Here is a 143,548-nt window from a genome sequence, read left to right as displayed (position 1 = left end):
CCAGCATTTTTGTCCAAAGACAGTTTCCATGGTCATGTGGCCAGCGCGACTAGACACGGAACGCTGTTACCTTCCCACCTTGGTGGTACCTATTTATCTACTCGCATTTTTACATGCTTTCGAACCACTAGGTCAGTAGGAGCTGGAACAAGTGACAGGTGCTCACTCCGCTGCGTGGATTCGATCTTATGACGGCTGGTCTTCCGACCCTGGAGCACAGAGGCTTCTGCGGTTTTAACCCGCAGTGCCACCACGTCTAGCACCTCGCAGGATTTGGAAACTGTACTTCTGTTAATGCAGCCTAAAATATCATTGGCCTTTTTTGTAGCCACATCACACTGTTGGCTCATATTTACCTTGTGATCTATGACAATTCCAAAATCCTTCTCGCTTGTAGTTTTGCTGAGCCTGCTACCCCCCATCTTGTAACTATGCACTTGGTTTCTTTTTCCGAGGTGCAGGACTTTGCACTTCTCCCTGTTGAATTTCATTCTGTTGTTTTCAGCGCCGTACTCCAACCTATCCAGGTCATCATTTAATTTTGTGTCTATCTTCCAGGTTATTAGCCCAATTTTGGTGCTTCTGGGGCCAATCTTAAGAATCAAGGGTGGCTCCTTGTGATATTCTTGAGGCAGGTTGGGCAAGGTGTTGGGGAAAGGGGTTTTATTCCAGGCTTTGTGCTGCTGCCACAAACAGGGCTTGGTGGAAAGAGGAGGTCAGGGAGGAGAGAAAGGAACCACAAAGCAAAAAGACCACAAACCACCCATGAATCCAGCCGATTCGTGATTCATTGGGGGACACTTTTGGGAGACACGCCTGCCCAGAATGAAACAAGACACTGAACTATCATCAGCATTTGTGATTCGTACGTGGGCTATAACCCAGACACTCCAAATCCAATATTTGCCAAGTATGGACAAATTCTTGGGCTGACTCTCCTTCCCACCCCCTCCAAGTTTGGTGAAGATTGGATTTGAGACGTCTGAGTCATAGTCCCCCCCCCCACAAAGCAGGTTCCCCCCATAGGAAAGTGTTCCCTAGTTTTACATGTTCCCCTCCTCCAGTCATTTTCCATGGCTGAGCAGGGATTTGACCCCCATCCTCCAGAGTCCTTGTCTGTCACTCTGTCCACTGCGCCACACTGGGAATCCAATCAGCCTAGAGATCTGGAAAAGCACAAATATTCTGGGAGGCATCAGCCAGTGTTGCGAGACCTGCCGACCCAAGAGACAACTTCCAGTTGACCAGGGACTAGCAAGGAAAGTCAACGGACACGGCCTCCAGCACCAGCTGGAGGAACCGGGATCACCCTGTCCAGTTCTTCTCTCCAAGCAAGAGAACAGAAGCTCAGCCCAGCCCAAGTGGGGTATAAACAACACTCCCTCATGGCTGATTGGCTCCAAGAATTCTCCCACATCTTCTGGATAGCTCAGTGGTTTACGTCTGCAAAGCCAGAGGTTGGGAGTTCAATTCCCCGCAGGGCCTCCTTGAAAGGGGCTGGACTAGATGATCCAAAGGGTCCCTTCCAGCTCTACCATTCTGAAATTATTGTCATTATTATTTTCCCTCCTTTCCAGTGCTGTCCCTCTGTTTTCTTCCTTCTGTTTGTTTCCCACTACCACCTACCCCCCTTGTATCCACCTGAACTGATATTCTGTTGTGGTTTCTTTTAATTAAATGTTTTCTTTGATTAAGAGTACTCCTTTTACCCTTTGTTATTCTGAGGATCTCACTGAGCACAGAGTCTCATTAACGCTTGGGACACGGTGGGGTTTTTAAGGGGGGAAAAGCAGGAGGTTGTGTGTGTGTGTGTAAAGCAATGGCCGTAAAGCTCTGGCATTAATAATGACAAGGCGGCCTATATTTTATACCTGTTCTATTAACCCCCCCCACACACACACACACAGAGTAATCCAAAAGGCCTTCATCTAGCCTTTAATTTTTCAGAAATGGCAAAGTGATGGCATCACGGAAGGAAGGAAGGAAGGAAGGAATAGACAAACAAACAAATCACTCTTCTATTGATCTAAAACTGCAACCAACATACCAAGCAAGATTTGTAGGTAATTTTAAAAAAAAACAGCACACACACACACAACACTGATCTACTTGATGGATTGTTGCAAGGTCAGCTTCAATTCTTTCATGTTAAACAAAATGAAATGCCAGGCAACATCACTTCAGTCTTGGGAATGGACAACAGCTTTGGATTCAGTATTTTGTTCTAGCCCCAAAGACATCTCCATTTGGCCTTGCCTGAGCCTGAGACTTCATCGCCTCATTGCTTCCCCAGACCAAGGGATTGGGAAGAAATCAAGTGGCCTGCCTGAAATAAATAGCTTTTAAATTAAATATAGCAATGTAATTGGATGCAACTTGTTTTCCAGCGCAATTCAAAGACCTGGGCTTTATAACCTACAAAGCCCCAAATGGCTTTGAATCCAAGCTGTCTCACAGACCGCGTCTCCTTTTATGAACCTACTTGGGTGTTGAGATCATCAGGGGAGGCCTTTCTCTCAGTCCCACCACCTTCACACGTGTCTTTGGTGGGGACACAGGAGAGAGGGCCTTCTCTGTGGCTGCTCCTTTAGACTCTGGAACTCCCTCCCACTGGAGGCCAACTTAGCCCCATCTTTGCTCTCCTTCCACAAGCAAAGACCTTTCTCTTCAGGCAGGCTTTCTCCTAATGATGGCCTTGGATGTCCCATGTAGGGTGCAAAAGATCATTGTTGGCAAAGGATGACATAAAGGATGTAAAGAGGCCCTTGGTGTCGCGTGTGAGAGTGCTGGGCCCGTAAATGTGTTACCAGAGTCGATATGAGGACAGACTTAGCACCGAGGTGTCTTAAAAATAAGGAAATGAGAAACTCTTGTGTTTCATTGCACTTAACTTACCCAACCCATCCTCAGCCTGCTATGCTCTGTCCAGGGTGCTGAAACTCCCGCTTCTCACTTGGAGGGCTGCAGGACAGAACTGGGGTGTACATGAGAGTAATAATACCGGGTGCAGGGCTTGTGTTCAGATTTGTCCTGATGGAGTGGGTTAAAAGCACAAAGCTGGTCCAAGTTTTGTTTTTTTCCTAGGGATGGGTATTCAAGTCATGGGACTCCCTGTCAAGTTGGACTCAAGTTGCACCGGCCTCTCGACTCAGACTCAGCTTGGGGTTTTCCCCCAGTGGTTTGGTCTTGGCTCATGAACTCGGAACCTACCTACTCCTTTCCTTTCTTTTCTGGAGGGGGGGGAATTTGTTTTTAACAGGGACTCAGACTTGGGGCTTGAGACCCGGGACCAAAGACTTGTGAACATCCCTCCTCGTTTTTAAGCACCATGCATAGTGAATTTGCTTTCCGTTGTTGCTCTGTGCAACTTCCCTTTTATGGCAGTCCTATGAATTAATGACTTCCAAACTGTCCTTTCATTATCAGCACCATTCAGATCTCATGGATTAAGGGTTGTGGCTTCTTTTACTGGGTCAATCTATCCCATATTAGGTTCTCTTCTTCTCCCGCAGCCTTCTGCTTTTCCTAGTGCTGTTGTGTTTTCCAGTGAGCCTTTTCTTCTCATAATATACCCAAAGGACGATACCCTTAGTTTTTTCTTTTTAACTTCTCACTTCATTTGGCTTCATTGGATCTAGAACTCATTGATTCATCTTTCTGCAGCCCATACACTTCATAAAGCCCTCCTCTAACACTGCATTTTAGACTGGCCTTCTCTCCCCCCTCCCCCGATCAGCTTTCTTCAGCGTTCAACTGTTGCATGTGCACATTGCGATTTGCAGGGCCATAGCACGGATTATTTTGACTCTGGTCTTCAGCAACACTGTCCTTCCTCTTAAGGGTTATTTCAGAGGAGGGGAAACGGAAGGTGAATTCTACGGCTCTTTGTGGGTCTGTGGACACTGAAAGGGAACGTGTGTCCCTCTTGTCTCCTGTTTCCAATATCTCTTGGGAGATGGGGCTCTGTGCTTCACGGCTGTCATGTTGGCTTCCCACTGGTTCAATATTGGCAGCTCATCTCTAAGGGCCAAACCCTGCCCTTAAAAGCTCAAGCGCAAAAGTTGCTGCTCAGCCAAGGTTGGACACCTTTGACATGCCATAGGACTTGTCTTTAAAAACAAACAAATTGTCACCAGGAGAACACAAGATGTTGTAATTCTCAACAAGTGATTTGGACTAACCCAACAGTTTGTCCCATGTATGTGAAATGTTGAAGGACTGCTTTACCACCATCACCAGCCTCCCAATGAGTCCCCATGGCTGATGGAGGACTTGGACCCAGGTATCCTGTGTCCGAGCCTGACCATCAGCCCGCAACACTGCACTGTGTCTCTAGGGACTGCATGTATGCAAGCCATCAATCTCTTAGATGCCAGCTCTTCTGACCTTCTGGGACTCAAACCTTTCCTGTTCAGGCCATGTTGGGCTCCGAACGGTGGCTCCATTCCCTCAAATCTGGCTTAGCGGTATTAGAAGTGCTGCATTACGACACCCATCATCCCCGCCAGAAGGGCCCATTCACAGAACTCCGAGGGTTACAGAGACCAAAATGTTTGAAGCTTATCTTCCCCTCCCTAAGCACAGACAGGCCTTCCTCAATCAAGTGGCCTCCAGGTTTGTTCGACAACAGCTCCCATCATCCTCATGTCCACAGGGTTTCAGGGACTTTTCCCCAGGAGCGAACCCGTGATCCACAGCATACAAAGCTGGGGTTCTGTCACTCCCCTAGCTATCATTTACTCTGACCCACCTGGCCTGGCAACCAGAAGGGCGAGATTGATCAGAGCCCATGGGATTAACCATCTTTAACAGATTCACCTGAAAAAAAATGTGATGATAATTTTAAAAGACCACAGTTTTGCCTAAAGCATGGTGGAGAGCTCACCATGGGGGGGGGGAGCTGCGGCTGCAAACCCATGAGCTTGATTGCATCGGGAAGGGTCTGCTTGAACAGGCGTGATCTCCCTTAAAGCCCCCCCTTCCCTCTGGAGAGAAATCCAGCCCAACCACTGAAAGTAGAAACCCTACAGCTGGCCCGAAAAGGTCCAACTTGAGCATGGATTGGGGTCAGGCTGGAACACCATTCCCTGCAGGTCATGTGATCCCATTATGGTCTGTTTCCCTGCCTGATCACTCCCTCCATTTGACCAGTGGGCCCTTATCTGTTGTATTAGTATACACGGATTCACTTATCTGCAGCCTGAAAATATTGAGCCAGAGAATGTACAGCATGCACAATGACAAGTGTTTGCTATTATCCACGTTTTTCAGTATCCGCGGGGGAGGCGCTTGGAACCCATCTCCTGTGGATATGGTTGGTGTGTGTGTGTGTGTGTGTGTGTGTGTGTGTGTGTGTGTGTGTGTGTTCCTAATGAATCCCATCTTCCTAACATCCCATGCCCTTCCAATTGGGAAAGCATGCAGTACAGTGGGGAGGGTTTTGGATCTCCCCACACTTGGGGGAAGAGTTTCCCAGACCTTCCACGAGCCATATGGGAAGCCTCAGAGGGCCAGTTTCGGCATGTTTCCCTCCCCTGTTTAAAAAGGCTCTTAAAAAAAAAAAAAGATTCTCAATCCCCAGGAAGCGATCTGTCTCTCGCTCTTTCTCACCTGTCTCTTTTCCTCTCTTATCTAAGAGACAGAACCCAATTAGCACTCCCTCCAATGGACTATGTGATATACATATTCTCCATTTAAATTAATCTCAGTCCTTTCCTTTAAAAAAAATAAAATCAATTCATAAAACGATTCACCGGCACAATGTAATGTGAGGCTCTGCCTTAACTCAATCAGCCCCCGGGAGGTTTTTCGCTGCCTGGTCTGCGGCTATTTATTTATTGCCTCCATTGTTGCATGAACTTTAGCCGTTTTATGAAATTAGGAGATGCTCAGATATGGGGTATTATTTAGCTTTTAATGAAACTCTGCAACAGAAGGTTCTAGCAGGGGACGAGCCCTGGCAGGAAAAAAAGCCTTTCCCAATCATTGGGTGAGGAGAGAGGTTTTGAGTTCAAGACAGGATAGGGGTTCTTTCATCAGAAGTTTTTAAAAAGGCAATGTTCAGCTGGCAGTGCTTCCTTAAAAATTAGTTCCATGCCTCTTTAACATTATATTGCCTGTCTGAATATTTAAGCTTTGGACATTATTTAAGCCTAAATTACTTGGGTTTTTAAGCTTTGGTGGAGCGAAGACCACAGACCCATCTGATCAAGTGGGCCACAGCTGGGGAAAAAATTGCCAGCTTTCTAAGTAGCACAAGACTCTGAGTTGTTTTCACTGCTTGGTAAAGCACCATGCCCCCAACCTTGCACCCCCTACAGGCTTTTGACTACAAATCCCATCATCTCCAGGTATGTGATGGAGGCAGGCTTTCATAAGGTTTCTAAAATAGAAGGCTTTCCTCACTCTGTCATCAAAAAATCCTTTCGGCTGGAGCAAAGAGGTGACCCACGTCAAGAAATACATTTGAAACGCAAACTGGCTTTGTTGATATGATCGGAAGAAACCCCAAAAGCCAAAGGACGATGGTGAAGTAGGGCTTTGGGGACCAGAGGGGGCAGATGGGGTTCCATCTCCTGCAGACAATGAGGAACAAAATAAGCGAAAAATCCATGAAGTGGCTCCATTTGTGCTGTGGATACAACAGAAGATAGTATTGCACCTTGACGATTAATAAACTTATTATGGCAGCAGGCTACAATCCACAATGAACTGATGAGCTTTTAATAACCTTTGTCGGACTCTCTCCCTTCTGACCTTCAAGAAACAGGTGAAAGCTGAGCTTTTTCAAAGACACTCTTGACAACATCTCCCCTCTTCATTATTTCCACCGACCCACGTGTTTTTAAGTGAGTCTTATCTGCCGTCGCCTCTGGAGTCTTTTTCTTGGTGTTTTAATTGGGGGTATGTGCTGGTGCGTGGGTTATTATTTCTCTTTATGCTGTTAACTACCTGGAATAGTGCTCTGTCACTAGATAGGTGGGATAGAAATGCAAATAAGTAAATCAGTATATGCCATCAAGTCCGTTTTAACTTATAGTGCCCCTTTTCAGGGTTTCCCAGGTGCAGAACACTCAGAATTGATTTCCCCTTCCCTTCTTCTGGGGGGCCCCTGGGATTTTGCACCTTGCCCAAGGCCACCCAGGCTGGCTCTATGTGCAGGAGGCCCAGTGGGGGGAATCGAACACTCAAGCGCTGGTTCTGCAGCCAGAGACCTCAACCTCTGAGCTATCCAGCCAACTGTAAATCACATGCCATCAAATCAATTCTGACTCATAGTGTCCTTTTCCAGGGTTTTCCAAGTAGAGAGTCCTCAGAAGTGGTTTCCCCATTCCTTTCCTCTAGGGGGCGCCCTAGGACCGTGCAGCTTGCCCAAGGCCACCCAGGCTGGCTGTTTTCCCAGGAAGCCCACTACCAACCTCTGTTTCCATAGCCAGAGACTTAAACCACAGCGCTATTCAGCCAGGGACCTTAGTTTTTATGGAACCATGGTTTCTCTCTCTTGGTTTCACTCTCATTTCATTCTCTTTCTGCCCTCTCCAGGGCATACTGACATGACCGATGCTCTCCAAATTGCCTATCTATCTTGGGACAATTTTGCTTTTTTTCCCCCTGGCACAGAAGAGGCGTTCCCCTTTGGTGCCGGATGCAAAGGGCCCCTTCTCATTCCTCCAGCCAAAGGTGAGAGAGCATTCGGGAGTTATCTGTAAATTGAGGACTGGAGAGAGTCCCTTATTAGCCAGGGAAGCAGCAAGCTCTTGGCGGGAGAGAGAAAGCCAGCTGGCAATCAGAGGAACCGCCAGCCGAGTGACGGCGGAGTTCATTCAATTTGTCGAAACTTGTTCGGATGAGATTGCCTCGCGCTGAGCCCCTGGCTCTAATTGGGACCGGGCATCCTTTTAACGACACCTTCTTGCTCCATGGATGTGCGCACATCCCTAGATGCTGAAGGCAGAGGAGCAAAAAGGCTACGACAGGTCTGTTTGTTCAAGGAGACCTTAGAAAGACATGACATTTCACCTGGCCTGAGATGAGCTCCAAACTTCAGCAGGATCCAGGCTGAGTTTTAAATACAGCAGGACCCCCATTCCAAGTATCCCCATGTTGAAAAACACGAATTATAGTAAATGCTACTTTAATTGCATAAATAGCCTGGTCTCTGACTCTCTCTAGTGGCCAGTTCTGGTAACTTCATCATTAGAACTACATCTCTCTAGGATTTTTCTCTTAATATTTTAAATATTTTTCAGACTGTGGGTAAGTGAATCAGCAGATACTGGTCTGTGGAGAAGGGGGCCCTACTGTACTTCTCATTAACTGGGAAGCCTTAAAGGGCCACCTACAGTCGGACACCGCCTCTTCTTTCCAGGTGCTAAAAAGCAAGTCTTGTGGAAACTTGGGGATGAACAGATTTATTCCAAGGGGAGATTTTTGTGGACTGCAATCCATTTCCTTAGACATGTGGAGTGAAATATTCAGGCCCCTGGGTAATACAGTGGTGCCTTGACTTACAAACTTAATCCGTATTGGAACGGTGTTTGTAAGTCAAAATGTTCGTAAGTCGAAGCATCATTTCCCATAGGAATGCACTGAAAATCGATTAATCCGGTCCGGCCAAAGAAAAAACCCCCCCCCCCCCCCAAAAAAAAATGATGTGGGAATGGAGACCCAAGTGAGAGGAGAAACAGAAGGTGGCAACAGGAAATAAACTTGCAAAGTGATGTCATTGTTAACACAGGTAGCGAACCTTCAGGAGCTCACCCTGGGTATGATACTGTTAGGATTACACGGGGTCCAGAGAGTTGGTGGGCCTCCTTGAGGGCCTTGGTGCTGGGGTGAGACTCAGCCATGACTGAGGCTGGCCTGGGCTCCTGGGCCTCAGGCAGCAGGATCAGACCTTGACACCTGGATGACGCCAGGCTCCTCCGTGGGTCTCAGAGCCGGTATCAGCTTTGTGAGGGCTGTTGCAAAGAAAGCCAAACGATGGGACAAGGGGACCACATAAGCGGGTGGATTCAGCCCTTAAGACACTCAGAAGATTGACCCGAGCAAGCTTCCCCCCTTTAAAAAAAAGATGCAAATGTATTGCTTTATCTACATGCAAGGTCTGTGGATTCGATCAGATCTAGGCAGTTTAATTAAATGATCAATTAACCCAATGGGATGTATTTAATTGGGTGAGTGTTGTTTAATAATACAGAATTGCACAGAGGGAATGCATGCTGGAAGAGCTTTTGAACTAGAAGCCTTTGCTGGAATCTTTTTTTTCATCTAAGAAGGTTGGATTGAAATTCCTGAGCAGGAAGTAAATAAGTCTGATCCAGGATGTCTGATCCAGCATGCTCAAATCACACAAACACACAAGATCCCATTCTGCGGCTGCTGCTCCTTTCATTCCCTACTGAGCTTATAAAGAACGGATTCGGATTCAGGGCCCAGATCAAATCAGAGGGGGCTCATTTTGCTGCCTGAGGCCACGGCCAAGCTGGCAGCCTCCTGTTCCACGCATAGAAGCCAACGTTTTCCTTTTCCTTCAAGGCCCTCGGGAGCAGAGCCTCCTCTCTCTCTCATGCCAAAGGGCTGCAGGCTAGCTCAGGAGGGCCAGGCGGTGGCCAGTGGGGTCTCCAGAAGAGCACCCTCGGTGACGTCGCTGCCTACCGGCACCCCACTCCCCCAGATTTAACGGCCAAAACCTGGGGCCAACGGCTGGGACCTCACGAGGTTGCAGAAACCAACTGCAAAATTATGGGTGTAGGAGACAGAGTGCTAGGCAGAGAAGTGGATCAATGTGTCGCGCAACCCACATGTTTCTCCTCCCACAGGGAGCACTGATGCCACCTGTTAAGGATGGGATTTTCAAAATTAATGAACTCCCAGTCACATAACAGGTCTGGCCGTACACTAATTCTGGAATTCCCATCGCAAATGTCTGCCGAGGGTGGGAGAAGAGGCACTTGGGCTCAGATACCCCCCACACACACACCTCCAAGATGTTCACCTTCCAGGCCGTTCACACTGAAGTGGGTCCCCCTGCCTGGAGATCTGGAGGAGAAGAGGACATTCTTGACACTCAAGAGGCGCCCGAGACTCAACAGCCAGGGTCGCCCCCTTCTTCTGCCTAACAGTAGAGCCGGCCTCAGTCTTCTGCTGCTAAGTGAGAGACACTTCTCTTGAATCGCCAGTTGTGTAAGTTTAGGTTCCTTTATTGATACAAAGCTGTCTGGACGACAAGGCCACGGCTGGGCTTAATGCTTGGAAAGGCAGCCAAGAGGGTGAAAGAGCCCAGAAACGTCCAGGGGTGGCCCCACCGGGAGCCAAATTAAGGTGGGGGCCAAGGCAGGTCGGCGGAGGCAGCCCACCTCCAGCTTCCACCTCAAGGTTCCTGACAAACTTCATTGACGTCAGCAGGAGCTGGAGAAGATTAGCCTAACCTCGGCTTCTTATCTCCGGCCCCGCTGGGATCTTGGGGGTTGCTTAACTTGGAATCCGAGCAATCCCTGAGCAAAGGATTTGACTTAAATCTCTGTGTGTAAATTCCTGGATAAGTGGACGGTGCCGGATAAATAAGAATTAACGGCATTAATAGCGTGGCCTTCAAGGTTTGGCCTGCCCAGCAAAATGTGTCGCCAGTGCTTTAGAAGAGCATAACGTGCAGAATTCCCCCCTGCCAGTATGGCTACTACTCACACTGGGGCGGGGGGGATTTTGGGAATTGTTGTCCAGAACAAGGAACTTTATCAAGCTTGGTCAACTCTGGCGCTCAGGTGGAGGCAGCCAGGGGTCACCTACCCTCACCCTGGATGGGTGAAACCAGAAGACCCTCGTCCATCTAATTGGCAATAACAGAAGGTTAAGGCTTCTAAGCCAGTACGGTGTAGGTATGGACAGAGTGATGGACTGGAATTGATGAGGCCTGGATTCAAGTCCCTGCTTGGCCAAAGGAAACTTACTCAATGGAAGGAGCAATGGTAAAATCTCGCCTTAAATATCTCACCTACCTTGAAAATCCTATTAGGATCACTCCGCGTCGGATGCAACTCAACCGCACATGATGGATACGAAGGTTCCCATGTTTGCATAAAGCTGCCCAACCACCCTGTGTGTCCATGGGGAGGAGAAGCCTCCATCCATTGGGAGGCCCCTATCCAGAGTTATCCTTCCATCTGCTGGACTTATTGCCCCTTTCTTTGTAGCCTTTCAAGAGGTTTTGGCCGGGAAGATGCTTTTCTCGGCTGCAGGGACGGTCAATTAATCCAGCAGCCACCCACTTTTCCCTCTCTGCCTCGGATTTTGAAGCGAGCCACAGCTCTCTACCTAAATGTCTTTCCTGCTCTTTTTAATCACAACAGTCTTTCTTTTACTGGTGTGTCAGAGTGAATTATTGAGACTGTAAGTGCCAGGGGAGGAGAACTAAAAACAAAGAGCAGTCTACCGAGGGGAGACTTGAAGCTAATTCCACTCTGTAGGCCCCTGGAAGTGGTCTGCAATGAAGCCATAAAGTTTTGTAAACCATACATTTCCACACTCTGCCAATAGCATATGCATCTCAGATCAGGAGGAGAAAAGACGAGGGCTTCAGCATCATTGAAGGAGAGAGAGAGAGACCAGCAACTCCCCAGGTCCGGCCAGGATTGCTGCTCCCCCCCAGGACAAAATGAGCAGTCACAGCTATTTGCAGAAGAAATAGGGCAGTTTTTGGGATTTGCAATCCAGCAGAACCCTCATTTCCAAGCTCTGCTAGGAATGCCAAAGGGACCGCATCCTGCACAGATTTCTGCTGAGTCATTCCTGAGTCAAGACAGCCTGGAGAGGAGAAACAGACAAACCACCACCACCACCCCCAAGATGTTTCAGTGCAGGCATGAAGAAATCCCAAAAGCATCATCAGCCAGGGGTGGGTGGATGAGAAGTGGTACATTGGCTCACACAGAGCAGCTGCCCTCTTGCAAACTGAAGCCCGTGGCGTCCTTTAAGGGAGTCCGTCCATCTCATCCTGAAGATAACCTTTAGGAGAGGTATTTGAATGGGTTAAAATAAAACACAAAAGCTGGGGGACCCCAAAACAGAGGAGATGTGGATTGAGAGACAGAGAGAGGTGGCGATCTGTGGGATTTTAGGTGGCTGGACTGGGAACTCGAAAGGTTTCACGTCTGCCTTCTTCTCCTGTAAGATGCCCGCCTGTCTCCTGTTTAGCAACAGCCAAAAAGGCTCTTCTTATTGCTTCAAACAGCTGTGAGATTTCCCCATCCATCGTGTTGCTAAGCCTGTTAATTCCTGTTTCCTCCCAGTCCCATCAGGGGATGCGTGGAGACTTTCCCCTCTAAATCAAACCCAAGTCTCCTTCCCCCCCAACGAATGCTAACTTAGAGCAGGAGCATCTTTCCAGTGGGCCAACGCCTGCCTGTCAAGAGCAGTGGCTTTTCGTTGCCTTTTAGAGAGAGGTTGGTTTCTGGCGGTTTGAAAATAACACCCTGTTTGGGAGCCGTTATAGCTGTCTGATGGCCCCCAGCAAGTCTTGGCTGGCTTCAGAGCATCTTTCCTTGCCCGCTATTCTCCTTTGGTGCGTCCGCGTTGCGTTCCCTAACAGCTGCTGGACATTAGTCATTTGTCACAGCAGATGTTTTATCCAGATGTGAAAGTTTCCATCCAGGGCGGGCAGAAGCACTGTTCCAGGGTCTTCAGCCTCCTGTCGTTTCTCTGCCTTTCTTCTCCGCGCTGCTCGCTTGCCTTAGTCGTAATGATTTGCCCTCCAGTAGCTCCCAACCCACGGTGATCCTTATAGGATGGTTCTGGGTGTAAAATGTAGGGACGTGGTGACGCTGTGGATTAAACCGCAGAAGCCTCTGTGCTGCAAGGTCAGAAGACCAGCCGTCGTAAAATTGAATCCATGCAATGCAGGGAGCCCCCGTCGCCTGTCCCAGCTCCTGCCAATCTAGCCATTCGAAAGCATGTAAAAATGCAAGTATCGTAGATAAAAAGGTACCACCTCGGTGGGAAGGTCACGGTGTTCTGTGTCTAGTCGTGCTGGCCACATGACCACGGAAATGGTCTATGGACAAACGCTGGCTCTATGACTTGGAAACGGAAATGAGCACCGCATCCTAGAGTCAGACACAACTGGACAAATTGTCAAGGGGAACCTTTACCTTGGTGTAAAATACTCAGACATAGTTTCCCAGTCCTTTGGACAGTGCTCTGGAACAACGGTGCAGCCGGCCCATGAAGCACTACAGAGATTCGAACTCCGAGCCCCCAGCTCCACAGAAGAAGCAAAGAGCTAACTGAAAGCAATTGTGCTGTATTGACAGGCGCATGTAGGCAGAAACCAGAACTATGTTGAGTTAGTGGTGCTGAATCATTCCCTAAAGCCGGGGCTTCTAGTCCTTCTGCGTGATCCTCTGGAGAACAAGCTTTCATCCTCTGCAGGAAATTTGAATGTCATTGTACGCAGCCTCAAGTCCGCCGTGGCGGAGGTCTTCTGTGTTCTTGCTGTGCAGAACGATTTCTCACCCTCGCCTACATAAAAATCCCTCTCCATAAATTGGCTGTGGGCAAGCAGAAAACCACATTGGAATGATTTGGTATGTAGACTGTCAGAGGGCAACAGAAGCCACACGGCAAACTCACAATGGAGGGACAGATCTCATGTTAAAGTACGGGCCCTTTTCCTCCCCTGGGTGAATTTCCCTCTAGGCTGGCAGACTTTCCAGTACTCCACGCCTCGGACATCAAAGAAAGCCCCAAGAGGTCTCAACAGACCCCTTTCAAAACCGAAGGAAGCAAATACGACGGATGCAGGTGGAGAGGAGCTCTTGTTAGAATAAAGCAGCACTGCTTCCGGATACGGAATCGGGGCCTTTGACTAGTGAAATTCTGTTGACGGGTAGTATGCAGGGGTACAGATCGAATAAACTTCCTTAGGGATCTCTAGAGCTAGTTTCGAACTCGGGCATCTGAGCAAGAACTGCTGTGAAATAAGATTATTTCCTGGATTCTTAATGTGTGATCACCTCCCTCACTCGTACGTCTTTGTATCATCTCTTTTAACAGATTTGCAACATCATGTAATTCTGCTTATTTTTGCCACGTTGAAGAACGGCGTATTAATTCAAAGCTGAAAAACATGCCCCATTCCCATTTTAGACTACAACTCCCAGAATCCCCCAGCAGCAACTCCGGGAGTCAAGAGTTCCAGGGGAGGTCCTGTCCTCAACTAACCTGCTCATCTCTTGCAAACTCAAGCCCGTGGTTTCCTTTAGGGAATCAGTCCATCTTGCGTTGGGTCTTCCTCTTTCCCTCCTGCCTTCCACCTTTCCGAAGCTGGCCGTGGCTTTTCTATGTTCTAGCCTCGGACAGCCACTGGGCTGCTTGAAAGGACCCATCAAAGGCCACTGGTCATTTTCAGATGCTAAGTCAATGAGAATTGCATTAACCTCCATGCAGATCTGCCCCGAGCTCAGCCACGTCCCCATTTTGCTCACCAAAGTGGGACAGACGCATCATGCCATTTTGCGATGGGAGACCTGGAAGAGCCGCTACCGTTCCTTAAGAACTTAATTCCCCATGAGGAGATCCCGGCTTTGCTGCGCATCGTCCATCACACCAACACAAAGTGCAGAAAACTGCATTATTTATAACGAGGAAGCTCCCTTCCTCCCCCGCTTGATGCTGAAATTGGGTCAGCATTTCTTGTTTTAATCTTTTATTTTCTTTATCTTTTTTTTCTTTCCAAGCCTGGTCTCAGCCGAGAACAAGCTGCTCCTCCTTTTCCTCCCCTGTCATTTCCCTGTCACTGAAAAAGAAGTAAATTCCCGTGTCGCCTTTGTTCATCTGAAACTCTTGTCTGCTTTGCGGGGAGGGAGAGAGAGAAAGGAAGGAAGGAAGGAAGGAAGGAAGCTAGATCAACTCATCTACTTTGTCTGAACCAATTACTGAATTCAGAGGTGAGCAAGTGAGCATAAAATATGGCAAACAGAAGCATCATGCTTATCCAAAGCTAAATTTAATCTCCAGGGGATTGTATTTTGCCTCTCTCTCTCTCTTTCGGCTGATTGCGATAGAGCAAACACGGGGTAGGTAAACAACACTGCCGGCGCATTCATTAAGGGAAACAAGCAAATTGAGCGCTCTGAGCACGGGGCTGCCCCGAACAGTGCAAACACATCAGAAACGAGGCTGAGCAGGCACACCGGAGCCTGTGTTTGCCTACCGGAGGGACTCACGCCTTCCTTAATGGCTTACAGCGGACCTGCGGATCAAATACAAATACCAAAAGCGTCATTTGCTGTTCTGGCAGGCTCAGTGGGTCGCCGCTTCTGTCTTCTCCCTGACAGATCCGGGAAGGAGGTGGCCACGATTTAGAAAATCGGCCTCTTTCGGTCGGGCGCAGGCTGGCAGGGATGGGAAAGGGAGACCGAACGGGTGCCAGCCTCTGTGGCATCACAAGGGAGCCCTCCGGCCTCCGGTTTCGGCCCTGAAATCTTAGGCCGTGGGTCAGTGTGGATTTAGCGATCCTTTTATGTCTCCAGAAGAGGAGAAGGATGTGTAGGGGAGAGAGAGAGAGAGCAGGCACTGAAGCAGAGTGGTTGGGGTCTCCGGCTGTAGAGCCAGAGGTTTGGGGGTTCAATTCCCCCACTGGGCCTCCTTGGCAGGGGCCGGACTTGATGACTTTGAGGGTCCCTTCTAGCTCTGCAGTTCTAAGATGAGGATGATCACAAAGGGGGATACAAGAGAAAGGCAAACAGAAAAATATGGGGTTGGGAGCATGGGGGAAAAAACACAGCCTTAGTAACCACCTCTCAGCAAGTACCGACACCAGATTCCCCATCCCTGGAAAACATCTCCCAGATTTTGGTTAGTATACCAAATATTTGAGAAAAAATGAGGATTTTATTATCCCCGCACAAAAAGCAGGAGTAGACATGCCCGCTGTAAGAAAATTTTGTAATTCCATACTGGAGTCATTCCCAGAGCTTGGAAATTTTCCTTAGATTACTGTCGGCTGGCGGGGGAGCTGTCATATCTAGGGATGGAATGGGGTTTTTTAAAAAATTATTTTCTGGAGTACGAAGACCGGAATTCTCCATTGGCAAGAGGCTTATGATGGTTGGTGCTCCTGGCAGGCTCTCTGCCCTCGCCCCATAGTTTCCCCCCCCACACACACAGCATGGGCTCATGGAAAGGGGGGGAAGACCAGCTGTTGCTGGGGGGGGGGCAGAGGAGAAAGGAAGGAAGGAAGGAAGGAAGGAAGGAAGGAAGAGAAAACCAGCCAGAAGGGAGGAGGGCATGCCAGTGGGATGGAAGGAGCGCTTTAGGATCTGCAATACCCAGCCAGGGGTTGGCATGGAGGAGACCTGAGAGGAGGGTGTCTATAGCAGAAGAGCTGGAGCCCCTCCTCTGCCCGTTCTGGGAGCTATCCTGGCAGCAGGACCAGAGGGAGCTGCTTCCCGGCAGGTAGGGGGGCCAGGGTTGGAGAAGTAGGGTGCCCATTACCCCATCCCCATGCCATCAGCCCCACCCACTTGGTGACACCCAAGATGGCCAAAGGGCCCAGCGGTGCCCAACCTCACTCAACGAAGGCCCAAGCACCAGGGCGAGCGAAAGAGGAGGCTTCCCCAAAGAGCGGGAGGGCGGCCGACACTCACCTGCTGCCTTTACCGGCCCTGCTCGAAAGGCTCCAAGCCCAGCCCAGAACCAGCCTCTGAGCAGACCCCGGATCAGGGGCAGGAAGCTAGGGTGGGGGCTTCTAATTTGGCTCCAAATAAACCCACATACACACCCAGGTAGTCCTAAGAAGTAACAAAGCTCTGGCTGTCAGCTACACCCACTCGCCCAAAAAAAACAGACCAGCAGAGCACAAAAATCCGTGCATGCTTCTGAGACCGACAGAAGAGGTTGGAAAACAGCAAGCAGGAAAGGCTAGAACAGAGGATTTGATCTTGAACACAGATACATAAAGACTCTCTAGAAATTCCCACTTTCTATTGTCAAAGGAGGCTCTGAGCTTTCTATGGGGCAGAACCAGTGGTGAGTTAACGAGAATGCAACTTTCTCCAAGCCCTTTTTTTCAGTTGCTGCAGAACGTTTGAAAGCAGCCTTAAGGTCGAAACTGGACACAAGAAGTTCCCCTCCAATTTCTAGCAGCCTTGGCTTCTTTCACATCCAGGCTCAAGATCCAGTAACACCAAGGGCAAAACTTTACATTACAGATAACCCATCATTAGGACAGAGAATACCTTTAAGTGCTGAGCACACCTGTTGGACAAAACAGGAGATTTTTTCCCCACTTTCCATTGGGAAGAAAACACAGGCTTCATCAAGCATGCCGTGTGTCAGAATCAAATCTCCAGCACATGAACAGATTCCAGCTTCTAATGAGGTTCTATTGTTAACAATTTTGCCAGAAAGTATGCTCTATTGGGGGAATACAGCTTCTTCCCGACGAACAGACCAAAGAGGAAGAGTCAACCCTCTGAGACATACAGGATCTGTGCTCTGGGTGTCTCATCCACCCACACACTCAATAAGCCGGCTCAGTCCTCTTTTTCTCCTAACACACAGCAGAGCTTTTGACTGACACCGCGTTGGCATCCCTTAGGAGCCCGAGACACTTCGTAGAGCTAGACAAGGAATATCCTGGGATCATATTATCTGCCAGAGAGCCACAGCTGCCTTCCCCGTACAAAGGGGGCAGGCGACTGACAAGAAAAACAAGATTATGTAAGCATTCGGGGGCAAGGAACGCACCGCACCGGCAGGCAAGCCAGGGTTTAGAGACAAGAGAGATAATGAACCAAGAGCACAGTTTGATGCCAGAGGAGAGACTGCCGGACGATGGGGACACAGAAACAGGGAGACGCGTTCCAATTTCCTGGCACCGTAAAAAATGCAGAAGACGGTGGGCCCTAGACTTCGAAGGGAAGCAAGACGGATGGACAGATGTTGGGGGTCTCTGGCTGACGTCTCCGGCAGCTGCACGTCTCCAGAAAAAGAGAAACATCTCCGGCTCTGGTACTCTGATTTGTGAGCAAGAGGTGGCCTTAAAGCTTGTGTGGCTTTCCTTTCCTCTTCCCAGTTGGTGCCACGACTCTGCGGCTTAACACGGAAGTGCTGTAGTCTGCTTCCAGATGGTTCCCATCATGTGCACCCACCAGCTCAGTCTCTTCTCCTCGCGCCTGGGTGTTTGACACACAGACACCGGTCCATTGGTCTATCTGGAATATCGTGGGGGGAGTGGAACACCAGCACCGTGGCTCCTGCGCCTTCTTGTTGCACCAACCCTGAGCTAAAGCTTTGGGGGGAAGGGCAGTAAAGCAACTAAAGAAAAGAAACAATAATATGTCAGAGCCCAACGCAGACAGAGTGATGGACTGGAACTAAGGAGACCTGGGTTCAAAGGCCCGCAGAATCTTGGAAACTCTCTGGGCAGTGGGACAGATTAAAACCACTCCTTAAATCTCTCCCCCAACTCAAAGGTCCCATCCGGGTCAGCCTACGTTGGAGGCAACGGGACAGCACGGACAGAAACATGGTGCGCTAATCATGGTTAGGGATGGACTGGGATTTGGGATGTTCCGTTGTTGATCCCCGCTAAGCTTACTGGGAGAGATCCTGTTGGCCGCTGTCTCCCAGTCTGTCCTACCTCGCGGGGCTTTGGAAGAGGGAAAGCCAGGTGGGACAGAAAGGTATGGATGTACATAATAAACTAGTAGTAAATACTAAATGGGACCCAGTCGGCTGAACACACACTCACTCTCACACAGACACACACACATGGGAGAGGCAAGGAAGGAAACCCAGAGACGAAAAGGACACGGCATTAGATGCCCAAGGACAGTGGAATCGGCAAGATAGCTCACGAGCACAGTTCCAGGTTCAAGGGCCGAGGAGGGCTCAGCTTCGCAGTCAGGATCATCTTGAGAGGCTATTGTGTAAAGAGCAAGCGAATAAAAAAGTACCCCGGTCTTCCTTTGGAAGAATAAGCAAGACAACAAAAGCAACCGCCCGGCACGCCTGCCTTGAAGTACCTTCAGGTTTTGTTTTTTTTATTATTAAAACTAGAATGAGAAACAGCCCATTGTGCAGAGCATATAACAATCTACAGAAGTAGAAAAGGGGGGGGGTCCTGCTCCGACCAAGACCCTGCAAAAGGAAGCCACAAAAGAGGGAAGAGAAAAATTTAGACATCTGAATTTCAGACATACTTTTTAAAAACGATCCGTATAGACAAGTTTGTTTCTTTTCCTTTTTTAAAAAGTAGGAAAACGGCATCTGCTAAAAACAATTAGGAGAGATTCAGTGCACTGCATTCTGCCTTTGAACCTCTGCACTCGGGGCTCAGAGGGGCCTGGAGGAAAGACCCGGCCCCCCAACCCAGACCGGAAGCTCCGTGGATCCCTCCACAAGGGCCACGGCCACTTCTGACTGCAGGCAGGGAGCCTGGCCATCCTGGCTGGGCTCGGGGGCCACCCCAAGGGCCTCCCCGCAGCCAACGCCACGGCTCCGATCACTTAGAGGGGAAAAGCCAAAGCAGGGCTTCTGGGTCAGGGGCCGACTCTGTTGTTTTTCACGTCCAAGGTCTCCTTTCTCAACCATTCCAGGCGGGATGAGGAAAAGCTCCTCCTTCAAACCCCTGGCTGGTGGCTGCCCGCCAGGGCTACCAATACTAGGGGCTGGACAGACCAAGGTCAGGACTCGCCAGGAGGGGGGGGGAAGATTGTGCTTGTCTCGTAGGGTGGACAAAAATGGCCAGCCCTCGGTTTTGGCCTATCAGCTGTTTGGCCTATCAGCCCTCGTGGGGCAGCCCAGGCTCTCCTGCTACCTGAGGCTGAAAGGGAAGCACTGCCCCCCCATGTGCTTCCTCCTTGCCTTCACTCCCGCATCGCTGTTGAGTGATCTCGCCTCGCTTTGCTTTCCGGACAGGCAAGCAGGGCTCTGCGGGGAGCAGAGCGGAACCGACTGTTCTCTGCGGGGTCCAGGGTTTTCCAAACACTAGCTCCAGAATCTGCTCCCGGATAGGCATCCCTGTGCCTTGGCTATTTCGTGCCAAAGGGGCAGGAGGGGGGGCAAAATTTCAACGCCCAGCAACATGGCATCGGAGGCCGCCACTTCACTCTGCCTGACTGGAGGAGCGCCTCTGAGCACCGCCGTCTTCACAAGGAAGCCGAAGTGTCAGCAGAAGTGCAAAGCGCCAGCAAGCACAGATTTCCAAAGATCCAGGTCTACGTGGACTGACATCAGCACCCCTTCAAAGACCTGGCCGTGAAATGTGAGGCTTTGGCTCAATGGGAAGGAAAAAGCTTTCTGGGTGTGCTCAGAAGCACAATCCTGCAACCAGCCTGCAGAGAAATACAAGCCCAATATATATTTCCCAGGGAATGAGGCTGAGGAAGCTTCTCTTAAAATGAAATACTCCCTTACCAGAAAGATTGTCCCTGAAATCCCTTGGCCCCAATTAAATTGTAGTGTCAAGAAATCCTAAAAGCATCACGTTAAAATATTCTGGGTAAGATATCCAAAAGTCTAAAAAGCCAGGAGTCCGTTTTGGTGGCTGAAGCCAGGACAGCTGGAGAGAGAGAGAGAGAGAGAGCGGACGGCGGTGGGAAGCAGACTTGGAGAGCTCGGCCCCAGTCCCTCGTCCCCCGCAGGTTCCCACTGTCGTAAACCTCCAAGATAACAGCTTCGGGCAACAAAATTCCCAAACAAATCCAGACGGGCACAGCATTGCGATTTCAGCTCCTGTGGGTTCCCTGAAAACGCTCTGGCCATCGAATCCCGTCGTCCTCAGCTGCCGGCTGCTGCCCAGATGGGCTGGACTGAAATGCGGATGCCCACGCAGGGGTGGGGAAGGATGGGAGCGGGTCCATGCATCCAGAGGGTACCCAGTGAGGGAAGCCTGTGCTCAAGAAACAAAAAAAGGAAAGTTTCTGGGAATTTTTATGCCCTGAAAACTCCCGAAAGAACAAGGCCTCTCTTTTAAGCTGCCCAAAAGATTTAAAGCTTTTTATATTGAAATGTGTGGATTTTTAAAATTGCAGGTGGTAGAAGGGAGAAGCCAAGGTAGGGTGTGAACCTGGTGGGCGTCTGATGAAAAGCCTTTGTTAAGCCGCTCGCTGGTGCAACTTCCATCAAAGATGTCTTAAATAGGGTTACTAGATTCAGCCGGATTGGCTTTCGTCGCTGCACACTTCCCGCTTCCCTCTGGCCCCTCTACCTGGTTTGTTCTGTCTTCTTGATGTGCTTCTTCAATGGAGACATTCGATAAGATGGGAGCAGGCAAAGAAAGACAGTCACAAGCACTGACGAGGCCAGAGAACCACCGCGGCTGAGATTTCTGGGCACCCTGCCACTTTGGAAAGGGACAGATCACTGACCCAGGGCTAGTAAAATGCAGCTGGAAAGGGCCGGCTGCTAAAGTTACTAGAACTCTGCTTAATTGCCCAGAGACTCTGAAAAGGGGTCCCCAGATAGTATGAAAATTATTTCATTTTTTTAAAAAGAGAGGTATTTCTCATCCATCTATTATAATGGATAAATAGATATTTAAAACAATCAAGATATTAGAGGTTGAGAAGGAAGGAAGGAAGGGTGGGGGAGAAATGCATTTACTTTAAATACAGGCATTGTTCTGTAGTCATTAAGAGGGGGTGGCTGGTAAAACTCTGCATTTTTCAATGCAGCACAAGCCTGCAAAGCATCTCAGCTCCACCTTCGTTTTTAAAGGCAAGTTTATTGCCCTCATGAATGCATGGAAAAAAATGTATTAAGGTTAGGTCAGCTGAATGGTGGAAGTCAGGGGTGGGTAGAACGGAGTTCCATCAAACCTAGATCGCAGAGCTAATTGTGAAGAATGCCTGGATCAAGCATTTCAACAACTGTAGGGCCACGCTTTTCCCACGCCTGGCGTTGGGCGAGGTTTCCTCCTGTGTGCATATAAAGAATCTTCTATAAACTTTGGTTGCAGCTTCTATGCCCTGAATTTTCCCATACTTCGGTCTCCTCCTTTTGCACGCTATCACAGAGCTCTGCTCCATGTTTGTTTGCTTTTAAAGTAAATTTTGCAACAATCCCAGTCTTGAAATCAGAACGGATTGTGTCTTCAGTGAAGCAGTTTTTTTTTAAAATGATTACATTTTTTAAAAAGGGTTCTTCTTTATATCCTCAGCACCAACCTGGAGCAGAGTCTGAGCTTCTCTCTATATAAGGCAGGACAAGGTGGGAGCTGGTTTCCATTGCTATCCAAGCCATTCTCCGGAGACTGGCTCAGGAGGAGGGCGAGGGTGCAAGCGACGCTGAATAGGCTAGCAAGGGTCAGTGGAGAACCTGGCAGAGATTTCACGGCAACTGACAACACACTATCAGAAAGAGCGACGCGGAGGTCAAAATCCACATGGGAGCTTCCTCTGATTTTTGCCTGCAGAAGGAAGCGTCATTCACAGGGCCCCCCTCGGGAGGGGACGGTCAGAAAATAATAACATTGATGTCTCCTGTTGCAGGAGCATAATACAAGTCACAATCAATACAAACACTTTGTTTTTAAAAAAGGAAATAAAAGCTAAATAGCTGGCCACAGCCGAGTGTTATACAAAGGGTGTTAAATATACAGAGTAAGAAGCAAGAGGGGATCACACAAAACCTCTTCCGGCAGCCAATGCTCAGGTTTCGCCGCTCATATGCGCAACACCGAGGGCCAAGGTGCAAGGCGGCAGCCGGCAAGAAGAGATCCGTGACCAGTTATGGCTGAGTCTTCAAAAAGGGGTTCCACGGGCGGGAGCTGGCTCAGGAACGACGGGGCTGGGCTCACTCACTAGAGCTCTTCAAAGAAGGCCACACGGGATTTGGTGCTCTGCAAGGTGAGCTGAGGAAAGTGGGAAGGAGTGTGGGGAGAAAAACAGATGACAAGAAAAGAGAGAGAGAGAGAAAAACAACACTGAAATTAGCACAAACTGTTGCGTTTCCAGCTCTGTCGGGCGAAGCCACCCCAAGGAATCAGGGTGAAAACAAGGCCTGTGAAAGAGTGACGGCAACGAAGAGCGAGCTTTCCATCTGCAGGGAAGGGAAGAGGTCCGTTCGGCCAGATCACAGGGTCCAACTTCTCCCCGTGTCCCATTTTCACAACACGGTGGCTCAGATCCCCCTAGCAAACCCATAAGCAGCGGAGGAAGGGGACACCTGCCCCCCATGGTACTGACTCTGCCCAGGAACTAGTATTCAGATGGACTGCTATTAGACATGGAGGTTCCACCAAACCACACTGACTATCAATCCTTAATCGATTTATCCTCGTCCCTCTTTCCAATCCGCAGCCTCTCGGCACCCGTCTTTGCCCACCAGGGAACCACTGGATGCAGGAAGCCCTTGGTTGCCAAGAACGCCAGGAGGCACAGAGTAACCTTATCCCCCCCCCCCACACACACACACTGCTGGACTTCAACTCCCGTCATCCCTTGCTGACCCAAACTGGGGATGCTGGGCCTTGCAGTCCAACGGCACCTGGAGGAAGGCTCCGGTCGAGTTCTGCTTTATGAATTTCAGAGCCTTGTACAGAAAGTATCTACGCAGTTCTAAGAATAACACGGTTTTATTATTATCCCTTTGTTATCGGTGGTGAGGGGGGGAATTTGAACTGCCTTGCCCGAGACTTCCAAGGCCTGCTTGAACCGCTCGGTTTCACTAGCAACTAGACCATAAAATACAGGGGGGGGGGGGCTTCTACGCCTGACAGAGCCCCTCTGCCTCCCATTCTTTGGGTCGTACAAACAACAGACCTGAACACAGGAGGGATCCTCCCTCCTATAGAGGGGTGTGTGTGTATGTGTGTGTGGTTTTTTTCTCTCTCCATCAAGGGACAACCACCGGAGGCATCCACCCACGCCCTGCACCTCCGTCCTCACAAGCCACAAAACCTCAAGATGATACCAAGTGGCAAGTGACCTCCGAGGGGCCTTCAGCTTTTTCCAAAAGGCATTTGACCCCCTCACACGGTTCTCTCTCTTTTCCTGCCAGGTTTGTCGGGCTTGTCTTGAAGGAAAATGAGTCACCCGCGGCCAAGGAAGAAAGCACTGAAATATGTATGATAACGGAGAAGGGGGATGACGAGACACATTTCAACTGGGGGTGGAGGGATTTAGTAGGAATGCCAGACACTTCAAGCTGGGACACCCACACCCGCCCACCCACCACCGAGCAATGCCCAAGCTAGTCTGTTTCGTCCATCTATTTATTCTGCTTTAACAGGCAGACTTTCAGCACGAACCCAAGACCTTCTCAACAGGGAGCTGGTGCTCGGCCGCTCTGGTGTGGCTCTTCCTGTTTCTCACCCTGGAAGCCCAGGAACGGTCCTGTATTCCTGACCCCCAAGGGCCTCTTGGGGGACGAGATGCTGGTCCCATCCTTAGGGCCTCTTTTGGAAGAGAAGACCGTTTATTCCAACGCAAACTTGCCTCAATTCCCATTTGTCAAACCAGTCTGTTTTTTTGTTTTGTTTCGGGACTGGTCAAGTCTGGGAGAGAGCACCACCATTTTGCTGGCATGCTTGGTGGCTCCGGTGTATAGCACTGGAAGACTGGCATGCCTAGAGGGATCACATTGTCCAAGGACGAACCGTGTGCTTGCCTTAACGCATGCAGATCTTACAAGCAGAAAAGGCTGCCAAGGGCTTTTCCCTGCTCCTGCGTCAAAAAGGCAGCCCAACCCTCACCCCCAACACACAAAACATGCCCCTTGGGGCCAGCCCACCTCAAAGGCAGGTGGGAGATGCATCCACAAAATTGGCCACCCATATTCTCTTTGGGGAGTGGCTGAAGAGCCATCCTCTCCCGTCATGTTCTCTCTCTTTCTCTGATCTTCTCTGCCCCATTTCCGCCCTATACCCCCTCCCACCCGCACACACTTCAGCCAGAACCTATCCTTCATGTCCAAGCAGGCAAAAGCCTTCCCATTGCAATCCTAACATTCTGGCACAGATACAAGGGGTGGACGGCCACGGGGGCCGAGCCCCTAGCCCGCCACTTCCGCCACTCAAGTCGGTCACACCAGACACATGGAGGAGATGTTTTGTGCCAATCCCACACACCGTCCAGTGTGAACACAGCGTTCTTGTTTCTGTGCTCCCAAAAGGACTCCAGATGTTTTGCAAAAGGGGGGGAAGGAATCCGTGTCATCACAGAAGCCCAAAGACTCCGACTCTTTCCAAAGCAAAGAGGGCTACACGCCTTGCTCAGAGACAAGACTGCCTTCCCCTCTCTGAGCACCAAAAAAAATTAACAACAACAACAACAACAACAACAACAACAACAACAACAACAACAATAATAATAATAATAATAATAATACACCATACCCAGGCTTCCCTAGGAGACACACCTAAAACATTTTCTCCTTTGACTCATAAAAAAAAAAACCCACCAAAAAACGTTCTGCCTGGGTTGTCCAAGCCTGAGTCTTGGGAGCAGCTTCACAAAAGCCCCTCGAACAGCTGGACAAAACACCAGAAAGGATGCTGGAAGGAGTTCTGGCTCCATGGACGACGGCCAAACCATCTCTGGAGAGCCTGTCGTGTAAACGTACTTCTGCGCCCCTTCTGTCTGAGAGGTCCGGGTTTCAAAAGCGGCCGTCGCCCACCGGAAAGACTGGCGGGGAGTCTGTTTCCTCGGAGTGGGTTGGGCCGCGGCTCCCTGAAGCGGCGTGTTTACTTTGCTGCCCGGTTATTAATTAAGAAGCCATCCTAACTCATTTCCAAGCCTCCCCCCCCCCAAAGCAGGCAGCGAGACTTAACACTCGTTAAAGCCTTCAGAATAAAGTCCGGACTCGGAGCCAGCATCTGGAAACATGGCCGTGCTTGGTGATCCCCAGACTCTGGGAGGTCTCCCGGCACGCACGCTCACCGAGGAGGCCTCCGAGCTCGATCGCAACCATGCCTGAAGGAGGGGATTCCACCCTGGGAGGGTGGGCAGGGAAGGATGCCCCCCAGAGCTGTTCCAGGGCCTCCTTCCAGACATCTCAGGCTGCGCCGGAGAAGGACTGCCAGCCAGGTGTAAAAACCGTGACCGACATTCGAGGGCCTCGGGGACAGGGGCTCGCTCCGCAGCTGAAGCAGGATGCCTTACAACCGGGGTCACGAGCATTTGCCCCCTTTACACCACGGATGGATGGGGCACTAAGGTGGTCCCACTACAACACGGGACCCAGGTCCTTGGGTGGGGGCTGCCCTTGTGCCTCTCCTCTGACAGCCCCCATGCCTCTCCCCCATCTGGCCCTTTTGACAGCATCTTGGGACCTTTTGAAGGCGAACGCCGGGGTAAAAATATTTCAAATAAAGAAACAAATCTTTGCAGAGAGAGACAGAGAAAAGGGGGAACAGCAAGCAGGGAAAGGGTTGGTGTGTGTTTGTGACTCCCCAGGAATGTCTCATTTTCACTGACCCAAACAAAGGGGGTCATAGCAGAATCCGCCCCTCCCCGGCTAAAGTTCTCTGTTGGGGAGGCAGGCAGGCAGAGACGGGGATCCTGCTGTTATTTCCAGTCATTTCTGGCAGGGCGTCCCTTAACAAAGGGAAAGGGGAGTAGTAGTAGCTGGGATATCTCCTCAAATCCTGCTTGGACATCCCTTGATCTCCCCTGTGGCAGGATGAGGCTGAGAGGCCAAAGATTCCCTTCCCTTGGCCCACTCCCAGGCTTTTCCGCCTTGGGCTCTCCTGGCAAGGGAGGATGGGAGTTCAAATCCAGCAGCAAATGGGGGGGGGGCACCATTTGCCCCATCGTGACATCAATGCAAACTTTGAGAACTTTACGGCAAGGGGGGCATTTCCAAGGGACAGGAAAGCAAGCCCTTTATTTGTGGCCTCGGGGACACGAATAAAAAGCCAGCCCCTGGAGGTGACCACGTTCTTGAAGCCATGCGGGAAGGTGAGGACAAAAACACAGTGACTGCAAACCTTAATTATTGTATTTGATTACGATCTGCCTAATAGGCTCCCAGGGACACAAGATGCCTTTCTGAATTAAGGAGCGCGGAGCCGTGCATCTCGACGGGGCTTCGTTAATTGGGGACACTTTGGCACGTAGGCAGCAGACTTAAGCGAGGAGCACCTGCGTTCATGGGGAGGACCTTTCGCTCATCCTCCCTGACGGGAAATGCCGGGACCGTGGCTGCCGCCAGAGGCCTCCGTGTCCTTCCACCTGTCTGGCGAATCTTTTGCATGCTAATCCCCTGCCTAGGACAAGCATTACATCAGATCCCATGTTCTTGCATGCAGAACATCCAGATTTCGTCCCAAGCATCTCCAGTTCGAAAGCAGGAGATAAAAAGGGACTTCAAATTCCCTTCTTTGGCTGAGACACGGACAGCCACCACCACAAAGCATAAAAAGTGCGGCCCTTCGTGGACCTGTGGCCTGGCCAGGAAGGAGGAGGCTTCTTCCGGGGGGGGGGGGCGTCGGTGCCAGCGAGAAAGGATCACATCTGATCCTGCTGGAAAGGGACACTCTGGACTCTGATCCTCCTTCCGACGACCATCTGAGGCATACATTGTGGTTCCAAAAGAGGTCCAACTTTGAGCACAGAACAGAGTTTGGCTGGCTCGCAATCTTCTGTACATCGCAAGATCTCCGGGAAACAGCTTGCACCAGACCATAACACAAGGCGTTGAAAATGTGAGCTCTCTGTGCGACGGCACCCTTACATAACCACGTTTGCTAAGACAATTCTGAATGAGAGAGAGAGGAAAGGATGGCAGAGGTTTTAATGCCCCCTGCTGGAATCTGTCCAAGGGATGCTGCCTTCCTTACGAGAGATGCCAGGAGCGGCGGCTCGGCTCGGCTGTCGCCCTTCCCTGGGTTACAGAATTCCATAAGTAACAAAAACACCCACAATCCTGGTCAACTCTGCCGTAATCTTAACACTAAGGAGGAGGAGGAGAAGAACAGGACCTACCTCGTTTGAGTAGCAAAGCGTCCAGCCACCCACGCAAATAACAGTCCCATGCTGTCAAGTCAATTCTGCACTCAGAAGTGGTTTCTCCTTTCCCTTCCTCTAGGGGGCACCCTGGGACTCTGCAGCTGGCCCAAGGCCACCCAGGCTGGCTTTTCTCCCAGGAGGCACAAGTGGAGAATCAAACTCCCAACCTCTGGCTCTGCAGCCAAAGACCTGAACCGCCGAGCGATCCAAGCCCATAAATGGCTTGGAAGGGACCCGATTCCAGGATCACGTACAATATCAACCTGCCTGGCAAAGCAGCAGAGCACTTCAGCTCTCCCAAGGCTACGCAGGAACTGAAGAGTCCGGCAGATCCCCAAACCTGTTGCTGCTTTCCCACTAAAACCACCTCCCACCAATTCTGCCCAGCGCTGGGGGAGAAGAGGAATCGGGAGGAAGGCAAACCCCACTTCCGTAGCAAGAGAAGCTGAATTCATTTCTCTCCATAAATTATGCAAATCAAGCCCATTTGCATGATTTATCTTCTTTTGCATAATTTATTAATCTGCTGTCTTTATGGCACAAATTTATTAAGAACACATAAACTTGCCTAATTGCATTCGGCACGAAGTTGTTTGGTTCTGCTAAATAGGAGCAAAGGATGACAGGAGAGGCAATGAATCGCCACCTCTCGGCACCCAAAAACTAGCTTTCGTCTTGCTCTGGATACATCCGCAGGAACTGTCGAGCACAAAAGAGCTTGAAACTTTGCCTTTTAAAATAAAATAAAATAAAATAAATGTTTTAAAAGAGAAGCTGAATTGTATTTGCGAAGGCTTTCACGGCCGGGATCTAATGGTTGTTGTGGGTTTTTCAGGCTCTTTGGCCGTGTTCTGAAGGTTGTTCTTCCTAACATTTCGCCAGTCTCTGTGGCCGGCATCTTCAGAGACATCACCAGAGCACAGAGTGCTGTCCTCTGAAGATGCCCATGGCCACAGAGACTGGCGAAACGTTAGGAAGAACAACCTTCAGAACACGGCCAAAGAGCCCGAAAAACCAACAACAACCAGAAGCTGGATTCCACAGCCAGTTGGCAGCCATACCGTAAGAATAGCAGTGTTATTATCCCATTGCTGATGCAAACCGTACTGAGGCACCTCCTTGATTTTAATCATTTTATTCAGCCCGCTTTTATTGTTTTTGCAAAGGTTGCAAGCCACTTTGAGCATGATTAAGGAGGAGCGAAAAGGTAGTGTATAGAGGTAAGAAATAAGAAATCAAAGGAAGGAAGAAGAAAGCTATGAACGGGATGACTTGCAGGGAGAATGACCGTATGAGACTAGGAAAAATAACTGCTTAGTTACCATAAAGGCATCTTAAACATTTTTCTGTGAAAATTGCACTAAAGCATTATAGTATTTACATTTTGACCCAACTCCGGGAGGCAGTGGAGGACAGGCGGGCCTGGCGTGCTCTGGTCCGTGGAGTTACGGAGAGTCGGACACGAGTTAATGACTAAACAACAACAACATGATTTACATAGCACCGGCAACAAGCATCAAAGTCTTACTACGGAGTAAGAGGAGGTAGGTATCTGCTCCAAAGTACATGCAATCACACAGAGAGAGGCAGCGAAGTGGGGAGAGAGAATTATTACTGGGGGGGGGGGTCTAAGGATTGGGCTCAAAAAAATCAAAGGGGGTGTCCAAAGCTCCGGGTCAAAAGGAGGATTTCGAAGAGATACGCGGTGTTAGGAAGGTGGCTCCTTGGGCTTAAAACCAGGGACCTTGAAAAGGGGAGCTCAAAAGCAAAGAGGGGGGAAATGACTGTGGAGACGTCTTGACAATGAGAATGGAAAAGAGACCCACATTCTCCTCGGTGGGTGTGGAAATCAGAAGGCCTGCCAACTGCCCTTGTGACTCCTGGCTCTGGGTTTGTGGCTGGTTCTGCCCCCAGAGGAGAAGATCCGTCTTCAAGGGACAAGAGGAAGACTCGAATGACAAGACGTGGCGGTGTCTTGTTTCTACGGAGGCTCCAATATGGTCCGAGGCCAGGCAGAGCCAGGAAACCGCAGGGCTGTCCCAATCTCTGTTTGTGTTGGGCTTGCTCCCCCCCCCCCCGACTGGGGAGTTTCCACGAGGTGCCAGGACCGGCTCACCTCTTTCCCCCCCCCCCTTCTCGCTCGCTGCCTCCTCACATCCAATTAAACTCAGCCGCCCGCCTGCCCACAACCACCTAAGGAATTAAATTTGCCCTTCCCTGCACAGGGCTGCTGCTTTCCGTCTCTGGCATGGCAGGCCAAGCGGCTCCTGGATCAGCTGCTTGTAAGTCACAAAAGACTCCCAGGCAGAAGCTTTCCCCCCTCCCTTCTTTCCTGACTCTGGTGAATCCTCTCCTGCCTGGCGTTTCGCCCACGACGCCTCGGGTCCTTTCTTGACAGCCACTAGATTACAGGGGGGGAACTTAGATTAGCTCTGAAACGGCCACGGCCAGACCGTTGCTGATGGATCTGGTCTGGGAGGAAGAAGATCAGGGAGTCCCCCTGAGGCTCTTCTCCTGCCCTCCGCAGAGAGAGAGGAAGGCCGGCCACGCTGAGACCGGAAGGGGATTCCGGAAGATGGGTTCAGAAGGAGAATCCTAGCCCGCCAGCTGGGTTTCGCTTCTCTCTTCTGCTCCCGAAGGCCGGGGGGGGGGGGGGAAGGAAGGCTCCTTGAAACCTACCCAAGCTGGCCTGACCTCAGAAGCTAAGCCAGGTCAGGTCCCTCACAGGGCTCACGTAGAGACGGGAGAGCCCGTGGAGACACCAGGCCTTGTTCTCGGAGAGTAAGGACTGCAGCTCGGGCCAAGGGGGACCTTTGCTATGCAACAGGCCCCCTGTTTAAACCTCCCCTTCTCCATCCAAGCTTGCAAGGGCACACTCAGGAGGGCCACTCCGGCCGGTCATTCTCATTGCTACTGAGCTGGAGTAGGTCTCCGAACCTGCCCCAAGGAAGGAATCTTGCTCGTCTTTCTGAATACTGCCGGTTTCGCTCTTCTCCGCTTCCGGCTGAGCACGGGCAGAGGCCAGCCCATCTCTGCGGTTCGGTCCCTTCTCCACTGAAGCCTGCAGGGAGGGGCTGGCTCTGTCAACTGGGCTGCCGGCTGCCTGCCTCCCCATCCCTATCGCTGGGCGGCTGGGATACTTGTCCCACTCCCCCTCTCTGTGCTTGTGGTCTCTTTCGGAGCACCCCGAAATCCCGGGTTCCCCTGTGCCAACACCGGCTTCTTCTCAACCCCTGCAGCTCACGCTGAGAGCGAGGGGAAGAGGCAACACGGCCGGGTGCGTGCACGTGGCTGCGGACACACGTGCCACGAGAGTGGGCAAGCAAATCGGAGTGATTAAGAGCAAATTACATTTTTGTCACAGAGAGAAAATTGATTTTACAAGGCTGTATTGTGTGATCCCTCTCCTTTCTGCCAGGAAGGAGGAAGGGCAGAGAATGGTCTTGCACAATGCGTTACCAAGAAAAATCAAAGAGAAAGAGACACCGAGAATAGTGCAAGGAAGAGGGAGTCAATTAAGTAGCCTGAATTCAGAGAGGATGATGGTGGGGGAGGACAGGAAGAGGAACGCTGCTCGTTTCTTGTCGGCTCTGGCTTCTACATTCTTCTCCACAAGCTGTTTATTGGACTTTAAGTAACCAATAACTCAATTGGAGTCAAACAGCCGCTAACCCAATAATGACAAGCACAACACTTTTTCCTGCACTTGCAAAATTGCACGCAATTGAAATAAGGCCACAAAATCCATTTAGGGTCCTTCCCCAGTAAAACCGGGAGATGGTGGGCGAGTGAGAGGAGAAAAAGCACCCGGGAAAGGGAATGGAGACCCTCTGGTCCTCTACAGCAGTGGTCCTCAACCTTGGGCCTCCAGATATTCTTGGACTTCAACTCCCAGAAATCATGGCCAGCAGAGGTGGTAGTGAAGGCTTCTGGGAGTTGTAGTCCAAGAACATCTGGAGGCCCAAGGTTGGGGACCACTGCTCTACAGGCAGGAGCCCGGGTTGTCCTGAGCTGAGAATCTCAAATGGAGCATCTCTGGACTCCAGATTAAGAAATCAGCGTGAGGATGTAAGGAAACCCATAGCAAACTCTGGAGGGCTTTAAGAAAAACCACCCATTCATCTATTCTTTTTTTAACCCCATGCAAGTCATGCCGCCTGATTCTTCAGCACATAAGAAGTTAACAGCATCACATCTACCTGTCACTGACAAAATCTAACACAGAGACTGGTTTCTCTCTCTCTCTCCCTCTGTGTGTGTGTGCGTGTGTGTTTTGGGAGACAAGGTTACACTGAGATCACTTCCTTCTAATGCTCTTTTAAACTTCCCAGGCAAATGAGCTTTCGTAGGTATGATTGGGCACCGTCACGAGGAAGAACATCAAAATCCTCCTCCACACAGATCTGATATTGTAAAATCAGAAAACCCTGGTTTTGTAGTGTGCATGCATGCATGCACACATACACACACACACACAATTTTCACAACTGCAGCATCTCACCGCGTCGTCTCACAAATAAAGCCAGGAACCAGGAAGAAGGGTTTCAGAGCACGTTATAAAAACAACAACAACAACAACAGAAAGAAAGAAAAAAGAAAGGAAGGAAGGAAGGAAGGAAGGAAGGAAGGAAGGAAAGAGAAAGAAAGAAAGAAAGAAAGAAAGAAAGAAAGAAAAGAAAAGAAAAGAAAAGAAAAGAAAAGAAAAGAAAAGAAAAGAAAATTGGTCTGCTGCAACCACATCTACTGCACCGTGCACTCATGGATCGGTATATAAATGACAGAGAGACAGACAGATGTATTGGCTTATTCCACATATTGGTGATTTACGTAACTAGGAGAATCTCATCTGTGACTCTGAAGCCGTCGCAGTGGAGTTTGGCTCTCGCCCAGCCAGAGCAGATCCTGAGCTCTCCTAGGTGCTGAACTCTCTCCTCAAAACAAGCCCAGCGCTTTACAACTTTCTTTAAAGCTTCACTGCAACCCAGCGCAGATCCACGCTCCCCCCCTCTCCAAAAACACCCCTATCCGCCATCAGCTTCAGATGGACCTCAGATATAAAGGTCTTCCCTTCAGTTTGCATTTAAAAACCGAGCGGTCCACTATGGCGTCCTGCTCTCTCGCCCACACTTTGCCCCGTGCGCCTCTCACGTGGCCGTATCCATATTCCCATTTCACCTCTAACCTGGTGCCTTATGTACCGACAGGAGCTATGGCTCCAGGCCGTGGAGGAACAGAGAGGAAGCTGCCTGCCAGCGACCGCCGGCGGAGTTTCGACGTTCGAGAAACGAGTCTTCTCCGGCCCACATCGCAAGTGCCGAGGAACAACCAGAACAACACACTGTTAAATAATAAGCATTCCTATAGTGGTGCTCAAAGCACTTTCCACACATCATCTGAGTAATCTTTAAAAGAGCCATAAAGGCTGTCAGTGCCATTAACCCCGTATCACAGACAGGAAGCCTGAGGCTGAGAGCAAACCGTTTCCCTAAAACAATCAGTCAAGTATACGGCTCTTCAGTTCTTAACCGCGCTTAAGAGGCAGGCAATATTGATTTTCTCTGACATTTTTATCCTCCTCCCTTTTAAGGTGTACTAGAGGAGGCTGAGAAAAGCGCAACGTATTAAGGAAAGCTAAAACAATCAAAAGCACCGCACTGAACCTGCAGAGAGAGAGAGAGAGAGAATCGGTGTAGAGGAGGGCAACAAAGATGAGATTTCTCAACTGGATGCCTGCCGGGCCCAAGGAGGTCTCAGGGGTTCACCAGAAGGGAAGCTACGGTTGAGCCACACAATCTTTTCTGCTTGGATGTCCCTCCCTCGGGGGCCACTACAGAAAAGGCCCTGCTCCTAGCGTCGATCTACTCTGATTCGGAAAAGGAGGAGCTGTGACGGAACCAACCTCCAGCGCTGCTTTAAAAAATGTGTTATAATAAATTGTGTTTTGTCCAATCAAGCATAGCTGGAAGTGCAGACGTGTTGGTTTGTCAAAAAAGGGCACAGAAAACGTGCTGCTTATATACTGCCCCCCGTAGCGCTTAAAGCACTTTCTGGGTGATTTCAATTTTGATGATGACATTCCTCACCCGCCCAATGAGCCAGGTACTTAATTGATCAGCCTCGGAAAAATGGAAAGCTGAATCAATCTTGAGCTGGCTACTTGAGCTATTTGGGATCGAACCCCATCCCAAATAGCAGAGTCTTGACTGCAATACTGCAGTTTAACCGCTGTGCCATGAGTCTGCAAGAATGGGCTGTGCAGTTTCACTTGGGAGACGGGGATTCTTAAGACATGCCACCCTCAACTTGTCTATGTGTACCACCTCCCAGAAATGAAGTCAGCTGCTTGCACACTGCATCAAAAACCATCTTAAGAAAACTGGTAAAAAACTAAACACAGCCAGTAATTGCTAGTTCTCCTTTTTTTGGTTACTGCTATGGATTACAGAATTTTTAACAGCCATGACACAAAGTGCTTTCTCCAGTTTTTGTAAAGGCTTGAGGATTGGGAGCAGAGAGATGGAAATATACAATAGCTACGTCCTTTCCAACTTGAGTACTCCTGCACCATGAAATATCCCCCCCCTCCCTGAATATTTATAAAATCTATCACAGGAGTACGGTATATTGATGAAATTGAAAACTATAAAGGCCTTCGTTTTATTTAAACAAATAACTACTAACAGATTCCATTTCAACATGGAGCTGCAACCTCAGTATATCTTTAGATTTTACTAGATGGGGCCATCAGGAGAAAAACGAGTTTAAAGGAGGGGATCAAAGCAAAAGACATTGGTTTTGGTGGAAAAGAAAGATCGGTTTTATGATGTGAGCTAAGAAACGTTATACAGATCTTAGCATTATAATGCAAAGGCTGTAGAGACCTGTAAAGCTCAGAAAATAAACGTTCCTATGATGTAATAAAAGGTTGGTAATTAATTTTGCGAGGGAACATAATCATTAAACACAAGAGAGACCACAATCCTATGGGCATTTAATTCCAAGTGAGCCCCGCTGAAGTGGGTGGGTCTTACCTCTGAGTAAACAGAATGAAGCACAGGCTGCAACTATAACTGCGATTATACAGAAGATTAGTTTTTGGGAAACCAGATGATTTATAACCTGCTGCATCGCAGTCTAATATATATCCTTGAAAGTACTAGCGTAACTCACATTTATTTCTCTAATCTGTATCTGAAACACCAAAAGCTTCCAGATCTAAGGTTCTGCTTCGAGGCTTTCAGAGACTTGAGAAAATGGAAGCTTGTTGTGAATTGAAAAGAAGCGCCTCAATGCTGCCTGTGTGTGTTCGGTTGTGCACCGAATTTGTGTATTTTCTAAATGTGTACCAGTACAGTATTTTTATGGGGCTAGTTATAAATAATCAGCTCACTATAACTGGAATAGAATTTAATTTATAAAGGTGGTGCTGGAGGAGAGCTTTATAGACACTCTGGACTTTCAGGAAGAGGAACGAGTGGGTCTGAGATCAACTCAAGCCGGAGTTTTCTCTCAAAATGTTGAAACGGAGGCTTTCCTATTTCGGGCACATCCTGAGAAGACAGGAGGCAACTGTGAAAGGCAGTCCCTTCCGTATCACAGGCCAGCAGCAATTTAGCAGTCAGGTCTTGCTTGAGAAGTAACTAGAGAGTAACTCTTTAAGATATTCTGGAGAAACCGGACAGTAATATTACACGTTAGGGCTGTGACTATAATAGTAACAAACCTCTTTGGGAGGAAAGACATGGAGTCAAAATGATTTGGGGAAAAACAACTACTTTTTTTTAAAAAACTTGCAGTTGAAGATGGAGGACTCTAAACCAAAGAGGAAAACGCCCAGGGAGCTCCATTATCAAGAATTGTGCCGCCACACCATCCACCCCCCCCCCAACAGAATACACTGCCATGTGCATGTCATCACCAAAAGGGAAGACAAAAGAGAAGAACATTCTGTGTAAAATTGTCCTTGCTAATTTACATGAACAGATGCAGAACTGGAAAGGCTTTGAGAAGAATTGCAAAGCCTCTCACTTGAGCGGGCAAGATGTGTGTCGTGGCTGAGCCTGAACAGGATGACGACCTTCAAGGATTCCGGGTTTCTGAATCCGATTTGGTCTGGGCAGCTTTCAAAAGGGAGACTGGCAGCATCCCTTTCCAAAGAGGACCGTTCTCCCTCAAGGAGAACACGATGAAGGACTCCTGCAGGACCAATATATGCTCAGCAAACCCCTGGCTTGGAGCAAACACCTGAGAATATCCTCTGTCCGGTGATGTTGAAAATACTTTAGCAAATACATGTTAAACGCCAAGTTGTCTGATCAACAATCCAGCAAAATGGAGAAAAATTAGGGATGAATCATTTGGATTTTTTTCTTTCTTTCTGTTTTTTGATCCTAAAATTCTCCATTCTGGGAGTTCTACCTGGCAAACTCACACCAACAGACATCTAAATTTTGCTCAGCTGGAGAAAGACCAGGCTGGAAGGCTTCATGGCTTTAAAAAAACTGAGTTCTTTAGCTTCCTCTTAGGAAGGAGAGGTTTCTTTTATTTTCTTTTTTTAACAAGAAGCTAGATCAGAACCGAGTCCGTTCTAGGCCATGAAGCTTTCCTGCCTTGCCTTTCTCTAGGTGAGCAAAATTTAAGTGCCTGTCGCTGTGAGTCTGGCCGCTAGAACTCCCCAAATAGAGACTACTGGAATTTGGAGTCCAGGAGAATCCAAAGGGCACATCTCACAATAATCAAACTTATTACTGATCAATCTTATTAGTTAAATCGCCTACCTGTTCTCCACTGAGCCTCCTGAGTGGCTTTTTGCTTCCTACATCGATCATTCTCGGAAGGAAATCAAGGTGAGAGAGTATAAAACGTGCTTAAGGCCACCCAACAATCTTTTATGACATTTCAGGTGGGGATTGACCAGAATCCTATTACATACTTATGCCAACGTAACTCAATCCGTGTGAATCTCAGTGGCAAAGGGCCACAGGTTAAGGAGCCGAGGAGGTCCCTGCTATCGTGCGCCGTGTCTCCTAAGTGATGTGTGATAGCAAATGTCTAGGACAATGCAATCCGATGGAGGGACCTCCATAGACACAGCTAATATTCCAGCCCCGGTCTCAAGTGTCAGCAAAGCCTGTCACGAGCCACTTGCTGGTGGTCCACCTAAACTCCAGAGCAATGGTGGCATAAGAAGAGAACTTACGTTGAGTGCCGGCTATAGAGTTAAGAATAATCAGGGATTTAGGAGGGCTAGAAATTGCACTGAGCATGGGTGGTGATGGGGAGCATGGCATGTCTGTTGCTGCCCCCCCCCCGGCTCTACTCCTTTCTTTCTTCACAAAATGTACAAATGCTCTGTTTGGAAAAGCAGCATTCGAAACAACGCCAAGTTCTTCTTGCTTCTGCTCAGCCTTCATCACCTGGCTAAGGTGAACAGCTTGAAATCAAAGCGGAAGTGTGAGCAGGCACCCCCTCCGCGAAAAGCCTGGCCTCCTGGATTCTACTAAAATTGGGGGGGGGGGAGAGAGAAACAAACACCCAAGAAGCTCTGCCAGCTGGAATGGGCAGATCCAGCCCTGCGACGCGAAAAGAAATTTCATGGCCAGAAAAAGTGTGCCTGCTCTGTGCCCACAGAGCTCATAAAAAGGGATTAGCATGTTGAAACACGTAATTAAACATGAAAAAGGAGCCGACATCTTCCAAGTTGGGTAAGAAACTTGGAGGTTACAGAAACAGCCGCTAGCGTGCTCTCGTTCCTCTGGGATTCACTATGGAAAGGGGGACGTCCAGACCAAGGACTCCTTAAAATTGTTGGTCAAGGAGAAGCCCTCCCCCTCGAGTTCTCACTGGACCACGTTTGCAGACGGGTTTTGTTCCAACTGCACATCATCCAGAGATGCTCAGAATAAACCCAAGTTTGCACATTAAGGGATGTCACTTTGCCACATCTCAGCTCTGCAATAGTTGGAGAACCATCCTCTGAAGCCTCTTTGCCACCGTGGCAGCAATAAAAGAATACAGTAGGACCTTCCTATCCGCAGGATCTGTATCTGCAGATTTCACTTATCTGATCCCTGAAAATATTAAATTTTAAAAAACCAACAACTAGAAATACACACACACACACACACACATTTTTACCAGAACTGGCCACCAGAAGAAACCAGAGACCATGCTATGTATAAAAGTAAAGGTTCCCCTTGACACTGAGTCCAGTCGTGTCTGACTCTAGGGCACGGTGCTCATCCCCGTCTCCAAGCTGTAGAGCCAGCGTTTTGTCTGTAGACAAGTTTCCGTGGTCACGTGGCCAGCGCAACTAGACAAAGAACGCCGTGACCTTCCCACCGAGGTGGTCCCTATTTATCTACTCACATTTTTACATGCTTTCAAACGGCTAGGTTGGCAGGAGCTGGGACAACGATGGGAGCTCACTCCATCACGTGGATTCAATCTCATGACGGCTGGTCTTCTGACCTTGCAGCACAGAGGCTTCTGTGGTTTAACCCTCAGCGCCACTATGTCCCATCATGCTATGTATAGGGTTCGCTATTTCTGCATTTTCCAGCATATGTGGGAGACCTGTGGATACTGCAGTCCTACATTACAGTCGTGCCCCGCTTTACGATTACCCCATTTAACGACGTATCAGCTTGACTGTGAGTTTTTTGCAATCGCTTTTGCGATCTCAAAACAATGGTCTGAATGGGGTTTTTCCGCATTGCGATGATCGGTTCCCTGCTTCGGGAACTGATTTTCGCTTTACGACGATCAAAAACAGCTGATCGCCGTGTTTCAAAATGGCTGCCAGCTGAAGAAAATGGCCCCCCGCTGTGCTTAGGGACGGATTCCTCGTTGCACAAGCACCGAAAATGGCTGCCCCTATGGAGGATCTTCCCTGGACAGTGAGTTTTCAGCCCATTGGAATGCACTGAAAGGTTTGCAATGCATTCAATGAGCTTTTTTATTTTGCTTTATGATGTTTCGCTCTACATCGATTTCGCTGGAATGAATTAACATCGTAAAGCGAGGCACCACTGTACATGCCTATGCAGACACTCTCCATAAACCCATAAAAGGCAACTTCCAATCATTTCCTCCATTCCTCTTCCAGCAATCTTTTGATCTATTTCCCCCACCTCCAGCACAAATGAAATCCAAGTAGGTAGAAAATAATTTCTTATTGCCTTACTCCTCCCTTGGCCATCAATCTTTCCTCCCAAGCGTCCCACTGAATCTAGGTCCTGAGTCCCATTGGGTGGGGGCTTATCCATTTGCCCACAGCTCTATAAACAGCTTTGTACAGTGACAGCACTGGGTAACAACAGACTGCCCAGATTTCTACCGGACTTCTGTCAAGTTCCAAAATGCAAGATCAACTGTCACTTGCTTGTTTTCTGGATTTGCTTCCCCTAGCATGATTAGCGGGACAAGAGGTTTCTTTGCTGTCCTCGTGAACAGAGAAGGCTTCAGACAACATGCAATTTGTACGATTTAATTGTTGCCGAGAGGGTAAGCCCAGGAGGTTAGAACAGTTCACATAAAGTAGTCAAAACTCATTACCACCGCTGATTGTGTCGAGCAGGAAAATTATTTGGCTAACACAGAAGACATAGCTCTTTCTCCGAGGGTGAGATTTAGCTTTGTGGATGCTTTCTTTTAACACATACATATATGGAACTTTAGAACACCAGGGCCCTTTGTTCGTTGTGGCTTGTTCAAACCACAGCACAGAGGATGCAAGGAAGACACAAAGTAGAGGAAGAAATTAAATACCATCAGAAGAAGATGTAGAAAGATCTGGTGCAACTTTTAGCAAGGTGGAGGGTAGAGGAACAATTCTAGGCTTCCTTAGGGATTGGGGCCAAGCAGCAAGGAAATATTTCACAACTGTTCCTGCACAGAGACGGGGATGTGGCAGAACCAGAAGACACGTCATTCCCAGTGCATTGACAGAGAAGTGGAAACATGATCCTACTGGGTTCAACATCAAAATCAGGACTCTGTTTCCAAAAAAAGAGGCTGCAGTTCTACACAAAATATGGGAAGGTGCAGAAATCCGCTTCCTCAGCATTTTAGTTGTTAAATGGAAGTTTCTAGCTCAGAAAATACGCTTAAAGGCACGCAAGGTCTTGCTTGCCGAAACCTTGAAAGTCCAAAGGGTTGAGAAATGAAATTAAAGGTTCAGTATTATCCTGGGTAGAAAAACGTGCCTAAGCTGGAGCAAAATGTTTCATGCAAAACAGCAGAAAGAACAGAATAAATTATGCACCAATAGAGAGCATTGACACAGGATACAGCTTGCCTCCGTGCAGAATTTTCAGGCTTTGATGACGAAGTATGGATAAACACGCTTCAAATCACAGCCTGGCTCAAAAAGAATGATGTATGTCTTGAAGGGCCTTGGGTAATTTCAGCCAACGATTTTCCCCCCCTAAAACAGCAGAAGCTGCCTAAAAGGAAGAGCAGCCTTCCACGGGGACCCTGACTCTCTGTATAAGCAAGCAGAGCCTCCAGTGGCCAGCCAGACCCTCGGTGTTGAACCATTCCATGTCAAGATTCAGAGTTGGAGGCACCCGAGCAGAAAGAGCTGCTAGTTCGAACCGGGAAGAAGAGAGACGCCGTTTCCCCCGAGGAGGGCAAGTTCCAAAAGGGCAACGGACCCAGCTTGACCACAACTGGAGAAATGGTCCAAAGACATTCCCGTGATCTGAATCTGTAAGAGAGAAAGCCCTTCTCCTGCTTTTACGAGCAGGCACTTGACCTGAGGCTGCCACGTCGCACTACCTTGTGGCAAGGGGGACAGGCAACAGCACGGCCGTGGGAAAGACAGCCATGGCACACGGCAGCCGCTCTTCTCCAAGGAGAAGCTCCAACCCACTGATTACAAGAAGCAAGTCCCTCGGTTCCAGCTGCTCTCCCTTGGACTCGAGTGAAGAAAGCAAAGCCCACAGCCTTGAACCATGAGAGGAGAGCAAGGGGTGGCCGAGCAAAGGGGAAGGTGGGAGAGAAACGGAGAGCCCAGGTTAGTTTAAGAGCGACATTTTTGCAGGGTGGGGGCGAGAGAGAATGACAACAGCACAAAACCAAACATATGTCCTTTGCTGCTTAGCCGAAGCCACCAGCAATTCTCAGAGGTTTCATATTTTCTACAGGGGGAGGCTGGGGCTCAACGTTTCCTGAGTTTTGCCCACCTGACGGTTTCCAAGGCAGACTTTCGGGGTGGCCAACCACTTCTGGCATCAAACCCTGGAAATTTTAATTAAGCTCACTCTCTCTCTTTTTTTAAACAAGGCGAAAAATGTTAATGGGATCCAAAAAACCCACAACGCCCACTGGAACAGATTTTGCTGGACAGAACGCTTTCAAGGGTTGCCGGGCGTAGGCCAGCCGAAGTGGGACAGCAGTGAAGGCACAGAATCAAGGTGGCTTCTTTTTTTTGTTTTGTTTTGTTTTGTTTTGTTTCACTGGCGGCCAATAACTCACCCCCGCTTGGTGCCAGTGTTCGTCTGCAGAGGGATCCACTAACTAGCTTGGGAGCCCCTCTGAACTGGAAACCACTAGCAGTGAAATTCTAGGGATGGTAAAGAAGCAGAGAAACCATTCACCAGAGAGTCCTTTCACTTTTTTGGGCCGAGGGCTAGGGGAGAGGGAAGGCAAGCCTGACGAGGCCCTGGCAACGGTTCCCAAAGAGCAGGGTCCACTTTGAAGTGCTCGACTAGCGAGTAAAGCGGCGGCTTCAAAGGTTTTAGTTTCTCCTATATTTTCTGTAACTGCAAAACAGGGGTGGGGGGGGAGGAGACAAAAGTGCGCAGCAAGGCAGAGCGGAAAGAAGGAAGCACCAGCCTCTTTTCACTCGTAGGGCGTGAGAAGAGTAGAGGCATCTTCAACTGCCCGCTCCCTCGTGAGAAAGGCTGCCTCGAGGCGGATGGTGCAAATTTCGCTTGGGGTAGACCAGCGGGCCCCGTCTGTCCGTGAGACTTCTCATCCATGTGTGAAGGGAAGGCACTGAGAAAAATCAAATCAGAGCTTGGGAAAGCTTGGGGGACTACAGCTCCCATTATCCCCTGAGCCACTTGGACCAGAAGCCCTCAAGTAATTATTCTAGGATTTGTTCTGCTCTGCCATGCACATCATAGACTGAAGGGGTGAGCGATTCTACTTTTGGATGTGTGGTTAAGTCCATAAACTGATCAAAAGGCCTTCTAAATGACTGTATAGCAGGACCTCCGGATCCATGGGAGATTGGTTCAAAGCTCCCCCCCCCTCCCATGGATGCTGAAAAACCGAGGATTAGAACAAACACTACTTTAATAGCCGCCTAGAGTGGTCCGGTGGTCCAGACAGGCGGGGGTATAAATAAATAAATAAATAAATAAATAAATAAATAAATAAATAAATAAATAAATAAATAAATAAATAAATAAATAAATAAATAAATAAATAGTTATGCATAGCATGGTCTCTGGTTCCCTCTAGTGCCCAGTTCTGGTAACTTCACCTTTAGAAATCTATCCTAGGATTTTTTTCTTTCAATATTTTTAATATTTTCAGACCATGGATAAAGGAATCAGTGGATACTGATTCCGCGGATATGATGGTCTTACTGTACTATTTAACTTTGCCATCCTGGCTAAGCCCTGAAAGTAGTATTATGTTAAAAAAAATGTTCTCCCCTGCCTTCCTCCTTACAGAAAGCGTTTCCATCAAAACGAGTCAAGGTGCCGATCCTGCTGGGCTGATGCAAGACTGCCCAAAGGAGAAAAACGTAGTGAAAAGGAAGAGGCTTTCCAGTTGAGGTGCCTGATGGGATCCCGGCCACCCCAAGCTGGTTCTGCTGGGTTTTGCCGTGCTGAAAGTCAGCTGTAGCCAGCCGTCACAAGCAAGCTCATGCAGAGGTTAGTATCCCGGGGGGGGGGGGGCACTCCCATCACCACACACAGCGAGCCTTGGACTAACCTATTTGGAAGTGTCAGATGCAGATAGGTCTTCTGCCTTGGGCTTGAGGCTAAACCCGCAAGATAAGAAACAAACACAAAAGAAGTTCCTCTGTGAAATCAAGAGCACCATTTTGTGCACTCCTTGCAACCAGGTGGAATTTGGGCTGGGGGCCTTTTCACCCAAGGAGACGAAACCCTGCCAGGAAGCTCCCCCCCGGCAGCCCTCTTGCACAGCAACCCTGCCTGAGCAATGGGAGGGGACCAGCATCAACTTCCCAAGGGGACTGGTCTCCTTCTTAGAGGGGAAGGAGGTGGGGTGGGTGTGGGATGATTCAGGTCCTCAAATGCCCCCAGGGTGACGCCGGAGTCTTATCAGGAGCGGCTCTGCTGGGTTTGTACTCTTAAGGGCCTGGTAGGCATTTTCTGGTCGCCGGCGTAGATTTTCAAAAGGAAAAGACGCGGGAGCTGTTTTGAGGCTCCTCCCATGGGAAGCTGATAAAAAAAGCGTTCAATACGGAAGGCTGATGGGAGAAAACCCCAGTACGGGCAAACATCAGAATGTTATGTCAAACTGTGCCCATTTTCAGCGGGGCCAACAATGCAGACGTTACTCGTGAGAAAGTGAATCTGCAAGCCTTTCTTATGATGCTAACTTACGGAAAGTGTTGACACACAAAGGTTTTGATCGATGGGGAGCAGACAAAGGACTCGAAGGCCTTTTTCGGCAGCCTTTATCTGGACACTGTGGAAAAGCGGGCGGTTGGACTAGCGGAGCCGCTGAGCTGGCTCGACATTTCTGCCTCTTGGATTTGGAAGAAGCTGGTGACCTCGGCGTCTCTTGGCTTAGTCGCCTGGCCTTCAATTTACAGAACCTGATCCCGCCAGAGGGATGTTTCATCGGTAGCATTACAACTGTGTTCAAAAAGGAGATGTTCACTGTTCCGTCCCTCTCCCTGCAACACTAAAAATGGATCCAGAATGTCTTTCATACACCTGCAGACGAGAATTTTGGCAGATGGGCCTTCTTCTTAAACTAAACAATAATAATCATGTGCTGTCAAGTCAATTCTGGCTTATGGAGACCCTTCCCAGGGTTCTCCAGGCAGAGAGTACTCAGAAGTGGTTTCCCCTTTCCTTCCTCTAGGGGCGCTGTGGGGCTGTGCTGCAGCTGGCCCAAGGCTACCTAGGCTGGCTCGTCTCCCAGGAGGCACAAGTGGGGAATCGAACTCCCAACCTCTAGCTCCACAGCCAAGTACTTAAACCACCGAGCTATCCATTAAACCTCCTTCCCTTACGTACATAGCACGCGCCGTACAAGAGGCCCCTTTGCTTCTGGAAACACAGATCAGTTTAACCCTCATCCCAGTAGATTTCTTTAAAGAGTCTACTGAGTAGGTTCTGGGAATTATGCACATCCCACGGGAATCCTAATGTACTGTGGATTGCCCACAGGGTTTGGGTTAGATGAAATGTTAAACCTACATGTCTTGTACTTCTTGAAGCCACAGGAAATGTCACCGTCTTCCCTGAATGGGAAAACAGAGTATATCTCCATTTAAGGATAGTGTCTCACAAAAAGCAAGCAAACCAAACCAAAGAGTATGGAACATTTTCCATCCGATGCATTACATGGATTGGGACAGGTAACGTATTTCGAGCGCAAGGTCTCATTGTGATAATAGTGGGCCCTGCAATTTTCATAGGTGAAAAAAAAGCAAACTTGGGGAGATTTGTTTACAACTCTTTAGGTGACAACACCCCCAAATTCCAACCTCATAGGTGTTACCAGGCACAAATCCTGCCTAGTAAAAATAAGACCTAACCTGAAAATAAGCCCTATGTAGTATGATTTTTCAGGATGCTTGTAATATAAGCCCCACTCCAAAAATAAGCCCTAGTTAAGTGAAACCCCACACCTCCACCACTGTGCAGCAACCAGAAGAAGAGGACAGGGCTGTATTTGAATAAATGTAGATTGTTGTACATGAAAAAAAAACTGAAAATAAGCCCTTTAGCATTTTTTGGAGAAAAAAATTAATATAAAACCTTGTCTTGTTTTCGGGAAAACATGGTAGAAAAACGTGAGTCTGGAGAATTAAAACATTTCATCCAAGTGGATGTGTGTTAAATGAACCAGGCCTACATTCCAAGATACTGTATAACAAAATATAGTTTATGGATCTATAAAGTGGAAGCAATATAGGCTTGAAGGGCCCTCATGGCATATACATGATCTGCCCTGAGTCTGAGTTCTTGATAGAGGCAAAGTAAGACAGAATTAAAGTAAGTTTCAATTGTATTTAACAATCCCCATGTCTACTGGCTTCTTATGGGACTTAATTTAACAGAAGACTCATTATCTCCAGTTTAAAAGAGGGAATTCCATGCTGACAACATTCTGGGAGATTTGAGACAGCTGTCAAGCATAATCTAAAAATGAATCTAGTCCCAGCAAATGTTTTACAAGCGCCGCCTCATTCTGTAGGAAGCAGAGCTTCACGTAAACAAGGACAATTCTAAACAGGAAGTTAACCCAGCAGAGAAGTGACATATTATTGTTGGTTTTCCCACTGAACCAAGCACTCCTCAAAGGAAAACTAAAAAAAAGAATTGGAAATTTGGAATAAACTTGCTTTTTGTCTCAATAGCCTCAGATGAGGTCATTAATATGGGAGACAAGGCTTTAAAATAATGTCTAAATGGAGCCCGAGACGGAGAGGCAGATGTCTCTTGAGTTCTGGCTCTTGGGAAACAAATGGAGAGGAATGAAGTTTCGTGAAGTTTGGCTTTCATGAAGTTTGAGGATCTTGTAGGCTTTGCAGGTGTATCTAGACAGCTCCTACAGGAAGCAAAGTCCTTACGCAGAGCAGGGGAGAGGAGCTTCTAGCTCGCAAAAAAATTCTACATTTGGTCTGCAAAAGGACCAGTCATTACCCCTAAAGGTCCATACATAAGAGTGGAGATGATGACCCGCCCATCCTAATACCACTCCTCTCCAAACCTGGAAGACTCGTGGCAATCTAGCTGCTCTCTTACATCTCTCAGATAATACCAAGATTTTTCCACTCACGTTTTTGATGGGGAAACACACCAAGAGGATGAAGAAATCCTATCAGTACCTCCAGTTTTAGAGTGGAGAGAACACTGGGACGTTGTCCTTACTCAACTCACGTTCCCCAAGGAGGAGACAAACGGAACAGCAGGAAATCCTGCCCTAACTGGTGTTAAATGCAGGTTTTCCTCCCACAATGCTTGCATTTCCCAAAAGGGAACCAAATGTCTTCCGTAAGCACCTTTTTATGAAAAGAAAAATTCCATTCGAGCTCTACTGGACACGGGTGGGGACTCCCTATAAGCGCCTCTGCTTCCCTTCATCCCCCCTGAATGCATTTTAAACAACTGATCAACAACACAGTGCATCAGAGAGCACTTCTAGTTTTAAAGAAGAAAGACGGTTTTGTAAGGAAGAGTGGTTTGGGACGAGCAAGACACCAGCGCAGTTGGGATACCTCGCCCCCACCCCAAGGTTCCAGAATGGTAGCCTTCGTCCTCAGGACCTGCAAAGGCCACCCGTTCTTGCTCCACTGGGAGCAGAACACTAAAGGCGAGCAACTGCCTCCGAGGCTGGCAGGGAGAAAATGGACAGGAGGAGGCTGACCCGCTCTTGCCGATTAGAAGCCGGAGGAGTGAGCCACTGGGAGACGCGCTCCTCCGCTGTGGGGAAACGCATGGCGCTCGTTGCCTCTCCCCGAGGAGCGGAGAGGAGCGAAGGGCTGTCCAGAGAGGCCCCAAAACATCAGAGGATGATGTAGGGCTGATGGGCAAGAACCCTGTTCCCCCAGTGAAACCACTAGGGCCACCCGCTTGACCCTGGGGCAATCCACCCTCCACCACAACCAGAGGCGAGAACAAATACCTGTCGGATTAAAACATTTTGGATTAGTGGTCCAGAGAGTAACCTCTCCGCCTCTGTCCCAAGTCAGCAGAGGGAGGGAGGGAGGGAGGGAAGTCCCCAAAACACTGGCCAAAAAGGACCACTGCTGTGTTCCAGCAGACTCTTCGCTTCCGGGCACTGCTCCTTCAACAAGTGCCAAGGTTTTCCTTACTACCGCGTTTTGCATTACAAAACGATTAATAAAGGGCGACTCCACTCAAGTACTGCACACTTTTCTTCCATTTAAAACATAGAAAACAGCACAGCTGCTCCACGGATGGAACCCCAAGAGCATTGATGTGAAAAAAATACTTGCTAAATAAGTTGTTCTCATCTATTTATTAACGTGAACAGAGATGCCCTGATGAGGAATTTTCAACTCTTACAAAGTTCCCCACCTCCAGCATGAGAGTAAGACCCGAGGGCTCTTTTTTTTTTTCACGTCAAGGTCCCTGCAATAGGAGCATAACACATCTGTGCAACACGCGCATTCTTTCCCTTTTAGAAGCAAAGCGCACAACTGCAGCCACCGTGGAAGGACTCGGGGACTGTTCAAAAGGCATCAACCATCCATCCCTTGCTTCTAATTCTTAATGGATCAAGAGACAAGGCAGCAGCCATTTTAGCTATGCACAATTTTGTACAATTTCCGGTGTGTGTCTGTGTGTTTAATATTCGTGCCAACGTGGAGAACTGTCATCTATGGCATCAAGTGTCCTTGAGGAAAAAGAAGGTTGCTTTGTCCTTGTCCTCAAATCAAGAACACCAAAAGGAAGGACCTACTTCCCTACTGAGGATATACGTTTAAGTGAGCAAGAGTTTAGCATCACCCACGCTCTGATGAGCAACTGACTTCCTACTTCACTTTTACTTCATCTTTTACTTCCTTCTTTCCAGCCCCATATATACAAGCGGTATCATTAGCCTTGAGAGAAGAAACCTATGGGGAGATAGGGTTGTGCTTTCCAAATACTTGAACAGTAGTCCTACAGAGAAGGGGCAGTATCTGTCCACTGATCCTCCCAGGGTGCAAGACATGTCACCATGGGCTCAAGCGACAGGAAGCCAGATTGAGGCTGAAGATCAGGAAAAAGCTTCTTAATTGTTAAGAGCAGTACGACAAGGGAACCCATAACCTCGGGAGGTGGTGAGGGCTCAAATGCTGGAGGCCTTCAAGACAAAATAAACCACTGGCAGATCTCTTTTGGTTTGCATTCCTGCCTGGAGCAAGGGGATGGGCTCAGTCGCCTTAAGAGGAACCTTCCAACTCCATCACTCTATGACTCTGTTTTGGGGACAGCCTGAAGTACCTCGGACAGCTCTTGTAACCTGCCGGCGAAAGACAAGACCGGCTGCCACCGGCCATGTGGAACCTGCAGAAGATCCCTCTTCTCCACCGCAGCGTCTAAATCGAGGACGCCTACAGTGGCACAAGCCAATCCCACTTTAAGTTGTGTGGCTCCCCCATCACGGCAAAAGGACACGCTACCTTCTTAATGGTGTTGTGCTTGCCATTCCCTCGGTCGTTGTTCTCGTTGTGCAGTATATCCATGGCCGTCTCCCTCTCCTTCAGCTTCAGAGCCTCGATTTCAGTCTTCAGCTCGTTCAGCTGCTCCTGGAGGTGCTTGCTTTTCTCCATGTACTCCACCCTGAGAACACACACGAGCGGGCACAGAAAGAAGCCCGCTGTTAGCCTCGCAACCCACTGGTTTTTTATTTTAAATTTTTTGCAGATGATAGGCTTCTCATTGAATTATCCCTGAAGCACACTGCCTGGAGGATGAAACCGATGACATTGCTTTGAACTCCACCCCAGCAAGCTTCGCAGAGACCAGGGTCTCCCCCAACCCAGCACAGCTGACATGCTGGATGTCCTCTCATCTCAGCCTCCCATCTGCTAGACTTTCAAACCAACATTTAAAAATTTAGGATGTTCAGGGGAGTGTGAAAATCCTGCCTTCCATCTGACAGAGAAGGGGTGGCGGTTTTCAAACGGTGCACTCCGGTGCCACAGGGTGCCACCCAACGCCTCTGGTGCCAGAGAGACCCCTGCAGCCAGTGGCCACTCACTCAAGGACACCTGGGTGACCCCAAGGATGGGAAACACTCTCTTAGATGATAAAAAAAGAAAACAGGCAACGCTCTTTATATCGAAGACCACAGGACACAGGCATTTTGGTAATGACCACATCCATCAGCATCAGCATCTCAGAACAGCAGAGCTGGAAGGGGACCCCATGGGATCATCCAGTCCAGCCCCTGTCGAGCAGGCCCCTTGGGGGAATCGAACTCCCAACCTCTGGTTCCACAGCCAGAGCCCCAAACCGTGGAGCCTTGGCATGGCCAATAGGAAAGTGGGAGGTGTCGATCCAAGCATCTGCAGGGCTTTTCCCATCTATATACATACATAAAGGGGAAAAGGTGAGCCGATACTCTTGGTTGCAATTTTAAAAGCCCTGCAATACCTCCTGTACCATGTCAGCATTTAACAAAAACGAAATAAAAAGCAAACCATGAGTGGAACTTCTGATCTTTTTTTGCACTCTGATTTTTTGTAATTCTTTTTTTTTATTTGGATGGCTCGGTTTGGCCCTCCGTGGGTCTCATGGGTGAGAAACTGATCCTTGGAGTTTTTTCCACCCTTAGTTTCAAGGAATGAGGGTGTCTATTAAGCCAAATCTCACTGATGTTTTGGTTTTATATTATTATAATTGTATATATCCTGTTGCTAGCCGCTCAGAGTGGTATAAATATACCATATGGGCGGGATATAAATCAAATAAATAAAATAAAATAAAATAAATGAAGAGTTTAGTGGTTTATGCCTCTCGTTGCGGAGCCAAGGGCTGGAAGTTCGATTCCCCCCACGGGGCCTCCCGGGAGAATAGCCAGCCTGGGTGGCCTTGGGGCAGCTGCACAACATTCCCAGGGCTCCCCCTAGAGGAAGGAAAAGGTAAAGCACATCTGAGTACTCCCTACCTAGGAAACAGTGGAAAGAACCACCCTACATCAGAACTGACTTGGCAGATTACTATTGTTGTTGTTATTGTTGTTGTTATTCCCAACATCACACACTAAGCCAGGTATCCTTCTGTGTTCCTCTGCAGCAGCGCCAAGCAACAGCCTAAGAGTGACCGGGAGGGGAGGGAGGTACCAAAATAAATAAATAAATAAATAAAAGCATACTTCTCTTTCTCTATCTCCATGGACAATCTCTTCATGTCATTATCCTTGAAGTCAAAGGACAGGCTTTCGCTGATGAGGTTGTAGGGCGGCAGATCAGTAGGGAGGGCCGTTGTGCTTGAATTCATGGGCTGCTAAAAGCAAAGGGAAGATTGATCACCCTTGAGAGTTAGCAGCCGGTGCCGCCGGCCCCCAGTCCCTCCCGCCATCTCCCGCCCTCGCCGCCACCAAAAAACTTTCCTGGCTGAGGTGGTGAGAGAACAGATGCAGCGGCAGGAACCGGCAAAACAAAATAAACCACTGGCAGGCTTTACAAATGCCTTGGCAGTCTCGGACCGTTAGCAGTGTGGGCTCTTGCAACTCATTTCATGCAGGTAAGAAAAGATGGCTGGTCTTACAGCGAGAAACACACGCTTATTACTCAAGGCCTCTAAACGAGCGGAACCGGCTTCTCAGCCATTATTTTTCATGCTGCAAGCTCGTCGACGGTTTCATTTATGTTAGACGTTTATTTCCCGATCAAAGGGGCCTAAAAGCACGGCACCCCCCCCCCACAAGTCATTGAAAACCCCTCCCAAAGGCATTCTCACAAAGGCAGCAAATTTATGTGAAACGGTAAATCCATGCGCTAGTTCAGAACAAGACGTTCCGGGAATGAATCGCTCCTTCAACAGGAACCCCTTCCCGGCCACAGAGAAGAAGGAGAAGAAGAACCTGGGCTTTGAGGTTATTTCTACAGAAGAGCTTTCCACCCTTTCGACTCCTTCCCTTCCTGTGATGCAAAAGCTTCTGCATACAGACTGTCCAGGGCAGGAAGAACGACACCAAACACCATAGGGCCCCTGCATGGGGGGGGGGAGGAATTCCAAGGCCCTCTCCCTGTTGTTAGGCATCCTTCAGTCTTGAAAGACTATGGTAACGTGCTCTGTATGGAGGGCTTGGAACAGCGCCTAGTGTGGCTGAGAAGGCCAATTCGAGAGTGACAGTCCCTTCCACACTGAAGACAAATCCAGTCTGTCCCCTGTCCGGCTCCCTGGTTTTGCTGCTTTTGTGACTTCCTCTTTGCCTCAGCCTGCTGGACAAGGGTCTCTTCAAATTGGGAGAGGCCGTGATGCACCGCCTGCCTCCAGGCTGAACGCTCAGATGTCAAGGTTTCCCATATGTTGAGGTCTATTCCTAAGGCCTTCAGATCTCGCTTGCAGATGTCCTTGTATCGCAATTGCGGTCCCTGTAGATACCGGAAAACAGGAATGATAGCAAACGCTACACATAGCATTTTCTCTGGCTCACTCCAAATGGCCAGTTCAGGGAACATCATCTTTAGAAATATATATTTCTAGGATTTTGCTTTTTGTATTTTCCCACCGTGGGTAAGTGGATCAGTAGACACTGATCCTGCGGACAAGGGGGTCCTATTGTAGGTACACCACAGACATAAGAAGCCAACAACCTACGTAGGAGGCTAAGGGCTGCCCCCATCACGTTGCCTGTTGTGTGTGTCAGACCATACGTGACCTTAAGGCTGTCTAGGCTGTCTAAATAAGACTCTCCCAAATACGCTGGCAAGTAAAAGCATCCCTTTAGAACAACAGGAGCAGATAACCTCAGGTTCAGGGGCTGAATCTGGCCCTCCTGGGAGACACCTCTTGACTCCGTAGGATTCCCCATCAGTTATCATCTTTTTGTGGCTGACCAGTTTTCCTACTGGGTTTCTCCTAAAGTTAGCATGCTGCTTCCAGGACTTAGTTACTGGCAGAAAGAACGTCTAAGCTAAAGGATGTCGGCACCTTAAGCCCCACCCCTTTGCCTTGGCCGCGCCCACCCTTGGGGTGGAAGAGGTTCCTACCTTGGCTTTCAAAGCATGGCCAGGAGAATGAGCGTCACCCAAAGTGCAGATGTTACTAAAACCCACTATGGCGCCAACTCAATGGGAGGGCAGGCGGGATTCTTGAGGAATCTAATCCTAAGGTTCGTCTCTTGTGGGGGGGAAAGCAGCAGCTGATGAATGGCTTCATTCGATTCAGAGTGGGGTGGGGTATCCGCAATTCTGGGTATACAACCAACCAGGGATAGAGACCTGAATAACAGGACTCGCCATCCGGTCGGACTTCAGTCCCACCTGTGACTTAATTTGGCCTTGACTTGCTTTTTTTTGGGGGGGGGGGGTTTCCCCCATGACTCCAACTCGCCTTGGAACCCACCCACCTCTCCCTTTTTCTGGGGGGAAAGCTTGCTTTCAATAGGGACTCCAAGACTTGCTCACATCCCAGCAACCGACCCAGATGTGGGACAGAAAAGCTTTCCGGAGGAAAGACAGACCCACGTCGATCCACTGGGAGGGTTTCAAAATGGCAGCTGGAGGCAGCAATATGCGACGCTTGCGTCACCTTCCCTCCCTCTCCTCCCATCTGTTTCTGGATTCTGATCTGGATCTGTTTCCTCGTTTCATGGGTCAAATCTTAGAACTGCCGAGTTGGAAGGGACTCGACTCCAGCTTCCGCCAAGGAGCCCCCGTGGAGGAATCGAACTCTCAACCTCTATCTCTGCAGAGAGACCTCAACCGCGGAAGCTACCCAGCAGTTCCTCATAGCTAAGGAGTCTGGGTGGAGAGTTACAGGAAAGAAGCACGGCGGTTTCCGAGGTCTCTCTAAATATGGGAAATACGAATATTCCTGAGGCTTTCCTTTGGGTCATTAATGACTGCCAGAACTCGGATCAAGATTCGCACGCTGCACAGAAGTTACCCTCGGCAGAGTTTCTGCAACATGAGCGTCAATTTTGTCGCCCTCTTCCTTTCAGATTCTGTTTGTATGCCTGAGGATGGGAAAGAATCCCAAGACTTTGCCAGTGGTGTCGGGTCTTAATCTGTCATTCTGACAGTTTTTTTGTTTGTTTGCTTGCTTTTTTACTGCCTGAGCAAACTTGCTTGAATCTTCTGGGGCTACTTTTGTACACAAACACATTCTGCCCAGCACATTGAGAGCTGAACAGCAGAGGCAGGCAGAAGAGAGAGAAAAAAATAAGGTTGGATGGATGATCCAACCTGCCAGCTTCCAGATTTCGTCCCTTCCCATTTCACAAGTCGAGGGCTGTGACGTTTGTTCGGAAGCAGAAAGAAGGCGTAAGCGGTCCCTCCACGACAAAACGATCAGCCCAGCAGAGTTGACCATTCTTCTGGAATTATTCTCCACCAACGTGGAGATGATGCCACAGAAGGAGTGGATCCCACAATTCATTACGAAGGGGTTCAGAAAACCACCACTGAGCATCATCAGGTCTGGAGCAGGAAAGCTGCTATTTCTAAATAATTTGGACTGATTCCCCAGTCTTTGCAGTTGCTAGCTAGGGATGATGGGACTCGTGGTCCTGAATTTCTGGATGGCTCCTCAGGTCCTGCCTGGAAGGCAAAGGGGGAAAGCGAAGGGAAGCTCTGAAATGCAACACTGAAGCACCAAATCTTAAATGTCCCCTTTCAGTCTCTGTGTTGCAGAGTTAAAACTGCACCACAATAGGAACCTCATGTCTGTGGGATCCGTATCTGCTGACTGACTTATTCAAAGACCGAAAAATATTAAAACTATTAAATGGAAAATCCTAGAAATACCTATTTCCAAGCATGAAGTTACCAGAACTGGCTGCTAGAGGGAGACAGAGACCATGTTATGCATAATAGTGTTTGCTATAATCTACATTTTCCAGCATCCATATTTGGAATGGGTTCCCCGCAGATGCAGGGGTTCTACTGTATAATGAATGAAGTCCCAAAGGACTGGAGTACTGGGCCAAGATATGAAAGATGCTGACTCTAATCCCCAGTGACTCTCAAAAGCTCACTTGGTGACCAAGGACAAGCCTCGCCCCTTCTCGCCGCTTCACTTATAATAGTGAATACACAAGTTCGTTGTGAAGATAAAGCAGAAGGAAGAGAGTCACATTGACTGTTTTGTGCTCCATGGAGGAAAGGAGGGCTATAAATGCAGCAAATACTTTGCCTGATTAACAGGAAATTTATTCCAAGAGCACGTATCGATTTCTTCCAGGGCAGTTGCTTTGGTGCAGAGGTGAGCGTTTCCAGTATGGGCCACACTAATCTATGAAGGCAGGCCCTACAGAGCACTTGTGACTCACCCACCCACCCATCACCACAATATCCACAATGAGCAAACTCTGCAGTTGCCACCCGGGGGGGAGGGGGGTTCAGGAGAAAACTTACAAGGTGGGGCACGAAGGTGTTTCCACGTGATGGATGTTTGGATTTCCTCCTCTCGGGCTGGCATACAAGGGGGAAGGCAAGATGGCTATGTTTGCCGAGAGGCTCTCTGGCCTTCTGCTGCAAGCAGCAGGACCAGCTCACCCATTAATAAGCAAATTTACTTTATCAAATAAGTAAATTGACTCTAGGCAGCAAATGAACAAGAAGAGGGCCACGCGTACTTTCTGCCTGCGAAGGACTGAACCGTATCGTAGTTGAACCGGAAAGGAGCGCAGGAGTGATCCAGGCCACCCGTCATTGACGATGCACAAATCCACGGCTGGTAACTACGAAAATGCCAACCGTGGCCGAGATAGATTTCTGAACCACGTCAACTAGGCATGGAAAAAACAAAACCCTAAGGAAGGAAATGGCGACTGGCCCCTTTAAGAGAGCCCAAGCAGCAGCAGGCTGTCTGTGCCGGGGTGGAACTTTTCCATGAGGATGCAGCTGGAGGGGTGGAGAGGAATGGCTGTCCTACAATCTTCCTCCTAATTACACTTTGGTTGCAGGGGCAAAAATGCCCTTGCAATGCCTCCTGATTAGCCCTCTGTGAGAACAGGGGGAGCCTGCATGAGGAGGAGGCCTGATCTGTCGAGCAGAGCGCAGTCAAACTTACACTTTAGACAATGGCGTTCATAATTACTATGGCAGGATATGGAAAGTGGACCGTAAAGAAAGCTGAGGGTGCAAAAACTGCTTTATTTGCAGTATGGTGCTGGAGGATAGCTTAGCAAACACCCTGGGCCACTAGAAAAGCAAACAGATGCTTCGTCAAATCAAGTCTGAATTCTCACAAAAAGCAAAAAAAAAGGATTCAATGACGTTTTGCCAGTTTCTGTGGCGGGCATCGTCAGAGGACTGGAGTAGGAACTCCGTCCGTGCTCTGTTGCTGTTTGTTGGATACAGAGACTGTATCCAACAAACAGCACAGAGGTTTGTGCTGTTGTGTATCCACAGCCGGCCACAGAGACTGGCGAAACATCAGGAAGAACAACCTTTAGAACACGGCCAAAGAGCCTGAAAAACCCACAATGACCCGAACTCTTTATGTTTTTACATTCCATTGATAGTGTACAAAGCACTGCACATGCCTTATCTTCGTAATCTTTGCAACTCATCTGTAAAACAAGACTAGCTTTATCCCTTTACGACAGATGAGGAAAGAGCCAGGACGTGCACTCCTAAGGCAATGAGGAAAAAGATCGTGGTAGAAACGAGATGCAAACAAGCGAATCCTTGGCTCCATCTTTAGCTTATGGACATACATGCACTGCCTCTCATGTACTATGGAGGGTTGGGAAGAATCAAAGAGATAAGTAAAAGGCCTAAGAGTGGAGCCAGGCCACAAACTGGTTAAAAATACTGTCTTTGCTAGCATCATTAGGTAGACTTCAGCGACATTTATGAGGGTCCTTGAGCATTCATGCACTTCAGTCCTCCTTTCATAGCAGAGGACATTTTTCTCCAAATGGCCACTTATATGAAATGACAGCAAAAACCCTAAGAGAAGGGATCAGGAAAGTTGATCGAGGACCCTATGAAAGCTGATCAGGCCACCTCGTTCCAAGCACAAGGCCTGTTTAGATCCGGCCACCTGCGAGGCTTGCTCCAAGAAAGCCCATGAGCCACCGCTGTTGAGCCGAAGGAGCCTCCGGCGAGAAACAGCACAAGCTCATTTCGGCACGACAGCCGGTTGCTTTTAAAAGCTTCCGAACATTTGCAGACACCCTCAGAGAATCCAGAGGAAAAAGCCAGTCCATTCAAGCAACCTTTGTTCTGCTTGTTTAAACATTTCACTCGGGGTGATGCAGGGCTGAAGACAAACGGCCAAGGCAGCTGTAAAAGGACCCTGTTTTACAGCGTTTCTTGGTGAGAGCACAACACAGCTTTTACGCCCCTCTCCCTGGCCCAAGGAGCTAACCACGCAATCTCCAGGAGGAAAAGGTGTGCTTGTGTGTGGGGTGGGGGAGACTTTTCCCAAAGCTTCGCTTAACAGAGAGACACAGAGAGAAGAGTCGGACGAGGAAGGTCCATTTCTCTAGAATCCAATGCAAGATTTATGCTGGCATAATTCCATTGGTGTGGGAATCCCAGTGTGGTGTACTGGATAGAGTGATGGGCTGGGACTCTGGAGACCTGGGTTCGAATCCCCGCTCAGCCACGGAAATTCGCCGGGGGAGTGGAACTGGTAAAACCACTCCCTCAATATCTCACTGATGTTGAGAGCCCTATCGGAATACTGTAAATCAGTTCCAACTTGATGGCATAGAACACACGCAACACCTTAGCGTATATTTCAGCAGTGACTTGCCGCAAGTTAAGATGCTAGAATTGGCATTTGCCGCCGGATACCAAATCACCCGGCTGGTTTATGTCAAGAAAGCCTTACGGCGACTTCTTAACCAAAGGGCTTAGCCGAGCAGGCGTCAGCCGCAGTTGCTGGTTTCAAGGAAGCCTCCCTTGCCAACTGGAGGGCAATAAACCCACTCCTTTGGCAAGGCTGAGCCTTCTCTCAACCATGCACAGACACACAAGAAACGGCTTCGCTTATCCACTCTTTCTTGGCATCTCAGTGTTACCCAGGGGGAGGGCTTGGAACCAATCCTCATGGATACTGTGAACCTACGGTAGCGCCTGTTTTCTAAGCACAGGCCAGTCTGGAGCAGGGAGCCCAAGCAAGCCACTTCTGGACCTCATGCACAAAATCCCCAATGTCAGTATTCCTTCCCCCCTCTCTCCCTCCTTCAGCTCTTCCATCTTGGGAAAAGTTGAGGCAGGCACAGATCAGTTTGCCCGCTGCAGTAAAAAACGAAGGGTTCCACCCGATGAAAGGCGTTGCGGCCTTGGGCCAAAGCTTAGGTCAAGGGAAAACAGAGACACGTGGGAGACTCTTTCTCACCATTACCCAAAAATGAAATTAATTCACCAGCTAAACTACAACTTGGCCTTATTTCTCCGTCCTCCTTTTCCTTTCGCTTCTCCCTGGCCTTCTGACTATGAAGCCTTTTGGGACAGAGATCCCTTCCACGTTCCCGTTCCAAGATTTGGAACGATGAGTGCTTTAAGCAGAACCAGACAAACAGACACGACAGCCCCAGGTTTCCTCATTGCTCCACAATGGCAACCTGCGAGGGTTAACGAGGCTGCTTTTAGGAAAGCGCTTAACAACACACAGCGTTTTGTTCCTCTTTCAAAGTCCATTGCTTTCTGGTTTAATTGGAGGTTTCATTATTTTCTGCTACCAAGAACGTGATAAAAGGATTAGGGAGTCAACCACCTGCTAAAAGCTCCAGGAACAGATGCCTGAATTTCGCTCACTTAAAACAGACTGATTGCCCTTTCAGAGCACACAGCAGGGCCTGCCTGTAAGAACCCTTAATATGAAGAAGAAACACGAGTGTTCCTCTCGACAGCCCTCGCCATATTTTAAGGGAGGTTTTTACAATCTCCACTGCGTAACTTGGACATTCGGAGGCTGATGCAGAAGCCCTAAAATATTTTGCTTTTTATTTTTATTTTGCTTGGAGCCTTTTGAACTTACAGATGGAGCAGGCTTTCTGAGAAAAGCTTTGAGCGTTCCCGTATTCTTTATTAAACAGCAGAGTCTAATTTAGCACAGCTATTACAAATTTCTTGTGCCTCCATCTCTTACCTGAAAACATAAGGTGTGCAACAATAACGCAGGACAGTGTAAGGCATGCAAATCCACCCCATCCTGCCCTGTTTGCATGACCTCCAAGTGTTTTACGTTCGGGATCTTTAAGAGCAGAGAGTCAAAGCAGATGCTAGGCTTAGCCCAAGCTTAAGCAGAGGCGCTATTATTCCTAGTGGTGAAAGAGATCTGTTTATTGTAGCATGTGATGGTCCTCACCACTGAGTGTGCTGTGTTTGATTAGTTACCAGAAGGCAAACAGAGGTTATTTTGCAAGCCTTGAGGAAAGAAACTCTGTGCAAGGAAACTTCTCTGTGAGAACATGCTAACGGCTGGGTATACACACTCTTCTCTTACAATCTAGTTGGATGCAGACATGCCAGGGCTGAGCACGGAGGGCCTGGTTGAGCGCTAGGGAGCTGTCTGCAAACAGGCAGGGGGGAAAAAACAGGATGCAGAAGGACAGACAGAGTCTCCTTACAGTATAAGACGACTTGCTGGCGATTTCCAAAAGTTTCTGCTTCGCGCGCCGCTCGGATTCCCGCGCTTCTTGCAGGTCCTGTTTGAGCTGATCGGCCTCTTTCGCCCTGCAGACGGCAAAGACGCAAAAGGGAAGTCAAGGAAACTGTGCGGCAGTTCAGAAAGACCCACACTTTACCCATGCCACCACCCTTTCCATGCCTTCTTCCCCAATAGCACAAAATGGCAGTGCCACCATCATCCAGTCATGGTCCAAGGAATTTACAGGAGGGCAATAAACAAATAAGGGTAGGAAGGGTTTATTTCGTTCTATATCGTACTGTTATCTAGGTCTGAAGAATATTTTTTTTGTCTCAAGGAATAACAGAAGCATCTAGTTCCTACTTTCTAGTCTAAAGCTATTATAGAGCCATTTGGTCCACACATGTAAGAAAAGACATGCGGGACTCAATTAGGGTGCTGGAGGATCCAAGGGTGACTGCATACCCCACAGACCTGACGGGCTCTTCTGAGGTTTCCAGAGTAGAAAGTGGTGGGGACAAGGATGGAACGTAGGAGAAAAGGAGAAGAAGAAGAAGAAGAAATAAGTAAACCACTTTGGCAAGCAAAGTGCAGAACTAATGCAGACAAGAGAAAGTTATTCAACGCAGAACGACGGGAAGCCCAAACAGTGGATGGAAAACACTCACCCGGAGACAAGGGGATGGAATTCAGAATGAAATTAGCGCTATTGTTAATTTACAGGCTAATGAATGCAGTTTATGACAAGAGCCCTTGGCAGCAGCGCTCATAGGCCCAAAGGATCGCAGAAATAAAAGGCCTGGCATATATAGCAGGAGCCTCGTGATGAGTCGGGAGGGGGTGGCGGGGGGAGATCTGGAGCCAGAGATTGGCACGAGAGGGAGAATTAATGAATTTCATTTAATGTCTCGGGGCGCAAAACTTAATTAACAGAATCAGAAGGGTTTGGAGAAGACAGCACACCCTCCTTGAGAAAGGAAGGATCGGCCCGAAGCGAAAAGTGTGTCTGGGCGGCTCTTGGGGAGCATTTGTCCAAACGGTGACAGGCTGGAGCGGGGCCATCTAAAGCAGGCCACGAACTCTGTCGTCTTGAGTCCCCAATGGTGATGGGCCCGGGGGGGGTGGAGAAGGGGCGGCCAAAGACTGGTATCATTGCCCTCTTTGGAGTGCCAGGATGGGCAGCTTCTGGAGCTTTTCCCACCAAAGACCACATGCCTGCTGGGTGCGGGGAAAGGGAGAAACTTAGAATGAAACACTTCCACTTTAAATACAGCTGTCTGCCTGTTTTGAAACCGATCAATTCTTCTTGGAGGCTCACGGGAGTGCTAACTGGCTGCAGAACAAGGCATGCTCTCGGCTTGCTCTCTGTTTTAAAGTGGAATCCCTTTGGTTGGAGGCTGTCATGGCACCTTGGGGGAAAAAATGAAGAAAAACTTACACAGCTTTTGAGGTGCTAATGGATTTCCGTGGGCATTTTAGCCACTCCGTTGTTTCGCATTAAGCAAAGTCGATCCTAAATAAGGCTACACAACACCTCCTGCGCGCCCACCTCCAGAATGCTACTCACTGCAGACTAGACATGGGGGATTTGTCTTCGTTGACAAAGACAAATCCCGCCGGCCCAGGTGGCCGGCCCAAATAACACCCAGCCCCAGAACCTGCCGGTCCACTTCCTGTGTGGCATGTGACTCATGGCGCTGGCGTCACCGAGAGCATGCCCATCGGAGCAGTGGCCCAGCTGGGACAGCCCTGTCTCTGTGGCTGATTGGGGAAACTCCTCCTCCTTTCCCCTTACTGGAGTGGTCAGCCGAGGAAGGAGGTGACCCTATACTCTCCGGGCTACTGCCATGAGTGGCATGCTGTTGATGATGCCGGCCCTGTGAGCCACACGCGTCACACAGGAAGTGGATCGACGGGTTCTGGCTGTGGGTGTAAATCGGGCCGGCCACCTGTACCGGCGGGATTCATCTTCGTCAATGGAGACAAATTTCCCCCATGTCTATGACAGACCTCATGGCTTTAGTACTGTGTCTTTAACCTTTTCTCTCTCCCATTTTCCTCTGAAAGAGAAAAAAACACCAAGTGATAGGGTGTGCTATAAAAATGAAGCAGGGCAGTATGGATCAAAACAGATCAGGGGACTACACAAGGGGAACCACACAGGCTTTGGACGCAGAAGGATCTGGGCTCAAAGACCAGAAACCTTTGAACTGCCTGAGGAAGATGGGCTAGGTTACCATCAAAAGCTTGCAATCTACAGTAGGACCCACTTATCTGCTGGATCGTCACCCACAGATTCGCTTAGCCGCTGCCTGAGAATATTAAATTTAAAACCTGTCAGAATATAGAAATTTTGTAGGCCTGAACCTGAATAAATGTATTATTAACGAGCTGCCATTGTGCACAGATGGGAGTATGCTGAGTCACTCTGAAGACGATGCAATGTCTGGAAATAAGAAGACACCAGGTACAGAAGATGAAGTCATGTGTCTTCTGATTGGACGAGAGATGCCATGTATATGTATATAAGTGAACAGTGTCTATATATCATTCTCTTCTCTCTCCACCATTTGCTGCAATCCACTATGTCCGTTTGTGTAATGATGTCCTGCCATGCTGATGTGATACCTGCCTGTAAATACTTGTAAACACTGTAAATACAACCGTCTTGCAAAAGAACTTGTGTCTTCAATTACTCTGCATTTTCCTGTTGCCAAATCCTTGACAAAACCCAAGAAATACGAATTTCCAAGGTATATTTACCAGAACTAGCCACTAGAGGGAATCAGAAACCCTGCTATGCACAGCATTCTTTACTTGCGCGTCCGCGCAGGGCGGGGAGCTTGGGACTGATCCCCTATGGATCTCCTGTACTTGATTTTTCCAGTGCTCTAATAAAGATATTGCCTGCTTTTGCATTTTTGCGGTTAGAAAGAGATGGAACTCTTCCAGAATATAAAGCGGACCAGAAATCTTTCAGACGGCAAAGCCTGCAAAAGCCGGCGTCCGGCGCTCTTCGTCTTACCTCCGTTCGGATTCTTCTGCCATTTTCAAAGCCAGCATCTCGGCCTCCAGCACTTTTTGCTCCATGAGCCGCTTTTCCTCCTCGGTCCGAATCGCCGTGGCCTTGATCCGCTGCATCTCCTGCTCCGCTTCGGCTGCTTTCTGAGCCAGGAGCTTCGCTTCTTCTTCCGTGATCTGAGCTTTCTCAGCCAGCAGGTCTGCGGTTTCTTCAGACCGCATCTGGAATCAAGAGGAATAAAGAGTGACCTGGCAGCACTGACACCCCTCCCCGGTCCAAGGAGTTACAGCAACTGTGAACAGAACTCCATTCCTAAAATGAGACTGTGCTGGCCGGACAGCTCAGTGTGTTGGAGCACCTGCCTGCGAAGCCGTCTGTGCTTCCTGGGGGAAGAAACAGACTTTGCAGCCTCGGAAAAGCTGCAAATTCCCAGGGCAGCCCAGAAAAAGGACTGGAAAACCACTTCAAAGTAACTTCCACCTAGGAAGGCTAGCAAGGCTTGATTTACGTTGCAATAAGCCTGTTGACACATAATTATTATTAAACTATCCCGACCTTCTTTGCATGGAGGAAATTCCCATGAAAAAATGAGGGCTCACTGGACTGCGTGCTCCAGTATTAGAGGAGGGGAATTCCCTGCAATCTGTGAACCGACACGTCGGGAAGCGATTTGGCGAAAATTCTCTCTCAGATATGTTTGAGGATTTCACACCTTTTATTTTTGCAAAAGTTATTTCATGGAGGAACAACTCACTTGGTCTTTCATTGGGAGCCCTCGCTACCTGCAGAACGAAGTGGCAGAGTTCAGATCTTGGCCAAGCACAGCCTTTATCGCTTCCATGAGGACGAGGCACCTGTTTTTGCCTCTTCTGCCCAGCAGGCGTTCGAAAAAGAGGGGAGAGCTCGCTGCCGTTTAGCTTCTTCATTTATCCACTCTCCAGAAAGTGGGATCACATAACCCTGCTGTTACATCTGTTCCACGGGCTGCTGATCCATTCATTCCCGGGCACAATTCAAAGTGCTGGTTCTAACTTATAAAGCCCTAAATGGCTTTGAATCCGAGCAACCTCAAGGACTGCGTCTCCCTTTATGAGCCTGCTCGAGTGTTAAGATCAGCAGGACAAGCCTTTCTCTGTGTCCCTCCACCTTCACAGGTGTCTCTGATGGGGACACAGGAGAGAGGGCCTTCTCTGTGGCTGCTCCCAAACTGTGGAACTCCCTCCCACTGGAGGTGCAGCTGACATCTGTGCTGTCCCTTCCACCTTTCCCTTCTGGCAATCTTTCCCTGAGTGAATGGCTGTCTGAAGAGGATTTTTTTAAAACGGATCGTTATGCGTTACCACTTTGAATGTAATTTTAGTATTGCTTTTGTCTCAAAGTAATATTTGAAATTTTTTTTTTAGTATTTGTATACTCACTGTTTTTAGCTTCTAATATTGACTTTTAATTATATAAACTTCCTTTTTAAGGAACAAGTATGTTAAAAATATTATAGGTAGGCAGCTAGAGACATACAGACAGACAAACGGAGAGACAGGGAGAGCCAGAGAGACACGAAAAGCATTTTCCATCTTTAAAACGACCGGGCCAGAATGACGCCTGAGTTTCGGCTGGCCCTCCTCCTTTTTGTGCGACCTCACTCACTGACCTCATCTGAGTCTGACTCCTTTCTTTTTGGGGCAAAATAACGTTTTCATCATTTCACTGTTCGGTCGTTTTGTTTGTTTTGTTTCCTTCCAGAAGAGAAAATCAGTTCACATGGGCGGATGATCACAGGCACAATTTAACTGCACGTGGCCTCATTCCCTTGTGTTGCAAAGGCTACCTTAGTTCCAGTCCCACGGCTAGCTCTGACCGACAGACACTTCGATGGCTTTTAACCGTCTGCAATCCGGAGAGCACGAAAGAACACAAGAGGCCACAGGGAAAGAGAGCAAAATGGTTCAAACAACCCACTAGGGTTTACTCTTCCCGTTCGCTTCCCTTTCCAAGAACTCCAGGATGAAGGATCTTGGGTAGCATTTCCTCCCTAGTCTGACAAAGGAAGCTCTCTGGTAAGAAGGACACTCCATGGAAAGAAAGAGCCCACTGACCCTCAAAACTTTCAAGTTTTCAGAGCTTTCAGGAAATCCTCGTTGCCCTCTTATAAAAAAACGGGGCACCCTCTTTCTCTGCACCCTTCCTTCCTTTCAATGCGAGTGTGACGACTGTCGCACTTCTAAGACGGGAAATGCAGCGCAAGTTCTGAATTTTCATTCTTCATTTATTTATTTGATTTATATACTGCCCATCTGGCAGCCCAGGCCATTTTGGGGGTGGTTTTCATTTCTGCCAACCTTTTCCATCAGGGCAGCCTTTAACTCTGGAAGATTTGGGATGCTGTGTTCTGGGTGGTTATGGAGATAGCAAAAAAAAACTTCAGCACTTGGGACAGCTCCCAGCGAGACCCTTGAGCCAGAGCACCACAATAAGCTGCATTGAGGGCTCTTAAGTGAGCGGCCACCCTCTCTTCAACAGCGGGAGACCACCTTTCAGAAAAGATGCTGGCCAAAAGATGCATTGGAAGAGGAAGAGGAAACCCTATTGATGCCGTTGGGCCTTATGATGAAGATGCTGACAGGACTTCAGGAGGCTGCTCTGCACCTTAACTCAGTTGAGTCTCAAGCCCTACAAGCTGAAAATGTAGGAGAGTCTCCTAAGGAGCTAAAATCCTGTTTTTGGCGAGGGATGATCCCAGATATGAATAGCCAGCCAAAAGCAATCTTGTTCTCATTTAGTTAACGTGAAGGAGAAGAGAAAATTGTCTAATAGATCAGAACAAAGTTCAAGCTGGGTCTGCGAAAAAGAAATACTCTCTTAAAATCCAGGTTGTGTTGTGATTTTTTTTTCTCTCTCTCTTTTGAGGAAGAAGGATTTAGCTGGGAAAATGCACCTCCACAGACCTTTAAATATCAAGTTCATCCTGGGGATAAATGTAGCATGCGTGGCAATGATGAAAATAAATTTCTCTGCTAGGTACCAGCATGTCAGCCCAAGGTGACATTCAACACTGTTGAAGCATCTGTGCTGAGCCTTTCTAAAAGAAAAGAAAAAAAGTCTAGCACGGACCAAATCGGTTCAAATTCTGGATTCCTTGGCTATCTTTTATACCCGTCTCTGAATGGGTCTAATTAGTCTGCAAAAGCGGGTGGTTTTGGCAAGAACAGCGTGTAGGGAACTGGTGGAGGCTTAATGCCACCTGTTGGAATACACAGGACAGGCAGGAAATGCCATCTCCTACTCAAGAGTGGGCAGAGCATGGTTTGTAGGATCCATGCAGACCCAAAGCCATTTTTACTGGCAATATGGATCCCAAGCTAAACACATTGACGTAAAACTCCCAAACACACCTCCCAATGCCTCCATTACAGGCTATTTTCAGGATTTTTTCCCCTTTTATAGCTGTAAAGGTCACAGCTACCCCATGTTTAGTCTAGATCAGTGGTTCTCAACCTTGGGTAGCCCAGATGTCCTTGGACTGCAATTCCCAGAAGCCTTCACCGCCAGCTGTGCTGGCTGGAGTTTCTGGGAGTTGCAGTCCAAGAACGCCTGGGTCACCCAAGGCTGCGAACCTACTGGTCTAGATAACAAGACAGTCTCCCAAGATCATCACAGTTCTGTTAGGCAGAGCGCTTAAAACAGGGGCTCAATCGATTACGGTCTTGAACATCACCTTATGGGCTTCCTTCAAGAGAAGGAAGAGAGGGGAATCGTCCTCCTAGAACACGCTTTCAGTGTCAGACAGTTGGTACACGGTTGGCTGTGCATGAAGGCCAGCCCTGTAAAGCAGGAGTTCTCAATCCTTGGCTTTGTAGATGCCTACAACGGCAAATCCTAGTGGCCAGTGGTCAGGAATTCTGGGAGCTGAAGGATCAAAACCTCTGGGCTAGAATCAGGCACAGAAAAAAGCCTCTGCCACTCCTATGGGCCTCTCTATGTGCCGACTCCATTTGAGAACAGGCACCAGTGATGTACGGAAGTGAGAGCTGGACCATAAAGAAAGCTGACCGCCGAAGAATTGATGCTTTTGAATTGTGGTGCTGGAGGAAGCCCTTGAGAGTCCCCTGGACTGGAAAGAGAACAAATCTATCGTTCTGAAGGAAATCAACCCTGAGTGCTCACTGGAAGCACAGATCCTGAAACTGAGGATGCAGTACTTTGGCCATCTCATGAAAAGAGAAGACTCCCTGGAAAAGTTTGAGGGCAAGTTTGTTGGGAAAGTTTGAGGGCAACAGGAGAAGGGGACGACAGGGGACAAGATGGCTGGACAGGGTCATCGAAACTGCCAACATGAATTTGACCCAACTCCGGGAGGCAGTGGAAGACAGGAGGGCCTGGCGTGCTCTGGTCCATGAGGTCACAAAGAGTTGGACACGACTAAACTACTAAATAACAACAACCAGTGTTGCATTGCGCAAATTCACCAGGGCACCCCTGCGTTGGTGGCTCTTCTGTGCCGTCAAATCAGAACCGAGTTACGGCCTGCCTATTAAGGCTTTCAAAGGAAGTGAGGTCTTTAAGGAGTGATTTTAGCAGCGCCAACCATCCCCCGAAAGAAGGTTTCCCAACAGGTCATCCCCACAACGCCCCATGTGGGTGGTGGGATCCAAAGAAAGAGGTCCTTCAAACACCTTAAACCTGGGCAAGGATCATGGGGGAAGATGAGGAATTTCAAATATAGTCTCTATCTTAGAAGAACTAATTGCCCACGACCCATCACAAGAGAAATGCTGTCTCAGGAAAGAAAGGTCTTCCATCTGCCTCTCTTTTTCCCAGGGTGAGACCTGAAAAAAGCTCGTAGATGTTTCTTGAAAACCTACAGGCAGGAAATGAACGCAATCACACCTTCCAAGCTGCTCTCCCGCAAATGGGATTCAGAAGCATGTGGCCTCTGAGGATAGGATAAATGCTGACCATTACAACTAACGGCTGCATTGACCTTCAACTTCCACGAATGAAATACAGGACAGCCAAGAAAATGTTAAGTAATGGAGCACAAGCGCCTCCTTAGGAAAAGTCTGAGTCCCTCTCTCGACCACCAGGACGCCAAGTTCCTTTGCTCAAATACTGGGCAACAAGCCCTTCGAGAAGAAGGAGAACTCTTACTGCCGCGACGAGAGAATATAACGTCCTCCTCTCGTCGGGGCTAAATTTCAGGTGCTTCCTAAGACCAAGAGTCATGTTCCTTTTCTCAATTCATCCGCTGCCAAAATATAAGGGAGAACACAAACACTGTCAAACCGCATCTATCAAGAGTTGGTTAAAAAATAATCAGAGGAAAGAGGCAGATGGGACAACGAGGCTTGAGCCTAACGGGAAGCTGCTGCCCATGAATAAAACATGTCCCTGAAGCATGTCCCGTGTCTGCTCCCACGCTGTCCTTCAAGCTCCTGGATAGCAGACCTTCTGCTCCTCTTCCAAACGGGAGACAGGGAGCAGCTGCTCAGGGGAAGAAGAAGAAGAAGAAGGTTTTTTCCTGTGTCGTTCTTCCACCGACTGCTTCCGCCCTTTTCTCTTGTTGCTGCCGTCTCTTCCACGCGACACTCCCAACTCTGCACCTCCGAAGGCATGGGCGGGCACGCTTTAGGGATCTGGACACAACAGCCAAAAGACCACTTCCTAGTTTCCTTTTAATTGCACTTTGGGTTTTTCCTAAAACAAGATGCCAGGTGATCCCATAGCTTGGTTCAGAAGAAAAACCCTAGAGGCACAATTCTTTGGGGGAGGGTCTATAAAGCTGCCAAAATGTTTGTGGGTTTTCCTTGACTTTCCCGGGGGGGGGGGCAGGAGAGACTCAAGGTGCCATGTGCTTCTCCTCTCAAGCCTCCCACTCCTGCAGGAAATGGGAAGGGGCAGGTCCTTGCTCTGAGGAATGGTGACAGAATGCTTCCGTCCCTCTACAAAATGCCGATTCTGGCGAAATGAAATGGGAACAGGTCTAGAGCTGGCCATGCCTCTGAAAGGGAGGAAAGGAGAAAAGGCAAGAAGCAGGAGAGACCTAGAACAACACCAGCAGAGAAACAAAGAACCTTTGGGGAATATTTGCTAGACACTTTGAAGCTTCTTTGAGTGCCTGGGAAGCTGAACTAACAGGCAGAGGTCAGCAGGTAAAGGATCATTCACACCTTCAACTCAACTCCTCTTACAGAATACTTCAAGGAAAAGACTAGGTAAAGAACAGACACTTCCAAGCTTATCTTTTATCAGAGAGCATATCAGAGCAGCCCCACGAGGACTCTAATGATTGAACTTGTAAACATCGAGTTGAATGCCCCTGCTAGTCAGCCAAGAGCAAACACGTTGAGCCTTAAAAATGTCCCATCCCAGAACTGTTGGGACACAACTTGTCTATTCATCAAGAAAACGAAGTGCTACAATTCATTATACTATGGGCAAACCCAAAGTACCCATCCTCTTAACCCTCTACGGGCCATTGCACTCACAGCACAGATACCCATGTCAAGAGGTATGCGTGATCCCATCACGCAGAAGTGTTCCATTCAGATTGGCCCACAAGTGTGAGGCACCCACTCTTTTTGGTGCACCTTCAAAAAGAGTACGAGGCAACATCACTGTGGCAGACCAGAAAGGCTTGAGGCCTACCAGATTTCTTGCGGGAGTTTCCAAAGATGATGATATTTCTCCCGATGCTGGTAGGCCTGCTTTGGCTTCCTGTCTGCTTCCACACCAAATTCAAAGTGCCAAGTCTAACTTATAGAGTCTCAAATGCCTAGGGACCTCAGTACTTCTCAGAGTGGCTCTCCCTAAGATCTACTACTTGAGCCACCAATCATCTCTGGCAGTATTGCTGCAAGTGGCCATCCTATAGATGGCCTGGAAAATGTCCACCAGGAACCAGGCTGGGCTTTCTTGGTGGTCTCTGCGACACTCTGGAATTCACTGCCTGCGCACCAATCTCCCTCCCTCCCTCCCTCCTCTCCAGGAAGCAGGTGAAAGCGGTGCTTTTTAAACAGGCAGTCAGGTCCATCCTCCCCTCCTGAGAGATGTTACGACCCATTATAAATTGATTTCCTCTCGCCATTGGTGGGGGTGCTGCTATGTTACATTATTTGATGATAATAATGCTGTTCTTTTACTCTTATACGTTATTTTGGGTTGAACGTTTTGTTCTATGTTCGGCGTAAGCTGCCAGAGTAGCTGGCTGCTAGATGGGAGGGACAGAAGCACAACAAACAAACAAACAAACAAACAAACAAAAACAAACAGATACCAAGGCTTCGTTGGCCATCGTCGCCTCTTCTTTTAACTGCAGAAGCCTCCTCTCCAATTCGTCCCTGGTCCGCTCAGCCTCTTCTCTCATCTGCTTCTCGCGTGCTAAACGCTGACGTTCCATCTGGGGTGGGGGTGGGGGGGACAGGACAGAGAGGGGGGGAAAACCCACAACCCATTACCATTAAGAGGAACTCGTGTGCAGATTGCACATGTTCTGCACTAAGAAGAAATCCGATTTATTGGGGCTACTGTACTCAAGTGAAAGAACTCACATATTTGCTTGGCACAATCCATTCTGCTCCCATAGTCCAAACTTGTAAGAAAATTTATCGGTTTTGTAAAGGAGCAGAGGTGATTAAGAGTGCAGTGTCAGTTTGCTGACAGACTGATAGGGCTGGGTGAGTCCCACTCTGCAGAGCTGGAGAAATCCTTCCGAGATCGGTAAAATGAGTACCCAGCTTGCTGGGGGGGGGGGGAATGTGTAGCCTGCATAATTAATTTGTAAACCGCCCAGAGAGTGGTTGAAGCACTATGGGGCGGTATATAAGCAGCACGCTGTGCTTTGCTTTTTTTTTGCATATCTATACCTTTAACCCAGCACCAAGAAAAAACAAACTATGAGAAGGTGTGTTCCTAAGGATGAGACTCAGTGGAGAATCCAGTCAAAGCCCTACTGACAAAGCGGGGGAGGCTGCAAACATCACGGTCGTCCTCTTGTCCGTTCATTTGTTCCTGGAGTTTTGGGGTAGGTAAAGGTAAAGGTTCCCCTTGACATTTAGTCCAGTCGTGTCCAACTCTAGAGTGTGGAGCTCATCCCCGTCTCCAAGCCGTAGAGCCAGCATTTGTGCGAAGACAGTTTCCGTGGTCACGTGGCCAGCGGGACTAGACACAGAACGCCATGACCTTCCCAGCGTGGTGGTACCTATTTATCTACTCACATTTACATGCTTCCAAACTGCTAGGTTGGCAGGAGCTGGGACAAGCGACAGAAGCTCACTCCATCGCGTGGATTCGATCTTATGACTGCTGGTCTTCTGACCTTGCAGCACAGAGGCTTCTGCGGTTTAACCCGCAACACCACCCACATCCCTCGTGGGCTTGCTTCCCTTTAACTCATGCAGGCTTCCTCCTTCCTAAAAGCACTGGCCCAGTTCTCTGCAACGACTGATGCTTCACTAGGCCCATCTTGAGTTGCCCTTCTTGGAACTGAAAGAATCCATCTGGCTTGCCATGTTAAGGCCCCTACTTGCCAGGTGGCACGGGCCGAGAGCAGCCCTCTCCCCCTCAGGGCTCGAGACCCTGTCCATTCCTACAATTCCAGCTGATACAAGTCGGCAAAGCCAGAGAGTCTTATCCCTACCCTGGCTGTCTGCAACACAAAGCTCTCAGCCCAGAGCCATTGGCAGACGTGCGAATCCAAGAACAGGACCCTAGCCGATCACTCCTGTAACCTTAGCCTCTCTGAGCATCGTAAAGCCCTCCGCGGCTGTTCCGGCAACGGTGCCTATTTAACAGCTTAACCAGAAGTGGCCATCTATATGCTGAGCAGAACCATACAGATTAGCTGTGTGGGTTTCAGCAAGCAGGAAAGGTCTACAAGCTGAAAACAACGACTCCTGCAATCCAATTTGCTGATCGGCGCTCACTGGGCTCCCCGCTGCCGCCTCCGAGGTGCCGTGCCTGCCGGCTGGGCTGACCTGCAAGCGGGTAAAAGAGGCCAGGCCGAAAATTAGCATGCAGGCAGCGTGCCCCGCGGTGTCGGTGTGCATTCCATCACCATCTAATTAGGACACAGGAGTGCACCGATTCCCCCTCCCGGGCCCCATCTGGAGTGCAAAACACAGCCAACTTACTAATGCCACAGCTCAGTAACAGGCTAAAAGGTGAGCAGCAGGACACAATTTTAGGCATCTAGGTATCCATGCATGCACCTGTGAACACACATATATCATCCTTCCTTCAAGAGGAAGGAATGGACCAGGGCCATCCAAGAACCAGCAAAACAGAAGACTCTCTGTCAGCTGGACAGATCTCCTCTATACAGATTATTCTTGAAGCTTTAAAAAAGCACTATATTCAGAATGAACCATCTTGCATATTAATATAGATTTCATTTAAGTTTAGGTTTTGTTTGCTTTCTTGTTTCATGTTTATTTGTTGTGTAGTACTGAATCAGGACATGGGTGGCGCTGTGGGCTAAACTGCAGAAGCCTCAGTGCTGCAGGGTCAGAAGACCAAGCAGTCGTAAGATCGAATCCACGCAACGGAGTAAGTTCCCGTCACTTGTCCCAGCTCCTTCCAACTTAGCCGTTTGAAAGCATGTAAAATGCGAGTAGATGAATAGGGACCACCTCGGTGGGAAGGTCACGGCGTTCCATGTCTAGTTGCACTGGCCACGTGACCACAGAAAATGTCTTCAGACAAACGCTGGCTCTACGGCTTGGAGACAGGGATGAGCTCCGCACCCTAGAGTTGGACACGACTGGACTCAATGCCAAGGGGAACCTTTACCTTACCAAGTACTGAATTTTAGTTTATATTGTTGATGCTATTATTGTAAGACACCTATAGTAGTGGCCTGGCAGTGTAAAAATTGAAATGAAATAAATAAATGATGTAGCAAATAAAAATATTCTCTCTTGATACTGTTATGGAGACCATAAGGATCGCCAAAAGCTGAGAGGCGAGTCATCCTGCTCAGTTCTACCTCATTGTTTACGTATATTGCAGCTGAGCTGAATGGTGTTCTCTCTTAAACTCTTAAGTTTAGAATGGAATCTACTGCATTGTGTACAGGACATAATTCTGCATTTCAAGTTCAAAAGCCAGTTCAAAGCCTCGTGCAGCTCTATGTCTTCCAAAAGGAAAGGAAGGATGCACACACACGGAAATGGGGAGGGAGTTACAGAAAGCTATCCATGGTTAGCAAAATCAGAATATCTTGGAAATCAGCAAGCCTTCTGGGACAGCTTTCCATCAGCTACCAAAGCTATAGAGATTCTTGATGAGAATTGTCCTCAAACCACCAGTCAGCAGTCCTGGATCACCCCCCTTGTGATTCTGAACGCTGTATATAACCCGTCTGCTTCTCAGGAAGAAAGTCACTTTGACTCTCAGTGTGACTGGCAGGACCAGCTATATTAAACAAAACATCATCCATACGTCCTGCAATGTAATTTATCTCATTGAGTGGAGAAGGGCAGGATGCCATCTGCAATAAGTAAGCAAGACAGCAACAGACCTATCCACAAAATTCAGATGCCATAAGTCTGCCATCTTGACTAAGAAGCTGAAACAACTGGTGTGTTTAGACATTTTACCGCTGAACATCATGGACTATCTGACTTGCCTTTGGCTGGAATAAAGATACTACCAAATCCAAACCCATCAGAAAAGAGGAGAAACGGGAGGCCGTGGAAGACAGGAGGGCCTGGCGTGCTCTGGTCCATGGGGTCACAAAGACGACTTAATGACGAAACAACAACTACCTTAAAATTGCCTGGCTTAAACCGAGAGGACAACACATAAGATTATTCCTCTGCCTTGTGTCAGGGTGGATTGGATTTTTTAAAACAAAGGATATTTTTATGATGATGATGATGATTTAAATCAATGAGATTTTTTTTACCCACCCTTGTTTAGAATACCCTGTCCTTTAGGTTCTGTGACTGGGAATCATCAGCACACTTTTTAGTTGAGCCACTGAGCAAGGCAGAAACCACAACGTTGTGTTTAAATATTTATGTTAAGAAATCACTCTTAGAAGTGTACATATAGTCTAGTGATTAAATACATCTTATATATTAAATGAATATATAAATATCTTTAAATAAATAAATAACTGCATCCCTCAAAAAAGGTCGAGAAAAACCTTGACTGTAATGCTGTTTAGTTCTCATTCCCTGCTTAGACGCTGACATGTGGAGGTTTGGAGACCTCCTTACGAAGACTTCTCACGCAATTTATTAATATGCTCAACCATCCCCTTGGCTAGTCAGTGCAGGGAGAAAACAGGGGAAATACATTGCCCTGCGCTGTTGTGAAACAAGTCCTACTGCATATTATAATTGGCTACTGATAAGCTGTATTAGGTAGCAAATAGATCAAATCTAAAGAAGCCAATGCAGAGAGAAAAATATATGTACAGCAAGAAAGAATGAGTGGGGGTGACAGGAAGAGATCGTTCTTACTATCAAGCAGGAACAGAAGTAAAGGAAGGTTTGGTAATTCCAAGACGTATCTAGAATCAGTTGTTTTCTTGAAAGCCAAAAAGGAGCACAGCTGGTTATCCAAGCTGCAGAGTTGTATTCCTGAACAGCTCATGCCCAAGAAAGGAAAATCTTCAAAAAAATCAGGCCAGGATCAACATTCGCATATAACTGCCAAGAATCCCAAATTAATGTCGGAGAAAGCATGCCCTCCTCCTTAACTACAACCACCACGCAGGTTGCAGCCAATGTTCAAGCAAGAGTCTCTTCTGTGGTTTTGGACATTTCCTGGTGCAGAAAATGCCAACGTTCAACATGGTCAGAGATTCGCTGGAAGGCACGCAGCGGATTCTCCGTCTGGGAGATCCTGAGCCACCCACTGACAGGAGCGAATTGTGATGGATGATTATTTGTCTAAATGCTCTCACCTGCTTCCTGGCCTTCTCCTCCCTGGCCTGGGCTTTCATCTGCTGGACCTCCAGGGAGTCGGCTTTCCTCCTCCTCATGAACAGGTCGTGGTTCCCAATGCACAGCTGAAGGATCTGTTGCAGACAACAAGGGTCGCGGGGAGTTCCCATTAGCATTGGGAAGCCTCTTCTGGGCAGTCCTCTTCCACCTCTACCGGGGGGGGGGGGTGGTGGCCAACGCCGGGCATTGAGGGGCCACCCCCAACCCAAATCGAAGCGCTGTGCCTCTTTCCCATGAACCTTATCCCAACTTTTCCCAACAAATTGGCATTTTTTAGCTGAAAACCCCCTTTAACCCTCTAGTGGCCAGAGAGAGAGAGAGAGAAAGTGGGACTGTAGGACGTTTCCGGGGGGGGGGGGGGAATCTCTAAAACCTGACAAAACATCACACTTTGTATGGCACGATGGGAATTTCCGAGCCTAACATGATTTAGCGAACGACTGCCTTTGGAAAAACACTCGCAGGGGCTAGCGAAGTCAGGGCCACGGCGCCTTTTTTGCACATACCAGCTTATTCACACGAAGCTTTGAGGAATTAAATTTGAAGACGTCAATCTTTTTGTCCAGAGGCTTTATGGTAAACTGTAAGGGAGACAGAAAACAGTCGGAGTCACAGATTTCTCCTCTCTCACACACCCGACATTCTTATTTAATTTAAAAATAAGAAGAACATCCCTTAGCATGATGGATAAAACCAGGCCACGAGCACACCGGATGGGGTCATCATCAGAAGCTGCCTTACACCAGATCAGGCCGTGCGTTTATCCAGGCCACGATCGGCAACTCCTGATGGGCCACAGTTTCATAGCATTTTGGAGAGGAGCGCTCTCCAGCTCAACCCTAGAAATGACACAGAGGGAACTCCGGATCTTTGGCCTATAAAGCAGTGGTCTCCAACCTTGGGCCTCCACATGTTCTTGGACTACAACTCCCAGAAGCCTTCAGCACCACCTCTGATGGCCAGGATTTCTGGGATTTGAAGTCCAAGAACACCTGGAGGCCCAAGGTCGCTGACCAATGCTATAAAGGATGGGTTCTGTCCTTGAGCTGCCATCCCTCCCCTAAATAATGAACACATCTGAGGTTTATCTCTTCTGACGGACTGCTGATGCAAAAATCAATCAAGGGAGAACCATTCCCCTGGGCTGGGAAAAGTGAGGCACTTCATGGGCCTTGTATGCTTCCAGGGACTTCTCATACCATGTGGACCAGAAACCTCAAAACAAATCCAGCCGGCAACGTGGCCGAGCACAAAGGGGAAGATGGCTATGGGATGGCGGGGACAAGCCCCTGGAATCAAGCCAGTAGCCGCTGTTGTGACAAAAAAATCAAGTTGCTCTTTGAGGTGGACAGCTGGGAGAGTCATCCTCTCCACTGAACATACAACGGAAGCAGCTAGCAGCTGTTTCTTGACCAAAAGACTACACCGGGGTTGGGTGAGGGAATCCTTTATCTGTCGGTGCCTTAAGAGTCAGCATGACTTATCTTAGCAAAGGGCTGCTGGCCTGTTTGTTTTCTCAGCGGAGCTGGCAAGAGAGTGTTTCAGGCTACCTTGCAAAAATCCTCCAGCTTGCCGCTGGCGATGGAGAAAGGGAGGGCTTTTCCAGTTTCAGGCGAGCACCTCGTAAACGCTCCACTAGATTAAGCACCTCTGATGTGTCAATGCTGCTGTCCCACACCTCGATTAAGCCTGCTGACTATCATGTCAGATCTTCCTTGCAGCCGTCTTATTACAAGGATTATTGACATGATAAAAGATGACAGAGCCTTCCCTCAAGGAGCAGATCTATTACAGTCTATTATGTTGGAAGCCTAGCCGACAAGGTCTCGGGCCTTCAATTCCTGGAGGAAGGCGCAGGAGGAAAACTTTAAATTGAAAAGACCTATGAATAGGTAAGCAAAACGCCTTGCAAGAGGGAATACTGAAAGGGGCTTATTTCTGAAACGAATAGTTTCAAGAGACGATGATGAGTTAATTACATAAGATTTCAACAACAGAAGTAAATGTAATGAAGGACTGTAAACTTTTTAGCCTCACTAGGTCATGTCTGAGCTGGCTGGATAGCTCTGTGGTTTAGGTCTCTTGCTACAAAGCCAAAAGTTGGGAGTTCGATTCCCCACTGTGTTTCCTGCAAGTAGAGCCAGCCTGGGTGGCCTTGGGCAAGCTTCACGGTCCCAGGGTGCCCCCTAGAGGAAGGGAAGGGTAAACCACTTCTGAGCACTCTCTACACAGAAACCCTTGAAAAAGAGTCACCATTAAGTCAGAACTGAATTGACGACACACAATTATTATTATTTTTAGGTAATACTTACACTATCAGTCTTCTTCACAGACCATCAGATAAAGCCAATAAGTATTGATAACTTAATATATGTATTGGTTTTAAAGAAAGACAAATTTGTTGCCCACATGCCTCAGTAAAGGCCTAGCATAGCTGACTTGATTAGAGTGCCTAGTTATGTATCAGAGGCAAGATCACTCGAAATGTGTGTGGCTGATGGGTTACAGTGTCCTGCCACCAGTGCAGCCTTAGGTAAGTTGCACCCTGGTCCAAGGACCATCAGAAAGACAGAATGGGAAACCGCTTTGGAGTACTGTACTTCACAACCTTAGAATAGTCATCCTTTTTTGGAAAGTACTTACTTACTTACTTATTTAGTTTACTTATATGCCTCCCACATTACCCAAAGGTCTCTGGGCGGCTTGCAACAATTAAAATACAATAAAAAAGATAAAACAATCAAAATACAATTAAAAATATAAAAATATACTTGAAGACTCATAATTAATTATTATTCTCCAAAAGGGGCAGAGGGCTACTGTTTACATTAAAGATGATGCTACTATTATTTTTTTAAAGAACTGTACGAAGACCTAAATGCCGTGGATAGGATAATTAAAAGAAATAGAAGAGTCTGAACAGGACAGGAAATGTCATCTGGCAAATTCTCAATCTGCCAGTCTGCGAATACCAGCACAAATGTCATTTTAAAACTGTATATCAAAAGGTCATGTTAAAAAAAAAAAAAGCCCTACACAGCTGAGATACAGCTGTAAGGTTCAGCGGGTCTTCTTGATTTTAATAAGTAGACAAAAGCCTTAGGTTTAAGAACTCTTCCGTAGACTTGAAAGAGCTTTGCTAGAAGTAAGCCTAGCCAAACGGGAGATAAGAAAGAGAAGGAAGTTCCTCACTGCTTATTCATGATTTGTAAGAGGCACAGGGCAAGGGGCACCTACCTCCTTATCACTGTAAGAGACATTTCGAATCTCATTCCACGGAAAAGAAATTTTGGGGGTCAGCCTGTTATCTGGATCATAGATGTGGAGGCCTAAGGCATCGACGCCAAGCAGAAGCTCTGTTCCCTTCTTATTCTAGGCAAAAGGAAACAAAAACAGAAAGAACCTATTAAGATTTCCAGCGGAATCTGTGGAGCAGAACAGACACACGGATTCCTCCTGAAACTATCCATCCTGAGGCCAAGGGTTCTGCTGCACTGACTCAGTCGGGAGGGAGGGAGGAACGAAAAGGAGTATGTCCGGGGTTTTCCATGGCAGAGCGAACTGCAGTGACAATGACTCATTCATCTCCCCCAGGAAAACCTCCCAAAGGCTCTCCCTGGCTTGCAGGTAAAGCTGCAACAGGACAGCTGCCAGGAGTGAAAAGTTCCAAGTAAAACTGTGACAGAGAAGCAAACAGAACAGTGGTTGAGCTCTCTGGCCGTGGAGCCAGAGGTTGGGAGTTCAATTCCCCACTATACCTCTTTGAGAGGGGCTGGACTGGATGATCCATAGGGGCCCCTTCCAGCTCTGCCGTTCAAAGGTTATTCCAAGGTTATTTAAAAGGGTTTGCACCAGAGGGGGGAACAGATCTATATTTTTAGACTACATCTTCCAGAATTTCCCAGCTACTTAAAGCTGGAGTCCAAGAAGGTAAATCTCCACACCTCTAGTCTGAATGCAAGCATCCTTCAAATCAGCTGTTCGTCCATGCTTCATAGATATACATAAAGTCACAATGCCAAGGTGTCAACCTTACCCGAATGGCGAAGTAGTTAACGCCATACATCTCTAGGTCCTGAGCTATCTTCAGATACTCCATTTCAGCTTCATCCCTGGAAAAGGTAAAAGCCGCATGAAACCTTTCTTTGCAAAATCCTACCAAGCAATGGGACCGCAGGTCGACTTTTGGAGGTTTTCAAATTTCGAAGTATCTTCTGCTTAGGGAACATGGAAGCCATGTAGATAAATACGGCTTGTAGAATTAAACAAGTCGACATTGCCTGGAATTCTTGCAGCCATGAAAAGTCTTACACCATGACACTCAGATGATTATTGATAGGATTGGATAAGACCTGTCTGGTTTCATTTTGGAATCAACCCTTAATTGGGATAAAGGCCAGCTGTGAAGAACACAGGCTTCTGATCATTCCCTGGGGTTCTATAAAGTTCTGTAGGGCTCAGGGGGAAATGTTCAGGATCCTTGACCTGACCCCCTTTCTCTTTCATGTATACAATACCGAAACTGGAACTATCTCCCCATGATGAGATCTTCACAAACAAGGGAAGCTCATCTACATAACTGCCCAGCCCACAAACGCAGTCTGCAGCTACACAGGAATCAGGCCAATGGGAAACCTAGCCATTGAGCAGTGCGTGAATCATCTTCAACGTGACCTTTTCCCTGAAAACTCACCGGGCTCTGCCTCGATGCTGGCCATACCAGGCTGTTATTCTTTCTTCCCACATTTCAGGGGTCATCTGGTAGAGGTTGATAACCTAGGAGGAGGACACAGTAAAAGAAAGTGAGTTCCACTCAGCCTACGGCTTCCACTCCGCCAGGATCAAAAGAAACCCAGCTCTGAGGTTCCTTTAAGCCATAGCAACCTCCCTTCTCAATACACTTAACTAGGGGAAGGATTTCTATGACATGTCACATTTTCTCTGCAACCTACATTCGAACGCATAAGCAAGTTCAAACATGTCTATGAGTAATTGGACCTGTCTCACCAGATTACTCGTATACATGTTCAAGCCCACCCATCAGCTCAAACGTATAGCATGTGACAGAAATCCTCCCTCAATGCAGACAGACACAGGGATTTATGTGTGTTTACAGACACTAGTATCAATCTGCACATCAGAAAAAAGGAACGTGTGAGACCCCATTCTGACTGTTTTTTGTGGGGGTTTTTTAGTAGAGATTATTTGCCTAAACACACAAGATTATGAACTTCTTTAAGCCCAAAAGGAGCAAGGGGGGAAATGCCATCAGAGAAATGGATCTCTCTCATGTTTGTTTTCACTGAAGGAGCCACATTCAAAAGTAAGACAGAACATTGTCATAATATTAGTACAGCTGAAGAAATGCATTTTTCTGTTTTTACTTAGAGGTCATTCCCATAGACAAGCAATATAGGAAATTGCTTTATACCAAGTCCATCTAGCTCTATACTCTGTACACAGCCCAGCCCCTATTTCCCCCAGCCCTAGCTGAAGCTGCTGGGAGCTAAACCAGGTAGATGAACTTCCACAGAGGGTATGACACTGAGCAAGCGAGATTCTTACCCTTTTTGGAAGCAATTCCTCTTGGGCCAAGAAACCACGCTTGTGAACCGTGGGATCATAATCGCCGTACTGCAAAGAAAAAGGAATTTGTCAAGTTAGACAAAGCGAATCGATGCAGATTCACCAACAGGCCCACCACCCTGCTTCTCACTGACCCATCAGCCCCAGGCCATCTTTATGAGGCAAAAGACAAGCCACAGCTAATATGGTCCAAGTCTTGTCTTCGACTGTGTGTGTATGGTTGCAATGCAGGCCCCTTGTTCTCCCCCAAAAAGTCTGTTTCCCCCCAAAAAAGGTTCAAAACCTAAACTGGATACCTTCTGCCATTAAACACCCTGAAACTCAGTGCCATGAAAACTGAAGTTCACTGAAGTTTGTTGATCAGTAGCAAAATCTGTACTCTTAATAACAACACAGTGATGTAGCCTGATATCCTACCTACAGCTAAACGAAATTCTGCAGCCGCTTACACAAATTAACCAAATTCAATAAGGTTACAGATATTAATCCTGCAAATACTCTACTGTGTCATTTATTAGGGTTTCTCTCAGTCAAGGAGGAGAACGAAGGAGCCCTGCTCCAAAATGACTTTGAAGGTTTCATAGACCATTATATTTATATACTTTCATATCCATAAAATCAAAGCTGGCCGGCTCATGTCAAGGCAGCATTTATTACTGGGTTCTGAAACCTGGATGATGAGCAATAACTGGCCTTTTGAAAGGATAATGCCGGTGGAAATAAATTGATTCTGCAGAGAATGGAACACATCCCACCTACACATACCACAAAATACACACACACACACACACCTGTACACAAAAATGAAGATTCTAGGTTGGATCCACGCAGAGTTAGGTGCATCTCTGTCTGCCTACGTTTCCCTGAGCATTTTTCACATTGCTAGCCTTGTCAATTAGCTGGGCCAATTTTAAGAAAATATTTTATCGCTTTACTGCTTTATTATTGTTTTATTATTTTACCAATTCAGTTTTGGTCTCCTTTCGTGGTTTTTTAGTCTTGTGACTTCCTGTCTGATATCATTTCCAAACAAAAAGTGGTACAAAATTTTCCTAAATTTACAAAGAGAACAGAACTCCAAGCTGTAGAGTGACACGAAGATGTGCCGTACCTCCAAAGGTATGTTTTCTTTTCAGACTTGTAGAGGAAATAACCAAGAACTCGGATAATTTACAAAAGACTGACAGCTGAATTTGGAAGGATGGAAAGAGGTCTTGAGAAGCATCAATCCAGACTCTGTACCTGCAGAGATCTTCTGCTACTTACTGACCACGCCGGTCACAGTTTGCATTTTTATAAAATATATTTTCTTCTGTTAGGCGTGAATAAAACCTACACCAGACAGGCAGCCGAATTTATTAGTTTATTTATTCAGCAGTGTAGAACTCAATTTGTAACAAACCCACCCATCTAGTCTTATTGGGTGCAATTAATTATTCCTTTCTGTATAAGTTATAGATCATGGACACTGGCTAGATGTTATCTTGAAACAAATGCACTGCTATATTCTGTTTGCATGGAGGCTATTTGATCTGTTTCATATGGGATATATATCCCCTATTTATCTGAGAACTGCTGTTTGCTGTACGTTTTGTATGCCAATAAAAGTTATGTTCCATACATTACAAAACATACCGGTATTTTATTTTATATTTTTATAAAATATATATTTTATATTTTTAGCAAACACAACTCAGTGCATTGAGGATGGTCTTATTATTTGTTTGATTGTTACAATGCTCAGTGGGCTAAACTCATTTAAAAACAAACGCTAAGACTTTAGACATTTTTACTAAGCTGCTGAACTCTAGCCTCGCAGACAAGATTCCAGATCCAGGAGATTTGCAGTTGCAGCTCTGCAGATTTCCAAAACCTTTAGATCACAGATCCCATGCACAGGAGAGGCCAAAAAAAACCCCCCACCTTTTTTGGTTCATTAATATGCTGTGAGACCACTAAATGCAACAGACATTTAATTTGATAACACGCAGAGTCGAATAATGTAATTAAAACTGAAGTAGATTCTGACAGCATCAACAGATGACTTATTACTGATTAAAATGAAGACATTAACACCTCATAGCAATACCACTTCATAACATTATTCATATACAATGGATTTCCACCCAACCAGGAAGTGAAATGCCTGTAATTCCTCTGATGTGCTGACAGCCTCTAAATTAGTAAAAAGGGGAGAAATGGATGAGTATTGTGTCATTCATGTAGCACAGCCTGGGGAGATATCTTCCACGCCCGTTGTAGAGGACATTAATGCCGTTTCGCTCCACATGGTGACTTCGAGATGTTTCGAAGCCCAAATCGCAGAACCTGGTTGGGACCTTGCAAGGTGAGTTAGTCCAACCTGCAGGTGCAAGCCGTCTTTGAAATGCAGGTTGCAGCTACAGGATGGCTAACCCAACAGCTAGCCAGCCTCTGCTTAAAACAGCTCCGTCAGGAGAGAATGGGTCACGTCTTGAAACTGTCGTTGCCACAGCAGAGCAAGTTCTTATTGCTAAGGAGTCTGACACAAAGTTTAGCTAAAACTCTCTGTCTGCAATATTCAGTCACGGCTTTTGCTCCTTTCCTCTTGACCAGCAGTTCCCAATCTTGGATCCCCAGATGTTCGTGGACTAAAACTCCCAGAAGCCTTCACCACTAGCTGCGCTGGCCAGGATTTCTGGCCAGTTCTAGTCCAACCACATCTGGGGACCCAAGGTAGGGAACTGCTGCACTGGAGTAAGAGAAATCAGCTCTGCGCCATCATCTACTCAACAACTCTCAATGGCGATGGCTGCGACCATGTCTTCTCTTCCCACATTAAACACATCCAGGTCATTCCACTATTTATCATATCTCTTGCTTTCCTCTCAGGTTTCTTGTCTCTGCATCATCATCATCATCATCATCATAGAACTGCAGAATTGGAAAGGAAGCTATAGATGATCAAGCCTAATCTCTGCCAAGCAGGCACACAGAGGAATCAAACTCAGAGACCAAAACCGCTGAGCTAACCAGCAGTTCATCCAGCCTAATTTGTCAACACTTATCTGAAGAAAATAAGCACCCAGAGATGGATGCGGGATTTTAGACGCGGCCTAACTGGTGTAGAATTAGCATGATTGCTAACAATGCTTGTTGTGCCTCGTGGCGCAGTGGTTAAACATCTGTACTGCAGCCAAAACTGTGCTCATGACCCAGGGTTCAATCCCAGGGAGCCGGCTCAAGGTTGACTCAGCCTTCTATCCTTCCGAGATCAATAAAATGAGTACCCAGCTCGCGGGGGGGGGGGAATGTGTACCCACCATCATTAACTTGTAAACCGCCCAGAGAGTGCTTGAAGCACTATGGGGCAGGATATAAGCATCACACTTTGCTTTTGCTTTGATTTGTGGCTGATGGTAAATGTAATCTCAAAATATATCACATTCCCTATAGGGGAAAGGAACTGGTGATAGCCCACTGTAATCCAACTACTGCAGTGACAGAGGAACCGCTATTCAAGTCTCTTTTATTTCCGTGTGCCAGTTCCCTGAAGATACTATGGCTTGAACTGGAATGACATAAACCAGTGCTTCATTGCACACCACGGGTGGAGCATACAAAAGGTTTAGGTGCAACACAGGGCTTAGAAAACAATTACTCACAACTCTCCCTCCACCCCCATGTTCCTTGCAAATGAAATGCATTCTCTCTTACTAACCCTATGTAGCACCATAGAACAATGGAGCTGGAAGGTGCCTATACAGCCCCTGCTCAATGCAGGAATCCCAGTCAAAGCAGATTTGATAGATGGTTGTCCAATTTTTTCTTGAATGCCCCCACCCCGGGAACGCTCACCATCTCCCAAGGGAACTGGTTCCGCTGTCGCACTGCTCTAACATGACACAGATTAACCATGTCAGTAGTAACTGTGGACCCTCGGTATCTCTCCTAATCCCACCCTCCTTCTGCACACCAATGTACCATCAATGCTAAATATAACAACAGAATGCATGTAAACATTCAAGCATCTCTCTAAGGAAAAGTGGGCTTCTTGTTTCTCCACTGGTGGGACCCTACCCTCTTTGAGAGAGTGGCTGATGGGTGTGAGACAAAAGGTCAAGAGCTACAGGTATGTTATTATTTTTCAGAAACGGGGATCTGCATGGGCTCAAGGCCTCACCTGCTCTTCAGTGGTAAATGAAGTACGTTGGCAGCTCTGCCACCAGTCAGTAGCCTGAATTCCGGGGTGTGGCCGGTTCCAACAATCAGTATTGAGCTCGATAAACTGAGCCATCCTTTCCTCCTTCACCCCGGTCAACAGAATAGTAAAGGTTCTACCCGCTCAACCTTAGGCTCCAGATTCCAGTGCAAGGTAACTAGGGCCAGAATTCCTTCCAAGCCTAGATTTAAAGGCAGTTGCCCATAGTCCCCGCCTGACCTTGACAAAGGAGTTGTGGTTCAATTACGGTTCCTGTGGAACAGAGAGACACTTTTGGATCAAAAAGCAGCTCCAAAGCAATACAGTGGTGCCTCGCATTGCGACATTAATTTGTTCCAGCAAAATCACTGCTGAACGAAAACGTTGCAATGCGAAAATAAAAAGCCCATAGAAACGCATTAAAACACGATTAATGCGTTCCTATGGGCTTAAAACCCACAGTTCAGCGAAGATCCTCCATAGCGCTGCCATTTTTGCTGCCTCTAAAGCGAGGAATCAGTCCCAGAAAACAGTGGGCGGCCATGGTTTTTTCCCGGTGGCCATTTTGAAACCGCCGATCAGCTGTGCGAAAAGGGTTGCTTTACGATGATCGCAGGGAATCGATCATCGCAAAGCAAAAATACCCCATAGGGAACATCGCAAAGCGATCGCAAAAACAGCATTGCTAAGCGATTTCGTCGTTAAACGGAGTGATCGCTAAGCGAGGCACCACTGTACCTTCTTGTACACAACAGGTCAGATGGCAACGTTGCCATGGCCCATCCACCTCGTATAGGTTCCAGTTAATGCATCCATCCCGCAAAATGTAGTACTCTGTCTGGCTGCCAAAAACTCTTTTACCTAAATTGGGCCGCTAAATAGCACCGAATCATTATTCAACTTAGTCCATGTGATCCATCATTTCATGCCGATACCCTTCAGATAACGAGAAGCCCAGTGAAACCATCACATTGGAAATTAAGAATTCAAGGTAGCTGTTCCTCTTAACAGGGACAAGGAGATACTCAAGCAAGGGGTACATAAAGGCTGATACACAGGAAGGCGAGTTATAAATGATGTATGCTGGAAATGTTCCAATTTGATCTTGGCTACGGGTACAGAATCTGCAACAACCTGCCGCCACTGACGTCTAAAGCCAAGACATGATTTCCTTTGAAAATTAATCTCAGTGTGGCTCGCTCCTTCACTGCCGGGAGGACTCAATTCATACGGAGTCTAGTATGATGGGATCGTGGGTTTTAGTAGGACAAAACGATTAAGGCAGAGGGAAGAGAGGAAGTCAGGGGTTATTCTCAATCAGCTTCTATTTAAATTTCTGAGCCCCGGAGTCACAAAGCCGCCGGAATGCCAACCTCCTCTTGGTGGCAAAGCCTTTCTGCAGCTTGTACATGACAAAGGGGGCGTCAAGACGGGCGGCACCCAATTTGGAAACCCACACAGATGCCAAAGGAAGTGAATGGATCAGCATCTCATGACTCAGATTCCATTAAGGCAAGAGGCACTGAAAGAAGCCCATCCAGGGAAGCGCCAGGCACCTGACAACATTTCCACCAATTTCAGGAGGAGGACCAGATGCTTGACGTGAACTCAACCATTGTTGGAAATGTGGGGCTTGAGAAAGGCTTGCCAAAAAGGACACATTCCGCTCCAAGCACATTTAATTGATGTTTTATCATATAAATTCCAAGCTAAAGCAAGATTTATGGGCAAGGGTGGATATTTAAAGCTGGAGAGGGCTATTTCCTGAGCCCCGGGGCGTCACACAGTTAAAAAGATTAATCAGTGTATTTCAAAACTTGGTCACATTTAGAGTTGGGAGGGAAAAGGGATTTTAATCAATATCTCTTTCAATATTTATATAATCTCTAAGCAGTCTCTCACTATAAAACTCCCAGGGGAACATGCAATCAATGATAAGATTAAATTTTTATTAAAACAACATAAAAGCTTAGGAAGAACAGCCACAAAAATCAATGAAGTTCAGCAGTGTTATGCCGCAGAACTAAACTCAGTTCAAAAAATGCCAAAAGGAAGGTGTAAGTTTTTAAAAAAGAGGCTTTGCTCAACCTCTTAACAGCCACGGTGGTACACTGTAGTGGTTACGGTTGAATCAGGACTGGCTCTGGAGATCAAGTTTCAAATCCCCAACCATGCCTGGAGTTCAGCCATGAAGTTTACTAGGTGGCCATAAATGAGCAACTATCTTCAGCCTTGTCTCTCTTTTTTATGGAATAGCTGTGATGATGAAAGAGAACTTGGAACGTGTACCCTTGAGGGGAAGTTACAGTGTGTAAGTAAATAATTATATTAACCATATGCAGCAGCTTAACAACAACAAAAAACTCTCTCTTATCCCGTCACTTTCCTTTCACTTTCCTTCAAACACCCCACAAAGTCACCTTCACGGATCTTGCAATAATTCAAAGTTTAAGTGACTGATGAAAAACCAAAAGCCATTTTTTAAAAGAATAATCTTTAAATCAGCTGACAGACTCACTTAGGCATCCACCGCCTGGTTAACACAAATCACAGAAAGGATTTAACAAGAACAGGCTTGGATGAGAAATTAGGATCCAAATTCGGGTACAGAGGGAATGAAGGACAGCACACATATTTCAAGAAATGCTGGTTTGAGTAATCTCGTAAAGTTGAGGAGCCAAACACACGCACGATGCTTTTCAATTAAATTAGATATTTTAAAATGCCAAGAGAATAGTTCTTCTTGAACGAACACTGATTCATGTTTATGTTTATACTTGCAGATTGTCTTTTTGTCTCTGAGACAGCTGGTTTCCCTGTACCAAATAAATTTGTCTACATTTATATTCAAGACAGGAGAGCATTATTAGTTTTGAGAAATAACAAACAAGAGGGCAGAAACACCATCGGGAACTAGGATAAGGCCCAATCCAAGAGCTGTAACAGGCAGAGTCACTTACGACAATGGCTCACGTTTCGTAGGGGAACTTATTGCTTTGAAAAAAGGGTATTTATTATTTTTCACAATTGCTGCATTTTTAACACACGCCTGATGCTGGAAAAATACTCAGATGAGCATAAATGCAACACAGGAAAGGTTAAACGAGAACCTAGAAAAACATGCCTTTTGCTTCTGATGCACTGTGTCGCTTACATTTAAAGGAAAATGACCGACTCTGAGAGTCAAACAGAAGGCATCGTTTTAAGAACGAAACCCACCTCATTCATTCCTGCAGTGCTCAGCCCGCCTGCCCACACACACACCTGCAAGCCCAGCCATTCACATTTCTGCAAATTCTGTCCCTTCCAGAACTGAGGTCTAGCATTTGAAATGTCTTAGAGGAAGGGCTGCCACGACCAGCTTACGAGGAACGTGCTGATTTCCTCCATTTAAGAGTCTGACGGGGTATCAACTTTACGATTAAGCCCAGCAGATTGTGCACAAATGTGAGTTTGGAAGCAGGAGAATGCTCACAGAATTGATGTGGTCCAGGTATAACTGCCTGCTATGTTCAGAGGTTACACAATACCGGGAGGGGTGGGGTGGTAGAGTTGTCAGATCATACTTCCCCTTGGGCACCAGCGGCTCACAACCATAGTAGAGGCCACCCTCCCTGAAATGTAGGGGTAAGTCAGTCCATCTCTGCTAACTCCATGACCCATGAGGCATTCCTGCCCTTGGTCCCACCTCCCACTAACTCCCTGCTACCCTCTTAAGTTCTTTATAACCAGATAGGTCTGTCTACCTGTGTAGGAAACTGGACATGACATACATGGGGGTTTCGTCTTCCTCCTTTTACCCCCACAAAAATGCTTCTATCCTGTCCTCCTGTTCAATTCTTCACTAGACTAGCTCACGGGAATCTCTAAAATACCCTGGGAATGTTTACGGCTCCTGTCTTGATTCTTAGACTGAGGACGTCATGGCCGATGACCCAGCATGGGGTAGCCCTGGCCTTGTGGACCAAGCCTTTCCCGCCTTCAGTTCTCTCGGTGATACTCCAGCTGAATGAATCGCATACCAGAATTGCATCGCATAGCCACAAACAAACCTGTACGTTTTGCTCACGGCTAGAAGTCTGCATTTGGTCCCCCTCCCCTTCCTAGTGGCCATTGCCACTGGTCCTATGAGAACCTGCAGGACTGTGGTAGCTACTGAGCCTCATTTTCAGGATTTTGACAACACCAGGTCACGTATTTGGACCTCCCTTCTCTTCTTCTGTATGTTTTTGGTCCGGCCTGGTTCGGTTCGAAAGACCTCACTTGGCGAAGAGTTCTGTATATCTTGAAAACTTGCTTACTAGGTTGCATTTGCAGTTGGTCCTAATAAAAATTATTACCCGCCGGTGGATTTTAGAGTTTGGATTTATTTTCTGCATACAAAAAAGTGGCCCTGGCACAGCTAGAGCAACAGGGGAACCTCTTGTTTCCAGAAGAGAAAAAAAAACCAGGTCAGCCAAGGAACGGCTCAACCAGCCAATGCTTGCTAAATACCTTTCCAAATCATTTCAATCTTGAATAGAGATGTAAAAATTCCATTTTTTTTCCAGGGGGAAAAAACTGCTTAGAAGTTTTTTCATTTTATATTTTCTTATTAGAAGAACTCTGATGCCCTTTAGAGATGTAAAATTTCCAAAAAGTTTCCATTTTTACCTGGGAAAAAATTATTTAACTCCTTCTTTTTTCCCGGATAAAATGGAATTTTTCAGAATTTTTACCTCTCTAATCTTGAACAGAATTCCAGCTCATATTAAAAAAACGGGCCGGAGGAGGGTTCAGGACCAGCCTCCCCAAGAAGCACAGGGTCCTTGGGCGGCTGCTGGAGGACAGGGCAGAAAGCAAAGAAACCAGAACACGACGCCTGCCGCTCAGGTGGGCAATGAATTCCAACCCACTGTTCCACCAGGAAGCTCTACCGTACTCTGATGCTGCTACGTGCGGTGCGATGAGCACACGGGAGAAGAGTTTCCAAGTCCTGCAAGCGATGAGTAAAATCTGCTCTGCACATCTCCTTTCTGGCAAACAAAAATCAAATTAGACCACAGGGTCTTCAAATTTAATTCTGGCTTGGCTTGTCAACCTATTAATTGGGGTTGTCTCTTGCCTCCAGACTACTTCTCTCTTCTGTGCTAAGGCTTTTATAGGCGGAAGCAGCAGACGGGGAAAAAAAAATCCTTGTCTTGGGCTTTGCGCAACTCAGGTGCTTCCCAGAGGATGGGAAAGGGAGGGAACGTGTTCATGATTGGAAAGGAGATTTATTGAACGGCTCTGCCTTCATGAGCGACAATATTATAACATCAGCCATATGGCCAGCAGATGAAATGAACAAGCATGTGTCCCTTTGTAAGGTAAAAATTGAAAAGACCCCCTTAGGCGATCATATGCTACAGTATTTACATGGCAGCAAACTGTCTCTAAGCTCAACAGGTAGAAGAAGCAGGTGAAACTGGCTTGGCAAAACCACATTTCCTCCATCAGGTTTGTTCTCCATACCTCCTGCCTGGGAACATAACGCACAAATTGCAGAAGTGCCAGATGAATGCTCGTCCGTGCAGCTAACAGCAAGACTCCGCACGGGAGAGCTGCAAAATAGACTTCTCTGTAAACTCTTTATTAAAAGGCTCGTCTGTCCCAGCCAGCCAAGTTTATAAAATGACACGCTGTGACTTTAAGGTAGAAGTTAAGATGCATTAGTTGCTGCTCAAAAGCAACGGAGGGGAAAATACAGATCATTAAATAAATAATCATTTATCAACACTTGCGTCCCAAACTTCATCCTGCTACAAAACAGGGCTACCATTAGCTGTGCTTTTTCTGCTTGTTTACTTGAATGAAGATGACACAAGAGGCAGGCACAAAGTCATATAATCGGGAGGTGGGAAAGGGCAAAAATTAAATCCGTTACTACTCTGCCTATAACTGCCACCGAAGGCAAGGCAAAGCCATTAGAGGAGAGTGGAATAAAGCCTCAGAGTTTCACACATCTCATCTACAACACACGTCATTCCACCTTTCAGAAGCAAGACCATCGATGAGCTACCTGCTGATCCACCAAGGACACTGTTGAAAATATATCCTAAAAACCAGGGAACTCATCTAAAATAGCTTGCAAAGCAGAAGTGAACCCACAGTGCAGTGGTTAAACTGCAGTACTGCAGTCAAGCCTCTACTCATAACCCGGGTCCAATCCCAATGGGTTCAGGTAGCCAGCTGAAGGCTGACTAAGCTTTCTAGTCTGCCTAGATCACTGGTTCTTAACCTTTGTTACTCAGATGTTTTTGGACTGCAACTCCCAGAAGCCTTCACCATCAGCTCTGCTGGCTGGGGTTTCTGGGAGTTGCAGTTCAAAAACATCCGAGTAACAAAGGTTAGGAACCACTGGCCTAGATCAGTAAAAAGAGTACCCAAGTTACAAGGGGGTGGGGAGTGTTCCTTGCATAATTATGTTTTAAATTGGCCAGAGAGTGCTCTACAACTATGGAGCGTTATATAAGTCACAACAACAACAACAACAACTTAATAACCTAAGGGCTTCTACTCTATTCTTATTCTGCAACAAGTGGGATTCTTGTTCATGACAAACCTGAGTCTACACAACCTGCATGTCACAGAAGCCATAAGCAACCCAGAATTCAACGCCTACCAAAGGCACTTCAATACAGGAAGCTCAAAGGAGGGGGGAAACAGAAGAATTATCAAAAGATGTGGAAAATGGCAATGTCATACCGCTATTCCCAGTACCATTGCTGTTACCACGGGTGCGTGAGTCATCTCTTGAGAGAAATATTTTTCTCTCTCTGTTCTGGGTGGCTCTCCTTGGTTCTCGCTCTGCGAGATTATTGGCATGGGTGGCCTCTGGGGTACCATGGATCCCAGTTCGGCTGGCATGCCAGCCGCAACCCTATTTGGAAGGGGGTGGGGTGGGGGGTAAGCAGGCTCCAGTCACGTGTACCCTAACCGTCTTCAGAAGGGGATCTGCAATGTATTGCTACTTTTGAAAGGGATTCATTTAAGACTCCAGCTGCAAAGCCCATTGCTGGGACGGAGGAATTCATTGATTGCGATGCTTCTCCCCGACTTTACTGGTTCTTAAGGTGTTCCTGGGCCACATTCCAAATCAATTTTGTTTTACTTTGAAAGGTTGTAAATGGGCTGAACTCGAGTCACCTCAAAGACCACCTATCTCCACATGGATCCAGCCGTCTTGTAAGACCCCTTCCTGAGCATCTTTGCCACCTACGTAGGTCCTGGGGGAGAGGCATAGAGGAGACCAAGGCTCCTAGCGGATGCCCTCCAGAGGCCCTGCCCACAACGCTCACCGAGGATCCACTCTGGGGTCTTTCCAACGCCAGATAAAAACTTTTCTTCCCCCTTTTCCGAGGCCTTTAACTCTATCTTTGGGGTCAGTTTAATCCGCTGTCTAGCAGAGACTCGTCCCCCAAAGCAAACAGGCCTCCCTCAACGGGCTGATTCTTGGCTACCTCCTTCCCAGAGCCCTGTCTGTGCTTCCTGCCTGAAAGGTATATGTATAAACACTTGCTTCACCTTCTCTCCCTGTTTGAAAATGCTTTTTTTTATGGCCCTGGTTTTTATCCACCTGTGCTGTGCCTTCCATCCCACCAATTCCAACAGGAACGCCTGCTACAGCTCTCATTTCTGCCACCATATGTTTGCCTAGTTGGGGGATCTGTATCTTGCTAATATTATAATTATCGTCCTGTGTTGTCAAGTCAATTCTCACGAATGGCAAGGGTTTTCCAGGTAGAGAATACTCACAAGTGGTTTCCCCTTCCCTTCCTCTAGGGGGAGCCCTGGGACTCTGGTGCAGCTGGCCCAAGGCCACCCAGGCTGGCTCTTCTCCCAGAAGGCACAGAGCAGAACTGAACTCCCAAGCCTCTGGCTCTGCAGGCAGAGACGTAACTCACTGAGCTATCGTTTTATCTACATAAAGATGTACATACTATTGGGATACAAATCTGTGTATAGTACAACCCTGAAGAAGTTTACAGAGCTTCATAAGCGTCAAATAATAATCAGAAACGATGCAAGGTACCACTTGGAAAGTGAAAGAAATGAACCAGGATGGAGCCCAGCAAAGACCATGACGGGCAGAACGGCCATTAGATAAGATACCAGTCCTTACCTTTGCTTGTACAGCGTAAGAGGCCAGGAGAACAGAGGCCTCAGGGGGGCAGTAGATCTTCTCATCCAAGATCTGCTTCTTCACCTGAACAAAACGACAAGATGACAGCATCACTAAGAACAGCAAACAGACAAAAATGTTGCTCTAACAGCAGCCACCGGTAAGCCTCTTTTTTCAATTACAGTTATTAGGACACAGTAGTGAACACCCTTAATAGGGCAGTCTTTTCCCAACCTGATACATTCCAGACTTCTTGCATCCTTGACCATTACCCATGCTTGGAGAAGCGAATGCGAACTGATGCCCAAAACATCTGGAGGGCACCAGGCTGGGGAAAGAACGTTGCACTGGTCAGGATGGGGGACTTGAGTTCTAACGAACCTGGTAGGCCATTTTTGGACAGAAGTGCAGTGTTACAACTAAAAGCTCCAGAGGTTCATTAGGTTACAAACCTCCTGTCACTGCTTATTTATTTAAACTATTTTCTGCTTATTTATTTAAACTATTTTTAACCCGTCTTTCTCCTTTCAAAAGGACCCAAGGCAGCTTACAACAATTAAAAACAGGAGTTGAGTTAATATCAGTGAGTATACAACGGTAAAAGGATCGATGAATACAATTCCAAAAAATATAAGCAACACCAAAACACATTTGATACAATAATGTACAACCCATCCATTTAAAAAAACTCCACTTGGCAACCATTCACTCAGGGAAAAACCTGTATGAAGAGAAAGGTCTTTGCCTGCTTGTGGAAGGACAGCAAAAACAGGGCCGGGTTGGCCTCCAGTGGGAGGGAGTTCCGCAGTCTGGGAGCAGCTACAGAGAAGGCCCTGTCTCCTGTGTCCACACCAGACGCATCCTTGAGGGTGGTGGGACTTTAAAAAAGGCTTCTACTAATAATCTTAACAGCCTGGCAGGCTCATAAAGGGAGATATGGCCTTTGAGATAACTCTGACTCAGGCCGTTTAAGGATTTATAGGTTAGAACCATAACTTTGAATTGTGATCGGAAACAGATCAACAGCCAGTGGAGCTGCTGTAAAGGGGCATTGTGTGATCCCACTGACCAGCCCCCATCAGCAATCTGGCTGTATAAAAACACAAAGTCAGAAATTAAAAAAAAAACTTTATCCAACAGAAAAGGTGCTTTCAGGAATACGGACACTGCTGGTTTCTGCTTACTGCTTCTTGTGCATTTTCATGTGTGTGTGCTATGATTGATTCCTGAGACTTGGATAAAAGTTTGGAGGATCTCAGTTCAACTGCTCAATAACGCTTACGGCAAAACAAGTTTCCAAAGTCATTCGAGGCCTCAATGTATCACAGATGTCTCCTCAAGTGAGTATACAATGGTAAAAGGATCAATGAGCGCTGTCAAAACTTCTCCCAGCCTCCAAATATTTCTGTGCCAGGCGGGAGAAGCCCCAGACACGTACCTGAAGGAAGAACAAATGCTGAGTGATCTCCTGAACAAGTTCCTCCTCTGCATTCTCAGGGTAAAACTTGGCTAGGAAGTGGAAAGTGACCGGCTCTTCCTTTGGGACATCATGATCCAGGACCTGCGGAATTAGATTTCCCGTTTAACATTTTGCAAAATTCAGACACCATCTTTTCTGATTTAGACGCTGCTCATTCCGAGATCTGGCCAAAAGGAAAGAGCAGCACAAAGTAAGGATGAAAAATACACCACCATACCTCCACGAACATCCATCCATCCATCCATCCATCTATCCATCTATCTATCTGGCCAACCTGGTTTGATTTGGGATGTTAAACAGGATCAGGCCTGGTTAAAACTGGGGTGAAAGACCCCAAAGATGGCCCCAACAACTTCACACTGCTTTACCGTGAGCTCATCCATCACGCCAGCTCTGCCTCCATCATCATTCCTTCTGCACTGCCCAAGGCTGCGGTCTTGTCTGGCAAGGGTCCAAAAATGCAGACGCCAGAAGGGAAGCCCAGATTTGCAAACCACCTCCTACTTGGCTCTTTGGTCTACTTATCATCGAGAAATATTTACTACAACCTTCGGCAACAGATGCTAGGTTCTTGAGTCCCCCTCCTGCGGTGCTGACTGCAGTATATCATTCCACCCTGCCTCCAGAGCAGCCATTCTCAATGGGAGACCATATGGCCCCTTGCTCTCCCCCACCCCAACCCAGCACCATTGAAGAGGGGCACAGACTGGAAACAATTTTTCACACACCTACGGTTCATTAATCTAACTTATACCATCCTGATTTAGCTTACATCTCTTTCATGTTGCTTTTATGGCCACGGCCAAAAAAAGTTGGGAATGGCTGCTCTAGTGAAGTTGCAGAACAGCATGCATTTCCACAGCAGGATCAATAATTAATAACTGGTACAAAGATTCCCTTATTCCTACAGGAATACAGAAACCCAGCCAAATCATTGGTTCACCAAGCTTGGTAGTATCAATCCTGACTGGCATCAGCTCTCTAGGGTTTTAGACATAATTATTTCCAAGTTGTACCAGATAGGAAATTACCAGAATTATCTGGCTTTCTCCCACCTAATAATAAGTAAATTCAGCAGAGAGGAAGGGTGTCCCCGGGTGGCTTGGCGGTGCCTCAATACAGCCTTGCTTGTCTGTGTTTAATTCATTATATTGCTCTTTACTTCCCGATGCTTCAAATGCAGGGAGAGCCTGCCCGGTCCAGAAACAGCAGCGCCAGCTACAGCCCCAGGTTGCTAGGAAAACATATGCCTCCGCTCAGCACCACACTGCCGCCTTCATGGATTTTGTTAAAAGGCATCCAACTGTCTCATCAGTCAATGCAAATACACCAAGTTCGGGGAATGGCACGCCGAGAGAATGCTCGAATGCATGCTATGCCTTGAATTCAAATGCTGCTGAATTTCAGCCGCCTTAAAAACCTGCTAAGAACAGGGAACCCGCTGTCAGGGCGAGTGAGACTTGGCTGGGGTGGGTCTCTGCAAATGAGATAAGCTTACGGCTGAGTACTTAATAGGCACATCTTGCTTTGCGGGCCTTACGTTTGAGAAACAAGGCTAACTCACACCCACTCTCCACAAGGCCTTTGAGGCAGGGACTCCAAAAGATATTGATTTGAAATCAGTAGGACACCTTTTTAAGCCGAAAGGATAAGGCCAAACGAACAGGTTTTCAGACCAAACTGAAGCAGGATCAGGCCACACAATTACTATAAGAGAATAAAGGAACATTTTCCCTTAGTCGAGAAACCACAGCAGGTCATCCGAGGTGTCTGTATCGTACACTGGTCAAGTGGAATAAAACATTCTGCATCTTAGATCATATATTATTAAGTCTGCCATAAATCTCTAAGGGACATCATACTGTAATAGCTATCCAAAATCAATGCAGCATAATTCCTGTAAACGAAGTATATTAATTCTGAAATTAGGAACTCCTGTTAAAGTACCCAGGTTTCGGGATTGGGGAGGGATGTGTAGCCTGCATAATTAAATTGTAGAGAGAGTGCCTTAAGCTCCATGGGGAAGTATATAAGCATCATGTTTTGCTTTGCTTTTAAAGAAAAGGTTACACGGGTTTAAACATTTGAGATACGGAATGAGGTTACTGCTCCAAAGCAGGCATTAATTCAGTGATCCCCAGCCTGCCGCCTTCCAAGCGTGTAGGATTATAACTCCCCTCATCCCCAAACAGCATAGCTTTCGCTGCTCATAGTAGTTATTTTAATTGCATTGAACAACAACATTCAGTGCTCACACTGTATTCAGAGGCCATCAGAAATGGTGAGGGAAACACAGCAATGAATACTTTCTAAGAAGCAGAGGGTTTAAGATGGCTGCCACTGGGTACTGCCGATGAAAAGAGAAGTAATTTTTTTTATTGTTCAGCGCTTGAGATGTCTGGCCGTGGTGTCAGAGGCTGGGAGTTCAAATTCCCTTCTGTGCCTCCTTGAGACTGGATGGACTTGATGATCTACAGGGTCCCTTCTAGCCCCGCATTCCTGAGATTACTGCTATAATTATTAAGATGTTGTGTTCATTCCAAGAGTTACAACAGAATAACATAGATATGCATATTAGCTTTGGGTCAAGCAGCTTAAACTCTGGAGCAATTATGTGGTTTCATGGCTTCTTTAATGTGAACTGAATATTCTAAACAGAGTAAGACTCCAATTAACTCACAACATACGTGTGTGCAAGCTGAAAGATGGGAATATCTGAGCTAGGGAAGCATGGCGAAGAGTAAGGAAATATGAACTCACAAAATCCTACAAAAAAAGAAAGGAGCCGGAGTGGGGGAGCACCGAGAGAGGCAGCATTATTTATTCTACTTTTAATTACATTGAAGCTGGAACAGCATTATCTCTGAGGTGAAAGCAGGACTTCACGCAATTAGTCCAATATGTTAACGTCAAACCAAGAACAAGCGATACATGAGAAAGAAAACGGAAACATTATTTATTTGATTTATATACTGACCCAGTAGCACAGGCGTTAACTGTTCTGGCCCACTACTGATCTGGACTACAACTCCCAGAATTCCACTGGGCGTTGTAATCCAAATCAGTAGCTTCTCTGTGTGCCGACACAGCCACACACAAGTTCCTTCTTCTAGATCTTTTTGTCTGGAGTGCAGACCAAACCGTTCCCCCTGGGAGAGATCCCAGAAACTGCCAGTCAGCAGAATGAACAAAGAAAAATAAAAATCTGCTGATCCAGATGTGCGTTTATCAATATTTAGATCCTGCTCTTGAGAGCCTATTCAGAGCTGCTTACAGCAGGTTATTATCCAGGTGGCAATCAGGGCCATATCCACTTCTCAGAATGAATCACTGAAGGCTACAGGACCATCTGTTCAGTCCCTGGAGTCGCTGGCTCAGCCTTTCTTCTCTGGGCTCATCACTACTCAAGAGTAAGCTGGATCCTTACCTTCTTGTCCATTTTCAGCCAGGCCATCGTGTCCTTGATCATGTACTGAAGCCCAAAGAACCACGTTTCACGGAGCCCCAATGTCCTGCACACAAGGTCAAACAGGTCCTTTCCTTTCCATTTCACCTGCAACAGAGAAAAAGTCATCAGAAACTCCCATTTCTGAATCAAGCTCGCTTCGGCTTGTGCATGGCGTTGCTCATCGCCACTAGCAGGAAGACGGAAATAACTCAAGGGTGCTGGAAGCAGAGCTGCTCAATGAACACACCTGTTGAGACGGCAAAGGTTTAGAGCAGTCGTTCCCAACCTTGGGTCCCCAGATGTTCCTGGACTACAACTCCCAAAAATCCTGGCCAGCACAGCTAGCAGTGAAGGCTTCTGGGAGTTTTCATCCAAGAACACCTGGAGACCCAAAGTTGTGAAGCTGTGGTTAAGCAGTTATTATCTGAAGACTCTTATCTTGAGGGAAGTGCCTTCAGTTAACACAGAATTCCAGGACGTTTCACCTGACAGTGTCTTGAGACTCTTTCACGTCTCTGCGCATCTGATGACAACCGGAATGAGAAGCTGAGCTACAAAATCCTTTGATGTCTGGCCTCCATTAAGAAGAGCAGAATAATTTGTGCTCCTGATATTAAAATCGCCTCCCATTTACATTACAGCAGTTAGCTAGTATTCACACTTTATTGGAACAGCAAACGTTATGTTAATCATGTCTGAGCAACTCCATGCAGGTGAAGGCGCAGGCTAGTGAGCAGGAGAAGAGGGACAGAGAATCTGCTTTGCTTTCCTGTCGCCCGCACTGCTTAGCCTCTACGCTGGCCAGCAGAGAGGTGGTTTCCCTTCCTCAGCCGTCCGCATGGAAATGCAGCACTCTTAAGAAGACAGAGGGCTCTCCGCATTACCTTTGACAACTCACCCGTTCCAGCTTACATAACATGCTATCGGTTGGGTTTATTAAGGGGAAGGCTCGTGTGGGAGCAGCAGGGAAAAATACAAAATTGCTGCAGTCTCTTATCAGAGACTCCTGTTTACCTTCTACTGGGGCAACCGAACCCTCATCTTCCACTTTTTGGAAGTGACTCACTGCAGGCATTTCGGAAGCCGCACCAGACTTAAGGGCAGTAAAGGAGAACAGGAGGAGTCGTTTAAGGGGAAAACAAGACAGAGATCAAGGCATCCGGATCAGGCTGAAGATCACATTTGCATTGGCTGCTTGGGGTTTTTTTTTTCCAGTGAGAATTCTGTTCCACTCCAGAATAACAAATATTGTCTTTCTAATGTAGCTGAACAGTAGTCGTTATGAAGATTACTGTAAATGCTGAGTGTGTGGGATAACCGTTTAATACTTTTGGAAATGCAATATCCTCCCAGAGTGAGAATTAACCAGGTGCGGGATAGGAAAGGAGGGTATGGGAAACTCAGGAAAGTTAAGAGTTATTACTTAGCCTGGAAGCCCTACTAGGGATGCTATAAGTTGGTTCCAACTTGATGGTATATAACATATGTTATCAGCAGATTTTCGTTTGCCAACATGACACTTGAGAAACTAGCTAATAGCCAGTTCTAACGAGGTAGTGATGAGACAATAATCCTAAGTATATTTACTTGAACTTGATGGGTTAAGTCAAAAGGATCAGGGCCAGGCTGATGCAGGATCCTCAAAAACACCAGCTAACACAAATTATAGAAAAGGTTTCTTTCTCTTGATCAAGAAATCAGAACAGGCCATTTGAGGAGAACGCTACTTGCACTGGTCACATATAGTAACACTTCCTGCATGTTAAATCACATACTTATTAACATTGATGGTGCCTGCATAAATATTTGAAAAAGACCTCACACACCTTTAAGCAATCTCAAACCAATCCAGTCTGTCTCCTGTAAACCAACTACAGTATATTAATACTGAGATTTGAAACTCACAGTAAGTTTATACATCTTTGAAACACAATAACCAGTGCTCCTTATTTAAATGGTAAATAAGCAAATGTATCTATCAGTAAATGGTTACTTATTTACTTTTTAAATGAGGCCCAACATGACAGACTCAATCTGAAATATGCAATAGAGAGAAAGGCTGCTGGAACAAATCCAGGCAAATCATCCCATCGCCCATTACAGTTACTTCCACTAGCTAAACACTTCTTCACGTATGTGTGTTCTGTGCTCAAACTGATGGACAGCAACCCTAACAGGGCACACCGTGCATAATTAAACTGCATCACCCATTGCTGCAAGATGCCATGGCGGCTCACCTGTCCAGATGCCTTTAGAAGCAGCCTGGATAAATTCACAGGCATTAGGAGACATCAGCGGAGACCAGCCGGGATGGCTATATCTCACCTTCTGCGCCCAAGGGAAGAGAGGCCTCTGTATCTCATTTGCTCAAGCATGCAAGACCAAGGGTGGAATTACTCGCTTGCCCTCCTGGCCAGCTTCCCTTAAGCGACTAACTGGCTGTGTCAGATCAAAATGCTGAATTACCGGTCTTTGGTCTATCCTTCTGCTTCTCAACATGGTGAAACTCATCAATATTTTTACCCATTTTGAAAAAGACATGAGATGGGACTCAGAGCCCGTCCACACTGGCATATAGTTCTGGTGTATTGTACAGTTCCCCGAGAGCACTGCTGGAGACAGGAAAAAAACCTCATTGGCTGGCATTTTTATGTAAAATGATCCATCCCTCCCCTTTAAGAGTCGGCCTGCATCTTTCTGAGGACAAGGCTAGGGCAGCAATCTATTTGGCACAATTCCTTGAAATGCAAAACAGCTCTTTGTTCTGCCTTTGCAAACAGGTTGTTGTTTAGTCGTGTCCGACTCTTCGTGACCTCATGGACCAGAGCACGCCAGGATCTCCTGTCTTCCGCAGACAGGTGCCAAGATTTAAACAGATTGCACAAAAGTTAAGGACTTTTCAAGCACCGACTGGATCACACCACTTAGTGAATCTGTGCCAAACCAGACAGGAACGCATCCACCATCCCAGTCTCATCCTTTCTTTTACAGACGGGCAATAAAGTTCTTCTTTTGAAATAAGGTACCTCTGCAGTCTTCCTTTAAATGACAGCCACAACCTCCCCTACAAGCAGCCCAGGTACAAAGTGAAGAAAAACCATCATCACTTAATGTCGCTTTCCCTGGCGAGCCTTCTTTTCTCGCCCGCCACCTTTCCTAGGCTCCGGATGCAGAAAGTGGCACAAAGTAAAATCAAACGACGGCAGGGGACTAGGGACCGGGAGCGAGAGGGGGGAGAGAGAGACTATTGGTGCAGCAATTTTTAAAAAGGGACTTCCAAATGGCTGCCTCTCGCTCTTGGCCTGGTTAATCTCTAGAAAGCGCTGTAGAAACAAGGCCTTGTTTTGGAAGAAGTGCCCAGAAGCCAGCAAGCAAAGACAAGGGACAAATCTCTCTAAAGCAGAAGAGATGCTGCTGTTCTTCTACCTCCATGAATCAATAAAAGAGCAAGCCAAGACATACCGCCGCTCGCCTAAAGCCTGCAGGCGGAAAGCTTTCCTCCCACTCTGTCACTACCTTTCATCTGAGATTCACCTGCGCAGCATCAATACTAATTTCCACACAGGGCTCTCAGCCCGGACGCTACGGGGGTTCCTATCTGTGATCTCACACTGCCCCCTCGTGGCTATTCTTCCCACCATCAAGAAGGAATACCCACTCTTTTCTTACACCCCTTGACTTACAGTATTCTCTCTCTCTCTTACACAGGGGGTGACTAACACACTTCTAACAGGGACGGGAGGCATAGGCAAACGGGGATATGGAGGCAGTGACAAATTTTACTTTCCTGGGCTCCATGATCACTGCAGATGGGGACAGCAGCCACGAAATTAAAAGATGCCTGCTTCATGGTAGGAAAGCAATGACAAGCCTAGACAGCATCTTAAAAAGCAGAGACATCACCTTGCCGACAAAGATCCGCATCATCAAGGCTATTGGTTTTTCCAGTAGCGATGTATGGAAGTGAGAGCTGGACCATTAAGGAAGGCTGATCGCCGAAGAATTGATGCTTTTGAATTGTGGTGCTGGACGAGGCTCTTGAGAGTCCCCTGGACTGCAAGGAGAACAAACCTATCCATTCTAAAGGAAATCAACCCTGAGTGCTCACTGGAAGGACAGACCCTGAAGCTGAGGCTACAATCCTTTGGCCACCTCATGAGAAGAGAAGACTCCCTGGAAAAGACCGTGATGTTGGGAAAGTGTGGGGGCAAGAGGAGAAGGGGATGACAGAGGACAAGATGGTTGGACAGTGTCATCTACGGACATGAATCTGACCCAACTCCAGGAGGCAGTGGAAGACAGGAGGGCCTGGTGTGCTCTGGTCCATGGGGTCACGAAGAGTCGGACACGACTAAATGACAAAACAAGAACAACAGGGACGGGAGGAAAAAACGAGGAAGGATGCACTTTTACATAGGCCAGGTATGGTGACGATGGCCGGATAGCTCAAGGGTTCAGATCTCTGGCTGCGGAGTCAAAAGTTGGGGATACAGTTCCTCCACTGGGCTTCCTACAAACAGAGCCAGCACCTCCAAAGGGTAAGCCAGCCAGTGATGGGATGGGGGTGGGAGCTGCCATTCGGAGGGGACAATAGAGAGCTAGACAGGCCTCTAACCATGGATGCAATCCTACCCATCTTGTGTAGCCAAGACTACTACCATCCCAACTCCCTGTTGCACCCTTGGAACAAAGTCAAGTTGTGCAATGGGTTGCATGTTCAGCACATGACAAATTGCGGTTTTCTGGTTCAGTTTTTTCATGAGATTCCCCTTCGCGTGCCTGTTATTCAACCCTAATATTTTCCTTAGGGTGGTAAAGACCTGGCTTAGAAACACAGTGAGCTCGTGAGAGATCTATGAACTGTCCAGAAAATAAATCAATTTCTTCTAAGCTGGCTAGACAGGTATTTGGCTGCAAAGCCAGAGGCTGGACGTTCAATTCCCCACACTGCCTCCTGGGAGGAGAGCAAGCCTAGGTGGCCTTGGGCAAGCTGCACAGTCTTCTGGATGACCCCAGAAGAAGGGGATGGGAAACAGTTTCTGAGGACTCTCTACCTGGAAAACCCAGAAGTCAGAAAGTTGACAGCACATGATGATGGTGATGGGATATGCTAATGTCCTCATTCTAGGGTGCTGCTTTACCAAGCAACAGGTCCAATCCATTTTAAGGAGCCGACGCAGCCAAAGGCAGAAAAGCTCCTTTGAACTCGAAACAGTTCTTCCATCCGTCTGGAAAAAGAGGACTGCAGTGATGTCGACTTTGAACCTTCCTGGTTTCAAGAATTCTTCTACAGTGGGGTGGTGGCGCCCAAAGTGTAATGTTCAAAGAGCAACCCCCTTACCCCAATCACAAACTAACATTTTGAAGTAAAATTATCTTGAAATGTCCCTGGATACAACTCTAAACTCAGAAAGAGGCAGTAAACACCGCTACTCTCCCCATTTATTTATTGAATTGAATTGATTTATATACTGTCCTGTTAGAGCCAACACTACTCTGGATAGTTTATGGGTTAAAACAAAAAACCACACAAGACCCCACATGGAGCAATAACGGTACCTCGGACTCACCTGATCAGTCAAGGTACCAGCCCTGCACCCAAGAGGTGCAAGAGAACTTCCCAGAGTCCCACACCTGAGACCCAACACTCCACACTGTTGTCTTGCACGGCTCAGTTTCCTTGAAGCCAAGCCTCTTAGAAGGGTAGATTTGATTTAAATCCCTATTTAAATCATAATTTAAATCGCTAGTCAGTAAGACTCGATTTAAAACATGATTGTTAAATGTAAAGACTCATATTTGCTGGCAGTTACAATATCGAATATTTGCAACTAAATGAAGATTTCAAGTTTACAACAATAACCTGTCAGATTATATAAACAACTGTGTCAGAATGGATTTTAGTTTAGTAAGTTAATCACTCATATTTGGAGAACTACTTAATTTTTTTTTATTTAACTAAAACAATAACATTACATAGCATACACACAGTACTTGCTTAAACATCAATGTTCATTGTTTGTGCATACAATGTTTCCCGAAATTAAGACAGGGTCTTATATAATTTTTGCTGCAAAAAACACATTAGGGTTTATTTTCAGGGGATGTTTCATATTTTCATGTACAACAATCTACATTTATTCAAATACAGTTATGTCATCTTCTGGTTGGTGCACAATGGTGGAGGGCAGAGCTTCACTTAACTGGGGCTTATTTTTGGGATAGGGCTTATATTACGAGCATCCTGAAAAATCATATTCGGGCTTATTTTCAGATTATATCTTATTTTCGGGGGAACAGGATAGATTTGCAGAACAACAACAAGATTAAGGTCTTTTCCTGAACTTCGTTCATTTTATACCATTTTTACTGTGAAAAAGTGCACATTATCTGAGCTGAGATAACTTGGATTTAATTGAATTAGTTTACCAAAAACGTAAAAATTTCATGAATATACAGCTTCATGCTACATAACTAAGTTCTATTTCATGCTCAATAACCTTTGAACTATAATGTATCTTAAATAGAAAACTACCTTTGGATAGATTTTTTCCTCCAAAAGCATTTCATTAAAATAAATTTGATTGAAATTTTAAAAATCTGGGGTTTGAAAAAAAAATTGTCAATTTTAATCCACCCTGGAATATGCTGGCTTGCTGCCCTTCTGCAGACAACAAGCCCTCTTGAGCTCAAGACTTCTCATGTAGATAACTAGACATTTCAGAAACCATTTGATTGTCTCTGTCAATCAAACAGCAAATCTGCGACAATATTTTTAGAAGCTATTTCCTACTAGGGGGAAATTGCACCATGCGCACCACCAACATTTTGGCAGTGTAATACAGTATTCCACACCCAAACTCTTGAAAGAAAATCCTCTTTTTTTAAATATGGCAAGCCATATTTACTGCTATTGCTTCCTGGGGCTGGTTGAAAGAGCCGAAGCGTGAAATCTGTTCACTAAAAAAGGGAGTAGGGGAGGCACTGGCGAACGCAGGCAGGGCTTTCATCCACAGATGCAGTCCCAGGAATCAATGTTTTCAAACTCCAGCTGCACTTCCGACTACAAACAGCACAGAAGCCCTCCCTCGATGAAGTTCAAACCCGGTCGCAGACTGTAAATGATCTGCAAGGTTATATAAGCCAGTGGAAATCCTACTGCAAAATTATCCAAACGCTGAAGCACTACGTTTACTCACTGGATGGGAGACGGCGAAGAAAGGGACAGGACTTTGCTCACACACCAAACGACGATTTATAAGATTTCTTTAGAACATTGTCAACGTTTTATGGAGATATGTGTTCCCCTGCAGCTGCAGCTGCGCCCCATGCATATAAAGCAGCGCTGCTCCAAATGTTTATACCATTACGTCTTTATGCTTTGTCTCAAAAGAGCAATAACACCCGTTACGACATAGAAAACCTACTTTCTGATCTCCATTGTGCCCACTCAAGAGCCAACTAATGGATCCACCCCAAGCCAGTTCTCCTTGACATGTGCCATCCCCATGTGCTAGATAACAACTCACATCATCCCCACAAGTATGGGAATTCTAGTCCCACACACCTAGAGGTTCATAGGTGGGAGAACGCTGTTTTGAGTAGTCAGAGGACTTTATGTCTTAGCTCTCATGGTGGAAACTGGAGGTGGCTGACGGTTTGCTACGGTCGGTTTACCAGATACTTAGTAAACAGAACTGCATGCATCCAGTCCAGTTTAGACGGTGCTGTGCAATCCAGCTGAGGAGCGATTCCTCTGACCATCCCAGAGAATTTCTGGCCATTCAAGACACCAATCTGTGGCGCTTCGTGATGGTTTGCCGCTACCTTACAGTACAGTGATCACTGTAAATCCTGTTATAAATTGTTTCTTAAATACTTACTAAGGTGTAATGGAATAAAACGACTGAGATTCAGGAGACATTGGTTCGAATCCCTTACTCAGCCGTGGAAACTCACTGGGGGAGTGGAACCGGTAAAACCGCTCCTTAAATATCTCACTTACTTTGAAACCCCAAATTAGGGTCTCTGTAAATCAGTTCTGACTTGACAGCACAGAACATGATATGTCCTCCATCCTAAGCCTAACTGAAGACAGGTGGGGTTACAAGATTTAAATTTAGTAAATAAAGGTTGACCACTATTAACCTGTAGTTTGTACACCCAATAATAAATCTTGGCTTGCCTAGCCAAGATCCAGCACCTGAACCAGCTGTCTGCAGGACGGCAAAAACTAAAACCCACACCTGTGCCCTTTTATGCAGCCACAAGACTGAGCACAAACAGGCATTTGATGACGGCCAATGTCATCTCCAAGCAAGACTTGTAATCAAAACGTTCCTCTCCTGCCATAATCTACCGTTGTGGCCTGAACAATATAATAAAATCAACTCCACAAAATAAAAACTGCATTAGTGGCAGGACTATAATTTAAATGCATGGCGGCAATGGCTCGGCTTCCGGCCAGGTGTAGTGGGGCTTATCGTCCCCGTCTTCCCGTCTTCCTTTGGACGCCCCTTTTGGGCCAGCGGCAGGAGAATGAATGTTCTCTCCTAGGTGGCCTTGTCATATTCCATTAGCTTTATCTTAACATGGTTTCTTAGATATATTTGCATGTCTTGGAGAAATACGTGGACAAACTCCCTTATAAACATGCCTGCGTGCTGCGGGGCTGTTACTTGGCGAGCGCAAGATTTATGATCTTCTCTAAGTGTGGGACGCTTGTGATTTATCAGAGCCGAGGGCTTTAAGTAAACAGGAGCAAGCTCTTTAAACCCAGCCGAACGGGGTGCTTCCAGCCCAGGTGATTGGCGCAGCCTCATCCTCCAAGCGAGGTGTCAGGCTGGGAGGGAATCGAGTGGCAAGGAGCACAATATTTATTAACCTGCAGCAAGAGCCATTTGCAGCTGGCAGGCAGCCAAAGTGTCAGTCTAAGAAACACAGTTTAGATGGGTGCCGTGTCCTTCTCCCACGCCTCGCACAAGGGCTTCTTGGGCAATTACGGCAAGGGAGATGTGGAAAATCTTAGCCAAGAGGCAGCACTCCTTTCTGAAGATGCCCATGAAGGACACAGAAGCCTGGTGGAGGTGAAGCCATTAAGGAACAGGGCCTAAAGTATTTAGAGAAGCTCAGGATGTAGGACATGGAGCAACAGTGCCGATTGTTGGCTATATAATGTATTAATTATACATTGTTATTTCACCCTCATAATGAGGGTGAAAGAGGAGGGCGCCAAAAATGGTCTGAAGCTCAACATAAAAAAAAACTAAGATCATGGCCACAGGTCCCATCACCTCCTGGCAAATAGAAGGGGAAGATCTGGAGGCAGTGACAGATTTTACCTTCTTGGGCTCCATGATTACTGCAGATGGAGACAGCAGCCACGAAATTAAAAGACGCCTGCTTCATGGGAGGAAAGCGATGACAAACCTAGACAGCATCTTAAAAAGCAGAAACATCACCTTGCCAGCTAAGGTCCACATAGTCAAAGCTGTGGTTTTTCCGGTAGTGATGTATGGAAGTGAGAGCTGGACCATAAAAAAAGCTGACCGCCGAAGAATTGATGCTTTTGAATTGTGGTGCTGGAGGAGACCCTTGAGGGTCCCCTGGACTGCAAGGAGAACAAACCTATCAATTCTGAAGGAAATCAACCCTGAGTGCTCCCTGGAAGGACAGATCCTGAAGCTGAGGCTCCCATCCTTTGGCCATCTCATTAGAAGAGAAGACTCCCTGGAAAAGACCCTGATGTTGGGAAAATTTGAAGGCAAGAGGAGAAGGGGATGACAGAGGATGAGATGGTTGGACAGGGTCATTGAAGCGACCAACATGAATTTGACCCAAACCCGGGAGGCAGTGGAAGACAGGAGGGCCTGGCGTGCTCTGGTCCATGGGGTCACCAAGAGTCGGACACGACTTAACGACTAAACAACAACAATGTATTAATTGCAGTATATGTATCATTCCACAACAAGGTCCTGCTAAGACAGTGGTTCCCAACTAGAGTTGGGCACAACTTAAGTCGTACCTCTTCATACAAAGATCTCCGCACTGTGCCACAGGTACTGCACGTTCCCTCCTCTCGCCTCCCGCATGGGTGCCCCACCCACAAGCTTCCCTCCATCGCCCAGGTCTTCCCCCATCAACAACTGCCCAGTCCAGGAAGGAACTTGGGCTTCCCTTTCCCGCCTCTTGTGGCCACTGACCACTCAGCTGAGGAGGCAAGACGGGGATTCTCCCTGTGCAACTGTTGAGTGGCCGGCTGCCGGAGGAGGCGGGGAAGGGAAGCCCACACTCCTTCCCATTCTGGGCAGCCAGCAACAGAGGGAGACCCAAGTGGCTTGTGAGTGGGCCAGACCACTGGGAGGTAGTGGGCACACGGCAAGAGGCACGACTTCTATTCCAACCCTGAGTAAGCCAGGTGTTCTTGGACTTCCAGAAACCATGGCTAGCACAACTGATGGTGAAGGCTTCTGGGAACTGCAGTCCAAAAGCACCTGAGTTACCCGAGGTTGGAAACCACTGTGGTCAAACACTGGACCACCTCGAAGATGCTTGATCTTGTCTGATTTTGAAAGTGGGAGGTCAAACAGTCAAGCCCATGTTTTCCATGCCTAAGGTCCCGGGTTCAATCCCTGGCACCTCTATGTATCACTTGGAAATGATCCTGGCCCAAATCCAGGAGAACTGCTGTGACTACACTGGACGAGATGTACCAACAGCATAAGGCAGCGCCCTCTGTTCTTACATTCCTGGGATATACGCCAGAGGCATATATCACAGGAAGTGTAGCACAATTTTTATTTCCTAGGCCACCAGCGATGCTTAATTGCTCTGCCACAGCACTATCCCTTGGAACCAGACTTCCTGATGATTTTAACATACAGCAATATTTCCTTAATTGAATGCTACACGAATGCACTAATTAAATCATTAAGCAGTCATGCAAGAGCAAAACACTCGCCCATCAAGAGTGAGTGCTTTTTCCTCCAGCCTTGCCTCATTCCACTCTATCAGGCTGCCACACCAGGCAGGACGGGATTATTTGAGTCGCTCCTTCTTATAGAGACAGGGCAGAACTAGAAACCTTCAAGAAAGGATGTTCGTTGTCTCTCTGCATGATGCAGTGCTCTATTTCCTCCCTCCTGGTTAACGAAAGGCTTACAGCAGCCTTCCATTCATAAAAATGGACCATGAATATCTATGAAAGTAATCCTCTACTTGTTGACTAAGAGGGAAATACTGCTTCTATTTGGGGGTGAAAGGATGAAGAGGAATAAAGTAGCAAAGAAGACTACAAGATTGAAAAGCTCTGTTTTGAATCTCAGATCTGGCATAAACGTTCTAGCAGCTTTTAGCAAGCCAAAATCTTACCGCACTCTGCAGTACAATGGTGACCTTCTACATCAGCCTTATTAGACAGTTGTGAAGATTATAAGGGAACAGTCAGAACCCTGTTGCTTAGCACAGGAAGTCGCAGCCAGAGTAGGTCCATTGAATCAATGGAATTTACAGAGGAACTGATTCACCAAACAATGCTGCAGCCCGACTGGCCCAGCCCTGCCTCCCCAAGCAGCTGACCACTATGGTGAGGAGGCAGGAGGGAGTGGTTGGCTGCCTGGGGAGTGGTTGGCTGCCTGGGGAGGCATGGACAGGCCAGTTGGTCTCCGGTGTTGATTGGTGCACGACCAATGGCTGTGAACCAGAAGCTGACCCTTCTCTGCCGTGGCACCTTCCTTGTGGACTGCGCTGCCACAGGAGTTATATTAAGTGCCCTCCCACTCTGCCTTAAAAAAAAACCTAAATTCAGAGGTTTTTAAGGAAGTCTTTGGGGAGGTTCTCCTGAATTGATTGAATGTGTGTAGGAGCAAGATGGGTTTTTCTTTGATGTTTAACAGTTTGGGGCAGTTTTTTGCCACCTGTTTTTTATGGTACAGTATTTGTATTTTAGAGTGTGCGTCTACGAATTTTGTTTTACTTTGTTTACACCGTCCAGAATAGCAATTTGCTAGATAGGAGTTATAAAAATTCATTGAATGAATGAAGACAAAGGGAGAAGAAACAAGATCTTTGTAAGGCCAGCCTCCCTCACAACACAAAAGAAGCAGAAGGCTTACATTTCAAAGCAATGAAATTCTGGGAGGGAAAATAAATGTTCTCCCTCACTTGAATAAAATGTAGTATTCTGTGTAGAATGAGGGAGAAAAGAGAACAGTCCTCTTTTCCACTGCCTGGGAAGATAGAGGAATATTTGGCAAAGCTGTTTGCCATTCCAAAGAAAGCATCAATATAACAGGGTTCACCGAGATCCCAGTAATTGTACAGAACACGAGCAGTGGGAGGTAGATGAGCAACCGGGGAAGAAAAACCACAATATTTTAGACACTGAATCCAACAGAGGGAATCGAGAAGTTCCCTTTCATTTCCTTCTTCAACAAACAGATGTCAAAAAATTTAAAGAGCTACTTAAGTATGCCTCATGCACAAGCTGTGAAAAGCTATTTTTATTTACTTCTGCTGCGCGACAACTCGATAATGACTTTTTAATTAAAAGCTATTTCGGTTAAAACTCGGAGGAGACATGGCAAGGTATAGCTAATGAAATGCTTCACTGGCATCTCTGTCTGGTCGGGACCGAGACAAAGAAAGAGAGATAAGAAAACGGAAGCCGAATCACTGATAACTGTGTGAAAGAGAGGGTGCATTTCAGGATAAGAAAATCACTTACAGTTGCTATCCAAAATCAAAATCTGCACTATGGGAATCTTGTCAAATCACAAGCTGCCTTCCCAAAGATGACTGGATGGGGTTAAAGCATCAGGACAGCTTTGGACTCTTCAGCAAATGAGATGTATGTATCAGAGTCTTTCTGTAACTACTTTCTATTCAGAGGAAAAGGAATTACTGTGACAGAAAAGCAAACCTAATCCCTAGCCCAAAACCATTCCAGAAACTGGGCTTCATTGTATTTATAATTACTTTTTATAGGCTGGGCTTTTTAATAGCAAAAGTCTGCTTAGTGGCTTATGATTGTTAGAAACATTAAAAGCAATAATTAGAGAAATGCAATTAAAATCAGGTTTGCTTTTTAAAATTATGTTCTGGAACCATCCTGCAGGTTTGGCATACAACCATCATCTTTCCCTTCTCTTTCCCACTCAAGAGAATATCTTCCTCCACCCCAACATCTAGTTGCAGGCTAAGGTGATATCTTCAAATCACAGAATAATGGAGTCGAAAGTGGCTTATAAGGCCATCGAATGCAACCCCGTGCTCAGTCCCCTAATCTTAGTAAAATTACGCTGCATCTGACAGATAGCTGTCCAGTATTCTCTTGAATGCCTCCAGCGTTGGAGCGCTCGCCACCTCTCGAGGTCCAGGGTTCCATTGTCGTACTGCTCTAACAGTTAGGAAGTTTCTCCTGATATTCAGCCTAAATCTGGCTTCCTGCAACTTGAGCCCATGATTACATGTCCCGCACTCTGGAAAGATCAAGCACAAATCTTGCCTTCCTCTGTAGGACTACCTTTCAAATATTTGAAAACTGCGATCCTATCTCCCCTCAATCTTCTTTTCTCAAAGCTAAATATGTCCAGTTCTTTCAGTCTCTTGAGATAAGTCTTGGTTTCCAGTCCTGTGATCATCCTTGCTGATATGCTCTGAATTTGTTCTGGACTGTCTGCATCTTTCTTAAAGTACGGGGCCCAGAACTGGACACAGTACTGTACTCAAAATGAAGCCTCACCAGTGCCATTTAGAGGGGAACTAGAACTGCATATGATTTGGAAACTATACTTTTCTTAATGGTGCAACACACATGGAAAAAAAATGGGGTTCATGCCTAGCTTCGTTTTAATTCCCAAAATGAGTTCACAAGGATAATGTCAGTGAGTGAAATATGTGTAAATTTGACAGTGAAACTAAGGCGGGGGAGGGCTGGGGTCACAACTCTGAGGATACTGACCATTCTTCAGCCTTGATTTCAGCTGCAAGTCTAGACTTGGGTACAAAGAGAAACTTAGATAAAAGACTTTAATGCAAAGTATTCAGAGTTTATCTAAGTTTCTCCTTGCACACTATTAGAGTGGATTTGATCTAATCAAACTGATTTTAAATCAAATGTGAATCACAATTTAAATTAAAACATCTGAAGTTTTGACTATTTAAATTTTAAAAATAGATTTAAATTGTTAAATGATTGCTTTTTTTAATCCACCCTGCACCTAATTTAGACTTGCAAAAGCAGCAAAAAGCAAAGTGTGATGCTTATATACATCCCATAGCACTCTCTGGGCAGTTTACAAGTTAATTATGCAGGCTACACATTGTCGTCGTTGTCCCCCTCCCCTCCACGAGCTGAGTACTGTACTTCTATCATTTCCAAAGCAAGCAATGCCAATGGTGGATACAAAAATCTTTTCGATTTGGATTTCGATAACCTAACCCTGCTAAAATTAAAAAAAAATTTTCATTTTCCCCCCTCCCAAAAAAAGTGTCTAATAGACAAACTAGTTCTAGACAGAAATGTGTGGTGGTTGTTTTGTTTTTTCTTCAGCAAGGAGCTGGAAATGAGGCCCCTCGGCAACCACTGCTAGGTGACAAATCTGAACCTCCAACCAATTTGCACCTGACAGACACTCGTATAGTGTGACACGACTCTTTGGCCAGTGTGTAATGGCCGTGCCTGAATGCAGGCACTCTTGTAAGTGTACAGCTTTATCGTGAGGCCCGATCACTCAGCAGAGGGTCCGTTTGCAAAAAAAAGCCAATTTCTTCTGTCTTATTAGGAGTCTGTGCATTGACTCGAGGATGGTCCAAGAGAACGGGGGAACGCCAGGACTTGTCCTATCTGTGATGTTTTCTGCTTCACTGGGTTTTACAACATAATCTAAACCTCACTGCTAGACCCACATAAATACACTCACTAAATCATAGTGCATCAACACTTAAATACATCCCATAGATTCATGCAGTCTACTCTAGCTGGGCCTGAAGATATTGGCTTATAAACCTAAAAATCAGATAATGACTATGACGCTTTCACAATCCTAATCTCTCATTTATTTCATTCTCTTTGGTACTCAGAGGTATCTCTCGCACAACCCCTTTCTAAAATTCATCTTCTTGGATGACTCCCATGAAAATCATCCACTCCTGCAATGGGGCAGAATAGGGTTACTGTAAATCTGATCAACAGCTAAACCCTGGAACACAAACTGCTAACTAATTTCTGAGCCGTCCTAAACTCCCACAACGGTGACACATTATAAGGTTGGCCCTGATGAGCTTGGCAGCGCAAAACTATTCCATTACAGTTCCTTGTACACAGCTTTTCAGGTCCTCTGTTAACTCAAGAGATCTCAACGCAACCCCCTGCCAAGAATATTAAGGTCAGAAAACCAGCTGGGTAAACGCTAGCAATTCAACCCGTGATGCAGGAGGAAAGGAAATCTTAAACTGTATTACACAAATGAAATGGACACCTTCCTCCAAAATACAGAAATGATCACTTGATCTGGATATGACACCAATGAGCTAGAAGGGCAAGTAAATAGATGAAGTACACTGGAGGGGGGGGGGAGACACCTCTGCCCAGAGGAAAGAGTAAAAGGCAGCAGATAAAAGAAATTATGACAGGTCAAATGGTCTTGCCTTCCATATTTATAGTGTTATTTCTTCCTTTATAGATACTGAAAAAATATATCTGCATTATCTTTGAATTTTTCATATCAGATATATCTGGGTGCAATATAGGATATAATCATATGACAAGAATTTCATTTCCTTGTATTTTAAAGCTACTATTCTTAGGATTTTACCGGAAAGGCGATAATTCCTCTTTTCTGCTTTGAGGAGAAAAATGCGGCAACATTTTTAATATACGTAAGACAATGGACACATTCCCCTTAACAAAGGATCTTCTTTGCCTAGATCCAGAAGCCAAGGGATATGGGTCTAGAAATAAATCACACTCCATTCAGTTTGTCTGCTTATGGCTTTAAGTAGACAAAACCAAGGAGGAATGTTTCCAAGGGTGTGGGTGGGTGGGTGAGTGTGCGCGTGTGTGTACGTGTGCGTGCATGTGTGTGTGTACACAACTATGGCCCTCTCCATCCTTTTTCTGCATTTACCTGCTAAATTTTTAATACTCACCAAACACAGCATTTCAGTATATACGTAATGTATATTAAATGTATTTGCTCTCGGCATATTTATAAATATACTTTGGTATGGTTACAGTCCAACTAAATGCCACAGAACATTAAAAGTAACACAAAATTCAGTGGGTCCCAATTGACACATTAGTTGTAGGGTTATGAAGCCCGTCTATTTGTACTTGAAATTTTAAAGACTTAAGTCCTTTCAAGATGCTCCTCGCAAGACCTCCCTTCCCCAGTTGACAGCTGAGAAAAGAGCAGCCAGCTGAGCAGTTTTATCAAACTTGGTTTCACTTCGGTGCTGTGCTACAGACATATCCATATTTTAAAGACTATTCCAGATTTTGAAGATTACGCTACAGGCATAAGCATACTTGAAAGATTATTCCGTTATTTCCGCTCACCGTGATTGGAGACTCTTCGTGATTTTAGTTTGCCGCTCGCCCAAAGTCTCCTCGGGATGCTTCTAAAACCAAGAACCGGGCAGCGCGCTCCCTCTGCTGGTCTCCAGGGCCTTGACGGAAGGCCTCAGAGCAAAGCTATGCAACCAGGTTGCAGCTGCCAATCCAGCTGCTACATAAAAGTTCATCATGCCATTCATTGGGGGAAGACAAGACCAGAACTGACCAGTGGCTTTCCAAGAGAAAAGAAGTTGAACCTTGAGGATTACTGACCCCTAATTATTTTAACAACAGGAACAATAAAATAACTCCCACAACACCAAGAGTGGCAGAACTCTGTTTATTTCTTCTACTCAGAAAGAATTCCTGAGCTTGGCCTTCTTCAAGTTGCAGTTCTCTCCTTTGCTTTAAACTCTAGAGCGCCAATTTAAAAAAAGAAAAAAGAAATCTTAGGTGTGTGCCTTTTGCTGTTCAATGAATTACAAAAAGAATTCCTCCCTTGTCTTTATTTGCCCTGCTAATCGTGCTGCGTCTACTCATTACCAATGGATGCTCGTTCGGAGTGGGTCATGCCCGGGACGGATTGCACTTTCTACACAACTGATTCAGTTTTCATTTGTCAGCTCCCGCCTAGACAATGTCACACCCACAGCTATCTTTCGCATTGCTTGCCATTGTGGCTAATAGACTCCCTTATCACCATGCCCAGGTATTAAACACCTCAGACAAGCTCTGAGCCACAAAACCTTCAGCAGATCACCATACACACATCTACTTAGAAACAAGTCCTGGCCAGTTTGATGGAATTTCTTTCCAGGCAAGTGGGTTAGTGAACTGCCGTCTCCGCCTTGAAAGAGCTATGAGGATTCTTTGTAAATAAAATGAAGATTGCTTTATTGTATTAAATAAAGTATTTATTAAATACTAAATGCTAAATCAAGATCACTGCAGTGGTCCATGGGAACAAAACGAAGCAAAGCCAACCACCATCATTCTGTGTGGTCGTTCTACAAAATTCAGAAACATTATTAGAACACTACAAGCTCTTTGTCAGGATGGACAGGCCAGCATTTCTGGGGTGGGGATGAAAGAGGAAAGTCTCAAATGCACCTCAGCAAGACCTTTAGGCCCAGTTCTTGTTATTTAAAGTGAAGGAGTTCCAGAAATGGAACATACAACCTTGGAGAATCAGCCGAGTTCTCCAGTTTTACTCAGGCGGGGAAGAGTATAGATTTCACTGCCTGCCTCCACCTCTCCAACAGGTTACCATTTACTTATGATCTCTGCCATCACCTTACACCGACCCCAGACAGCTTTTGTTTCACTGAGAACCCAGGTACGCAGAAACGTGGCAATCCCCAATGTCTAAAAAGGTGAAAATTAAATGTAGCTTCTGTACCAGGGCAAAGAGACCCAAATTTCAACAATGCCCTAGAAGTGTGCAATAACTTTATTAGGACTGATTAAAATCCCCCCAAAAACATGTAAACTTGTGACCTCACCAGAATTCTTACTCAAGCTGAAGAGCATTAAAAAATGGGAAGGAAAAAAAAGTTTAAGAAATTTGGCCAGATAAAGATGCCTTCTTGTTTTCAGTTACAGTGATCAAAATTAAAAAGAGAAAGCACTGCATAGTTCATTCTTACTGGTTTATACCTATTCCACCTTTTTTTCCACATGCAATGGCAATTAAAATATTTTTAAATATTACAGATCCACTATCAAGCTTTGTATAGAAGAATCATATTTTCTCGCACTGCTAATGTATGTTTAATTAAACGACACTTAATTTTCATAATTAACTGAACTGTGCACACAGACTAGCTAGCACCGTCAGCCCCTACATGAATGAACATCAGGATTGTACATAGAAAGACAGACTGCCTGAAAAGCGCTCTGCCATGTCTGGTAATCAAAAACCGGAAAAATTAGAGTAACAGCTTTAGAAGTTCCTTCGTCAATATATCTGGGATGTGCTTTATTCTCTTAAACAATCCTGGAAGAATAATTGAGAGTTTGCCCTTTCTGAATTAGTTATGGACTAATTCCTGATTACCTAATGAAAATCATAAATGGCCCATTTGTGAACATGAGCTGTGATGCTTGTAGCTCTCTTTATCTACTCATGAACAAGTGTCTGGACCTTAACTGGAAGAAGCAAGCACAGAGAAGTCTGGGAGGTTGATTTGCAGCTGTGAAGTGAATTGCAGCAGAAGACAGTTTAAGTATCGGTGCATGCACATATAAGCAAAGCCATTTCTCTGCTATAAATCACCACCAGCAGAATGGCCTTGTGCCTTGAAGAGAACCAAATGCCACAGTGCAACTTTATAAGAAGAGAACACAAATTAATGCACACCTTCAGTCTAGTTATTTTTATTTCTAGAGAAAGTTCAGACTTGTTTTTATCTAGAACCCATGCATTTGCCTTTTGGGAAGTCCACCATTTCCATTAAGGTCTCTTCCAACTCCGTATTTACAATGAGTTCGTGGAGGGGGGGGGGGTTGCCTTTCAAATGCATACACAGCAATCAGAAATACTATTAGTAAACCTGATCTTTGACTGGGTCTCTAGCGACCCAGCTGGCTAGATAGCTCAGTGAGTTGGATTTCAATTCCACACTGGGCCTCCCAAGAGGAGAGCCCACCTGAGTAGCCTTGGGCAAGCAACACAGTCCCAGGGCACCTCCAGAAAAAGGGAATGCAAAACCACTTTGGATTACTCTTTACCGAGAAAACTCTGGAAAGGGTTGCTAGAAACTGGAATCACCCTGAAGGCATGCCATTATTACCAAAATTTTCAGAAGTGTATGGACAAATTTTGCTTATATGCTCCAGATAATATTAACTGGACTTTCTTGTCAGCACCCATTGGACTTTTTACCACCATGACTGCCTTAGCTAAAACCAATAAAAGAATATACAGACTACACCGGGAAGGTACACCAGATACATTTACGACAGAAAACGAACCCCTCCAAGCAACATCAAAACACAAGGACCCACTTTAGAAAGAGAACTGTCATGAACAATTACCTCACAGTTGAACTCCATCTCGGCATCCATGGTAATGATCCGCACCGTGAAGGTTTTGGGCTGTTTTCTCTTTAAAGAGCTGAAGCTCATGCGAGATGCAATGGCACCAGCCATGGCCAAAAGAAACCCTGGGCTCTTGACCACTAACTCAACTTTCACTGGCACGCTTTGATGCTCCTCCTTCTCCAGGAGAAAGCCCCCAACACGCAGCTAAACTCACTGAAAATAGGGAACCTTTACTCACAAGTCAGATGCAACAAGGTGGTGAGGGGGGGTCAAACCTGAAAGCACTATTTAGCCCATTTGGGGATTTCCTGGAGGGAAAAGGCTACAGGTCAAAAGCATGCCTCCAAACTTTTATCTACCTATCCCTCAATTTTTATTTTGTCTTTAGTGAGGGGGAGGGGGAAGCCTGAAAAGGGGAAATGCAAAATTAAAGAGAGTAATGAAGGCTTTCTCTCCAGGTTGTGCTCCTTGGCTATATAAATTATTATCCAAAGATCTTTTAGGAGACAAAAAAAACCTTCCAGTGTGAAGCTCAGGAGTCTTAATAAAGAAAAAGCTGGGGGGGACCTGAAAAACCGAAGAAATAAGGTAATGATGGTGAGCAATTAACAACTTGAAAAAGAGATAATGGTTTTGATTAGAGGGTGAAGAGGGAGAGTTTTATTCAAGATTCCCAGTTTTATTTGGGGAAAGAATACTAAACAGCCCTCACATTTAGAGGGAAAAACCTTCGGGGGGGGGGGAATAGTGATGTTGTATTTATCTAAAGATTATCTGACTGGCTTTAGAAACAATTACAGTGTTATTGGTGTTATATTGGAGTAAGGAATCAGCTCCTGAAAATAATAATATTGTATATTGCTCGGAGGTGGCTGCCCATTGAAACAAGAAGGGGCAAGAAGAAACAGTTACGCCTGGAGTAGATAGCAGGGGAAAATATGCACAAAATGGCTGTAATAATGAGGCAATAATAATACAAAAATGGCAATTAAGAACAGGCATAAGCCAGAAATTCGATTTAAGGAAACGGCCAAAGGGGGGGGGGGGCTGAGAGAAAAATAGGAAGGGGGCAGAATTCAGGAGTGGGGTGTATTTATTGGGGGGGGAAATAAGCCTAATTGGGACCCCCCTCCCTCAATAGGGTGGGGTAGGGAAAAGTGGTACCTGATGGAAACTTTTAAAGGGGGGGGGTGTTTGGGGGTCCTGTGAGTGGGAAGGGAGGCCTCTGAGTGAGGACTGAGGGGGGGTCCTGAAGGCGCCCTCCCAGCAATGGAGAGACTCAGCCCCACAAGTTGGGGGAGTAGGCAAGGCTGGGGGGGGGAAATAAAATGGGGGGGGGAGAAAGAAGACGGAAGGCTCCTGGCTCTGGGCCCCCCTCACGTCAGGCGCCTCTCGGGGGGGGGGCAGGCCTTCTCTCTCTCCCTCCCGCTCTCTCTCTTTATTCCCCACCCCCCTCCCTGGCTAAAAAACGACCCCTCACCTCTGCCATCACCGCTTAACCTGCCACTCCTTGCTCCTCTCTCCCCATTGGCTGGGCCGGGAAGAGCCCCGCCTCTCGGAGGCGGGACCCTCCCTGCCCTTCCGACCGCCCGGCCAAGCCTAGGACTATAGAGCTAAAGGAGGCGAGAGCGGCAGTTCCGGTTCCCTTTTGAGCGTCCGCCATTTGCGGGGAAGGGGGAGGAGGGTCCAAGCGCTTGACGCCGCTTCCAGCGTTTATGTCAACGGCTCAGAGAGAGACAGAAAATAAAGATCAGAAGCTTTCATTTTCTATGCGTAATGTCTGTGGGGGGTCATTCTCGCCTCTCCACAAACACCACCTCGGTTTACGCAAATATAACCGGAAATGTCGGCGCGGTTTGGTGGAGACCGAGCGCACCGGTGTGGAGGGAAAAGGGTGGCGAGTCCCCCAATCGGCCTTTCAGAAGGTGGACCATAGAGTGGGAAGCAGAGCGGCTCCCGCTTTGGCTTTGCCCAGGGGAAAGCGAGTTGCCGGAAAGAGAGGCCAGGCTGGACGTGGGTTAAGTTTGGGTGCCCCCCCTGGTGGAAGGAGGAGCCAAGAGAAAATAGGGAAGAAAACAAAGAAAAAGGGGGGAAAGTGGGAAAGGAAAATGGAGGGAAGGAAAAGAAGAGGGAAAAATAGAGAAAAGGCGGAAGGAAGGAAGAGAACGAAAAGAAGAGAAAGGCAGGCAACGAGTTACATTTCAGATGCTTAGACTACAACTCCCATCTGCCCCAGCCAGCATGGGGACAGGTTGTTCACAAATTTCCAAAAGGTAGCAAGTTCTCTCTTGCAGTTTTCAGCCTTGTCAGTATTTTTTTTCTTATGAGGAGACCCATTACAATGAGTGCGAATGGGCCCTGAGTCTTTTTAGAAAGGTGTCCCTTCTTCATAAAAGTGAAAATCTCACGCTGTCCTTGAAACCGGCTTTCCTCCCATAATTCCATGTGAAATTTAAAACACTGCCAGGGGAAACAATTTAAAGCAGTGGCAAATTTAGAAGGAGGTTTATTTTGCTCTTTAGTTTTTCATGACACTTTTTTTTTCTACATTACCTTGCATCTTTTTCCAACTTCAACCATGGATAAAGAAAGATAAAAGCAAAAACAGTAGGTGCGATATCGCTCCCCCCTAGATTGATACAATAAGTTGCATACAGAGAAAGAAAAGGGTGTAATTTAAAAATTTAAAAAAATCCCAAATAAAAAAAAATAATTTTGAATATTTTTTTTCAAACTGCACATAATTTCCCCTGAAATAGGTACTCCTGCCCACTTGAGAGTCAGTGATCTTATAAGAAAAAATAGTTTAAATATTTAAGAGCCGCCATAATAACGCTTCTGAGGCAGTACAGCATGTTTTTCTGGCTTTGGAAAAATCAAAGAGCTGCACACACACACAATACAACATCAGAATGTGCCATCACTGGGATTTGAAAAAAACGCAGGTCCAACAACTGCCTTTCAACTCAAACGAGAGTGAAAGGATGTCTGAATGTAAAGAATAAACTCTGACATTGACAAATCCACTCCTGGGCTTATTTATTTTCTCTGTTCAGGCAAGGAAAGTTTCAATGGTTACTGACAAAGCTCTCGAGAAAGTGAATTATCTCTGTTCTTACGGAAGGTGACCCCAGACTGCAGGAGTGGAGAGACGGATCCTGCCAACATTAATGCCAGCTTGCCAAGGTGAAGACCTTCCACAGAATGTCAGCACTTTCTGGATGCAAAACACAACTTATTGGGCTTGTCCTTTATTCAGGATGAGCCCAACATCCTGTACCCGCTCGGAGATGAGAATGGCTACCTTTTGCAGACTACAACTCCCAGAATCCCCATAGGCTCTGCAGGCCATGAGATTATGGGAGCCACCATTTTAAAAAAAAGTAACGGTAAGTCCAACCTTTCTGTTAGGGATGTGCTCCAGATCCAGAAGTTATCTGGAATCTGAAGCAACAGTATTTGTTGGCTTCTGAACTGATCCAGAGCAAAACGAAGAAGCCGAAAGTAAGACTGAAATCAAACTGGGGCTCTTTGGAAGTAAAAAAAAAAAAACAGAGGGGCAGTTTTGGTTTCGTGAGGACTGAGAGCAGGGCAACAGGGACGAGTCAATGCAGGAGAGATTTGTGGAAGCTGAGAATGGAGGGCCAGCCTTAGTGGGAACGCACCCGTCCTGCGTCACATGAGAGTCTCTCCTTCCTGTTAATATTTTCTTCGTTTATCTAGACAAACGTGCAAATACTTTAAAATATCCACGCACTAATTAAATGGGGTAGGACTCCAAATTGGTCCAAAGTGAGCGGATGCTCTTTGGAAGACAACCCACTGGGAATTCCTGTGGTCACACGGGCAAGCTGAATTGATTTCTGATCAAAGAATCATGTCCAAGTCACATGGGGGCTACAGTACATTCACACATACTGCATGGGAGTCAATATATTTCTGGGCATTTAATCTGGTTTTTTGGGTCTCCGCTGTTGAAAATGGACTGATTTCCGTTCTGTTTTAGGAGTATGCAGTTCTTAAAGGTTATTTATTTATTTAAAAGTAGGTGGTATATCGAGGAGGCGCTGCCTGGTGTCGTCACCGTCATTAGAATCCAAAGAGCCTCCTTAGGAAGCTTACATTAAGACATAAAATAAAATTAATAATAATTACGAAATTCTAAAGATGTCTAAATCATCATCATCCCCTCCAAAGGCACAGGCCTTTCTGAGGCGGAGGGGCTTGTGCGCTTCCATGAGGTTGAGAGCTAAGCTGAAGGGTCTCCCAAGCCAGAGAGGTCTCAGCTGAGAAACCAGACCCATTGTGTCCACCAACCTTCAATTATGATGAGAGGAAATAAACAGAAATCCATACCAGATCAGTTTTCAACAAGGATCGCCTCAGATGCTATAACCCCTGGGCATCTGGTGACAAATGGGCTACAGGGCTCAGCAGACCCTCTTGAGGGACCCAGACAGGCTGGTGGAAAAGTGACTGGAACAACATAAAATGCAAAACTGGGACTTATGCCGAAAGTTGAGAAATTATTAAATGTTATTACATGGCAAACCCAATGGCCTGTGGTTTTCAAAAAAAGAATGATGGAAATTTGGAAAAGGAAACATCCAGGTAGGGACATAACTGAACAACGATTAATGGACCAGAGAAGTTTTATCATCCAGAGTAAAATGTTTTCAGAACTGGAATTGCAAGAACTAGAAAAGCTGGCAAAAGAAAAATCAACACAGGACAATGACCACAGTATGGAAGACGAATGGGGGAGAGAGGCCGATACAGTCGTGGAAGAAAACATATCAATAAGGGAACAACTTTTGGAACAGCCCAAAATTATGAGTTGACAGAAACAAAGGCTCCCCAATTTGCGCCAATTATAAAGTAAACCAGTAAAAGATCTACTGAATGATGCAAATATTGTCATCAGAACAATTCCGACCAACCCAAAAGGAAACAAACCAGCTCATGTATAGCACAGCTACACTAATAACCATGGAACTTGGTTACAAGCTGCAAAAAAAGCCAGAAAACGTGTGGCACTCCAAAATGGAAAATTCATCTGGAAAGCAAAATAAACAAATTACTTGCAGACATTGGGAACTTAAAACACTTGAAAGATTTAAAACTTAAAAATGAAAAAGTAAAAGCCAGACTATGCAAAATATATGATCCAGTAAGGAAAACAATATTTGAAACTATGGAGGAATTAAAACAGTGGTTAACAGCTACAGCAAAGAAAATTTAAAGGTGTGATGGACGCTTGAAACAATGTAGAGAAAACATGTGATTTTGAAATAACCATCAATTATTCTATACCGTACATCACTAGCAAAAAATGCAGAGCAATTATGGTCTGGCAATTATGCAAAAAAATATAACTTGCCATCCTCCAAAAAAAAAAAAACATGGGAACATCAGGTAGAGAAGGTGTCGGAAAATGAAGAAGTCAAGATCTTGTGGGATTTCCAGATCCAAACGGACAGATGCCTTGAACATAACATACCAGAGATAGTAGCAATAGAATGAAGAAATGTCTGGATCATTGACATTGCAATTCCAGCGAATGCCAGATTTGAAAATAAAGAATTGGAAAAACTAACAAAGTACAGAGACCTAGCCATCGAAACATCTCGCCTCTGGAAGAAACACACTTCAGTAGTCCCCTTAGTCATTGGGGCTTTGGGAACAATATCAAGGAATTCCACGCAGTACTATAAGTGGCTGAAGATCTCAGAAATCACACCATTAGAGCGACAAACCCCGGCAATATTAGGAACAGCATACATACTGCGTAGATATTCAATAGATACTTAGGTTTTTGGTTAACACTTGTATCTGTTATATAATACCAGTCAATGTTTTTATAATTTTGACTGTGCCTGGTGAGAACTTTAAAAACTGCAACAACGTTTATTTGAAGACACATTGATCTATATCCTCAATTTCAGCAGACTGCAGCCCTCCAAGCAAGTTTACCCCAAACAAAAGCCGCTAGTCCTTAACAAGCGCAACAAAATGTATAATGAAAATAAAAGCAGAAAATTGCAAGAACTTTGAAGACTAACAGGCAGCTAAAAGGAGCCTTAAGAGTCTTTGTTCTAAGTTGTGAGCCGCCCAGAGTAGACTATGTCTAGATGGGCGGCATATAAATGCAATAAATAAATAAATAAATAATTTTTTTGGTTTTCCTCCACTCAGACCTCCCAAGTAAACAGTCACTTCCCATCAGAACCGACTTATGGAGACCCTAAGAGAGATTTCAAGGTAAGTGAGATGTTTAATTAGTGGAATTGGTTAAAACACTCCCTAAAAATCTCCTATCACTTGAAAACTATATGAGGTCCTTAAAGGGCCTCCCGTTCTAAAGTCTTTGAACCCACGTGTTCCTGACTGGGTCTCCCCGGAGCCGAAATAAGAACAGAAACAAAAATTCAGAGGTGCTAGAGAGACCGCGAATTAAAAGGATAGGGTTCCTGGTCTTTTTAATCGTTGCTTGGAAAAGGAAATTTAGCTGGTGCATCTTTTCATGCATATTTGTTATCAGCTGCAGCCAGCTTACAGGGGTCCCCAACCGAGTTTGGAAGGAATGAAAGATATTTAGGAGCGGTTCGACCATCCCCTTTTCTCGCTCCGGGGAGTCTTCCCGGCTGACGGGCGGCGATTTGAAGCCGCCTCTCCGGGGTCGCCGCTTCATCCACAACAACGGAAGGGGATATTTTCAACGGAGCAGTTTTTAATGCAAGCGACAGGGGCTGAAATGTCCTCCTCCACCAACACCCCAGAGCGTCGCCCCCTTTTTTCTCTCCCCCTCTGCAAGCTAAAAAAAAAAAAAGGTGGCATAAAGATCGCGGCGCCTTCCCCTCTCGCGCCCAAGAGGAGCCTTGCGCGCGAGTCCGGAGCGCACGCTCCTGCAGGGTGGTCGAAAGGCCCGCCGCCCCTGCGCTGGTTGGCTCGGGTGGAGGCGCGGCGCCGAGAACCGCCTCCTCCTCCGCCCGGCCGCCTTCCCCGGCGTGGGCTGGCCGAGAGAGCGAGCGAAGATGGCGACGCGGGCGGCGGCGGGCGGGCGGCCCTGGCTGCTGCTGCGGGCGGCGCTGCGCGGCGGTGGAGCGGGCCTGGTGCGCGGCTGCGGAGCCCGGTGAGCGGCAGTGGAGAGCCCCCGAAGGGAGGGAGGGAGGGCTGCCTCCGTCCCCCTTCCTCCCCGGGTCCACCCCTCCCGCGACCCTGCGCGCTCTCAGCCCCTTCTCCGAGCCGCGCCTCTGAACCTGGCGCGCGATCCTCCGGCGCGCCTCCCGCCTGCGCGCCCTGCTCTCCCAGGAGAGGGGTCCGGGGGCTCGAGCCGCCTCCGCGGAGGGGGTGCCCACCGCTGGGGAAGCCCCCTTGCCCGCCCCGGCAGAGACACCTGGGGGGGGGTCGCCCCTGTCGTTCTTCCCCTTGGGATGCGCCCTCCGGGCCCTTTCCGATTTCTGGCACCCTTAGGAATCCATGGTGTGTAGGAAGTCCCCCTCTGAGCAGCGTCTCTGCTCGCTCTCCTTGAGCTGAAGGCCGTGGGTGCTTGGGCGAGCCCATGCCTCTCATATGCAGGATTCCTCTTTTCCTCCTCCTGCTGGCTGGCTTTTGCTCTGGCTTTTCTCATGACCCAGAGAGTCCAGATTTGACATGCTTTGGACTCCCCTTATTCAATTTTTCTGGTGACTCGTGGTTTTCTGTAGGGAGGGGAAATAACCAGGAAGGTGCTTCTTAAAATCTTCGGTTTGCTTGCTTGCTTGCTTTGGAAAGCCATGGCCTGGAGCTGGAGACGGGCTGGTTGGCTTGCTCTGGAGCACCCGCTTAATTAAGCCCTGGGCCTCTGGCTTATCTTTTGCACCCTATTATGTTCCCCGTAGCCAGACCTCTGGGGCTTCCTCACAAATTGGGGCTCGGAGGTCATGCTTTTTCTGATTCTGTACCTCTCCCTTTACCGGCGGCCCCTGGTCGGGACCTTAAGCCTCTGGGCCGAGGCCAGGCTCAGAAAAAGAAAATCCGTTTCCCCTGGAGCAACAGAAACAAAGACGAGCCTGAAAGCCAAAGAGGAGATCAGGCAGTCACGGGGCATGCCAGCCAGCCCCTCCGAAGTTTGGGGTCGGTAAGGGGGGGAGGGTCCCCAGGCTGCCACCCCTGATTTCTTTCCGAAGACCATTCTCTGTGACTAGAGACATTTGGCCTTTTCCTCCTTTGCTTGGGGCAGAGTGTCACATCTCCCCTATGTCTGCAACCTTATGATTTCAAGGCTTGGGCTTTAAAAACTATTTTCAGTTCACCCTACAACTCCTGTGATACAGTTGGTAGCATTGATGAGTTGGAAGGGAACCCCCAAGTGTCATCTGCCTCAGCCCCCTACCCAAACAGGGAATATTATTAATATCATTTAAATTTCTAGGTGTCCTGCTTTTTAACAGTCGTGTCTACTGTCTTGGATCCTAAATCTGGGATAATGAGAGATTTAAACCCTGTAAATATTTGGCACGTGTCTCTGCTGGTTTTTTAAGTGTGTAAATAATGATATAGTCAATTTTAGGGGTTCTTTAAGTTCTCTCCTCTGCAGAGCCAGAGGTTGGGAGTTTGAGACCCCACTGTGTGCTTCCAGGGAGAAAAGCCAGCCTGGGTGGCCTTGGGCCAGCTGCACAACAGTCCCAGGGCTCCCCCTAGAGGAAGAGAAGGGGATACCACTACTGAGTATTCTCTACCTGGAAACCCCTGAAAAGGGTCACCATAAGTCAGAATTGACTTGATAATAATAATTATTGATAATGATGATGATGATGATGATAGTAAGCTAGACACCTTCAGATTTTCTTCACTAGTTTTTAATGGCTTTTATGATTTCATGTCAGCTTCTTGAGGAGGACTCTTTGGCCTGAAACATAGCTTGAAAGTCTTTCAGATAAACAGATAAGTTGGTCCAGAGCAGTAATTCATACGGAGGTGCAACAGGGAACCTCTTTTGAAGGCAGATATTTCTTTTTACTGAGGGTACAAGGAGGCAAGCCTGGAGTCTTAAATTAAGCGCAGATACAACTTTTAGCTTCCTGGTTAAGTAGCTATTTTGGGCTCACCAGAAACTTGATGTTTTAAAATATTTATATATTTGTTTCGGGGGGGATAGGGACCTTTAGGAATTAAGTAGCCTCCTTTACATATAGAGTGTCCAGCTGTCATCTTGGAGACCAGGTTCAGCTGTGAAACTCTCATGGGACCAGTTATTTTCTTTCTCCTCCTGACTTTGCATGGCTGTTGGGAAGATAAAATGGGGAGGAGAAGATGCGTGCTTGCTGCCTTGAGCTTCTTCAAGGTGGCATAAATGTAACCACAGTAGGGGCCCCTATCCATGCAATCAGTATCCGCAGTTTCACTTATCCATAGTCTGAAAATATTTAAAATATTAAAGGAAAAAATCCTAGAAATGTGTAATACTGTATATATATTTTCACCATGTATTTACCAGAACTGGTCACTAGAGGGAGGCAGAGACCATGCTATGCATTCTTTCGGTAGTGGCTAGTTCTAGTAATTTTACATGGTGAAAATACTTTTTTCTGCATTTTTCTTTTCTTTTACCATGCTGTGTGTAGCGTTCACTATTATCAGTTTTCAGCATCCACGGGTGGGGGGCTTGGAACCAATTCCCCCCCCCCAGAAATGGGGGGCTTACTGTAATAAATAAACCAAGATTGCTGGGTTACCGTGATTGCTGGCACATCATTCTGTTCCTTGTGACTAAAGTCAGATAAACAAATTACGAACTCCTCGTTTAGCATCACGTCCAAGCCTGAGCTCCTTGTTTGCTTGCTCAAATACAAACAAGGATTCCAAAGCCAGAACTAACGATTGTTTGATCAACCAAAAGTCCTGATTTCCTTGGAATGCTAGGCAAGCTATTTTGTATTTGCTTTAGCCAGCTATGTTAATGAGAGAGCAGGCAGCCGGGAGTAGAGGTTGGTCCCCGGAGACCCTGACCACCTGGGTGCTTTTGAATACTTCTACCCACACAGAAGGGATCGCGTTGCTGAGGCTCACTGAAGAGAAGGCGGTTGGTTGCACATCTGGCCATGCCCCCAAGTATCCGGCTGGAACAAACCCAGCTAGGTGCAATTAGCCATGACAGCCTCCAAAACTTCCCTCTGCATAAATATCCCATAGAGAGCTTCTGGGACCAGAGGTCTACCTGATACCTGGCATTCAAAGTTAGGAGCATCCGCCGTGCCCCCTTCTTGCCCTGCCTTCTGTGCTGACATGGCATGAGCCATTGGCCTTGATGAAACCTGTCCACACCCTTTCCCCCCAGCCTGAGGCCCTCCAGAGGCAGCCTTCATCCTCCCTAGCCCCGGTTGTGGACAGCGAGAGGTGGAACCAAACACATCTGGAGGATGTGTTTCTCTTTGGCTCGCAGTAAAGCAGATGCTGAAATAGCCACAGCCTCTGAACAGGATTTGAACTCGTGGGCAGCCCTGGCTGGGTTGTCCAGGAGCTTTGTTTATCCAGTCTTTCTCAAAGTTAATGAGTGACCAGCGTTCGGGCAAAGGTCTTGGCCGAACAGAGATCCTCTCTCCTCCTTTTCAAATTTTCCTTTCTAGTACCTCTGCTTCAGTGACGCTCAACCAGTGGGTCTGGCCTCCAGGGGTGTTGGGGCTGAATTGGTGCATGCAGGCGAGGCCCAAGCAGTTGGGAAAAGTGTATGCAATAATATAATATTACACACACACAAATATACCTGTACCTTTCTTAATGTACAGCTCATTACTCCATCTTCTTGATGTTCACTGGGATGCTTTGTTCCTAAATTGGCCAAAACTTGGATTTGGGGTTTTTTTTAGTCTTGATACTTCATATTTTAAATATAATTCTTAGGAGGAGGCAGCTGTGAAGGGGGTGATGAGTTAAATACGTTTATCAAAAAAGGGAGCATGAGTGTCAGGAAGATGAGCAACATGTCTTTCACTGGTATCTCACGCAGGGTTTTACGACATTACTTTTCAGGCAGTAACTCCCTTGATCCATACTGTCAGGGAGTTGATTCCAGGAGATCTTGTTGTCAAAAAAGTTATTTATTTTATTTATTTTTTTCGGCTTTTACCCCGCCCATCTAGATTCAACGAATCTACTCTGGGCGGCTTAGAATCTGAATCCAAAACAAGAATTAAAACAAACAAGTTACATTTCCAGTTCAAATCATAAAGCAGAGGCAGAGAATGGCCTCTGAGCGATACATTCTCTGGGGTTTTGTAGGGCTGCACTTTTGAGCCAAAGGGATGGGAAAAATCACTCGGTTTTTCATTTTGCAAGTAAATGCGTAGGAGTTTTTTTTTAATGGAAACGCGGTAAAGAGAGAGGCTTACTTAAAACTGATGTGTAGCATTAGTTCTCGTTTCACCTGTCTCTTATTCTTCTGTTACAACTGTGGTGGACTTTTATTATTTTTTAAAGAGAGACTCAAAACCTATATAATAGTTCTGTGTTAGGATTCCCAGCCAGCATGGGGGGAAATATACCAGAGACTGAAAGGTCTTTGTTTTTCCCTGGTGGTGGTTGTTTTTTAAGACCTGCAGGATGAAAGGTGGGAGGCCGTGGGTAGAGTCCTCACCTTTTGCCCTGGACAAGCTGGGAAGGGCAGTTGATTTTGGAGATGCCCCGTCAGGGGGTTGCCTCTGGGTTAAAGCGGTAGTCCAAGAAAGCAGAAGCTGGCTTGGCCGGTCTCCACACTGCAGTGTCACCTAGTGACAGCGAGCATTGATGGCAGTCAATTAACAGCAAAAAAAAGATGACTGAATAGGATGAGGTTTTATTGGAACAGGAAGAGTTGTCCCATCATTTCCCATCACAGAAAAGAGCTGGAAAAGGTTCAGGAAAGAGAAACCCAATAAAATGGAGGACCACAAGATAGGCTGGCTGGGACAGAGAGAGAGGAAATGTTGGGTTTTTTTCAGACAACAAGTCCCAGTATCCTCCTGTCTGAGCTGGCAGGGGGATCCTGGGACTTGTAACTCGTCCCTTCCCACCACCACCACCACCCGGGCTGGGAATGACAGGAAGTGTCATCAAACCCATGCTGGGGTTTGCAAGGGGTTTCCTCCTCAGTATGAACTTATTCAAAGTTTAAAAAACATTTTCATAGAACATTTTTCAAAGGTTTGAAACACGGCAACTCCTAGTGTTCAATGATTCTGATTTTCAAAATGCAAGACAGGGTGAAATTTTAGCATGCAGAAAATCAGTGTGATTGAATATAGATAAGGGTTTTTTTTTAAAAAAAATTGCAATTTAGATTCTGGATTTATTTGGCATTCATTTCCCTTTCCACGTTTTCCTTGTATCATGTACCTAAATTTTGTCACAGATTAATTTTATGAAACTGATTCATTTTAAAGTGGGAAATTTTGTACAAGAAAAATATAACTGTGGGAATATTTCTCCCCATAGCCTCTTTTCCTAAAGATCCATACAACAGTATCACCTTAGACGGGGAGATGCTAGTTTTCTGATGATGAAGCTGGTATCTTATTCTAAGCCCCTCACGTATTAAGAGACCCCTTCTTATCCCTTAACTTCTTTAGGAGGAAACGGGGCTAGAGGAGAGAGGGGGGGAGAATGACATGCAGAAGTAGGTCCTGCTGGAGGAAGTAATCATACGTTTTAAAAACAATTAATATAATCAGAAGAAGAAGGTTATGGAGATGGATCACGAGAGCCTCTAGGAACAAAGAAGAGTAACAGGGCGTACAAGAGTAATGAGCTTTGCAAACCACCTCCTGGCCTGATCGCCTGGAGGTAGTTTCTGTGCCCCTATAGGCGACCAGAGGAGCCATTATTTACAAGCTTGCTCTGGATGCCTGCATTCAGAGATAACCTGTTGTGTATTCCCTGCCTGACGTTTTGTTCCTTCTTCCAGGGATTATTCCAAAGACAGTAATGAAAGCAGCTGGTTCCGCTCCCTTTTCGTCCACAAGGTGGATCCCCGGAAGGATGCACATTCCAACCTCCTGTCCAAGAAAGAGACCAACCACCTGTACAAGATCCAGTGTGAGCTACTATGGAACATTCATTCCTATACAGTGGGATCCCCATATCCTCTGGGATCAGTTCCAAGATTTCCTGCAGATGCTAAAAACATAGATTAAAGTGGTGCCTCATTTTACGATTGCCCCGCATTACGACGAATCTGCTTAACGATCTTTTTGCAATCGCAATTGTGATCGCAAAACGATGGTCTAAATGGGGGGATTTCGCTTTGCGATGATCGGTTCCCTGCTTCGGGAACTGATTCTTCGCAAAATGACGTTTTTAGAACAGCTGATCGGCGGTTTCAAAATGGCTGCCGGGTAATTAAAATGGCTCCCCGCTGTGTTTAGGGACAGATTCCTCACTATACCAGCAGCGAAAATGGCCGCCATGTGGAGGATCTTCGCTGGATGGTGAGTTTTTACCCCATTGGAACGCATTGAATGGGTTTCAATGCGTTTCAGTGGGGTTTTTTTTTGCTTTACGATGTTTTCGCTTAACGGTGATTTTCCTGGTATGGATTATCATCGTTAAGCGAGGCACCACTGTATAGTGAATGCTATTTTAATACCAATCCCTATACTGTACATAGCATGGCCTGTGGCTCCCTCTAGTGGCCAGTTCTGGAAACTTCAGCTTTAGAAATACATATTCCCAGGATTTTTCTTTTAATATTTTTAATATTTCCAGACCATGGATCAGCGAGTCCATGGATACTGATTCCGTGGATAAGGGGGTCCTGCTGTATTGCTTTTCCCTTCTGTGTTGTTGCACACCTGCGTGTTTGTGGGCGAGAAGGGAGGAAGGCTTGGCCTGCAGACAAGGTCCAGCGTTCACAGGGTGGTTACAATTTGGTGTCACTTTCGTATTTTCTGGAATTTGATCTTCTTTCATCAAGGCCATGAGATGAGGAATGCTTTGTGCTTGAGCAGAAAGAGTTTGAGCATCCTCTTTGTGACCAGAGGAATAAAAACCAGACCCTCGTGAAATCTAGAAAAGTCTCTTTGATCCTGCGAGTCCTGGTCTCACTATACCACTGATGCTGAGTAGCCACTTCCTTGTGCTCCTGCTCTCCAAAAGAAAGGGACCGGAAGCTCATCTCGTCAACTGGCAAGTTGGCCAAAAGTTACTAGCGGTTGCCAGTCGTGTGTGAATTACTTTCTGCTCTTTGGAAAATATGCTTTCAACCCGTTTTTTTTAATCACTCTTTTTTCTTTTGTTTCAGTCCATAATGTGAAACCTGAGTGCCTTGATACTTACAACAGCTTAACGTAAGTGTCTCCTCATTCCACACACAAGGGAATCTGTGATTTCTAGGAGAGATCTCTCTGCAACAGTTAGTCCATTGTAAAAAGCAGTGGAGTAAAAGCAAAAATCAAATTCAGCCCCTGAGAAGTGCAACAAAATGTTGCAGTATATATGTCTGCTATTCAGTGTCCCAGGTAGCAGGCCACTAATCCAGTTCCTCTCCTCCTCCCTCTGCAACACAAGATTTTACCCTCCTTGTTTGGACGTTTGTGCCCAAATAACACATTCTGTCTTCACTAAAATGATTTTGGGGGGGGGGAATTTATTTATTTATTTGTTTGTTTATTTATTTATTTATTTATTTGATTTGATTTGATTTGATTTGATTTGATTTGATTTGATTTGATTTGATTTGATTTGATTTGATTTGATTTGATTTGATTTATATCCCGCCCATCTGGTATTTTTATACCACTCTGAGTGGCTCTTGATGTTGTTCCCACCCGCCCACTTAAAATGTTATATTTCTGCAAAGAGTGGAATACACATGCTAAATCTCTTTCACTTACCATGAAGTGAACTCGTCCATGAAAGCTCACATTAAATATATAAAAGTCTTTTAGGTGTCACCACTTTTTTTTTCTTTTACTTTTTATTTCTCTTTCTTTCCTTTTACCTATAAGGCTTCCACAGAGTAACCCGGCTACCTCTTCTACAACTTTCTCCCTCAAAGGACCCTGCCTTTCTGTATCAAAACCATTCAAGTCACTCATTCAAACAAGACAGTAAAAGGGATCTTTGACTGCGCTCTTCAGAGTGTGGGATGAGTGTGCATGATCCAGGAAGCCAATAAGGAAAGAGGTGTGGATTTAAAGCCCCCGGATCTTCCTTTCTTGTGGGTCAAAACAGTTGTTCTTTGTGCACATATGCAAGTTTGCTGTGGCCACCACTCAGATTTTAGTTCTCGTCTGCCGCCTGGCATAGTCACAAAGCCCTCTTTCCTCTCTTAGTGTGACCCACCGTGCAGGAATAAAAGTGAGGATGAAGTGGGAGCAGGAAAGCTCCATTTCTGGTCAGGGAGAATAGAAGTGTGACACATAAATTACGTAATATGATGAGGGTCTCATGGGGGAATACATGGCCAGGTAGGAGTTCCACAGGCTCTCCAAAAAAATCTGAATAACCAGCTAGGAATTAAGATGGGCAAGGAACCCACCTCACCTGTTGATTTCCCGTCTTCCTTCGCAGGGAGCAGGTGCTTCCGAAGCTGCATTCTGATGCCGATTACCCCTGCGACCTGGTTGGCAACTGGAATACTTGGTATGGTGAACAGGACCAGGCAGGTGAGGGGGTGGGGGGCAACTCACCAAGTTGACCCGGGGATTCTCTGTTATGCTATTTTTATCCATTTGCTGGTATTTATTTTAGCCTTGGAATGTTGCTTTTCAGGTTTTTTTTTAAAGCCCTCCTTTAGCTGCATTGATGGCAGTGCCAGAGCACTAGCAATACCTAAATTAGAGGTATTATTGAAACATGAAGAAAGAAACAGCAGCTTAACTGCATGTGGGGGATGCTTTCCTTGCGCCTAGTGCAGGAGCAGGCAAGCTCGGATGATCTAGGGCCGTCTGTAACCTGCGTGGGACCTTAGCAGGCTGCACATCCCACCCACCTCCAAACCAATTCTTTTTAAGGTGTAAAGCTTGCAAATGATGCACTCCCATTCATTGGATCAGTAAAAGCTATTTCCTGTCCCCTGCAAATGTTCCTCAAGCTGACTAAAACAAGGAAAAAAAAGGGGGGGGAATCAAGAAATGGGGACCAAAAGCCACTATTTAAAAAAAAACAGAGAGAGATGCATGTAAACTCATGAAGTGTTGGCCACATACTGTCTTTTGGGGGAGAGAAACACAGCTAAGGATGCTGGGAAGCTGTTGAGGGTTGTAGGTAGGCCTAATCCTGCGCTGCTGTAATGACAAGAAAGTCAACCTCGTGGGCGGCACCGCTCCTCCTCTGATGTCATGCTAGGTGGGAACAGCAAGCATCCAGAAGCTTGGTCCTTCTCTTGAGAACAGGAGCGGATGAATTTGTCAGCTTTGGTTCCTCTCATTTTTCTGACAAAGTGTATTTGGACCTGATTCTACACACACACACACACACACACACACACACACACACTGTATTTGGACCTGATTCTACACACACACACACACACACACACAATGCGAAGACTTGTAGATACATTTCTTTATCATGTGATTTCCCCCCCCCCCAGTGTATTTATTTATTTAAAATACTTTTACCCCACCTTCCTCTTTAAGAAGTACCCAAGGTGGCTTACATCTTTAAAAGATGTATGTAAAGAGGTATAAAAGGTGTATGAAAAGACAATATATAAAGCAAAAAACAAATACAGTCAACCCTCGACTTACAAACGGCTCTAGTTACAAACATTTCGACTTACAAACCGCTCTGATAGAAAAATATTAACTCGACTTGCAAACTTAGATTCGAGTTATGAACCGGGAAAAAAAACATATGGGAGGTAGGGAAAGCATTAAATTTGAACTTTCAGTTAACCAAGGTCTACCCGTATCACCCGTGTGAATCAGGAGGTGAGGCTGAAGAACCTGACACCAAAAGAGGCCCAGAAGGAAAGAACTAGAAACTGGGCCTTCTCAGCGGTGGTTCCTCATCTCTGGAACAATCTCCCTCTGATGATTCATGCGGCCCCTTCGCTGGGTATCTTAAAAAACCAACTGAAAACATGGATGAACCTAAAAGGGGGGACAAAAGTGGGAGAGTCATTCTGGCTTGCAAAGCCTGGGTCAATCAGCACAGCATGCTTTAAAACGTGCTTTAAAATTGGCTTCGTTGGGAAAAAAAAAAGATTTCAAAAGTGCTTTTAAAACTGTTCTCTGCCTCCCCCCTCCTTTCCTGAACTTTTCTTGACCTAAGAAAAAACAAGAAAAAATATCCCCCTCTAGTGGCAGAAGGCGGAATAGCAGCTTCCCATTAGTTTCTATGGACGGAAAAGAGCAGATACGGATTAAATGATTTTCAATGCATTCCAATGGGAAATGCAGATTCGACCTACAAACTTTTCGACTTACAAACTGCCTTCCAATACGGATTAAGTTCGTAAGTCGAGACCCCACTGTATACCAATACTGAGGATCAAATAAATACCACACTAAAAGACAGTAAACCAAAGTATATATATTTTGAGTGTCTCTTTTGCTAATGGTCACATCATTGCCAGATTGTTTTCCATATTGTAGCACATTCTTGTGTGTCATGTACACAGTTGTGTTCACTTTTTGTTCCATGCCAGGGGGTGGGTGCATCTTATCTGCTTCAGCAAAGGTCTCGGGACAGTTTCAAGGGAAAGGGGTCGAGCTGGGTCCGGCTTTTAGACCCCGGCCGGGATCTCGGCAAGATCGTTTTGCCTCTGGCTGTATGTGTGGCCTCGTGAGGATTTGAGGAACTGGAGGTGCAGGGATTTGCAGTCGAAGCGATGGAGATATGTACTGGGAACTCACCTGAACTGAATGCGGGAGACCCATTTTTCCTCTTCATTTTGTAGTGCACCTCTGGCGATTCATCGGAGGTTACCCGGCCCTCATGGACTGCATGAACAAGCTGAAACAGAACCAGGTATTTAGTCAAAGGCTTCCTCTCCTCTGCATTCCTGTTCGGGGCGAGGAGGGGAGCACAAGCACTGCCTGTGTGCCCGATGGTGTTTGTAGTGTGGCATTGCAGCCTCATGGAGCTTGGGACTCGTTGGGTCATCAGATTCTTTAGCCTACGACTCCCGTCCGTCTGACCCAGCAAGGAATGGTGGGAGATGTCGTTTAGAACACGGAGAGGGGCAGAGATTCTCTCATATCTTCTTCCTGGTATCGTGGCCCATTTTTATGGATGGTGTCCTCTCACCATGAACGTGAGCCGGCTGTCTTCCCAGGTGTGAGCTTCTCTTTTTCCCTCTAGGAGTACATGGAATTCCGGAAAGAGAGGAGTAAAATGCTTCTTTCCCGAAGGAATCAGTTGCTGCTGGAATTCAGCTTTTGGAACGAGCCTCTGCCCCGAAGTGGGCCCAACATCTATGAGCTGAGAACGTACAAGCTGAAGGTGAGCTGGGGTCGACCTTGCTTCCAGGACTTGGGAACGGCAATGTATTGTAGGAAAGAAGGAAACGGTGGATATTTGTATTGCGTCTGCCCAAGAGATAATAATAATTATATGCCGTCAGGACAGTTCTGACTTATGGCGAACCTCTTGGGGGTTTGAGTTAGAGAATACACAGGAATGGTTTACCATTTCCTCCTCCTGGGGAAACTCTGGGACTGTGCAGCTTGCCCAAGGCTACCTAGGCTGGCTTCCCCCCCCCCAGAAGACACAGTGGGGAATTGCACGTCCAGCCTCTGGCTCCGCAGCCAGAGACCTGTCCAGCCAAGCTTAGACCAAAAGAAATTGATTTGTTTTTCTGGATGTTTCACAAATGTCTCACAAGCTCACTGTATTTCTAAACGAATGATGGGGTGATGATAAGGAATGTCTGCATACACTGGCCGAAATCTTACTGCAAAATAAGATGCACTTGAAGGGGAATCGTGCAAGCAGTCTGAACCAGAATATTGTCTGTCATGTGCTGAACGTGCAACCCCTTGCGCAACTTGATAGTGGCGCAACAGAGAGCAGGGGTGCTTGTATACACCGGTTGAGCAGTATCCAGTCCCTGCTACACAAGACCGGTAGGATTCCAGCCATGGTTAGATGATCTGCCCGTCCAGCTTCCTATTGTTCTTCCTCTCCCATTTCCTGCTAGTTCACCTCTTTGTAAGTGCTGGGAATTGGCCATCGCCTCATTTGCATGTGAAATCAGTTCTCTGTCTCTGAGCTGGAAATCACATCCGGTGATGGCAGGATTCAGGCAGCACAGCAGCACCTTGCCTTGTGCAGCCCTGCATTGCTTTGTTGCAATGCACTGGCTGAGGTGGTCATTTTGTGGTGCTTGTTGGAGGCCCCGTCTGCCTGAAAGGACCGACCAGAGCTCCAGGAAAGCGAGGGTCTAATCTTCTGGCCTTCTGGCCAGACCTGGGGGTTGGTCTACCCCTTTGTGGTGGAGGGAGACCGGACCTCTGGAAGTCCTGCCATAAGGCATCATGCGAAGCTTCCCCATTTAGTGCTGATTCCATTGGCACTCCGCTTCCCGGGAATGTGTCCAGAGCACTGCGTGCAGGGTACCAGCCCTGCCCATGTTGAATCAGACGTCTGGATCGGGAGGGACCCCAAATGCACCAGACTGGCACAGCTCTTCAAAACCTGCCCTCCTGGTTGGTCAGGGCTTCCCCAAGTCTTTGCCCTTCAGGGGACCGGGGGGGGGGGGCTTGCTTTTGAAGTTTTGAACCCGGGCTCTCCAACCTGCCCTCACAGTCCTTTCCTTCTGCTTTCAGCCTGGCACCATGATCGAGTGGGGAAATAACTGGTAAGCAGCAAATGCTTCAAGGACCTTTTATCCCTCCTTTGCCGAAAAGATCCGTTTCCTTGGGGAGCTTGTAAACCTTCAAGAAGAAAGATCTTCTGGCACAAGGAACTCACGTATGGTTTAGGCGGAATAATTTCTCCCTCTCCCAAATTCCCAGAGCCAAGGAAATCACGCAAGAAACAATCCTTGAGCTTCCTTCTTCTCCAATATTTCTTTGGCTTGCTTAGCTTCCCTCTCTCTTAAACAAGGGAGGTGCCCGAGGCTAGTGGTGGTGGCTACTGGTGGCCCACTGGAAGTTGTGGGGTTGGACCTCCCATCAAGCCTACCTAGCCTCGCTGGGGGTGAAGGATGATGGGAGTTGTAGTCCAGCAACATCTGAGGGGGGTCACAAATTGCAGACCTCCTGCCCTGGTTTCAGAAGAAAGAAGGCTTGGCACTGGGATGGCCATCACCAGACCCGCAAGAAACACAGGCCAAGGGATTTCAAAGGCAAGAAGCTCGAAGTTAGTCCAGCCGTGAGAGCAAACGTACTTTCTCCAGGTGGAATCCGAAGAGACAAAAAAAAATATTTGCAGAAGACTAGCAGTCCTATCGCTGGGGTGCGAGGAGACCTACAGACACGTGTTGTTTTTTTCCTGCCCAGTTAGAGCCAGTGCGGTGTATCTCTGCCATACGCAGAGACACTTGTCTGAGCCACCTTGCTGAGGTGCAGCAGCCATTTTTGAGAACTCTGCACATGCTCTAAGGCAGCTGCAGCTCCCCTGGAGGAAAGCTTACAACACTGTGGGCTCTTTGCCACAGGAGGAACGCTAGTGGTGGAGGACATGATGGAGATGCATGATATTTATTATACTTCATTTGGAATTGGGGGATAGAGATGCATGGATTAGCTTTCATATTTCTTAGACTAAAAATCCTATAATTCCCCATTTTGGGAGTTCGACCTGACAGACACCTGAATGAGGCTGACCTAGGAGAAAAGGCTCCAACTGGAAGGCTTTGAGTTCTAGTTACGCCCAGCTCCTCCGAGCTTCCTGTTCCTGCCTTGGCACTAACTGGGAGCTTTCGTTTTGAACACGAAACTCAGTGGAGGCAGCTGAGACTAAAAAACTTCCAGGAAAATGTGTATAAGTCTGGCAGAATTCCCAGAACGAGAGGTTATGGGGCAGGTACTCCCAAGAAATCTAAAAATCCTCTTCTCAAAGACAAGCTTTTCTCCCTCTCTCTTAAGAATTCACTTGGGCCCTCGCTGGTACTTTGTGATGAGAGAGGCGAGGGAAAAAGTTCCTGCAGGCAATGAGTTGGCCATGATGTGAACCAAAAAAAAAGGTTGACTCAATGAGTCTTGCACCTGCTTTAGGCACGACTCTGCTGAGCGCCCCTGAGCCGCCTGAGTCATAGGCAGGAGGCCGGTCCTGCTGTGCTTTGACAGCGTCAGACCGCTGGCCGCTTGCTTTTTATCTAAACGCCCCAGCAATGACCGACGACTGTGTTTATCCTTGGTTTTGGATCACTGTTTCCTTTCCCTCTGGATTTATCAGGGCACGGGCCATTAAATACCGCCAAGAGAACCAGGAAGCCGTCGGCGGCTTCTTCTCCCAGATTGGAGAGCTCTACGTCGTCCACCACTTGTGGGGTAGGTGGCCGTTCAGAAAAAGACCTGTCGTCGGGGTGAGCTGGGCAGTTGGGGAACCTCTGCTGCCTCTCCCCCTGCTCGGGCGTTCGGTGTCCTTCTGGACAGAAGCATAAATAAACCATGATGGGAAGGGCAAGGGCCTTAAGAGCTGAGTGTGCGGGACTGCGCCCCCCCTTTTTTGCCACTTGCAAATTATCTCGCTTAGGATTGGCCTTTGGGCAGTAAACACAAGTTTCTAAGTCTGATACCTCGGAGACGAAAGGTTGTGCGAACCGCGTCTCTCTGACACAAATGTACTTTTCAGCCTTATTATGACAGGTTATCTAGATCTATTGTCCCGAATCCTCACAACCGCACTCCTTTGAAGATGCAGCCAAATGGGTCCTTCCAGTTTCTGTGTTTGGTTGATTTCTTTGTTCTCCTTCTATCCCACTTCCCCTTCAGGGGGTTCTCAGGGGATCACATACGCTTTTTCCTCTCCCTCGTTTTATCCTGCCAGCAACTTCATGAGGCCACTAGGCTAGGTGGAGGGGAACACGACATGGACCCGGGGCATCCTGGCCAGAGTCCGGCCGATGCCAGACTGTTTCCCCTCTCCTGGAAGCTCCCCTTCCTCCATTCAGGTGGGCGACTGGTGGCACACCCAGTCTTGAAACCACTGCAGCCATGGATGCCGGGGGGGAGTAAACATACACAACCACTCTTGTGAGATTATGTAGGTAAAGAGGATTTGGGCCCCCTATGAATTTCCTGGCTTAGTGGAGACTTCAACCTGGCTGTGTTGCATTCTCGTGAGGGCTTGTCAGCTCCTACAGCGTTGGTTCCATTTTTATAAGCATCCCCATGTTAAGGTCATCCACTCTCCTCCGTCCAGCTTACAGGGACCTGCAGTCTCGCGAGGAGACCAGGAACGCAGCCTGGAGGAAGCGTGGCTGGGATGAGAATGTTTACTACACAGGTGAGAAAAAGCCTCCAGGAGGTCCCTGAGATTGGACTCAAGCTTTTCCTACAGCCAGCCTCCCCCTTGTTTCCTCCTCCTTACCGGTTTTCCCCTCACACAACAGAACAGAAATGTCTTGGGTTGCAGTTCCCATCGTCCCCAGAAAGCCTTTGGGGTGGGTGGGGGTTGTAGCATAACACCTCCGGGGACCACCAGCTTTGAAACGGTGGAAGTTCTCCTTTCCAGGAGACTTGACTTGTGCCCGGCCAGCAGGCTTCCGACATAAGGACCGAAATATTTTAGAATTCCCCAGCCAGATGTTGCTGGATGTTGTTACCCTTAAATTAAAATTTCTGGGCTCTGTGCCAGCTGTGCTCTCACTGCTGTGGCGTCTCCATCGGTTTTTCACAGATTCCCGTCTTGGGGTGCAGGCTGGCCACTCCTTTCACCCCCAGATTGGGAGAATAGGGTTGAGCCCATCTGTCAGAGAAAGAGGCCTCCTGCCCGCTCCCTCCCTGTTCCATCTCACAGCCGTGTCTCCAAAAGACTTCTCTCACACACATGAGATTCCATGTGCAATGGAGAGGATGCCGGTCTGGATAAATCATGGGATGAAAAAGGGAAAGGATGGCGCCTCTCTTATCCCAGAGGCTAGAATGCATCCTGAGACAGATCCTGGTCTTGCAAAGAGTCCTTGGGAAGGATGCTTGGTGAGTCTTCCCCCCGCACACTTCATTGCAAAGGGACTGCTTTTGAGTTTTTTTCTCTGTTTGCAGTGCCTCTGGTTCGGAGCATGGAATCTCGGATCATGATCCCCTTGAAGATCTCCCCGCTGCAGTGATCCTGTCTCCTTGTGCCTAACGCTCTCTGTGCACCCACCTCAGCAGTTATACAGGAAGAAATGAGTTTTTCCATAAGGCCCCCCACCCCAATCTCTTTCCATTCCCTTTCCAAGCTGCTCTCTCCCTTCTTTCTCATGTCACTCTGGTTGGAAAACACACAAGTATATATTCCCCCCCCCCAAATGGAAACAGTGTTTGCTGAACTTTCCTGTCCGATTTGAGCTAAGACATCATCCTTGCTCTGCTAATGGGGTCGACGTGGATGAACAGAGCATACACCCAGTCCATTGCTATGGATTGAGGGCCTCATCTGGCCGGGTGCTGGAGGGCCATTTTCTGAATGCCAGAAGCACCTTTTGGATCCTGGAATGCGCTCGCTTTTAGTTTTGCTTGCACCTCTGCTCTGTGTCGCAATCTTTTGTAGGGAGAGCAACCCATCTCTGGTTCCTATGCAGAGTCTTAGGTTTGCCCCCTTGAAGCTCAAGTCCCTCCTGCCACTGCAGGGCGCGCCAGCCATTGTTATTGACAATTTTGCTCCGGGATGCCAAGTCCTCCCCAGCATAGCAATATTTTCCTTTCCTACGTTGAGGTCTGAGTTGAATCGCCATGCTCTTCTGTTAAGGGCTTCGGGTCCAACTGCCCAATGATACGAAGCTCCAGAAGGTCACCCTGAACCCAGCAAGAGGAGGGGCCCCGTTGGCCTACTCCAGTGCAAGGATTGAAGGAGACTTGTGTCTCGGTGCAAGGTTGTATTGGAGAGAAATTCTTAGTCATTCCGTCTCCTGATATTTTCATACTTGCTGTTCCATGTGACTTCAGTTGCTTTCTTTCACAAGTTCCTCCCAAGTCTAGAGAGAGTGTCGTCTGCTTACAGAGCTACACAGAAGCACGGCGCTTCCGTACGAGGCCCTGTGCTTTGCAGAGTTGTCTCAAATGTGGCTCTTCTAGGTTCTCCCTTTTTTTCACTTTCCGACTAGCCAGGAGCCAGTTGGAGTAACCAGATATCCGAACACAGATCCTCCACTGGGCCTTGTCGAAATGCCAAGGAAGTCATCGGGGCCCAGCTGTTTTCTCCCCTTCCCAAAAGCTTTTGGAAACTGGGTGGGCATTTTTAATCGCAGCCAAGGTGGGCCTGCCTTTGAGCACCCTCTCCAGCCCACTGTCCCAGCAGAGGTACGTGTCACAGGGTGGCGCTTTAGGAATGCATAACAAAAGTTGTTGCCCGCTTCCATCTTCTCCCCCAGCTGGTTTCACCACGGTGGCCTCGTTGTGAAGCAAGAAAGCCTGGCCTCTGAGTTGAAAGGGGGCCTCTTCTCTCCAGGCAGGGGTGTCACAAACAGCCTTAGCTTTTTGCAAGAGCCATCATGATAGGTGGGATCATGAAAACGTGCTTGTCAATAAACAGTGTTCTCCCCTTTGGAGGGACCTTGTAAAACTGTCTTGAACGGCAAATACAATTAAAATATTTAATATACCAAGACTTATGTGTGAGAGGGATACGTGATTTAGCAAACATGCATGGCCGTTCTGTGAGAATCCTTTGAAATGTGGAGCTCTGTATAGGAGCAGAAGGGCCAAATTACACCGGACACTGAGCTTGCCTTTAGAGGAGCCCATGGCATGGTCGCTATTCCATGCCCTGAGGATCAGAGTGGGAGATGAAGCTGCAGTTTTCTTCTGGCGATCCGTCACAGAGCAAAGCATCCCGAAATGTAAGATATGGAGGTGAAGGATAGCTTGTGCTCTGACAAACACATCTTTCACCATTTAAGGACATGCTTGCGTGGGAGCTGAGATTCTTGTCTTGTGGGACTCTCTCGGTCTCCTTGAGTCTTAGATCTTTCTTTCCTTAAAGAACAACACTCCCCAAAGTTCTTCATCAGGGATGTTCAATGAGTTCCATGTTCGGAGAATTTCCAACACAAAAAGGGGGAAAGACAACCGTCTGTAGGTGTTTGCAGGCAGAAGGCCCCTGCAGAGAGACAGAGAGGACTGGAAAGAAGGAAGAACTGGCGGAGAATAAGGAGAGGATTGCTAGCAGAGGATGGTGTTGTATGACACCCTATAAAGTTCTGTAAATGTGACTGATGGTTCGATAGAAACCTCGTGAAGAAACACCTTTGCATTAATGGGGCTTTACTACTAGCACTTGTCAACATAATAGATGTGAAGGTTGCTATACTGATTTGCAGAAACACAGAACAAGTTTCTTTTCTGGGAGCTTCTGAGAGGTCAGCAAAAAGCCAAAGGCATGTCATGTGCTTCATATCATCTCCCTGACCATCCTCCGTCTCCAGGAGCAAGGGGGAGAAATAGCAATATTTCTTATGACCAGCAGATGGCAACACAAGCCCAGGCACTGCCAGAGTTAGGTAAAGGTTCCCCTTGACATTTAGTCCAGTCGTGTCCAACTCTAGGGCGCCATGCTCATCCCCGTCTCCAAGCCATAGAGCCAGCGTTTGTCCGAAGACCGTTTCTGTGGTCACGTGGCCAGCGTGACTAGACACGGAACACCGTGACCTTCCCACCGAGATGGTACCTATTTATCTACTAGCATTTTTACGTGCTTTCGAACCACTAGGTTGGCAGGAGCTGGGACAAGCGAGGGGAGCGCACTCCGTCGCGTGGATTTGATCTTATGACTGCTTGGTCTTCTGACCCTGCAGCACAGAGGCTTTAACCTGCAGCGCCACCACGTCCCTGCCAGAGTTATTTGCCCCCATCTCCTGTGGTCTGATCTGCAGCAGGAGAGCTCAATGGGGAAAGTTGGCAGGGCTGAAGCGGCTGCTCTTGTCAAAACCTCCCTGCCCTGCCAGTGGGTTCTGGTGCCGGCTCAAAATGGGTGGAGATGAATGCCTGGTCTTTAAGCCTCCTCACGACACAGGGTAAATGTTCCCTCACATCTTCAGTGCTTCGGAAATTTTCCTTTAAAGGCTGAGGCTGAGTCTAAAACAGGGTTGGGAGCGTGTGAAAACGCTGCTTCTTTATTTCCCTCTTGAAGTGTGAAAAGTGACACAATTTTCATCTGCATCTTCTGGGCGTTAAACGGGATATGTTCAAAGATCAACGTCATCTTCAGAGCTTGCAGGCCATCCTCATAAACATCCTTCCTTTACAAGACCGGGGCTCCCAGCCTTTGCAAAAGTAAGCCAGCATTCCCGGAGGCCTGTAGTCTGTCGGACACCAGCCGCCTGGTTCACAAACACGGCCTTTCCTCTTTCTGCTCTCCGCGACCACTAAGCTCCCCACAGATGCTCAGCTTGTAGGCTGCTGGTGGGCCCCTAAATGACCTGCTGAAGTTTATGCCTCTTCTACTCTTTTATGCAGGGAAGAATGTGGAGCTGCAGACTAAAACGGTCCAGTCCTCCACAGCAACTAAAAGTGTGCCGCTTCGTGTTTTTTGGACTGTACGTATCTCCTAGAATTCCTTAGGCATCCCAACTACCTGGGGAATGGGGGTGATGTCATTCAAAACACAGATTTACACACCTGTCCTTTGTCTTCGTGATTTTAAAAGACAGGTACTGCCAATAGTGCCTATATTAGAAGTTGAACTTTAAGGAAATTAAAATAAGGCAGAGGAATTCCACACACACATATGTATACACACAGGAAAGTCAAGGGTATTTCCTTACACAACATTGCTTGCAATGAGTAAATGCAGGAATTCTCCTAGAAGCATCAGCTGGTATCCAGAGACCTGGGAGCCCTTGTGAGCATGGCAGCTAAGATGTCATCAGCTGCAGTGACCATGTACGGTCGATTATGTGGAGCAACTTCTGCAGAAGAACAATGTGTTGACTTTTATGCCTCTTTCCTCAATGGCTGAGATCATGTTGCTCAACACAGTAAGTTGCACTAGAGTTGGCCCATTGAGTCAACAGGAATTTGGTGGGGCAACTTTGTCAGGACTATTGATTCAAATAATGCTGTCGAAGAAGCTTGCTTCTAGTCAAAAATAGTCTAATTAACGTGACATTTTAATTTGTTTTTCACCTTACTTATATTTCATATGTGTCTATAATGTTAAATTGTGCAGTGCCCTGATAGGTAGGTAGGTAGGTAGGTAGGTAGGTAGGTAGGTAGGTAGGTAGGTAGGTAGGTAGGTAGGTAGGTAGGTAGGTAGGTAGGTAGGAAGGAAGGAAGGAAGGAAGGAAGGAAGGAAGGAAGAAAGAAAGAAAGAAAGAAAGAAAGAAAGAAAGAAAGAAAGAAAGAAAGAAAGAAAGAAAGAAAGAAAGAAAGAAAGAAAGAAAGAAAGAAAATCGATTCAAATTGTCTTACTCCGTCACAAGCCCATGTGTGAATCAACAGAGGAGCTGACTCACCAAATTCAACAGGCCTACACTAATGCAACTTACTATGCTAAGCAACAGGATTTCAGCCAATAAATGCAAACCTCTGCAGCTGATGAATCTGGATTTTCAAAATGCAAGTCAGAGGTCTCCTTCTTTGGCTTGCCTCATCTGAAAATGAAATTTGCTCCTAAAGCAAGACAGGCGGAATGCTCCTCTAGCCGACTGCAGTCAGCTCCATCGCCTGCTGAGACAGAAAAA

The 143,548-nt window shown here is 46.9% G+C and overlaps 2 protein-coding genes across 5 annotated transcripts; one reads left to right on the top strand and one right to left on the bottom strand.

Moving 5' to 3' along the window:
* Positions 1 to 22,512: 22,512 nt before the first annotated feature.
* NF2 (NF2, moesin-ezrin-radixin like (MERLIN) tumor suppressor) lies at positions 22,513 to 117,096 on the bottom strand. 4 transcript variants are annotated; one of them, XM_072983624.2, is made up of 17 exons: positions 115,810 to 117,096; positions 96,198 to 96,323; positions 92,729 to 92,851; positions 91,291 to 91,374; positions 78,947 to 79,015; positions 78,075 to 78,157; positions 77,418 to 77,493; positions 76,619 to 76,753; positions 73,888 to 73,962; positions 73,342 to 73,455; positions 68,704 to 68,826; positions 61,437 to 61,654; positions 58,392 to 58,497; positions 50,007 to 50,137; positions 48,310 to 48,469; positions 42,906 to 42,954; positions 22,558 to 22,855 (listed from the first exon to the last, which is right to left on the bottom strand). In XM_072983624.2, the coding sequence occupies exons 1-16, from the start codon at positions 115,921 to 115,923 to the stop codon at positions 42,919 to 42,921; spliced, it is 1,773 nt and encodes a 590-aa protein (XP_072839725.1). In that variant the 5' UTR covers positions 115,924 to 117,096; the 3' UTR covers positions 22,558 to 22,855; positions 42,906 to 42,918. The 4 variants fall into 4 exon arrangements, with proteins under 4 accessions (XP_078237722.1, XP_072839724.1, XP_072839725.1 ...); XM_072983625.2 differs by having other exon boundaries at positions 50,007 to 50,134; XM_078381596.1 differs by lacking the exon at positions 42,906 to 42,954 and having other exon boundaries at positions 22,513 to 22,855.
* Positions 117,097 to 122,792: 5,696 nt separating this feature from the next.
* On the top strand, positions 122,793 to 140,475 carry NIPSNAP1 (nipsnap homolog 1). The gene is made up of 10 exons (XM_072983104.2): positions 122,793 to 122,947; positions 128,735 to 128,865; positions 130,070 to 130,115; positions 131,341 to 131,435; positions 133,676 to 133,746; positions 134,080 to 134,220; positions 135,546 to 135,577; positions 137,119 to 137,213; positions 138,088 to 138,171; positions 138,930 to 140,475. The coding sequence occupies exons 1-10, from the start codon at positions 122,850 to 122,852 to the stop codon at positions 138,992 to 138,994; spliced, it is 858 nt and encodes a 285-aa protein (XP_072839205.2). The 5' UTR covers positions 122,793 to 122,849; the 3' UTR covers positions 138,995 to 140,475.
* Positions 140,476 to 143,548: the final 3,073 nt, after the last annotated feature.

Source organism: Pogona vitticeps, chromosome 14 (genome assembly GCF_051106095.1).
Source record: "Pogona vitticeps strain Pit_001003342236 chromosome 14, PviZW2.1, whole genome shotgun sequence".
In the NCBI taxonomy this organism is placed as follows: domain Eukaryota; kingdom Metazoa; phylum Chordata; class Lepidosauria; order Squamata; family Agamidae; genus Pogona; species Pogona vitticeps.
The sequence above is the reverse complement of the archived record's forward strand: the minus strand, read 5'-3'. Positions and strand labels throughout refer to the sequence as shown.

Excerpts from the sequence above, each read along its gene's own strand:
- NF2 (XM_078381596.1), bottom strand. The coding sequence starts at position 115,923 with ATGGCTGGTGCCATTGCATCTCGCATGAGCTTCAGCTCTTTAAAGAGA. Across the intron at positions 92,852-96,197 it reads GGCTGAAAATGGACAAGAAG|GTCCTGGATCATGATGTCCC; the intron begins GTAAGGATCCAG and ends CTAATTCCGCAG. Across the intron at positions 76,754-77,417 it reads TTAACTACTTCGCCATTCGG|AATAAGAAGGGAACAGAGCT; the intron begins GTAAGGTTGACA and ends CCTTTTGCCTAG.
- NIPSNAP1 (XM_072983104.2), top strand. The coding sequence starts at position 122,850 with ATGGCGACGCGGGCGGCGGCGGGCGGGCGGCCCTGGCTGCTGCTGCGG. Across the intron at positions 131,436-133,675 it reads TGGTGAACAGGACCAGGCAG|TGCACCTCTGGCGATTCATC; the intron begins GTGAGGGGGTGG and ends TTCATTTTGTAG. Across the intron at positions 135,578-137,118 it reads ATCGAGTGGGGAAATAACTG|GGCACGGGCCATTAAATACC; the intron begins GTAAGCAGCAAA and ends TGGATTTATCAG.